The 144,179-nt window shown below is 37.8% G+C and overlaps 1 protein-coding gene across 3 annotated transcripts; it reads left to right on the top strand.

Annotated features, from left to right (window-relative positions):
- The first annotated feature begins 44,984 nt into the window (after positions 1–44,984).
- Positions 44,985–114,161, top strand: OPRK1 (opioid receptor kappa 1). 3 transcript variants are annotated; one of them, XM_053715036.1, is made up of 3 exons: positions 44,985–45,289; positions 47,276–47,628; positions 113,624–114,161. In XM_053715036.1, the coding sequence occupies exons 1-3, from the start codon at positions 44,985–44,987 to the stop codon at positions 114,139–114,141; spliced, it is 1,176 nt and encodes a 391-aa protein (XP_053571011.1). In that variant the 3' UTR covers positions 114,142–114,161. The 3 variants fall into 3 exon arrangements, with proteins under 3 accessions (XP_053571011.1, XP_053571013.1, XP_053571012.1); XM_053715038.1 differs by having other exon boundaries at positions 45,255–45,274; XM_053715037.1 differs by lacking the exon at positions 44,985–45,289 and adding an exon at positions 90,315–90,327 and having other exon boundaries at positions 47,286–47,628; positions 113,631–114,161.
- The last annotated feature ends 30,018 nt before the right edge of the window (positions 114,162–144,179 follow it).

Below are 144,179 nucleotides of genomic sequence, written 5' to 3'. Positions count from 1 at the left end.
AATCATTCCCTTCAGTGGCTATGTGCATGGAAGTGACGCAATCCCCTTTGCACGTTTTCACATGAGACCTCTACAGCTTTGTATGCTGAATCAATGGTGCAGGGATTATACTCGGATATCACAATTGATATACTTAAATCCCAACATTCAAATCTCTCTGACTTGGTGGTTTGACCTTCATCATTTAATTCAGGGGGCCTCTTTTGTTCATCCTACCTGGACTGTGATCACAACAGATGCAAGTATTTCAGGTTGGGGAGCTGTCTGGGGATCTCTGACAGCACAAGGGGTTTGGAAACCTCAAGAGGCGAGGTTACCAATCAATATTTTAGAACTCGTGCTATTTTCAGGGCTCTTCAGATTTGGCCTCTGTCAAAGAAAGAACCATTCATTTGTTTTCAGACCGACAATATCACAACTGTGGCATATGTCAATCATCAGGGTGGGACTCGCAGTCCACTAGCTATGAAAGAAGTATCTAGGATACTTTCTTGGGCAGACTCCAGCTCTTGCCTAATTTCTGTGGTGCATATCCCAGGTGTAAACAATTGGGAAGCGGATTATCTCAGCCGTCAGACCTTACATCCGGGGGAGTGGTCTCTCCATCCAGATGTATTTTGTTAGATTGTGCAGATGTGGGGCCTTCCAGAAATAGATCCGATGGCTTCTCATCTAAACAAGAAACTTCTCAGGTACCTGTCCAGGTCCAGGGATCCTCAGGCGGAGATGGTAGATGCTTTAGCAGTTCCTTGGTTTTACCAACCTGCCTATATCTTTCTGCCTCTAGTTCTTCTTCCAAAAGTGATCTCCAAGATCATTATGGAACAATCGTATGTGTTTCTAATAGCACCAGTGTGGTCTCACAGGTTTTGGTTTGCGGATCTTGTTCGGATGTCCAGCTGCGAGCCTTGGCCACTTCCTCTAAGACTAGACCTTCTGTCTCAAGGGCCGTTTTTCCATCAGGATCTCAAATCGTTAAAGTTGAAGGTATGGAAAGGAAACGCTTAGTGCTTAGTCATAGAGGTTTCTCTGACTCAGTGATTAATGCTATGCTACAGGCTCGTAAGTCTGTTTCAAGAAAGATTTATTATCGAGTTTTGAAAACCTATATTTCATGGTGTTCTTCTCATAAATTCTCCTGGCATTCTTTTAGAATTCCTAGAATTTTACAGTTTCTTCAAGATGGTTTGGATAAAGATTTGTCTGCAAGTACTTTGAAGAGACAAATCTCTGCTCTTTCTGTTTTATTTCATAGAAAGATTTCTAAGCTTCCTGATATTCATTGTTTTGTCCAGGCTTTGGTTCATATCAAGCCTGTTATTAAATCAATATCTTCTCCTTGGAGTCTTTATTTGGTTTTGAAGACTTTGCAGGCTCCTCCTTTTGAGTCTATGCATACTTTGGATATTAAACTACTTTCTTGGAAAGTGTTGTTTCTTTTGGCTATTTCTTCAGGTCAAAGAGTTTCCGAATTGTCTGGTCTCTCTTGTGAGTCTCCTTTTCTGATTTTCCATCAGGATAAGGCTGTTTTGCGGACTTCGTTTAAATTTCTTCCTAAGGTTGTGAATTCTAACAACATTAGTAGGGAAATTGTTGTTCCCTCCTTGTGTCCTAATCCCAAGAATGCTCTTGAAAAATCTTTGCATTCTTTGGATGTTGTAAGAGCTTTGAAATATTATGTTGAAGCTACTAAATATTTCAGGAAGACTTCTAGTCTATTTGTTGTCTTCTCTGGTTCTAGGAAAGGGCAGAAAGTTTATGCCATTTATTTGGCATCTTGGTTGAAGCTTTTGATTCATCAAGCTTATTTGGAGGCGGGACAGTCCCCAACTCAGAGGATAACAGCTCATTCTACTAGATCAGTCTCCACTTCTTCTGCTTTTAAGAATTAAGCTTCAGTTGATCAGATTTGCAAAGCAGCAAGTTGGTCTTCTTTGCATGCATTTACTATATTTTACCATTTTGATGTATGTGCTTCTTCTGAAGCAGTCTTTGGTAGAAAAGTTCTTCAGGCAGCTGTTTGTTTGATTCTTCTGCTAATGTTTTAAGATTTCTTCTTTCTATTTTTGAGAAAAACTTATTTTTTTGTTGATTTAATTTTTTTCATGGCTGTTTTTTTATTTATTCCCTCCCTTTCTAGTGACTCTTCTGTGGACTTCCACATCTTGGGTATTTCTACCCCATACGTCCCTAGCTCATGGAGTCTTGCCAATTACATGAAAGAAAACATAATTTATTAATTTCTTTCATATTGGCAAGAGTCCATGAGACCCACCCTGTTTCTGGTGGTTATGATTTTTTTGTATAAAAGCACAATTATATTTCCAGTTCCTCTTTTTTGTATGCTTTTTTACTCCTTATTTTATCACCCCACTACTTGGCTATTTGTTAAACTGAATTGTGGGTGTGGTGAGGGGTGTATTTATAGGCATTTTGAGTTTTGGGAAACTTTGCCTCTCCTGCTAGGATTTTATATCTCATACGTCACTAGCTCATGGACTCTAATATGAAAGAAATTAATTTATCAGGTAAGCTCTTAAATAATTTATTTATTTTTATTCTAGATAGAGCACGCCATTTTAAGCAACTTTCTATTTTACTCCTATTATCAATTTTTCTTCATTCTATTGGTATCTTTATTTGAAAAGCAGGAATGAAAGCTTAGAAGCCCATTTTTGGTTCTGCACCTGGGTTCCGCTAAATGTACTCACCAATCAGCAAATGATATCCAAAAATGGGACACGCTGCTAAGCTTATATTCTAAATCATGAAAGAAAAAATTGGGTTTAGTATCCCTTTAAGCAACTAAAAACAAAAATACAATTTGATAGGAAGATGAACAAAAATTACATTAAATGCTAAGAAGATGAGCTCGCGGTAGCAATTATCGCTTATAAAATTAACCAGAGATCAGATCCCTGGTTATTTTTATAAATGTGCCCCAAATGCCCCCAAAATACAGTGTCATATATTTTATTAAAACATAAAAATGCTACCATTTTTATTTTTTAATAAAATAACTGCACTAGGCATTGCAGTCTATGGGAACTGTGTGTTCCCTGTAAATATATATGTATATGCTTATAAATATAAACATATGTATTTGTATATACACATATTAACACATAAATATATATGTATATAAATATATATATATTTATATTTGCTGCCATCGCTGCGCTACTTACCCCCTTCAATGTGACGGTATCAGAACAAGGCTCCCATTGGAGCCTATGGAAGCATACTCTTGTGAGTACAATGTTTCCTAGCAATGTGTATGTGAGCTCATGTTCACATTGCACTTAATTTGGAATACCATTGCACATTAGCGTGCTCTGCTATTACTCAGTGGAGCGCTAATATCGCTGGCACTAGCGATATTTAGCGCTCCACTTGTAATCTATCCCTTAGTGTTAATGCAACCAGCAAAACCATTGAATGTATTAAACAGAGATTTTACAATTGTAATGTGGCAGTAAAAAAAATCTACATTGTTGCTAAAATGTGTGGACCACATATTGAAATGAGTTTAAACGAGTGAGAAGAGATCCTGAGGAACTTAATATCAAGTACGAATATCCAAGGAGGTATGGCTATGGAGGATGCAAGTATCATCAAAACATCTGGTAACTCAAAAAAAATAAAAAATAGTACAATTATTCACACGCCGTTTGACAAGTTTCTCAAAAGCTACACACATTAAAATGCTATTTGTAATAGTTACATTTTTCTTGTATGCATTCCAGCTAATGCACTGTATTTAATCCAAGCTACCTTTCAGAAAGAAGACCCAAAAGAATCCTGGTACCTCTTTACACTGTGTGCAGAATTATTAGGCAAATGAGTATTTTGACCACATCATCCTCTTTATGCATGTTGTCTTAGTCCAAGCTGTATAGGCTCGAAAGCCTGCTACCAATTAAGCATATTAGGTGATGTGCATCTCTGTAATGAGAAGGGTTGTGGTCTAATGACATCAACACCCTATATCAGGTGTGCATAATTATTAGGCAACTTCCTTTCCTTTGGCAAAATGGGTCAAAAGAAGGACTTGACAGGCTCAGAAAATTCAAAAATAGTGAGATATCTTGCAGAGGGATGCAGTGATCATCGAACAATCAATCGTTTCATTCAAAATAGTCAACAGGGGAAAAGTGAGGGAGAGAGTACTGTCTTCTATCTTTTGCTATTATTACCCACATTCATGCACCATGGCAAATCGTGATACTGTTCGTGAGAGTGCACTTGTCCTATTTACCTATATATATACAGGGAGTGCAGAATTATTAGGCAAATGAGTATTTTGACCACATCATCCTCTTTATGCATGTTGTCTTACTCCAAGCTGTATAGGCTCGAACGCCTACTACCAATTAAGCATATTAGGTGATGTGCATCTCTGTAATGAGAAGGGGTGTGGTCTAATGACATCAACACCCTATATCAGGTGTGCATAATTATTAGGCAACTTCCTTTCCTTTGGCAAAATGGGTCAAAAGAAGGACTTGACAGGCTCAGAAAAGTCAAAAATAGTGAGATATCTTGCAGAGGGATGCAGCACTCTTAAAATTGCAAAGCTTCTGAAGCGTGATCATTGAACAATCAAGCATTTCATTCAAAATAGTCAACAGGGTCGCAAGAAGCGTGTGGAAAAACCAAGGCGCAAAATAACTGCCCATGAACTGAGAAAAGTCAAGCGTGCAGCTGCCAAGATGCCACTTGCCACCAGTTTGGCCATATTTCAGAGCTGCAACATCACTGGAGTGCCCAGAAGCACAAGGTGTGCAATACTCAGAGACATGGCCAAGGTAAGAAAGGCTGAAAGACGACCACCACTGAACAAGACACACAAGCTGAAACCTCAAGACTGGGCCAAGAAATATCTCAAGACTGATTTTTCTAAGGTTTTATGGACTGATGAAATGAGAGTGAGTCTTGATGGGCCAGATGGATGGGCCCGTGGCTGGATTGGTAAAGGGCAGAGAGCTCCAGTCCGACTCAGACGCCAGCAAGGTGGAGGTGGAGTACTGGTTTGGGCTGGTATCATCAAAGATGAGCTTGTGGGTCCTTTTCGGGTTGAGGATGGAGTCAAGCTCAACTCCCAGTCCTACTGCCAGTTTCTGGAGACACCTTCTTCAAGCAGTGGTACAGGAAGAAGTCTACATCCTTCAAGAAAAACATGATTTTCATGCAGGACAATGCTCCATCACACGCGTCCAAGTACTCCACAGCGTGGCTGGCAAGAAAGGGTATAAAAGAAGAAAATCTAATGACATTGCCTCCTTGTTCACCTGATCTGAACCCCATTGAGAACCTGTGGTCCATCATCAAATGTGAGATTTACAAGGAGGGAAAACAGTACACCTCTCTGAACAGTGTCTGGGAGGCTGTGGTTGCTGCTGCACGCAATGTTGATGGTGAACAGATCAAAACACTGACAGAATCCATGGATGGCAGGCTTTTGAGTGTCCTTGCAAAGAAAGGTGGCTATATTGTGACTGATTTGTTTTTGTTTTGTTTTTGAACGTCAGAAATGTATATTTGTGGGGGAACTTCCGGGCAGCGGCCATGTTCAGTCGCATAGCTGTGTGCTGCTACAGCTTTTCTTTGATAATCTTCAAAACCTGCCTCTCTACAGAACAATCAATATAACTACTCTTAAGCAGTGTTTTCTACTTTAGAAGCTGCATCTTTTCATACTAATAACTATTGGAATAGCTGCTGGCATCAGCGCCTGGAGCCGTTATAAGACCTCGGCATTTTCACTATACCCCCTGGCGGGAAGCCTTTGGCCCTGTCGTTAGGATGCACTAAGTGTGCAATACTAAAAATATTCCATTTACTCTGCCTGCCTAAAGATTTGTGCAAAGGATCATGGAGTGCGCTACTGATTTCCTAAGAGAGCTACATCGTATTCTAACAAACCACCATACTGCTTTGGAGGACTTCTTATATGCAGCAATGAAGCCTACGGCTAATCAAGTGCCATGTGCAGTAACCCACAGTGAGCCCGTTTTACCGGAACACCGGACCGCTGGTATGCTAGGACCTCAGCCCTCTGCTTTCGCACAGAATAGTAACAAGAAGCCAACTGAACCCAGCATAATGTTACCCACATTGGCAGAGAGGAAAACAGCCGATGGGCACACTGGAGCCTGTGTGAGTTCTGTTGCGATGCCGCAGATTTGCTATGGGACTGTTGCGGTTAATCAAGCCCTTTCACTAAGCCGACCAGCTGAACTGTGTTCTACTAAAGGATCCCCGATTGCACACTATCCTCAGGAGCAAACTGAGACAGGGCTACGGAGGATCTCAACTTCAAGCTTGTCTCTCCCTAGAGAACTGTCGCGCTTTCAATGGCTGACAAGTATCGCATTGTCCGATCTGGGAGACTTTGTGAACTATGTGCCTGTGTGGGATCCTGGAGGTCCAACTCAGGTAATCCTGAGTCACTGTGACAAGATTCAATGGTGGACTGTCCTGTGATGTTGCTCAGGTTCTTACGGTCTCCTTCAGACAGTTAAGTTCAGTAATATACCAGGAAACCAGCATGTATTGCGTGTGTTAAACCCACTATCCACAATGTTATATATCTTTTACGTGTTTCCACTGTTGTAACCTCTTGGCATTATGTATTTTTATATTGTGCATATAACCGTTTACAAGCAATTTGACCTGGCAATATCTAGCAACATCCGCTCATTGCGCTGTCATATCTTGTTAGATTCTATTGTTTATGAGAGGCGCCAAATTTAGCAATAGAATGGGAACTTGTCATATAGGTATTAAACCCTATAAACACTATGCTCTGTACTGTCTGTCTGACACCGTTGCAGTTTTAAGTTGTCAATGTACATCTCTCTCATACCTGTCATAACTTAAGGTTCACTTGCTTAGAATTTATATATAAGTCCCCTGAACTGCTTATGAATTCATTAATGCTTATTAAAATATAATCTGGTCCCATATCTTACATGCTTTTCCAGTCACCAATTCTCTCTGCCCTTAGAAAGCATATCTGCTCACCTTGTCATTTATACCCTGACATACATTGCAGCCTTTAATCCCTACTCATACCTCTAATGGTTTGATGCATCATGTTGAGGGGGTATTTTGCTGCCAGCGGCCAGGGCGGCGAGATGTCTATTCCCTTACTACTTTAATTTTTTACTTTAATTTATACCTGTCTCTTATAGAGATAATGGCTAATAGTTGGTTGCAATGTAGGTATTCTGTTTTAACTAGGAGACTGAATACCTTCTTTATAATATGATTTAATGGGGCCTCCCTTCTTTATACTTATTTAAATCATATTTAATTTGGCCCTGGAGACGCATCCTTTGCGGCAGTTCTATCTGTTTTATTTGTTTTATCTATAATTTTCTACTAGCTCTCAACTTTTCCAATATATCTATATGGTTGTAATTTCCAAATCTCAGTGTGGTTCCATGTTCTATCTAACATATAACTGATGTACTCCGATCATCTATCAGGCAGAGTTCTACTTATGTTCTACCTATACCCTGTTAACATTATACTACCCTGTTATATTTGTATCTAGAAAATTTTTTTGTTATTGTTTCATAATACACTACCCAGTATTTCTACATAAGACTTTATTAGATATATACAAAAGAGGTTCTCATGTAGAGATCCAAAAGTGGTCTCTCTCCTGGATACAGCCCCCTATCTAGGGTTTTATGTCTATTGATGAGGTCCAAGAGTGGGCTCTTTTGTCACCTGGGAGGCAAGTGGTCAACTAAGGTATTACCTTGATATTATAAGTTTTTGCATTGTACTCTATGAAAAGTCTTGTGTTGTTGCGCAATATTGTTCTTCCATTTTCTGACACTGTATTTTGTTTTTCTGTTTATTTCATGTATGCCTTTTCCAGAACCTCAATAAAAATATTAAAAAAAAAAAAAAAAAAAGAAATGTATATTTGTGAATGTTGAGATGTTATATTGGTTTCACTGGTAAAAATAAATAATTGAAATGGGTATATATTTGTTTTTTGTTAAGTTGCCTAATAATTATGCACAGTAATAGTCACCTGCACACACAGATATCCCCCTAAAATAGCTATAACTAAAAACAAACTAAAAACTACTTCCAAAACTATTTAGCTTTGATATTAATGAGTTTTTTGGGTTCATTGAGAACATGGTTGTTGTTCAATAATAAAATTAATCCTCAAAAATAAAACTTGCCTAATAATTCTGCACTCCCTGTATATGGTACTGTAGGAAATAATGCACAATAATCATCTCTTTTTGTCAGCTAACCCCACTAATCTCGATTTCCTCCACTAGTCTCCTGGACGCTATTCAGCGTCAGATAGGAATTCCTCCAGAATAGGGAGTTAACAGATTATGGGACCGGAGTTAACAGATGAAAAAGGGAAGTACAGAACAGGCCAGGAGTCGAAAAACAATCGGGCAGTGAAGCACAAACTCAGAAGGCAAAAACTAGGGCAAAACATTTCCAGGAAGGGCAACACTCGGGTAAATACAGTACAAAAGGGTCAAGCAAAAAATAGGTCCAATAACAGGTAATCCAAAGTCTGCTTCCAGCAGAAAGAAAGAGAATTAGCACACCTAGCGTACAAGGCTTTATAATCGGGCAAAGGAAAGCTGGAAGTGCTGCCTTAAATAGTCTGCCTAGGATTGCTAAGTACTAGCAGCTTCAGACAGGTGGCGCTAGAGAAGCAAAAAAGAAAACAAAAACAAGACTAGTTATCACAAAATCCAGCCAAAAATCCAGGCATAATATAGAACAATGACAAGGCAACTGTATTTAAGAGTGTAACACTTTTATTTTAATGTTCTTATGTTGTGCTTGATGCAGCTTCCCCCCCCCTTACACTTTATGCTAGGTCTTCACTAGTGCTAACCCAACAAGCGCAAATTTTGTTTGTGCTCAAGCGCACCTGTTTACTTTCAACTTGTAATAAGCGTGAAGTTAGCATGGTTGCGATATTGCTTATCACGACCTGCTCTAACTTTAGCGCACGACTTGTAATCTAGCCCTGAATTAGGTAAGTCTGTACTGAAATCCATGGAAATGTTACCCCATGGCCGTTTGGGTGTAGGCAAAGAGGCCTACTTATCAAGCCATCAACTGTGCTGCATTCGACGGCACCAATACGCTCACCTGACATCGCCTAACATCGCGGCCACGAACCTGAATACGCTCTCCATATTTAACAAAAAAGCTGTCAAAAAGTCACGCACCAAGTACGGGGCGATGAGCAGCGGACTGTTGTTAACTAAAAGTCATCGATCTCGCTGCTATTCTGCTTTTTCCCAGCTTTTTTTCTATACTGTCACTAAACACCGCCACTATACTAAACTGTTAAACCAATATCCCGCCGCTTTCGGACCCTGCCGCAACTCTAATAAAGTTATTACCCCTATCCCTCCACTCCCAGAGCCCACAGCAACTCTAATAAACTTATTAACCCCTATCCCGCCACTCCCGGACACCGCCACAACTAAATAAAGTTATTAACCCTTATCCAGCCACTCCCGGACCCCGCTGCAACTCTAATAAACTTATTAACCTCTATCCCACCACTCTTGACCCCGCCGCCACCTACATTATGTTCTTAACCCCTAATCTGCTGCCACCTACATTATGTTCTTAACCCCCTAATCTGCCGCCCCCTATACTGCCGCCACCTAAATTATGTTATTAACCCCTATCCCGCCGCTCCCGGAGCCCACCGCAACTAAATAAAGTTATTAACCCCTAAACCGCCAGCCCCCCACATCGCCATAAACTAAATTAAACTATTAACCCCTAAACCTAACAGCCCGCCAACTTTATATTAAATATTAACTCATCCCTATCTTATAATAAATTTAAAGTTACATTTAAAATTAAATTAAACTATATTAAACTAATAATTAACCTACCCTAACTATTATACTAAAATTACATTAAACTACAAATTAAATTAACAATATTATATATTTAAACACCTAACCCTACTCAAATAATTTAAATCTACACTAAAAAATTACTAAGTTACAAAAAATAACAAACACTAAGTTACAAAAAAAAAATAAACACTAATTTACACAAAATAAAAATAAATTATCACAGCTTTAAAAAAGCCCCCCCCCCCCCAAAAAAAAACCTAGCTTACAATAAACTACAAATAGCCCTTAAAAGGGCCTTTTGCGGGGCATTGCCCCAAAGAAATCAACTCTTTTACCTGTAAATAAAAAATACAAATACCCCCCCAACAGTAAAACCCACCACCCACACAACCAACCCCCCCAAATAAAAACCTAACTAAAAAAACCTAAGCTCCCCATTGCTCTGAAAAGGGCATTTGGATGGGCATTGCCCTTAAATGGGCATTTAGCTCTATTGCAGCCCAAACCCCTAATCTAAAAATAAAACCCACCCAATAAACCCTTAAAAAAATCCTAATACTAACCCCTGAAGATCCACTTACAGTTTCGAAGATTCAACATCCATCCTCCAAGAAGCCGGCAGAAGTCTTCATCCAAGCGGCTGAAGTCTTCATCCAAGCCCGCAGATGTCTTCACCCAGACGGCATCTTCTATCTTCATCCATCCGGCACTGAGCGGCTCCATCTTCAAGACATCCGACGCGGAGCATCCTCTTTGTTCGACGTCTTCTTCCAGGATGAATGTTCTTTTAAATGACGTCATCCAAGATGGAGTCCCTTAGATTCTGATTGGCTGATAAAATTCTATCAGCCAATCGGAATTAAACCCTATTGGCTGTTGCAATTAGCCAATAGGATTGAGCTTTCATCCTATTGGCTGATCCAATCAGCCAATAGGATTGAGCTTGCATTCTATTGGCTGATTTGAATAGCCAATAGAATGCAAACTCAATCCTATTGGCTGATTGCAACAGCCAATAGGATTTTTTCAACCTTAATTCCGATTGGCTGATAGAATTCTATTAGCCAATCGGAATCTAAGGATGCCATCTTGGATGACATCATTTAAAGGAATATTCATTCGGGAAGAAGACGTTGAACAAAGAGGATGCTCCGCGTCGGATGTCTTGAAGATGGATGGGTGAAGACATCTGCGGGCTTGGATGAAGACTTCGGCCGCTTGGATGAAGACTTCTGCCGGCTTTTTGGAGGATGGATGTCGAATCTTCAAAACTGTAAGTGGATCTTCAGGGGTTAGTGTTAGGATTTTTTAAGGGTTTTTTGGGTTGGTTTTATTTTAGATTTTGGGCTGCAATAGAGCTAAATGCCCTTTTCAGGGCAATGGGGAGCTTAGGTATTTTTAGTTAGGGTTTTATTTGGGGGGTTGTTTGTGTGGTTGGTGGGTTTTACTGTTGGGGGGTATTTGTATTTTTATTTACAGTTAAAAGAGCTGATTTCTTTGGGGCAATGCCCTGCAAAAAGGCCCTTTTAAGGGCTATTTGTAGTTTATTGTACGCTGTTTTTTTTATTTTGTGGGGGCTTTTTTATTTTCATAGGGCTCTTAGATTAGGTGTAATTAGTTTAAATATTGATATATTTTTTTTTTTGTAACTTAGTGTTTATTTATTTTAGTGTTTGTTATTTTTTGTAACTTAGTTGTTAGTTTATTTTAACTTAGTAATTTTTTAGTGTAGATTTAAATTATTTGAGTAGGGTTAGGTGTTTAATACAGTATATAATATAGTTAATATAATTTGTAGTTTATTTTAATTTTAGTATAACAGTTAGGGTAGATTAATTATTAGTTTAATATAGTTTAATGTAATTTTAGTATAACAGTTAGGGTAGATTGATTAATTATTAGTTTAATATAGTTTAATGTAATTTTAGTATAACAGTTAGGGTAGATTAATTAATATTTTAATATAGTTTAATGTAATTTTAGTATAACAGTTAGGGTAGGTTAATTAATAGTTTAATATAGTTTAATGTAATTTTAGTATAACAGTTAGGGTAGGTTAATTAATAGTTTAATATAGTTTAATGTAATTTTAGTATAATAGTAAGGGTAGTTAATTAATAGTTTAATATAGTTTAATGTAATTTTAGTATAATAGTTAGGGTAGGTTAATTAATAGTTTAATATAGTTTAATTTAAATCTAAGGTAAGTTTAAATTGATTATACGATAGAGATGAGTTAATATTTATATAAAGTTAGCGGGTTGTTAGGTTTAGGGGTTAATAGGTTTAGTAAGTGCTAGTGATGTGGGAGGGCCAGGGGTTTAGGGGTTAATACATTTATTTAGTTGCGGTGGGCTCCAGGAGCGGCGGGTCAGGGTTTAATAACTTTATGTAGGTGGGCGGTGTGTCGGGGAGCAGCAGATTAGGGGTTAATAACTTTTATTTAGGGGGCAGCGGTGTTGGGACAGCAGAATAGGGGTTAATAAGTATAATGTAGGTGGTGGAGGTGTAGGGGCGGAAGACTAGGGGTTAATAAGTATAATGTAGATGGCAGTGATGTTGGGGGCAGCAGATTATTGGTGTTTGTAGACTCGGGGTACATTGTTAGGGTGTTAGGTATAAACATAAATTTTATTCTACCATAGAAATCAATGGGATATCGGGCAGCAGCGAACATAAGCTTTCACTGCTTTCAGACTCCCATTGATTCCTATGGCATCCGCCGCCGCCTCCGGATTGAAAACCAGATACGCTGGGCCGGAATAGTGACAAGCATACCTGTTAGAAATTTAATAACTAGCAAAAGTAGTCAGATAGTGTTGAATTTGCATTCGGAACATCTGCAATGACGTAGGCATCAATCTGTGTCAGATTGAGACCGGTGGATCGTCTTTTACATCACAAATTTCTACTTTTGTCGGTCTGTAGGCTTTGATAAATAAAGGGAATCAGGCCTCTCCACAATTACACTGTGGAATTCCAGCGATTTGCGGTTGACGGCTTGATAAATAGGCCTCAACGGCTGAAGTAACCCCACAGGCAGAGTGTTAGGGGTCTTAGTAGTAGTACAAATATTATGCAGCTACAAAGTCCCCAACATCCTGTCTCATAGTTGGCCATCAAACTTGAGGCTGTAATCTGAGGTAAGTCTTTTCAGTACCGGGATGGCCAGAAAGAATATAATCATGGGCCCAAAATAATATCTTTTCTCAGAGTGCAGGAGGCATAATGTCTGCAGGAATTTAAAGTTGAGCTGTCTGTAGATGGTTGGAAATGTAGATTGAAACAGAGGCACAGAATCTCTGAAGAAGCAAGATTGTGAAAAGCATATCAGGGGAATTTCAAAGAGCCGTGTCTCTCTTTTTTAATCAGCTTGCTCAAGCAGACTTTAATATGTTATTCATATGAAGTTCATTATAAGGAGGTTTATACATATTATGCCATTGTGTAGCTGAAACAAAATATTTGCATTGCGCTGTAATCTTGATAGATAAAAGTAATACAGCTCCCGCTATAGTAGGAGCTTAGTTTGTGCATATACTTATTGTCATATGTATAGTAAGGACAGATAAGGATAAATGAGCTTCTGCTATAGAAGGACTTTAGCCTACCAGGGTCCCAATTTTCCGCACATTGTGCAATACTAAAATTGACTAATTTTTTTTAACCCTCCTCTTACATACCCTATTGATTTTTTTAATAGTCTGGCTAGGCTTAAGTGTTTTTATTTGTATGAGCATATGACCGGATTCCTGGAATTTAATAAACAGAATGGATAGATAAATGGTAATGTCACTAAAAAAACGGGTTTGTACACTGATGAATATTTTAAATTTGGAATAAAGCATTCTTTTGTTGCAACTCACTTGTGAGAGTTAGTTTGTGCCTAATTTCCCACTATGAGTGCCAAATTAAATAAAAGGATAATATTCTTGGCACTCTTACGCCTAGATTTCGAGTTCTGCGTTAGCCGTCAAAACCAGCGTTAGGGGGTCCTAACGCTGGTTTTGGCCTACCGCTGGTATTTAGAGTCTTGTAGGTAAGGGTCTAACGCTCACTTTCCAGCCGCGACTTTTCCATACTGCAGATCCCCTTACGTCAATTGCGTATCCTATCTTTTCAATGGGATCTTTCTAACGCCGGTATTTAGAGTCTTGGCTGAAGTGAGCGTTAGAAATCTAACGACAAGACTTCAGCCGCAGAAAAAAAGCCAGGAGTTAAGAGCTTTCTGGGCTAACGCCGGTTCATAAAGCTCTTAACTACTGTGCTCAAAAGTACACTAACACCCATAAACTACCTATGTACCCCTAAACCGAGGCCCCCCCACATCGCCGCCACTCTATTAAATTTTTTTAACCCTTAATCTGCCGACCGCGCACCTCCGCAACCTACATTATCCCTATGTACCCCTAATCTGCTGCCCCTAACATCGCCGACCCCAACATAATATTTATTACCCCCTAATCTGCCCCCCCCGCCAACGTCGCCGCTACCTACAAATTATTAAACCCTAATATGCTGACTGGACCTCACCGCTACTATAATAAATGTATTAACCCCCTAATCAGCCTCACTCCCGCCTCAAAAACCCTATAATAAATAGTATTAACCCCTAATCTGCCGACCCCGGACCTCGCCGCTACTCTAATAAATGTATTGACCCCTAAAGCTAAGTCTAACCCTAACACTAACACCCCCCTAAGTTAATATAATTTAAATCTAACGAAATAAAATAAATCTTATTAAATAAATTATTCCTATTTAAAGCTAAATACTTACCTGTAAATAAACCCTAATATAGCTACAATATAAATAATAATTATATTGTAGCTATTTTAGTATTTTATATTTATTTACAGGCAACTTTGTATTTATTTTAACTAGGTACAATAGCTATTAAATAGTAAATAACTATTTAATAGTTACCTAGTTAAAATAATTACAAAATTACCTGTAAAATAAATCCTAACCTAAAGTACAATTAAACCTAACACTACACTATCAATAAATTAATTAAATAAACTATCTACAATTATCTACAATTAAATCAACTAAACTAAATACAAAAAAAAACAAACACTAAATTACAAAAAAACAAACACTAAATACAAAAAATAAAAAAAGATTACAAGAATTTTAAACTAATTACACCTACTCTAAGCCCCCTAAAAAAATAACAAAGCCCCCCAAAATATAAAAATGCCCTACCCTATTCTAAAATAAAATATTACAGCTCATTTACCTTACAGCCCTTAAAAAGGCCTTTTGCGGGGCATGCCCCAAAAGAATTCTGCTCTTTTGCCTGTAAAAAAACATACAATACCCTCCCCCCAAAATTACAACCCACCACCCACATACCCATAATCTAACCCAAACCCCCCTTAAAAAAACCTAACACTAAGCCCCTGAAGATCTTCCTACCTTATCTTCACCACACCGGGTTTTACCGATCCGTCCAGAAGAGGGTCCGAAGTCTTCATCCTATCCGGCAAGAAGAGGGCATCTGGACCAGTAGACATCTTCATCCAGGCGGCATCTTCTATCTTCTTCCATCCAGCGCAGAGCGGGACCATCTTGAAGCAGCCAACGCGGATCCATCCTCTTCTAACGACGTCCTAAATCCGAATGAAGGTTCCTTTAAATGACGTAATCCAAGATGGCGTCCCCTCGAATTCCGATTGGCTGATAGGATTCTATCAGCCAATCGGAATAAGGTAGGAAAAATCTGATTGGCTGATTGACTCAGCCAATCAGATTCAAGTTCAATCGGATTGGCTGATCCAATCAGCCATCAGATTGAGCTTGTATTCTATTGGCTTTTCCGATCAGCCAATAGAATGCGAGCTCAATCTGATTGGCTGATTGGATCAGCCAATCCGATTGAACTCGAATCTGATTGGCTGATTAAATCAGCCAATCAGATTTTTCCTTTCTTAATTCCGATTGGCTGATAGAATTCTATGGCTGATAGAATTAATGTGTGGGGGGGTATTGTATGTTTTTTTTTACAGGCAAAAGAGCAGAATTCTTTGGGGCCTTCCCCCGCAAAAGGCCCTTTATGGCTGGTATGGTAAAAGAGCTGTAAATTTTTTATTTTAGAATAGGGTAGGGCATTTTTTTATTTTGGTGGGCTTTTTTATTTTTTTTAGGGGGCTTAGAGTAGGTGTGATTAGTTTAAAATTCTTGTAATCTTTTTTTATTTTTTGTAATTTAGTGTTTTGTTTTTTTGTAATTTAGTGGGGTTTTTTTTGTAATTTAGTTCAGTTGATTTAATTGTAGATAATTGTAGATAGTTTATTTAATTAATTTATTGATAGTGTAGTGTTATTTTTAATTGTAACTTAGGTTAGAATTTATTTTACAGGTAATTTTGTAATTATTTTAACTAGGTAACTATTAAATAGTTATTAACTATTTAATAGCTATTGTACCTGGTTAAAATAAATACAAAGTTGCCTGTAAAATAAATATTAATCCTAAAATAGCTACAATATAAATATTATTTATATTGTAGCTATATTAGGGTTTATTTTACAGGTAAGTATTTAGCTTTAAATAGGATTAATTTATTTAATTAGAATTATTTTATTTAGTTAGAATAAAATTATATTTAACTTAAGGGGGTGTTAGTGTTAGGGTTAGACTTAGCTTTAGGGGTTAATACATTTATTAGAGTAGCGGTGAGGTCCGGGTCGTCAGATTAGGGGTTAATAATTGTAGGTAGGTGGCGGCGATATTGGGGGCGGCAGATTAGGGGTTAATAAATATAATATAGGGGTCGGCGGTGTTTGGGGCAGCAGATTAGGGGTACATAGGGATAACGTAGGTTGCGGCGGTGTACGGAGCGGCAGATTAGGGGTTAAAAATAATATGCAGGGGTCAGCGATAGCGGGGTCGGCAGATTAGGGGTTAATAAGTGTAAGGTTAGGGGTGTTTAGACTCGGGGTACATGTTAGGGTGTTAGGTGCAGACTTAGGAAGTGTTTCCCCATAGGAAACAATAGGGCTGCGTTAGGAGCTGAACGCTGCTTTTTTGCAGGTGTTTTTTTTCAGCTCAAACTGCCCCATTGTTTACTATGGGGGAATCGTGCACGAGCACAATTTTTAAGCTGGCCGCGTCCGTAAGCAACGCTGGTATTGAGAGTTGAAGTAGCGGCAAATATGCCTGTATGCTCCCTTTTTGGAGCCTAACGCAGCCCTTCTGAGAACTCTAAATACCAGTGTTGTTTAAAAGGTGCTGGGGAAAAAAAACATGCATAGCTAACGCACCCCTTCTAATGCAAAACTCTAAATCTAGGCATTAGTAATTAGAATTGGTGCAGTCCCTAATAATGTATTTTATATACAGGAGGCAATAATCTTCTCTGGAAGAATAATATGCTTGAAAGAATCAGTAGAAATTTGTTCTGGAGACTGTTGTCTGGATAGTTCATCTGATTAGACGATCTTCTCTCTAGGTACATAGTAGAGTAGATCATTGAAAGGGAAAAAAACAATGCCCATCTGGCTTGTCTAGCATTAAGTCTGCATGTGGATTTGATATATAGCAGATTCTTATGATCCATGAATATGATGAATGGATCCTTGGTACCCTCCAAAAGGTGCTTCCATTCTGTAAGTGCTAGATTTATGGCCAAGAGTTCTGTGTTGCTATTTGTTTAGGCCTTCTCAGGATCAGTATATTTGTGAGAATAATAGGCTATTGGATGAATCTCTGCAAAATGAGGGTCACGCTGTGACACCAAATTCAGAGGCATCATCCTCTACTGTATACTGTTTTCTAGATCAGGATGGTGCAACACAGGCTCAGAGCAAAACCATTATTTGAGAGTAGCACATGTTTGTTCAGCCACTAGAGGGCAATCCTTAATGCAAGCCCCCTTTTAACTAAGAGCAGTGAGAGCAGCTGTAACTGAAGAGTAGTCACATATAAATTTCCGATGATAATTAGAAAAGCCTAGAAAGCATTGGAGTTGTTTTAACAATTTGGAATTTACATTTTTCCAGTTTTGATTTTGATTTTTTCAAGCTCTTGAAAGTTTATACAGGGTTTGAGACCCCATCTTTCTTTTCAATAAAAAAGAAGCCATCTCTTGCAGGGTAAGAAGGTGGCTGTATAAAACCCCTGGCAAGATTGCCCTTGATATACTCTTCCAGAGCTTTAGCCTCTAGTTGTGGCAGATAATAAGCGTGTGCCTTAGTAACAGCAGCCCCAGTATGAAAAATTGATGGTTATTTGTACTCCTGTAGGGAGTAGAGTTACTGAATCTGCCTTGGAGAAAACATCACAGAAGTCTTCATACTGAGTGGGTAAGGAGGAAGACAGAGGGATAGAGGCAAGTGGACTGGACTTCTGGAACTGGAATGCAATGTCCCAGACACTGCTCTCCCCAAGCCTATGAACTCCCCTTGAGTCCAGCTAAAGGTGGAATTGTAAAGCCATGGCAATCCCAAAATAAGGGGAACGTTAAGGGTCATACACAGAGTAAGGAACAAAAGGGAACAAAATACAGGTATCCACTTGATATGTCTGGACTCACGCAAGGACAGAATAGACTGGGTGATGGTTATATAGTAAGCTGGCATTACATCATAACAGAGAGGCAGAAAGTTGCCAAAAGTTGCCAGTAGTTGCAGAGTGATGATGTTCACAATTTTGCCCATAAGACAGCCTGTGACAGGAACGTACAGTGTCAGAATCACTGCAAGAGAAATCAGAAACAGGTCTGCACTCCAAGAAACACAAGGAAGGGTAAGTAACCCTAACAATTTGTCGGGTAGTGCTGTAGGTGAAGTAATCAGCTCTTTTGGTGAACAAAAACCCTATGCTAAAACCATTTAGTGTATGTAAAAAAAATGTACACTAAAAATTGCCTTGAGAAGGACATTTTGCAGGGCATTGCCATAAAATTATAAAGCTTGTTTGCATGAAAAATCCCCATGCTTTAAAAAATAACCCTATCCTAAAAAAAAAAATAGAATTCCCTGAAAAGGGCATTTGGTTGGGCATTGCCCTTAGAAGGGAATTCGGTATGGTGGTTTAGGGGGTTAATAGTGTAGGGCAGGGGTGTCCAAACTTTGCTCTCCAGAGGTTTTGGAACTACATTTCGATGATGCTCAGCCAGCATTTTATCTAGCTGAGCATCATCGGAAATGTAGTTCCAAAACCTCTGGAGAGCAAAGTTTGGACACCCCTGTTGTAGGGAGTTAATTGCAGTGGGCTATGTGGTGGTTAGAGGCTTAATAGTGTAGTGGGGTAATTTGCAGTGGGGGTTGTGGTGGTTTAGGGATTATTAAAGTAAGGGACTAATTGTGATGTGGTTTAGTGCGTGGGTATGGGTGATTTGTGCTCACGCACAAACTATTTACTTTCAACTTGTAATACAAGCGCAACCCAATGTGTGCAAAAAGCCTCCATCTCGCAAAGTTATTGCGCAAGCGGGAGCGCAAAATAGTGCGCCACTCGTAATCTAGCCCTCAAAAGGCAAAAACTAGGTCAGGACAGTTCCAGGCAACACTCCGGCAAATCCAGTACAAAAATGTAAGGCAAAAGAGAGTTCCAATAACAGATAATCCAAAGTCAGTATCTATTAGAAAGCACACTTAGAGTACAATGTTCTAAAATCAGGCAAAGAGAAGCAGGAAATGCTACCTTATATAAGCTGGCTGGAATGGCAAATTACTGTCAGCTGCATACAGCTAGAGCTAGAGGAGCAACAAAAAAAAAACATACAAAAACACAACTAGTTATTACAAACCCCACCTAAAATCATAGGCATAATATAGCACAATGACAAGGCAACTGCCCAGCAGCCCCGGTTTGCCTCTGGGCATGACATGACGACAGAAAAGAAGCATGAAACTTTTGCAATGGAGCAGCCACTGTCCATAATGACAATATCTTACAAATGGCACAAACTATTTTGATTTAACATTTTATGTGAGCTACAACAAACAATGCAGACAAAATTAACTAGAATTAGTAAATTAAAAAAAAATCTACCAACATATAATTGACTTCAAGGTGATAATTATGCAATGCAATGGCTATATGATATAAATATTTTGAAATACAAGTTATATTCAGGATAAAAACAGATTGGGTGGACTGTGGGTTCAAGAATACAGAAAAAATCAGAGTTGTTGAACTAGGTAGGCCTCTGGTACACAAACCTTGAAAATACATTTACATAGGAGGAGGACAAACACAGGCCTAGAGTCCCTTGGACACAGCGATCAACAGCTCCCTAAGCATTGATGGATGATGACCAGCCACCACAGAGCTGGAAGGGCTAGAGTAGGAGAGGTCACAGCAGAAGACTTTCTGATTTAGGCAGGTCTTACATTACATACACAAACTGCAAAACTACACCACCAAAGGAGGAGGACAAACACATGCTTAGAGGCTCTTGGACACAGTGGCCAACAGTATGCTACAATTTTTTACTTTAACTGATGATGATTACCATGGGGCAGGAAGGGATGGAGTGGCAGCAGAATTACTGAACTATGTACATAAACCTCAAAAATACACCTCCAAGGGAGGAGGATGATAAACATGTGCCTAGAGCCCATTTGACACAGTGGCCATCAGTTCCCTGAGGATATGGCATTGATGGATGACACTACGGAGCCAGAAGGGAAGAAGCAGGTGGGAAATAAACAGCAGCAGGTAGCAAACTTACTAAAGTAGGTAGGCCTCACAGTACATAAACCTCCAAAGGAGGAGGACAAACAGATGCATAGAGTCACTTGGACACAGCGGCCAGCAGCTCCCTGAAGATTTGGCATTGACACAGAATGACCACAATGGATCAAGAAGGGCAGGAGCTGGAGCAGAAAACATTTTAAAATCGATCTTTTTCAAAGCTACAGGCAGGTTAAACTAGTTTTGAAATATTACATTTAAGAAATGCCATTTGCTCCATGAGCTGCAGTGACATTTGTGAGGTTTCAGTATATTGTCATTTAATGAAAACACTCATTCACTTTGGACACTGGTTGGTTGGACAAGAGAAGAGTTCCTAAGCTACTGTAGCCAGGGAAGGCTACACAATTCTCTTGTCATCCAAGTAGCTCAGAGGGTCTGCTGTAGGGGAAAAAGATTGTTTACAAAGATCAGCCTTTACCATGTCTGAGGCACTTGTACTCCCCTTTCTTGAGGGTGGTTCTATGGGTCCCATAAAACACACTACTGCCTTTAACCAAAACACAACTGCTCCGCTCAGCTGTGTTGTGTTGCTTCTGCAGCTACTGGTAGGAGATAAAATAAATTATATCTGCCTCCTGCTGCTGGACTTCTCTCTCACACTCATGTCCTCATTTTCTTGTGAGTTCTATGTGACATTTCTAAAAGTCTTTTTAAGACCACTAACTAACCAGTCATGGTCCCCTCATCTCTGCCTAATGGACTGTCAATGCAAATGTATTGATCGGAAGCCATAGCATGGATAGCCCTCTGCTGCTACAAGATACTTTCCAACATATATAAAGTTAGTAGTTATGTTGTGCGTATGATGGTGCTGGGAAAGTCCAACACTGTGGTTTAGTATTTCTGCAATGTTCAAGTAAAGTTGCTAATCTAGAGTTGCCTTCAGGGATAGCAGCCTTTACCATCATGTGAAGGATGTGAGCTAAACACTGCACACCAATAAAGTCACCCTCACAGAGAGCTTTTGCCATACTGGCTGCTTCATTGGTGATAATAAAACCCATTTCCACCTTGATGCCTGGCCACTTTCTTACCTAGTGCGCCACCTACCTCCTAAAAGTGTGTATATATTGTCAGTGGTTTGTTGCTCATCCAACACCTTGGCATGGAAGAGGAATCATTGGTAGCCCTGCTGATCTACCGACCCACTCCTGCCCTTACCGGAGCTACCTGCCGCTTTACCTCCACTAGCAGTAGAACTACCCCTATCCTCATCACACGCTCTAGGTTGCCATCAGTGTGCCATTAGGGGATCGAAGGCATGATGGCTGCTAGGAGCACACCATAAGTCAGTGGTAAAGTGCACCGACTGTCCAGCAGTATTCACCAACTTCTCCTTCAAAACTGCAATGCTATGCTCCTTGAGAAAGTTCTGCATGAAGGGAGGTTGTATTGGAGAGCAACTGCTTCCATCAACTGCTTGACAGACCCCTTTTCAAGCAAGGAAAAGAACACACAACCGACAGCTACCAGCTGACCTATCGAATAGTTTAATTTTCTCAACTGCAGCCTGGACATCCCCCTAGAGTGAAACCACCAAAATCCTCTAGGGTGGGATGAACAAGTTGTTGTAATGTTAAAGGGACAGTCAAGTCCAAAAAAATGTTCATGTTTCAAATAGGGCATGTAATTTTAAACAACTTTCCAATAAACTTTTATCAACAATTTTGCTTTGTTCTCTTGGTATTCATAGTTGAAAGTTAAAACTAGGAAGGCTCATATGATAATTTCTAAGCCCTTGAAGGCCACCTCTTATTACATGCTTTTTTATTTGCTTTTCACAACAGGGGAGAGCTAGTTCATGTAAGCTGTATAAGCTGTATAGATAGCAATGTGATCACGCCCGTGGCTTGTGGCAGACACTGCACTAATTTGCTAAAATGCAAGTCAATAGATAATAAATAAAATGTCATGTGATCAGGGGGCTGTCAGAAGATACTTAGATACAAGGTAATCACAATGGTAAAAAGTATATTAATATAACTGTGTTGGTTATGCAAAACTGGGGAATGTTTAATAAAGGGATTATCTATCTTTTTCAACAACAAAAATTCTGGTGTTGACTGTCCCTTTAAAGGTGGTACCTGACTCTGCTGACTGCTATCAACACTGTGTCCCTGTCCTGACTACTGCTAGTAGTGCTGTTCCTATTAAGTGGCTGTGAAAAGGAGATTGTTGCGCTGTTACTGCTGCTGCTGGCCTCACCTTCTTCTGAAAATAACACAGCCTGTGGGGATGTTGATTAATCCCAGAGCTGATGCAATGACCCATTACTCTCCCACGGCTAACTGCTTTGCCACACAATTTGCATTTAGCAAAGCAGCCATCTCCAGTGCTAACAAGGTGGTGCCACACCTATGAGCTACATGAAGCAGTTGCTGCCTCTGCCTGCCCTTCTACCGCTGTTGAGGTCTCTTTGCCGGTGGTTTGAGATGGGGCATTGCTAATTATCTCTGTCCTCCCTGGGACACTTGTTCCTTTTTACACTACTAATGGAACTGGCAACATGGGTAGTGGGTGAGGCTGTTGTATGAACTGGCTGTTCAAAACAGGGGATGATGTTGGCAATTGAGAGGGAGAGATACATGAGGAGAGTTCTAGCCTAAAAGCAGCAGTCGTGCTGCTGATCATAGTGCACTGGAAGTGGCAGTGATAGAGCTGATGGTGGCACCGGGGTGAACACTGGTGCAGGTTTTTTTTGGAGTGGATTGTCTAAAGAGCTGACTTGTACATGAAGGCCTCTTTGTAACCTCACCTACCAATTCTACTACTAGGCTTGGAGCCAAACAACGTCAATTCAGCACCTTCATCTTCAGTTACCCTCAGTTACCCTCACTATCCACTTTTGTTTTATGGCTAGACTTAGACAATCTTTACTGATGCTGCTACTAGTCATGGTAGCGGTGGGCCCTACATATCTTCGACACCTGATGGACATGGGATTGCATGCTACAGCTGATGCTGAAAATGATCCTGCTGCTGCTGCCTCTGCCGCTGCTCCTCTAGATGCCAGAGCCAGAAGAGCAGACAGATGGCCTTGAAAATGATATTTGGCTCAGAGGCAACAGTGCTTGTCCCACTTCAGTTTAATAGAAAGACTCTAATTTGAACAGTCAATAGGATTCCAGTAGCTCTCATCTGATTGGCTTTGGCTGTTTTGAACAGCCAATAGGATTTCAGAAGCTATCATCTTATTGGCTGATTTGAATTTGAAGAATCAAATCAGCCAATAGGAATGTAAGGTACGCCATTTTGAAACGACTACCTTGCATTCAACTTCAGTGTGCGGCGGTGACTGGATGAAGATGGATGTCCGGACTTCAGGAACTGTGAGTAGGGGTCAGTGTTAGGTTTTTTTTTTTTCCTTTTTTTTTTTTAGATTAGGGCTTTGGGCAATTGTAAAAGAGCTGAATGCCCTTTTAAGGACAGTGAAAAAGAGCTGAATGCTCTTTTAAGGGCAATGCCCATACAAATGCCCCTTTATGGGGTTTTTTATTTTGGGGGTTGGTTGGGTGGTGGGGGGACTTTGTATTTTTTTTACAGGTAAAAGAGCTGTTTAACTTAGGGTAATGCCCGACAAAAGGCTAGGGGGTGTTTTTTATTTGGGGGGTATTTTTATAGGGCTATTAGATTAGGTGTAATTGTTTTTATTTTTGATCATTTTGTTTATTATTTTTTGTATTAAATAAATAATTATTATTATTTTTTGTAATCTTAGTGTTTTTATTTTTCGTAATTTAGTGTTTATTATTTTTTGTAATTTTCGATTTTTTTATTTTTTTTCGTAGTGTTAGTTTTTTTTTAAATTTGTCATTTAGATTTTTTATAGTTTAAACTTAGGTTAATTTTTATTTCACAGGTAAGTTTTTATTTATTTAAATATAGTTATATTGTAAATTTAATTTAAAGTTAGGGGGGTGTTATGTTTAGGGGTTAATAGTTTAATTTAGTGTTTTGCGATGCGGGGGGGGCGGCGGTTGAGGGGTTAATAGGTTTGCTTAGTGGCGGGGATGTGGGAGGCTAGAGGTTCAGGGGTTAATATGTTTATTTAGTGGCTGCGATGTGAGGGGCCAGAGGTTTAGGGGTTCATATATTTAAATAGTGTTGGCGATGTGGGTGGGCGGCAGATTAGGGGTTAATAGGTTTATTGATTAGTCGCAATGTGGGTGGGCGGCAGATTAGGGGTTAATAGGTTTAATATAGTGTTTGCGATGCGGGAGGGTGGTGGTTTAAGGGTTAATAGGTAGTTTATGGGTGTTATTTACAGAAAAGCAGTACAAGACCGCAAAGGAATGTACAACTGGAAGCACTCTGATTCCCTCATAAATTATTAGACCTTATGAGCAAAAAGTGGCAGATATTCAATGGAAAAATATATTAAAATATAACTTTTATTAGGGCAAATTAAAATAATGGACAACAAAGTTAAAAACACAGGAATGTCTTCTAGACCTAAAATAGGTTAGAATGTGATGGCGTGGTTAAATGGGAGAATCAATGATTTGCTAATAACTAGGAGCTCTGGCTGCTGCAGTATATATAAAAGTATACCAGTGATTATAGTATAAATGACCTAGGATATCATTGTTAATCCGGAGTCTTTAATTGTAAAAATCACTTGATAGCCCTAATAATATCATATGTATGTTGGAGACCAGGGAGTGTTAGTTGCTCCTGTTTAGTATAAATTTATTATGAGTTGAAGTTAGTTGGTGGTTATTACACGTTATATTATTCTAAGTCTGTAAAGGATATATAGTATTATCCCTATTATAGGTAGAAATATTGGGCTAGAGTTAAACACTCCTGAATAGTATCATGAACATCTATATAGCATTAACTAATGTGTATCAATGTTTTTTTATTGAAAATACAAATTCTATGTAGTGGATTTGCCAAGTATCTAAGAGAGGTAATTATTACAGAGACACTGTCATTCCATGTATCAATAGTGTTTAATTGAGTATATTGTTGCTACAATAATTGTAACATTAGATTAACATATTAAATATATGTATATATTTTCTAGTTCACTGGGTTTCATTTGACAATAAGCCAGGCTTGTTATTACAATCCCATTAATATAGATCCCAATACATCATATTTCCCCTGATGCGTATATTTTGTATTAATATAACTCGATTAAAGAATATTTATTTTGTTTATGATAAATGGCGGTTTAAATAAACCTATTAGGAATTGGCTATATTATCTGCCTTCCTGGACTTACTCCTTGTCAGGATATTATATATATATTTTATCTTATAAGTATCATGTCCAGTAAATGTTGTACTGTTGATTATAGCAACATGCAAAGTGTATTTTATCTATATGACTATTGTGGTTTGTGTACACCCACTACACATCCGTTACGTTTTCTAAACTGCTGATATTAATCACAGTACTAAATACCATATTGTTCCGAGTATAGGCCGCACTTTTTTCCCCTAATGTAAGTATTTAAATCAGGGGTGCGGCCTATACTCTGGATGTTACATTGAATGGTCCGTGTCGTGGTCGGGGTTGGGCGGAAGCACTGTTCTCATTACAAGGAGGGGTTTGGTCACACACACTTGACTTCCTGGAGATTCTGACAACTGAAGCCTCCGCACACAACACTCCCAGAGAGGATGGGTACCAATGTGGATCCCCTTCTCAAAGGAGCAGGAAAAAGCAACCCTCCGCCTGACCCACCCGCGATGAGCACAATCCAGAGAGCACCACCAGAATATCCCAACATTGATCCACTGCACAGTGTCACAGAAGCAGATGTCTGACACGGTATATCCCCCAGCAACAACGTGGCCAACGTCGATGTGCTCAGGATGGGAGTGGGAGGAGCTGCTTTGAGTTACCGGTATCGGCTGTGACACAGGAGGTAGCGTGACAGGAGGGTGAGTCAGGATTAAGGTACACTATAGGTATCGGCTGTGACACAGGAGGCAGCGTGACAGGAGGGCGAGTCCGGATTAATTAAGATAAAATTGATCTTAATAAAGTCATCTAACTTCAGTACTGTACCTACTACTAGTAAGAGGATTAACTACAATAACCCCTTTGAAAATACCAAAAATCTATCTATAACTCTCTTTAACACCCAGGGTGGGAGCTGCCTTATGTGTGTGTGCTGAGGGTGAGTCTGGATTGGGTATGTATAATTGGTGAGGAGGGGGTTGTGTGAGGAAGAAGGGGGCTAAAAGGGTGAGGAGGGATGAGGGGAGGCTTGTATAAGGTAGATAGTTAATAGGGGGAGTAGTGGGCACTGTGTGAGGGAAGGAGGCTGAGTGGGTTAAGAGGAGGCAGCCTGTGAAGGTTATGATGTGTGTGTGAGGGGGGGAGGGTAAGGGGGAGGGTAAGAAAACTGATCTGTCAGGGAGGGAGGCTAAGAGATTAAGAGGGGTCTGTGTTTGGGGGAGATGAGGGGCTGAAAAATGTAGTTTCTTTAAAATGGCACCAAACTTTAAGGGTGCGGCTTATAATCAGGAGCGGCCAATACTCGGAACAATACGTATCGTTCTATAACCTATGAATATAGCTATTGTGCAAGCCGTATTGGATATAATTGAATAACCTGAAGAGTTATATAAAAATGTAATTAATACTATACAGACTTTGCTCCTAGATATCACTGCTCAATATCCCCTGGACTTGCTCCTTGTGTAGATTTTATATGTATTTTATCATATTGGTATCATGTCCTATAAACATTACACCCACTGATAAGTTAATTGTAGCAACATGCAAACTATATTTTATCTATAAGACTGTTCTGATTTGTATACACCCAATACAGTTATGTGGCGTTTTCTGCACTGCTGATATTCATCACAGTAATAGATACATCGTTCTATGACCTATAAATTTAGCTTTTGTGTAAAATGAATTTTATAGAATTAGATAACCTGAAGAGGTATAAACAAATAATGCTGTCCGGACTTTGCTCTTAGATACCACTGCTCAATATCTCCCTATATTCCAGTTCTGTGCATACGTAAATAAGGAGAGGTTTCAGGTGCCTTCCCACGTAACCACGTTATCTAAAAAGTGTATATTAAAGTAAAAGTAAAATGGTTTTGAAAATGGTTCTTCCGTTAACCCACAATTACCAACTTAGAAATAAATAAACCACCATTAATAAACGTTCCTGCTTAAATAATTAATGGCCTAAATGAGTGCCATTTAACTAGAATAAGCTGGTCATTTTAAATAAAGTTTTTAGGCTAGATTCCTGCTATATTTAAAATAGAGAGTGAGAGCCCATTAACTCCCCAACCTCCCCTGACTTTTTTTGCCAACAGACTCGGCTTTCTCAAAGGGTTGAACTGTAACTCAAAACTCGAAAAATCGTAATCTAGCCAAATGAAAATAAAAAATCTTATTATTACTTAAAAAACAAAACAACCTAAGATTAAATTAAAATAAATAAATCTAAAATTTAAAAAAATTAAAAAAATTAAACCTAATCTAATACCCCTATAGAAATAAAAAAGCCCCCAACATAAATACACCCCCTAATCTAACACTAAAATACCAATAGCCCTTAAAAGGGTATTTTGTAGGGCATTTCCCTAAGTTAAACAGCTCCTTTACCTCAAAATACAATTTAACCCCTAACAGTAAACCCCCCAACCCACCAACTCCCCAAAATAAAAAAACCTAACACTAAAAAAACCTAAGCTACCCATTGCCCCTAAATGGGCATTTGTATGGGCATTGCCCTTAAAAGGGCAATCGGCTCTTTTGCAGCCTATTAAAATAAAAAAATCCTTAATAAAAAAAAAAACACAATGGGTATCTTAGGTTTTTTTTATTGTTAGTTTTTGTATTTTAAAGGGTTTGGTGAGTTGGGGGGTTTACTGTTAGCTTGTGGGAGCAATAAATTGTAATGGCTGGTTATTTATCATGTGCCCACAAATGGGTGAATTTGCCCATTTGCGTGTGATAAATTAGCAATCTATTTGTAATCTGACCCTTAATTTGTTGTACATGTGTTTTGTAAAACTTTTATTTTAGCCCTTTGACTTCACTTCAGGTCTCAAGTTTCGTTAACTCTTCTAGCGCTATTTTTGCGTTCACTTGAGTTCAATATATAGCTTTCAACTTGAAAAATGAGCAATATTTAGTGTGTTTGTGATCTCCATTGAAAGTATTGGGCACACTAAATGGATGTTGGCCGTGTCTGGTAAAAGGCGAATTCATCAGGGTAAAACAGAATTGCTCCGTGGATAAAGTATATCAGTAAGAGAGTAAGGTACTGAATAATTGACTCCTAGAAAGGGGTTACCTATTAGCTATGATACAGAGGGCTTCTGAACAGGTATATAGGATAAAGCGACATGTTCAATTACAGGACCATGAATGTCACAAAAGAGCTCCCAAGACCAAATTAACCTTCAGTACACTTTTCAGTAAACAATTTGGTGAAATATTACAGATTGTTAAAATAAATGTGCCCATTTTTCTTGAGGACATTTGACATTGATTCCTGGATAGCATCCATCCCTTTAATTTACTCTGCTGCGGCTTCATACTTGGCCACTAGAGGGCTCTTCCTTTTTGTGATTACTGGTTGCTTGAACCTGTCTTGCTGCTCTCCTATAAAAGGGCTATCACTTCCCCCATTAAAGTACCTGAGTATCCTGTGGCATTGCTATCACAAGTACTGGAGTATCCTGTGGCATTACTATCTCAAGTACCGGAGTATCTTGTGGCATTGCTATCTCAAGTACCGGAGTATCCTGTGGCATTGCTATCTCAAGTACCGGAGTATCCTGTGGCATTGCTATCTCAAGTACCGGAATATCCTGTGGCATTGCTATCTCAAGTACCAGAGTATCCTGTGGCATTGCTATCTCAAGTACCGGAATATCCTGTGGCATTGCTATCTCAAGTACCGGAGTATCCTGTGGCATTGCTATCCCAAGTACTGGAGTATCCTGTGGCAATGCTATCCCAAGTACTGGAGTATCCTGTGGCATTGCTATCTCAAGTACCGGAGTATCCTGTGGCATTGCTATCTCAAGTACCGGAGTATCCTGTGGCATTGCTATCACAAGTACTGGAGTATCCTGTGGCATTGCTATCTCAAGAACCGGAGTATCCTGTGACATTGCTATCTCAAGTACCGGAGTATCCTGTGGCATTGCTATCACAAGTACTGGAGTATCCTGTGGCATTGCTATCCCAAGTACTGGAGTATCCTGTGGCATTGCTATCTCAAGTACCGGAGTATCCTGTGGCATTGCTATCTCAAGTACCGGAGTATCCTGTGGCATTGCTATCACAAGTACTGGAGTATCTTGTGGCATTGCTATCTCAAGTACCGGAGTATCCTGTGGCATTGCTATCTCAAGAACCGGAGTATCCTGTGGCATTGCTATCTCAAGTACCGGAGTATCCTGTGGCATTGCTATCTCAAGTACCGGAGTATCCTGTGGCATTGCTATCACAAGTACCGGAGTATCCTGTGGCATTGCTATCACAAGTACCGGAGTATCCTGTGGCATTGCTATCTCAAGTACCGGAGTATCCTGTGGCATTGCTATCTCAAGTACCGGAGTATCCTGTGGCATTGCTATCACAAGTACCGGAGTATCCTGTGGCATTGCTATCACAAGTACCGGAGTTTCCTGTGGCATTGCTATCACAAGTACTGGAGTATCCTGTGGCATTGCTATCACAAGTACCGGAGTATCCTGTGGCATTGCTATCTCAAGTACCGGAGTATCCTGTGGCATTGCTATCTCAAGTACTGGAGTATCCTGTGGCATTGCTATCCCAAGTACTGGAGTATCCTGTGGTATTGCTATCACAAGTACTGGAGTATCCTGTGGCATTGCTATCACAAGTCCCGGAGTATCCTGTGGCATTGCTATCACAAGTAACGGAGTATCCTGTGGCATTGCTATCTCAAGTACCGGAGTATCCTGTGGCATTGCTATCCCAGTACCGGAGTATCCTGTGGTATTGCTATCACAAGTACTGGAGTATCCTGTGGCATTGCTATCCCAAGTACCGGAGTATCCTGTGAACACACCTCAATCGTGACAGGACAATGATTTGAATTCTGTAGTTAGCTCCAACTGTTATTTTGTTTCAAGGAGGAATTGTTCCTTTTGGAATCTTTACTCACCGAGCCAAGTTAGTTCCAAAAAAAAAAAGAAGCAAACTGCTGGTTGCATTGCAAAGGACATTACAAGTGTAGTGCTTCCAACTGTAAAGCTTGTGGACATGCTCAGGTGGCTAGACAGTTCCAGTCCAAGATTACCAAAATAATATTTCATTTAAACAGCTGTATTAACCGCAGAACACATCATGTGATCTACTTGGTGACCTGTGTGGAGTGCAATCTGCAGTACATGAGAATGACGGTTAGGGAGGTCAGAGTATGTATTAAGGAGCACTTGAATGATATCTCTTCTGTTAACCCATGTTCAGCATTGGCAACTCATTTTATTGAAGAACATCATTGTTTAGTAGGGACATTTACATGGTTGGTAATTGAACCTGTGAGACCACCACCAAGAGTTGGCAAAGTGGATAGTATTCTCTTTAGAAGAGAGGCATATTGAAATCTCACATGAACATAGCTGCTGATATCTAAATATGATATCTATCTAATATTTGGCAAATATAATTTTATATATAATATATTTAATATTGAAAATATATATATATATATATATATATATATATATATATATATATATATATATATATAAATATATATATATATATATATATATATATATATATATACTGTATGTATGTATATATATATATATATATATATATATACTGTATGTATATATATATATATATATATATATATATATATATATATATATTTCTTCTGTTAAGTGTGATCAGTCCACGGGTCATCATTACTTCTGGGATATTACTCCTCCCCAACAGGAAGTGCAAGAGGATTCACCCAGCAGAGCTGCATATAGCTCCTCCCCTCTACGTCACTCCCAGTCATTCTCTTGCACCCAACGACTAGATAGGATGTGTGAGAGGACTATGGTGATTATACTTAGTTTTATATCTTCAATCAAAAGTTTGTTATTTTAAAATAGCACCGGAGTGTGTTATTACCTCTCTGGCAGAGTTTGAAGAAGAATCTACCAGAGTTTTGCTATGATTTTAGCCGGAGTAGTTAAGATCATATTGCTGTTCTCGGCCATCTGAGGAGTGAGGTAAACTTCAGATCAGGGGACAGCGGGCAGATGAATCTGCATAGAGGTATGTAGCAGTTTTTATTTTCTGACAATGGAATTGATGAGAAAATCCTGCCATACCGATATAATGTCATGTATGTATACTTTACACTTCAGTATTCTGGGGAATGGTACTTCACTAGAATTACACTGTAAGAAATACATAAAGCTGTTTAATAACTAGAGATTATGTTTAACGTTTTTGCTGGAATGTAAAATCGTTTTCATTTGCTGAGGTACTGTGTGAATAAATGTTTGGGCACTATTTTTCCACTTGGCAGTTGCTTAATCTGTTTTTCTGACAGTTTCTGTTCTCCCTCACTGCTGTGTGTGAGGGGGAGGGGCCGTTTTTTTGGCGCTTTTACTATGCATCAAATATTTCAGTCAGCAACTCATTGTATTCCCTGCATGATCCGGTTCATCTCTACAGAGCTCAGGGATCTTCAAAACTTATTTTGAGGGAGGTAATTTCTCTCAGCAGAGCTGTGAGAATTATAGTTTGACTGAGATAAAAAACGTTTATTCTGTAATTTGTTTCCTGCTTTCAGAATTTGTTATCTTTGCTAATGGGATTAAACCTTTGCTAAAGTTGTGTTGTTTACAAGGATTGAGGCTATAACTGTTTCAATTTATTAATTTTCAACTGTCATAGATCTTCTGTGCTTCTTAAAGGCACAGTACGTTTTAATATTATTCTAATTGAATTGTATTTCCAAGTTGCAAGTTTATTTGCTAGTGTGTTAAACATGTCTGATTCAGAGGATGATACCTGTGTCATTTGTTGCAATGCCAAAGTGGAGCCCAATAGAAATTTATGTACTAACTGTATTGATGCTACTTTAAATAAAAGTCAATCTGTACAAATTGAACAAATTTCACCAAACAACGAGGGGAGAGTTATGCCGACTAACTCGCCTCACGTGTCAGTACCTACATCTCCCGCTCAGAGGGAGGTGCGTGATATTGTAGCGCCCGAGTACATCTGGGCGGCCATTACAAATCACATTACAGGATATGGCTACTGTTATGACTGAGGTTTTGGCTAAATTACCAGAACTAAGAGGTAAGCGTGATCACTCTGGGGTGAGAACAGAGTGCGCTGATAATATTAGGGCCATGTCAGACACTGCGTCACAGGTGGCAGAACATGAGGACGGAGAACTTCATTCTGTGGGTGACGGTTCTGATCCAAACAGACTGGATTCAGATATTTCAAATTTTAAATTTAAACTGGAAAACCTCCGTGTATTACTAGGGGAGGTATTAGCGGCTCTGAATGATTGTAACACAGTTGCAATACCAGAGAAAATGTGTAGGTTGGATAAATATTTTGCGGGGTACCGACGAGTACTGAGGTTTTTCCTATACCTAAGAGACTTACTGAAATTGTTACTAAGGAGTGGGATAGACCCGGTGTGCCGTTCTCACCCCCTCCGATATTTAGAAAAATGTTTCCAATAGACGCCCACCACAAGGGACTTATGGCAAACGGTCCCCTAAGGTGGAGGGAGCAGTTTCTACCTTAGCTAAGCGTACCACTATCCCGGTGGAGGATAGCTGTGCTTTTTCAGATCCAATGGATAAAAAATTAGAGGGTTACCTTAAGAAAATGTTTGTTCAACAAGGTTTTATATTGCAACCCCTTGCATGCATTGCGCCGATCATGGCTGCAGCGGCATTCTGGATTGAGTCTCTGGAAGAGAACATTGTTTCAGCTACTCTGGACGACATTACGGACAGGCTTAGAGTCCTTAAACTAGCTAATTCATTCATTTCGGAGGCCGTAGTACATCTTACTAAACTTACGGCGAAGAATTCAGGATTCGCCATTCAGGCACGCAGGGCGCTGTGGCTAAAATCCTGGTCAGCTGATGTTACTTCTAAGTCTAAATTGCTTAATATACCTTTCAAAGGGCAGACCTTATTCGGGCCCGGGTTGAAAGAGATTATCGCTGACATTACAGGAGGTAAAGGCCATGCCCTGCCTCAGGACAAAGCCAAAGCCAAGACTAGACAGTCTAATTTCGTTCCTTTCGTAATTTCAAAGCAGGAGCAGCATCAACTTCCTCTGCACCAAAACAGGAAGGAGATGTTGCTCGCTACAGACAAGGCTGGAAACCTAACCAGTCCTGGAACAAGGGCAAGCAGACTAGGAAACCTGCTGCTGCCCCTAAAACAGCATGAATTGAGGGCCCCCGATCCGGGATCGGATCTAGTGGGGGGCAGACTTTCTCTCTTCGCCCAGGCTTGGGCAAGAGATGTTCAGGATCCCTGGGCGCTAGAGATAATATCTCAGGGATACCTTCTGGACTTCAAATACTCTCCTCCAAGAGAGAGATTTCATCTGTCAAGATTGTCAACAATCCAGACAAAGAAAGAGGCGTTTCTTACGCTGCGTACAAGAGCTCTTGTTAATGGGAGTAATCGATCCAGTTCCACGATCGGAACAGGGACAGGGGTTTTACTCAAATCTGTTTGTGGTTCCCAAAAAAGAGGGAACTTTCAGACCAATCCTGGACTTAAAGATCCTAAACAAATTCCTAAGAGTTCCATCGTTCAAGATGGAGGACTATTCGGACAATTTTACCTATGATCCAAGAGGGTCAGTACATGACCACTGTAGATTTAAAAGATGCTTACCTTCACATACCGATTCACAAAGATCATTATCGGTACCTAAGGTTTGCCTTCCTAGACAGGCATTACCAGTTTGTGGCTCTTCCATTCGGATTGGCTACAGCTCCAAGAATCTTCACAAAGGTTCTGGGTGCTCTTCTGGCGGTACTAAGACCGCGGGGAATCTCGGTAGCTCCATACCTAGACGACATTCTGATACAAGCTTCAAGCTTTCAAACTGCCAAGTCTCATACAGAGTTAGTGCTGGCATTTCTAAGGTCACATGGATGGAAGGTGAACGAAAAGAAAAGTTCACTCGTTCCACTCACAAGAGTTCCCCTTACTGGGGACTCTTATAGATTCTGTAGAAATGAAGATTTACCTGACAGAGGACAGGCTAACAAGACTTCAAAGTGCTTGCCGCACCCTTCATTCCATTCAACACCCGTCAGTGGCTCAATGCATGGAGGTAATCGGCTTAATGGTAGCGGCAATGGACATAGTAACCTTTGCACGCCTACACCTCAGACCACTGCAACTGTGCATGCTAAGTCAGTGGAATGGGGATTACTCAGACTTATCCCCTTCTCTGAATCTGGATCAAGAGACCAGAAATTCTCTTCTATGGTGGCTTTCTCGGCCACATCTGTCCAGGGGGATGCCATTCAGCAGACCAGACTGGACAATTGTAACAACAGACGCCAGCCTTCTAGGTTGTGGTGCCGTCTGGAATTCTCTGAAGGCTCAGGGACAATGGAGTCAGGAGGAGAGTCTCCTGCCAATAAACATTCTGGAATTGAGAGCAGTTTCTCAATGCCCTCCTGGCTTGGCCCCAGTTGACAACTCGGGGGTTCATCAGGTTTCAGTCGGACAACATCACGACTGTAGCTTACATCAACCATCAGGGAGGGACAAGAAGCTCCCTAGCTATGATGGAAGTATCAAAGATAATTCGCTGGGCAGAGTCTCACTCTTGCCATCTGTCAGCAATCCACATCCCGGGAGTGGAGAACTGGGAGGCGGATTTCTTAAGTCGTCAGACTTTTCATCCGGGGGAGTGGGAACTTCATCCGGAGGTCTTTGCCCAAATACTTCGACGTTGGGGCAAACCAGAGATAGATCTCATGGCGTCTCGACAGAACGCCAAGCTTCCTCGTTACGGGTCCCAGATCCAGGGATCCAGGAGCAGTCCTGATAGATGCTCTGACAGCACCTTGGGACTTCAGGATGGCTTACGTGTTTCCACCCTTCCCGTTGCTTCCTCGATTGATTGCCAGAATCAAACAAGAGAGAGCATCAGTGATTCTAATAGCACCTGCGTGGCCACGAAGGACTTGGTATGCAGACCTGGTGGACATGTCATCCTGTCCACCTTGGTCTCTACCTCTGAAACAGGACCTTCTGATACAGGGTCCCTTCAAACATCAAAATCTAACTTCTCTGAAGCTGACTGCTTGGAAATTGAACGCTTGATTTTATCAAGACGTGGGTTTTCTGAGTCAGTTATTGATACCCTAATACAGGCTAGGAAACCTGTTACCAGAAAGATTTACCATAAGATATGGCGTAAATACCTATATTGGTGTGAATCCAAAGGTTACTCTTGGAGTAAGGTTAGGATTCCTAGGATATTGTCTTTTCTACAAGAAGGTTTAGAAAAGGGTTTATCTGCTAGTTCATTAAAGGGACAGATCTCAGCTCTGTCCATTCTGTTACACAAACGTCTGTCAGAAGTTCCTGACGTCCAGGCTTTTTGTCAGACTTTGGCCAGGATTAAGCCTGTGTTTAAAACTGTTGCTCCACCATGGAGTTTAAACCTTGTTCTTAATGTTTTACAGGGCGTTCCGTTTGAACCCCTTCATTCCATTGATATAAAGTTGTTATCTTGGAAAGTTCTATTTTTAATGGCTATTTCCTCGGCTCGAAGAGTCTCTGAATTATCAGCCTTACATTGTGATTCTCCTTATTTGATTTTTCATTCGGATAAGGTAGTCCTGCGTACTAAACCTGGGTTCTTACCTAAGGTACTTACTAACAGGAATATCAATCAAGAGATTGTTGTTCCTTCTTTATGCCCAAATCCTTCTTCAAAGAAGGAACGTCTACTGCACAACCTGGATGTAGTCCGTGCTCTAAAATTTTACTTACAGGCAACTAAGGAATTTCGACAAACGTCTTCTCTGTTTGTCATTTACTCTGGGCAGAGGAGAGGTCAAAAAGCTTCCGCTACCTCTCTTTCTTTTTGGCTTCGTAGCATAATTCGTTTAGCTTATGAGACTGCTGGACAGCATCCTCCTGAAAGAATTACAGCTCATTCTACTAGAGCTGTGGCTTCCACTTGGGCCTTCAAGAATGAGGCCTCTGTTGAACAGATTTGCAAGGCTGCAACTTGGTCTTCGCTTCATACTTTTTCCAAATTTTACAAATTTGACACTTTTGCTTCATCGGAGGCTATTTTTGGGAGAAAGGTTCTTCAGGCAGTGGTTCCTTCTGTATAAAGAGCCTGCCTATCCCTCCCGTCATCCGTGTACTTTTGCTTTGGTATTGGTATCCCAGAAGTAATGATGACCCGTGGACTGATCACACTTAACAGAAGAAAACATAATTTATGCTTACCTGATAAATTCCTTTCTTCTGTAGTGTGATCAGTCCACGGCCCCGCCCTGTTTTTAAGGCAGGTAAATATTTTTTAATTTATACTCCAGTCACCACTTCACCCTTGGCTTTTCCTTTCTCGTTGGTCCTTGGTCGAATGACTGGGAGTGACGTAGAGGGGAGGAGCTATATGCAGCTCTGCTGGGTGAATCCTCTTGCACTTCCTGTTGGGGAGGAGTAATATCCCAGAAGTAATGATGACCCGTGGACTGATCACACTACAGAAGAAAGGAATTTATCAGGTAAGCATAAATTATGTTATATATATATATATATATATATATATATATATATATATATATATATATATATGCAGATTGTACTTAAAGGGACACTAAATCCAATTTTTTTCTTTCATGATTCAGATAGAGCATGTAATTTTAAGCAAATTTCTAATTTACTCCTATTATCAATTTTTCTTTGTTCTCTTGCTATCTTTATTAAAAAAGCAGAAATGTGATGCATAGGAGCCGTCCCATTTTTGGTTGAGAACCTTGGTTATGCTTGCTTATTGGTGAGTAAATGTAAGCCTTTAATAAGCAAGCACTATCCATGGTGCTGAACCTAAAATGGGCTGACTGCTAAGATTTACATTCCTGCTTTTAAATTAAAGATAGCAAGAGAACGAAGAAAAATTGATAATAGGATTACATTAGAATGTTTCTTAAAATAAATTAATAAAAAAAATTGGGTTCAATGTCCCTTTAATTCTACACAGGTCACATAGTAAGGTGTTACCTTAAAGGGACACTGAACCAAAACATTTTCATGATTCAGATAGAGCATGTGATTCTAAGCAACTTTCTAATTTATACCTATTATGAATTTTTCTTCATTCTCTTGCTATCTTTATTTGAAAAGCAAATATGTAAGTTTAGAAGCCGGCCCATTTTTGGTTCACAACCTGGGTTGTCCTTGCTGATTGAACAGCACCAATAAACAAGTGCTGTCCAGGGTGCTCAACCAGATGGCTCCTTAGCTTAGATGACTTCTTTTTCAAATAAAGATAGCAAGAGAACGAAGAAAAATTGATAATGGGAGTAAATTAGAAAGTTGCTTAAAATTGCATGATCTATCTGAATCATGAAAGAAAAAATTTGGATTTAGTGTGTCTTTAACCACTACCGGGACTTTCAGAGAAAAACTTTTCCAAAATACCAGAGACTTTTTAGCATTTTTTCTATCACTTAATTTAAACAGAAATAGATCATTTTTTTTTACTATTTACTATTCAAAACTATATATATATTTTAAGTAGGCAACCCAAGGTATTGATCTAAGTCCATTTTGGTATATTTCATGCCACCATTTCACCACCAAATGTAATCAAATAATTTTTTTTTTACTTTTTTCACAAACTTTGGGTTTCTCACAGAAATTATTTACATACTGCTTGTGCAATCATGGTACAAATGGTTGAAAAAGTTTCACTGGGATTCCCTTTGTTCAGAAATAGCAGACATATATGGCTTTGCCATTTCTTTTTGGTAATTAGAAGGCCGCTATTTGCAGCTGCATACCACACTTCTATTATTTCAGGCAGTGAAGGGGTAAATTAGGTAACTTGGAAGGTTAATTTTAGCTTTAGTGGAGAGATTACTCTCCCACTTGACTCTTCCCACCCCCTGATCCCTTCCAAACAGCTCTCTTCCCTCCCCCACCCCCACTGGTCACCCCAATCTTAGGTACTGGCAGCTCTCTAAACCTCCCCCCTCTAACTACTAGCCACCATCTTAGGTACTGGTAGCTGTCTGCCAGTACCTATAAACTGCTTTTTTTTAAATATATTTTTAAATTTCTTGTAACATAGTGCCCCCCCCACCCACGATCACACCCCCACATCGCTTTTTCTGTAGTGTAGCTACCAAATCCCTCCCTGTCCCTTTATTTTTTTTATGTAGCGCAGGGCCCTCCCACTACCTCCCCCTCCCTCCCCCCTCCGCTGCTGGGCCGCCCACCCACCACCCACCTCCAGACAACACCTTCCGCTGGCACCAGCAACGATCGTTAAAAACGGTGACACACCCAGTTTCATCATCTGTAACGATCAGACATTTGCCTTAATATGGAACTGGAGCACCAATCGCACTCCAGTTCCATATACGGCAGATGCCTTGAGCTTCAGGAACTCTAGCTCTCAGCTGTAATTTAAGAGCCGAGACTGCTGGATTTTCCTGAAACTAAGACGTATATATACGTTTGTCATTATGGTAGGCAAAGTGTTACAAGACTTATACGTCTTATTGGGTAAAGGGGTTAAGTCCCTGAGTACATATATGATAGGCAAAACATGTGTATAGATTTCTTATCCAATATATGCGAATTCAGGGAATTTTGATGTATACAGAGTTAACATTTTGTAATGATGGTAATGGGCTATTATCCAAACTATCAGAGAGTTGCTTTGTAAATAAAGGAACTGATGCAGAGAGCCAACGTAGGTCTCTGATGATGGCATAACGCCGAAACGCATCAGATCCATTCTGTCTACACTTGCAAGTCTGCTTTTATTTCTTTTGTTATCCATGTGTTAATAAACTTTTGCATATAAAATTGAAGACGTCCATTCTCCGCATTCCTAGTTGGTCCTCATACCATGTTGGCCGCATTAAACCTTCTCTGGTAAATGTTTTTTTGTACGATGGACTTGTAATATCAAATTGTGTTAGTATTAATATGGGAATTTCTTAAATAATGTTTCCTGAAGACTAATGGATACCCAATCTTCATAAATGCAATGATAGTTAGCCAGTTTAAAAGAATCAAATTTTTCTGATAATAAACAAAATAATTAATTATCTCATTAAAATCCATGGACATATTCACAACATATTCAAACATAATTTATATCAATTATACAATAAAATAATGGACATAATGGAACTTCAATGATGCAATATAGGAAACAGCTGCTACTAAATGCAGCCAGTAAGAGCTAATTGGGGCATCCCAAGGAAAATCAATATTAAAAATTAATATATTTTATGGGAGTTAATACAGGATGATTCACAGTATGGTTGTGAGAGATGTGCCTGCTGGGACCATGTGTCTTGTTCAATTTTATTGCAACTTTAAAGCAGCTTACTGTTCTGGCCATAAGAATAATTTCTCTATGTTCTTCTTTAGATAAATGCACTTTAGAACCCCCCCCCCTAAAAACAATTGTTATTCACTCTGTATGGTGACTTTTGACTTTTGTACAGAGCACCTTCCAGTGTCACTGTTAAAAAAAAATTGCAAACGTTCCCATGCTGTTATACACCGTACTCACAATGTAATGCATTGTGAGCAAGGTGTATTATATTGTTCCCACGATTTAACTATTTTGTGCCCAAGCAACAATCATTAAAGCATGCACACCAGATATTGGTCTCAAAGATGCAGTTACATTGTGCACTCAAAATAGTTAATTAATGTGCACAATGTAACTGTATAATCATGGCAGTTGTTTCCTCCTCTTTTCTTACATATGCGGGGCGTGTCCTCACAGATCCTGCATGGCATAATTGCTGATTGGCTATAATTGCCAGTGGAGGAGTTGCTAACTCAGACATACACCCAATGGAGGCGTTGTTAAATCACTACTTCTCCAATAGTAACTACTGACCTGAAATTCTATTGTCACAAAGTTCTGCATCATTGTAATAAAACCACCCAAATATCTTAAGCTTCTTTTGCGAAATGTGGTGTAGGAAATCTGGTGAACAAGTGAGAGGTAATATTAATATTTCCTCTGCAGGTCTACAGCAGTTTAGGCGTTAATGCAGAGGAAGTATTACTGTCGCTTGTCCATTTTTCATCAGATTTCCTAAGTCACATTTCAAAATACAGTAGATGTTTAAGATATTTGGGTGGTTTCATAACAGTGATGTAGATATTTGTGACAATAGTATTTCAGGACATCATTTACAATTGGAGAAGTAGTGATTTAACAAGTTCTCTACCTGGTGTGTGTCTGAGTTAGCAGCTCCTCGGCAGTTATAGCCAATTAGCATTTATAAGAAAAGAGGAGGAAACAGCGGCCATGATCATACAGTTACAGCATGCACACAAATTAAAGGGACACTGAACTCAATTTTTTTTTTTTTTTTTGTGATTGAGATAGAGCATACAATTTTAAGCAACTTTCTAATTTACTCCTATTGACAAATTTTCTTCATTCTCTTGGTATCTTTATTTGAAATGCAAGAATGTAAGTTTAGATGCCGTTAACAACAGAACCCTTAAAATGAGATTTCCTTATTTTTCATGAAGGGTCTTATACCCCTCAAATTATATCATAGGAAGCAATGAGGCTCTGTAGTAGCCCCCTCCCCTCACCACTAGATATTGCTTGGTTCCTAGTGGGTAGGGAATTATTGGTTTTAATGAAGATCAGCTTCTAGTGTCTCCCCTTTCAAATGAGTAGTCACTTGTCCCTTTAGCATTAATGGGAGGAAGATAGGGGCTCTATTAGAGCCCTTATTCTCCTCAGGGAAAACAACACTTAAAGAGACATAAACTTAAAATTTTCTTTCATGATTCAGATAGAAATTTTAAACAACTTTTCAATTTACTTCTATTATCACATTTGCTTTGTTCTTTTGGTATCTTTTGTTGAAGAAGCAACTGCACTACTGGGATCTAAGTGAACACATCAATTGAGCCAACAAGAAGAGACAAAATATGTGCAGCCCCCAATCAGCAACTAGCTCCCAGTAGTGCTTTGCTGCTCCTGAGCCTTTCTATGTATTATTTTCTATGTGCCTTGCAACATGTGTACACCTGTGTATATATATATATATATATATATATATATATGTACACATATAAACACATATATACATATACACTTCTGAGCCCTTGCCATTCCTACACCTTGACATATACCTTATCCATTTTAAACCCTTTTTATACATTTATTTCAATAATAAACTTATATTTTATATTTAATATGTTTATATATGAGGGGAATACTTTATTTTAATATGTTTTATATGTGCTTTTTTTAACGTTTATTGTAGACTTAAAACTATACTTCAGATGTCAAGTTGCGCTAACCTTTTAATCGCTATTATGTATTGCACTCAAGTGCAACACATAATTTTCAACTTGTAATATGAGCCATGTGGCAAATTTTAACAGCTTTTTTTGACACGTACAAATTTGTTGTATGTTTAGTAATGTTATATAATGTAAATTGTAAGTTAAGTAAATGAATATTGCTGCATGTGAGAAGTAATTATTTACAATTTTTTATAGTTCTGGTTTTATATCAGTTACCTGTGCTGTTAAAATAAAATCAGAGTAATTATAATATGAATTTAAGGTGTCTTTATGACTTAAGTAAAAAAAAAAAGTACGTTTTGATCCAATATGCATTTATTTTTGATAGCATTATGTTTCACAAATACAGTAAACAGATTTTCTGTATAATGTCATATCTCAATTAACAGGGAAATAGTTATTTTTACTTGTATGAAAATGAAAATAGAGTTATAGATAATCCAAATAAGACCACAAGGAAATTAAAATTTGATGTTGATGTCAGATCATGTAATATTAGATTTATCAAAGTATAATACATGACTGCCTACTGTAATATAACACTGAACCATAATGCCACTCAGAATGACATTGGCTTGCTAATTTCAAATTAAACCCTATTTGCAGTAATAAGAACACCAAATGCAAAACCCCAATTACTTGTTGGTTCGTTGAATAAATTGCACAGGATCCTGCAAATCCCAATCATCTAACAATTTGCTGGATGATCCCAAAATAGGACCAAATGATCCATATCTCCCTTTTTGTATATTTGTTATGGGTAAAGTCAGAAATCCGGGTAATCTTGGGAATACCTGGGTAAACCTAACATTACCCAAGCGGCTGTGGGTAAAGCCTGATGTAATTTAATTCCCCCATCTACAATATTTTTTTTTGGGCCTTCTTAGGGGGTTCAAGGAAGGCACACCGCTGATCCTCTGGCACCCACCCCAAATGAAACTTGGGGAATGTGGTTTACAATGGGGGCTTCACCCCCCAGACGGAGGCAAAAAAAATAGTAAAGATGTGTGAATTACAGTGCAGTCGTATATATGTTTGCTGCAGTGACTCGATGCACTCTGAGATTTATCATTTTATCATTTTGGCCATGTCTCTGAGTATTGCACACCTTGTGCTTTTGAGCACTCCAGTGATGTTGCAGCTCTGAAATATGGCCAAACTGGTGGCAAGTGGCATCTTGGCAGCTGCACGCTTGACTTTTCTCAGTTCATGGGCAGTTATTTTGCGCCTTGGTTTTTCCACATGCTTCTTGCAACCCTGTTGATTATTTTGAATGAAACGCTTGATTGTTCGATGATCACGCTTCAGAAGCTTTGCAATTTTAAGAGTGCTGCATCCCTCTGCAAGATATCTCACTATTTTTGACTTTTCTGAGCCTGTCAAGTCCTTCTTTTGACCCATTTTGCCAAAGGAAAGGAAGTTGCCTAATAATTATGCACACCTGATATAGGGTGTTGATGTCATTAGACCACACCCCTTCTCATTACAGAGATGCACATCACCTAATATGCTTAAATGGTAGTAGGCTTTCGAGCCTATACAGCTTGAAGTAAGACAACATGCATAAAGAGGATGATGTGGTCAAAATACTCATTTGCCTAATAATTCTGCACTCCCTGTATGATGCTGGAACTTTAGTGCTTCCCTATTATATGAAAAGAATATGTTTACCATAGTTTTTATTTTTACACTTTCTGAGGCACCAGATCCTACTGAGCATGTACAAGAGTTCACAGTATATATGTATACACATTTTAAGATTGGATTGGCTGATAGCTGTCACATGAAATGATGTAGGAAATATAAATAATATGTATTTGTTGATTAAGCAATTCCATTGTATTTAATAATCCTTTAAACACATGTTTTCAGCAAAAATTATTTCTCATATAAAATTATTTATTTTGAATATTGATGCAGAGTTATGGGCTTTATGGAGCATTCTTGTAACAGGATACATGTACAGGTCTACATACTCAATACAGTTATGGTATTTAATATTAATCTCCTCATCAGACACACTAATCCTTGAGGGTGGCAAGATACCCAAGGAAAAGTTATCTAAGGGTCTGAGTTGAATAATTTTTAATTATTCCTCAAGAAATAATTGTTTACTTAAGTTGTAAACCAGAGAGTTTAAATGACAGTTTGTCTAACATATATTTTAAAATTGAACTTCTATACATAATACTTTATTATTCTGATTATATATGAGTGACCTGATGTTCTTGTGTCTGGCAGCCTCTCAATATCTTTCCAGTTATTATATCTCCCAATTTTCAATAATTTGCTCACCCCTAATATACACCACACTTTAACAGTTTTCATTGGGGATAGTAGATATAGGAAAATATATATTTAACTAATTGTTATTGTTGCAAAGATATGTACAATAGGTAATATGAGTTTTGAAAAATGTGTTATTTGGATATATTTTAAGAGATGCTCTAATTTGTTAGAATATATCATTTTAAGACTATTAACCCTGCAGTGATTAAGTAGAAATACCACTCAACACTTGCAGAGTACTGCTGGTCCCAAGCAAAACCGCCACTGATCAAATTAGCAACGCTAGTTAAAGAATTGTCATGCGGTGGTTTCTGCTCTGAACCAGCATTGCTCTGCAAGTGTCAAGAGGTACCTCTACTGTGTGTTTTACCCCTTTAAAGGGTTAAACTCACAGTTGTGCAGGGTTGATAATCTTAAAATGACATGTCATTTTTCAACTGTTCTGGCACTTTAAAGACATTCTTTTAAATGTTAAATCAACTTTAATTCCCTTTTAAATTCCTTCTAATCAATGCTTCATTTATTTTGTATTTGTTTAGTGTTTTCTCATATTCTGTAGAACTTTATGGTGATGGAAACTCCAGTACAGATTTTTCGTGAGGAAGATATGGGTCCAAAACAAATTCCCCTTGGTACTACATGCTCTCCTACTTGTGTACCTGCATGCTCTTCTACCTGTTCTCCCAACTCCAGTTGGCCACCAGGCTGGGATGACTATGAAAATGGAAGTGTGTACTCTGATAACTCTGCACATGACAGCAACCACACCAACATTTCGCCAACAATTTCAGTAATAATTACTGCAGTCTATTCAATGGTTTTTGTGGTTGGCCTGGTGGGAAATGCTCTAGTGATGTTTGTGATAATAAGGTAAGTTATTACATTATTTAGGCATGGTATTATTATTATTATAATACTTTACTTATAAAGTGTTAATGTATTCTGCACTGATGTCCATGGGTTCAATTCATGTAAATAAAATACAAAACTTGACTAGATTAGATACAAGACAAGACTATTCCCGTGGGAACTTACAATCTAAAAAAATATTTATTTCTTTTGGTGTATAATTAAGACAATTATTTTCTTACTGGTTTATTTTCCTTTTTTCCTAGCTGATTAAACTATATCTGTAGATTTTGATCACCTCTGTGCTCCAATTTCCTGTGGTATCCATAAAAACATTCCAATGCAAATACAGCTTTCACCAAGTGGAGAATCTTATTCTAAAAGAATGTCTTCTGTAGCTTGAAGTAGTGTATTGGGTTCTCTAATGTCCTAGGCCCACCCCAATTCTGCCAACAATTTATGCTTCAGACTTTTTTTTGTCTCACTATGGTGCTAGGGCTTTGGACAGTTTAGAGCACACAATGATTCTCTACAAGTCATGGGCTCAGGTGAGATTGATCTTGTCAGATATAAGTTCACATTCAAAAGTGAAATACATAAAAAGTGAAATACATAAAAAGTGAAATATATAAAGATATTAATGCTGCAGGAGCTGCAAGCTCAAGTGAGCTTTGGTCTAGACATTGGCGAGTTTTCTGAAGGACCTTGGTGTAGATCATTCTTTTATTGAGCCTATTTTCATCTTTTCCAGTGCATCATTAATGGGCTTTATAGACATTATTATATAAAGTTGTGTTAAGTCCCCAATACATGAAAACTTACACACGAAACAGGAACTTATTTCTAAGCTTTTAAAACAATAGCCACTGCAGTAAACAGTGAATGTAAATGTGAAATATGTGTGATATGAAAAGTAGACTCACTGAATAGGAAAAAAAGTTGTTTGAGAAACCTTGCAGAGTGGACAGTATACTGACCATGGGTTAATTGTGGCAGTGATTAGGATTTTTGATACTTAAACCTGGGTCCAACATAGGGAAATTATAAAATGGAATTTTAATGAAATGGTAGCCACAAGCTGTGGCTATAAGTTAGGTTGGAACACTTACAGCCAAAAGGCTTGTCTAGTCAAGCCAGAGGTCCAAGGCAATGAGGTACAGGCAGAGGCTTTAAAGAAGTATACAGATGAAGACGATGATGACAGGGATAGCATAGGCAAATAGCACCAACTTGTCTTGTACAGACCGAGTGAATCCCTCTTTGATTACCTTGTATCTAAGCCTCTGCAGACAGCTCCTTATTGCAGTTCTTTTGACAGTCCTGCATTTTAGCCAATCGGTGCTGACTCATAAATAACTTCACCGAAGTGAGCACAATGTTATCTATATGGCACACATGAACTAGCGCTGTCTAGCTATGGAAAGCTGTCAAAATGATAAGAGGCAGCCTTCAAGGGCTTATAAATTAGCATATGATCCTATATAGGTTTAACTTTCAGCAAAGAATACCAAGAGAACAAAGCAAATGTGATGATAAAGTAAATTGTAAAGTTGATTAAAATTGCATGCCCTATCTGAATCCTAAAAGTTTAATTTTGACTTTACTGTCCCTTTAAGTATATTAATAATAAACTGCAAATATGTGTTTAGAATTGCAGGTAATAGCGTGACAACATAGTTTGCAAATATCTTTTATATCATACTATACATATTTCATATTTTTTTTCTAACAAAATAGCAATAGCTGTGATTCATTAATTGCTCGGAGGAAATAACCATCTGGGACTGTGCATTATATGTAAGATTCTCTGTTCTCTATAAAAAATATATTACAAGGAATGCAAAGAATGGAAGGCACAGAAAATAAAATAAAATATTTAGTAAGGAATCAAAAATGCATCATACTCATTGTTATTGAAGATGAAATCACATTGACTTTATTTGGGTAAAATTAGTGTAGGAGTAAATTAATTCCTTTATTTTTTTCTCTCATATTTTTTCCCACTAGGTATACAAAAATGAAGACTGCAACCAATATTTACATTTTTAACCTGGCACTGGCTGATGCATTAGTGACAACCACAATGCCTTTTCAAAGCACCGAATTCCTAATGAACTCCTGGCCATTTGGTGATGTGCTCTGTAAAATAGTTGTCTCCATTGACTATTACAATATGTTTACAAGCATATTTACATTAACTATGATGAGCGTTGATCGATATATTGCTGTTTGCCACCCTGTAAAGGCCTTGGATTTTCGCACACCTCAAAAAGCGAAAATAATAAATGTGTGTATATGGCTATTGTCATCTTCCGTTGGAATATCTGCCATTGTACTTGGAGGAACCAAAATTAGTGATGGTGAGTTTTAAAAAAAAAATGCCTTTTTAATAAATATTTAAGTTTTGAATTCATATTAACTACTGAAAAATATTTTAGATCTTAATTATTTGGATCATATTATTAATGTAAATATTTATGTCCACTGTGGTATGAAACATAAAAATAGTAACTTAAGAAAATATATTTATTTAAATTTGGGAATATTGCATATAATTAGAGCATTTGAAATTCTTTGGATCCCGTGCCAATGAAATAGAATTTCTATGCAAAACCATTATGTGCAAGCTTGAGTGATTTTTTTGGCTTTGTTTTCTAAGAAATTCCAATCTGTTAGGAGACTGACATTCAAACAGACATGTGTTTTTTTTTTAAATATAGGTAATCCATGTATTAACCATTCCCCAGTTTTGCATAAAAACACTGTTTTATTAATATACTTTTTACCTCTATGATTATTTGTAGCATAGCAGACTGCCCCTTATCTCAGTGCTTTTTACACCGAATAATGCAGCCAATGAATATTATGAAAACGAATTTCACTAAATATTTGTTTTAAAAGATTTGGATGAACTAACTTTTTCTGGGTTGCATAAGTATAATATATACATACACACAAACATATACAAATATACAGAATATACATCTTTGAGACCTTCACAGTCAATTACTTTGACATAGGGGGGTCTATTAATGAAGCAGCGGATGCTGCCTCCGACCCACTCCGCTCCGGCTGAAGCGGAAGTTAAGAAGCTGTGGTCCTAAGACCGCTGCTCCTTAACTCGTCCGCCACCTGTGAGGTGGCGGACAGCAATCCGCCCGATCGAATACGATCGGGCTGATTGACACACCCTGCTAGCGGCCGATCTGCAGGGGGTGGTATTCCATCAGCAGTTCACAAGAACTACTGGTGCAATGATAAATGCAGACAGCGTATGCTGTCAGCATTTATCGTTAGCGGCGGACATGATCCGCTATATCGGATCATGTCCGTCCGCACATTAATAAATGGACCCCGTAAAATATCCTTTTTAAACAAAGTAAATATTTTTTTTATTTAATAGAAAATATTCAAATACCTTTGTTTAAATATATAGTACTGTGCAATAGTTTTAGGCAGGTGTGAATATAAATATAATATATGCAGTATATATACATATATACATACATATAGATATATATTTAAATATATATTTATATAAATATACTGTATATAAATATATATATATATATCTATATACAGTATATAATATATATATATATATATATATATATATATATATAATAAAACATATTTTCTTTTAAGTGAACGACAAAGGTATTTTAAGCATTTTTTAAATGCTCCTTCGGTTTTATCTCAGTTGTCGTAGAGCACTTTTGGGTTAGCGCGCGTGTAAAAGCCAGAAGAGGCATTTGTAGTGCACCTCATAGAAGTCTATGGGGAAAGGGACTTATTGCCGTTATACTATGTGATTTCTGGATGTTAGCGCACTTGAATCTTTCGCTCATGTAGAAACGTTTTACTTTCAAAATTGTAATACGAGCACAAGTGTTATTGATTTAATTTAAACGCTGTTAGAGTTCAATAGCACAAATATTTTTTTGTGCTCCCCTAATATATGCCTAGAACTATGCAAATAGAGTTGGAATTTTGTGACACAGCAGGCTAAAATAAGCATTTTGTATTAGAAGACAGTTTAAAGTTGTCATAAATGAGTTTGCCAGCAACTTCTATCATCTTAGAACACAGTGTGTAGTTTTGCTAGATCTGATTTCAGAGAAACAACTTATGCAAAAATGAATCTCTGTGCAGATAGCAGAAATACAGTTTAGTTATGTTACGGTTGCAACCTTAAAAATCTCTAGCCTTATCAAGTTATGAATGATCCATGAATTGAAAAAAAAAAAATGTTCAATGACCATTCTGACTAGAAGATTTTGAACTTAGTAAATATAATTTAACCAAGTCGAGCATCCATGCCGGAAAATTCTATTTTATTTTATCACTGTAGATATGAGACACGCATGTATATTTGAAATGGGTAGTATCACAATATACTTTACAAATCTCCCTGATATTTTTAGCTTTTTCTTTTCTTTTCCTTTCTGAACAAAATAGTTTCTATAGATGGGACTTAGGCTTGATAAATCCATAACAAAAAATGTTGTTCAGTTTCCTTAGACCCCATCTCTTAGCCTGATAATAATCAATCATACTGTGTATGTTTCATTAAAGATACCTGACATGTTGTAAGTGTAGCATGTAATGAAAAACAGAATTTATACTTACCGATAAATGTACTTCCTTCGGGCTGATGAGAGTCTATGGCTTCATAAAATGCAGGATTTATTCCAGCCTATCAAGAGGAGGTCAAGAACACTCACAGAGCTTTAACCCTCTGCCTCCTACTCGCCCTCTCCAGTTACGTATAGCCAACCAGAGGAGAGAGACAGAGAAAAATGTAGGAAAGACAGAAAAGCAGTGTTGAGAGGTGCAAATGAGAACTGTTACCTATATACAAAAATAGGATGGGGGCTATGGACTCTCATCAGCCTGAAGGAAATAATTGTATTGCTAAGTATAAATTCTGTTTTCCTTCTTAGCTGATGAGAGATGATGGCTTCATAACATGTGGGATACAATACCCGAGCTGAGAGTCTATGTTAAGAACTCTAAGTTGCTGCCATCCTTTAAAGCCCAGGAAGTAGATGCTTGTCTTGTAGAGTGAGTAGTTACTCTCTTCGGTGGTAGATTTACCGCAAACCAAGTAAGCCTTATGAACAATCTGCATGAGCCAGGATGCCAGGGCCGCTGCCGTATCTTTCTGACCCTTTCTAGGACCAGAGTAGTGGACAAATAAACTGGAATTCTGTCTAAAGTATTTAGTAGCCTTAATATATAACTTAAAAGCTCTGACAACATCTAGGTTGTGGAGTAATCTTTCCTTTGGATAAGAAGGCTTTAGTCACAAAGAAGGGACAGCTATATCATGATTAATATTTATTTTCTGAGGGTTCCACCTACGGAAGAAAATCATATTTGGTCCACAGGAAGACCAGAACTTTCCAGGACAGCAGTTTAAAGTCTAAAATATTCATAGGTTCAAAAGGAGAACCTTGCAGAACAGAGAGAACAAAATTCAAGTTTGAAGGAGTAAAAATTGGTCTAACAACAGGAAAAATTCTCAAAAGGGCTGAACAAAAGTTTGAACATCTGGCAACTTAGCCAACTTTTTGGGAAACTAAACAGTTAATTCAATATCTGACCCTTTAGAGAACTAGCCTATAGGCCCTTATCTAGTCTATCCTGAAGGAACATAAATATTCTGTTAATTTTAAAGGATTTCAAATAAAAAAACTCAAGAAGAACACCAAAGAAATTAAGCTCTGCAGATGTTATGATATATTCTTTGCTTAACTGGCTTACTTGCATGAAGCTAAGCATAGATATCCAAGTAAGAGAAGCCACTGATCTTGAGTTCTAAGCATTTACCTTCACACCGTCAAATTCAGAAAACTGAGATCTGAGTGAAACAGAGGTGATTGAGACAGAAGATAATTCCTTAATGGTAAGCTATAGAATAGAAGACATCTGAATTAGGTTCGCTTACCAAGTTCTACAGGCCCATGCCAAAGCTATGAGAATTACTGAAGTTGAATCCTGTTTGATTCTTGCACTGACTCTTGAAAGAAGAACAAATTGGAAAAACAGGAACATTAGATGAAATATTCAGGGACAAACTAAGGCATCTATCATAGAGCTTTGGAGTCTCTATATCTGGCACAATATGCTTGAAGCTCTGATGCAGCTTATACACCATTAGATCTATACATGGTAGAACCCAATTTAGAATAAGCTGGCCGAATATGTCTTGATGAAGAACCCATTTCTTTCATGTAATTAGCAAGAGTCCATGAGCTAGTGACGTATGTGATATACATTCCTACCAGGAGGGGCAAAGTTTCCCAAACCTCAAAATGCCTATAAATACACCCCTCACCACACCCACAATTCAGTTTTACAAACTTTGCCTCCCATGGAGGTGGTGAAGTAAGTTTGTGCTAGATTCTACGTTGATATGCGCTTCTCAGCAGGCTGAAGCCCGGTTTTCCTCTCAGAGTGCATTGAATGTCAGAGGGATGTGAAGAGAGTATTGCCTATTTGAATACAATGGTCTTCCTCTAGGGGATCTATTTCATAGGTTCTCTGTTATCGGTCGTAGAGATTTCTTCTCCTACCTCCCTTTTCAGATCGACGATATACTTTTATATACCATTACCTCTACTGATTCTCGTTTCAGTACTGGTTTGGCTATCTACTATATGTAGATGAGTGTCTTAGGGTAAGTAAGTCTTATTTTATTTATGACACTCTAAGCTATGGTTGGGCACTTTATATGTAAAGTTCTAAATATATGTGTTTAAACTTATATTTGCCATGATTCAGGATAATCAGTATTCCTTCATTCAGACTGTCAGTTTCATTATTTGGGATAATGGATATGAATAAATAATTTTTTCCTCACCTTAAAAATTTTCAATTGACTTTTTTCCCTGCGGGCTGTTAGGTTCGCGGGGGCAGAAAATGCTTCAATTTATTGCGTCATTCTTGGCGCAAACTTTTTTGGCGCAAAATTCTGTCATTTCTGGCGCCATAGTTGACGCTGGAAGTTTGTTTGTGGTTGCGTCATTTTTTGACGTATGTGTGTTACAGACGTTTTTTTGCGCCAAAAAATGTGGGCGTCGTTTTTGACGTCAGAGGATGTGGCGTCATACTTGGCACCAAAAAATATGGGCGTTGTATTTGGCGCCAATAATGTGGGCATCATACTTGGCGCCAAAAAATGTGGGCGTCATTCTGGTCTCCACCTTTTTTTCACATTATTTAAGTCTCACTTTTTCATTGCTTCTGGTTGCTAGAGGCTTGTTTATTTTGCATCTTTTCCCATTCCTGAAACTGTCATTTAAGGAATTTGATAATTTTGCTTTATATGTTGTTTTTTCTATTACATATTGCAAGATGTCACAACCTGACCCTGGATCAGAATCTACTTCTGGAAAGACGCTGCCTGATGCTGGTTCTACCAAAGTTAAGTGCATTTGTTGTAAACTTTTGGTAACTGTTCCTCCGGCTGTAGTTTGTGTTAGTTGTCATGATAAACTTTCTAACGCAGATAGTGTCTCCATTAGTAATAATCCTTTACCTGTTGTTCTTCCTTCAACATCTAATGTTCAGGATGTCCCTGTTAATGTAAAATAATTTGTTTCTAATTCTATTAGGAAGGCTCTGTCTGTTATTCCTCCTTCCAGTAAACGTAAAAGGTCTTTTAAAACTTCTCATATTTCAGATGAATTTTTAAGTGACCGCCATCATTCTGACTTATATGTTTCTGATGAGGATCTATCTGGTTCAGAAGATTCTGCTTCAGATATTGACACTGATAAATCTTCATATTTATTTAAGATGGAGTTTATTCGTTCTTTACTTAAAGAAGTGTTGATTGCATTAGATATGGAGGAGTCTAGTCCTCTTGATACTAAATCTACTAAGCGTTTAAATTCAGTTTTTAAGCCTCATGTAGTTATTCCAGAAGTTTTTCCAGTTCCTGGTGCTATTTCAGAAGTAATTTTTAGGGAATGGAATAGTCTGGGTACTTCATTTACTCCTTCTCCAAGGTTTAAGAAATTGTACCCTGTGCCATCTGATAGATTAGAATTTTGGGACAAAATCTCTAAAGTTGATGGGGCTATCTCTACTCTTGCTAAACGTACTACTATTCCTACGGCGGATAGTACTTCCTTTAAGGATCCTTTAGATAGGAAGCTTGAATCCTTTCTAAGGAGAGCTTATTTATGTTCAGGTAATCTTCTTAGACCTGCTATTTCTTTGGCTGATGTTGCTGCAGCTTCCACTTTCTGGTTGGAGGCTTTAGCGCAACAAGTGTCAGACCATAATGCTTATAGCATTGTTAAACTTCTTCAACATGCTAATAACTTTATTTGTGATGCCATTTTTTATATCATTAGAATTGATGTCAGGTATATGTCTTTAGCTATTTTAGCTAGAAGAGCTTTATGGCTTAAATCTTGGAATGCAGATATGACTTCTAAGTCAACTTTGCTTTCTCTTTCTTTCCAAGGTAATACATTATTTGGTTCACAGTTGGATTCTATAATTTCAACTGTTACTGGGGGGAAAGGAACCTTTTTGCCTCAGGACAAAAAATCTAAAGGTAAATATAGGGCTGCTAATCGTTTTCGTTCCTTTTGTCAGAATAAGGAACAGAAGCCTGACGCTTCCCCTAAAGGAATGGTTTCCGTTTGGAAACCTTCTCCAGTCTGGAATTAATCCAAGCCTTTTAGAAAGTCAAAACCAGCTCCCAAATCCGCATGAAGGTGCGGCCCTCATTCCAGCACAGCTGATAGGGGGCAGGTTACGATTTTTCAAAGATATTTGGATCAATTCGATTCACAGTCTTTGGATTCAGAACATTGTTTCACAAGGGTACAGAATAGGTTTCAAGGTAAGGCCGCCTGTGAGAAGATTTTTTTCTCTCATGCATTCCAGTAAACCCAGTGAAGACTCAGGCATTTCTGAAATGTGTTTCAGACCTAGAGTTGGCTGGGGTAATTGTACCAGTTCCAGTTCTGGAATGGGGTCTGGGGTTTTACTCAAATCTATTCATTGTACCAAAGAAGAAGAATTCCTTCAGACCAGTTCTGGATCTAAAAATATTGAATCGTAAGGATACCAACACTCAAAATGGTGACTATAAGGACTATTCTGCCTTTTGTTCAGCAAGGGTATTATATGTCTACAATAGACTTACAGGATGCATATCTTCATATTCCAATTCATCCAGATCACTATCAGTTCCTGAGATTGTCTTTTCTTGACAAGCATTGCCAGTTTGTTGCCCTTCCGTTTGGCTTAGCAACAGCTCCAAGGATCTTTTCAAAGGTTTTCGGTGCCCTTCTCTCTGTAATCAGAGAACAGGGTATTGCGGTATTTCCTTATTTGGACGATATCTTGGTACTTGCTCAGTCTTTACATTCTGCAGAATCTCATACAAATCAACTTGTGTTGTTTCTTCAAAGACATGGTTGGAGGATCAATTTACCAAAGAATTTCTTGATTCCTCAGACAAAGGTAACCTTTTGGGTTTTAAAATAGATTCAGTGTCCATGACTTTCTCTCTAACAGAAAAGAGACGTCTGAAGTTGGTTTCAGCTTGTCGAAACCTTCAGTCTCAATCATTCCCTTCGGTAGCTTTGTGCATGGAAATTCTAGGTCTCATGACTGCTGAATCGGACGCGATCCCCTTTGCTCGCTTTCACATGAGACCTCTCCAGCTTTGTATGCTGAACCAGTGGTGCAGGGATTATACAAAGATATCACAATTAATATCCTTAAATCCCAATGTTCGATCTTCTGTGACTTGGTGGTTGAATCACCATCGTCTAATTCAAGGGGCCTCTTTTGTTCATCCAACCTGGACTGTGATCTCAACAGATGCGAGTCTTTCAGGTTGGGGAGCTGTATGGGGATCTCTGACAGCGCAGGGGGTGTGGGAATTTCAGGAGGTGAAATTACCAATCAACATTTTGGAACTCTGTGTGATTTTCAGAGCTCTTCAGTTCTGGCCTCTTCTGAAGAGAGAATCGTTTATTTGTTTTCAGACAGATAATGTCACAACTGTGGCGTATGTCAATCATCAAGGGGGGACTCACAGTCCTCTGGCTATGAAAGAAGTATCTCAGATACTTGTATGGGCGGAATCCAGCTCCTGTCTAATCTCTGCGGTTCACATCCCAGGGGTAGACAATTGGGAAGCGGATTATCTCAGTCGCCAGACATTACATCCGGGCGAATGGTCTCTTCACCCAGAGGTATTTCTTCAGATTGTTCAAATCTGGGGACTTCTAGAAATAGATCTGATGGCCTCTCATCTAAACAAGAAACTTCCCAAGTATCTGTCCAGATCCAGGGATCCTAAGGCAGAAGCAGTGGACGCGTTGTCGCTTCCTTGGAATTATTAACCTGCTTATATCTTTCCGCCTCTAGTTCTTCTTCCAGAAGTGATTTCCAAAATTCTAATGGAACATTCGTTTGTATTGCTGGTGGCTCCAGCATGGCCTCACAGGTTTTGGTATGCGGATCTCGTTCGAATGGCAAGTTGCCAACCTTGGACACTTCCGTTAAGGCCAGACCTTCTATCTCAAGGCCCATTTTTCCATCAGGATCTCAAATCATTATATTTGAAGATATGGAGATTGAACGCTTGATTCTTAGTCATAGAGGTTTCTCTGACTCAGTGATTAATACTATGATACAGACTCGTAAGTCTGTGTCTAGAAAGATCTATTACTGAGTCTGGAAGACTTACATTTCTTGGTGTTCTTCTCATAAATTTTCTTGGCATTCTTTTAGAATTCCTAGGATTTTACAGTTTCTTCAGGATGGTTTGGATAAGGGTTTGTCTGCAAGCTCTTTGAAAGGTCAAATCTCTGCTATTTCTGTTCTTTTTCATAGAAAGATTGCTAATCATCCTGATATTCATTGTTTTGTACAGGCTTTGGTTCGTATCAAGACTGTCATTCAGTCAATATCTCCTCCTTGGAGTCTTAATTTGGCTCTGAGGGCTTTACAGGCTCCTCCGTTTGAACCTATGCATTCTCTGGATATTAAATTACTTTCTTGGAAAGTGTTGTTCCTTTTGGCCATCTCTTCTGCTAGAAGAGTTTCTGAGTTATCTGCTCTTTCTTGTGAATCTCCTTTTCTGATTTTTCATCAGGATAAGGCAGTGTTGCGGACTTCATTTAAATTTTTACCTAAGGTTGTGAATTCTAACAACATTAGTAGAGAAATTGTTGTCCCTTCATTGTGTCCTAATCCTAAGAATTCTATGGAGAGATCTTTACATTCTTTGGATGTAGTAAGAGCTTTGAAATATTATGTTGAAGCTACTAAATGTTTTAGAAAGACTTCTAGTCTATTTGTTATCTTTTCTGGTTCCAGGAAAGGTCAGAAGGCTTCTGCCATTTCCTTGGCAACTTGGTTAAAGTCTTTGATTCATCATGCTTATGTAGAGTCGGGTAAGTCCCTGCCCCAAAGGATAACGGCTCATTCTACTAGGTCAGTTTCTACTTCCTGGGCTTTTAGGAATGAAGCTTCTGTTGATCAGATTTGCAAAGCAGCAACTTGGTCTTCTTTGCATACTTTTACTAAATTCTACCATTTTGATGTTTTTTCTTCTTCTGAAGCAGTTTTTGGTAGAAAAGTACTTCAGGCAGCTGTTTCAGTTTGATTCTTCTGTTTATAATTTCAGTTTTTTTCATTATAAGATTAAAACTTTTTGATTTGGGTTGTGGATTATTTTTTCAGCGGAATTGGCTGTCTTTATTTTATCCCTCCCTCTCTAGTGACTCTTGCGTGGAAGTTCCACATCTTGGGTATCTGCTATCCCATACGTCACTAGCTCATGGACTCTTGCTAATTACATGAAAGAAAACATAATTTATGTAAGAACTTACCTGATAAATTCATTTCTTTCATATTAGCAAGAGTCCATGAGGCCCACCCTTTTTTGTGGTGGTTATGATTTTTTTGTATAAAGCACAATTATTCCAATTCCTTATTTTTTATGCTTTTGCTCCTTTCTTATCACCCCACTTCTTGGCTATTCGTTAAACTGAATTGTGGGTATGGTGAGGGGTGTATTTATAGGCATTTTGAGGTTTGGGAAACTTTGCCCCTCCTGGTAGGAATGTATATCCCATACGTCACGCTAATATGAAAGAAATTAATTTATCAGGTAAGTTCTTACATAAATTATGTTTTTCCTGACTGAACAGATTATTAGTCTGCTTCTCTATTATTTACTCCTTGAATATGAAGTTTACAGAGAATAGCTTTCCTTCTCTATTCATAACAGAAATAGAGACATTACTTGCATGGTAAGGGAGATGCAAGTTCCTCTTTTTCAATGAAAATATGTCTTGATCAGAAATGGAGACGGGACTTGACTGAGACTGGATCATAGCCTGACGAGATCTAAGAAACACTAAGAGTTCTAGAATTTTGAGTGGTAACCTCCCCTCCAGAGGGAACCAAACTCCTTGCATCCCTCGAGACCTCTAGATAGTGCCTCAGCCCAGGTGAGTGCTGATGTGAGCACTGAAAACAAAGAAAGGAAAGCAAAAAATGATGAATAATTGCTATAGAGCAAGGAAACAAAGTATATTTGTGATAGCCATAAGGAAAATAGGAGCCTGGTAAGACACGGTAATATATCTGAATTTGAATATTGACTATGTTAAAGTATAATACCATTCAGGCACTAAAAATGTGTGTATATATATATATATATATATATAGGATTACATAACTATTATATGGATGAAACCCAGATATAGGGCTCCATGTACTAAGCCGTCAATTCATCCGTCATTGTAGACGCGGATAAACTCGCCGTTACTCGCCGCGGGCGAAATGGTGTCCGCTGTCGCTATGTACTAATATTCCCCCAATAAATAGACAAGTCTAGCCCGCCGCGAGCAGTTGCGGATTGTTGATAAATTTGACGCCTCGCTCGCCGCGACTAAGCTGATGGTACTTAACTTTCAGTTGAATTGTCTGGCCAATTATTAACACGTGACATGCAAGGTGTCATGAACATCATAGTAGTCGCGGGAATAGAATTTTGCTCCTATAAAAGTTCAACTTATCTAAACAACTTTATTATTGTTCAAAATTTTTTGAAGAGTGATAACAGAGCGTTATTTTTGTAATATTTATTTACAATTTGGATATGGCTTCATCTGGATCTGATAATATATAAATATTAATATAAAAATAATTATAAAGATTGACAACTAACAATACAAATTTAAATAGATTACTCTTTAATTACAGTCGACAAATTGGGCGCAATTTATGTACATGGAAATGAGAGACAAATTAGACGCCAGTTATGCTGTAAGTACAATGCTGATATTACTGCCTTTTATATATGTCTAGACTGGCGTCTAGATTGACTTTCCTATTGTTTTGTACCTTGCCCGCCACCTAAAAGGTGGCGAGGCAAAAATAGCGAGGTGGGAGCGGAAATTGTAGTGAGCGGACAAATAGATTTTTTAGTACATTCGTTTTTTGGCGAGTTGGTGGTCAAATGTGTCTAATTACAGTGAAAAATGGAGCGGTAGCGAGGTTTGGCGGATAAGTACGCTCGCAATTTTAAAGATGCGAGTTTTAACATAATTGACAGCTTTGTACATATCAGTTTGCGAGTTTTGACGCGAGATTTGTTGCGGGTAGCTCGCTGACTGCTTAGTACATGGAGCCCATAGTGCCCAAAGGAACGATTTGTGTATACAACCTATATTTTTTTTAATTAACTCTGATTGACTGAGGGGACTGCTATCAAAACCATTACTTTGAGTAATTTACTGTTTCTGAGAAATAAATTGATTGTGTAGTAATCAAAGGGTATCTATATGTCAATAAGAGTAAGTAGTGAGATCCCCAGATTTAAGTCTACTCTTTTTACTCAGCTGCAGCTTTATAACATTTGTGGATAATTACAGGGTAAACACTGGGTAAACTCTAACAACTAGGACTGAATGTAAAACAGCATCATCATTTGTACATAAGTTGGTTGTACAGAAGATATAAATGTATATACCTAGGCAAGTCACAAATTCAGTTGTATGTAGATATGTTTGACCATGCAGAGTTACTTCTGTATATATATTGCATTAAAATGCCAAGTACATTGTAGAATATATACTTGTGACTTTAATATATGTGAGTCTATATAGGATAGAGCATATAAAAAATATTGCTGACATAAACTAGTTATGCAACCAATTATAAATGCACTCTCTTATGGGCACATAAAGAACACCTGTCTGTGTATAAAAGTAAAATCATTGGATATGTATACCCAAGTTACTGACTCACTGCAGAATAATACTGTGCTGTTCTAGAGTATATATATTATATATATATATATATATATATATATAAATCATTTTATATAAATATATATATATATATATATATATATATATATATTAGAATTAGATATGCAGGAATTACAATATGGTATGAGCTTGACAAAAACCCTTGCCATATAGCATGTAACAGAGATTTGTACATCAACCTGTGAAAAGTGATGCAATCATAACATAGTAAATATTCATGCTTGAAGAAATGAATATTCAAAGTTGAGCCACTGCAGGGAGATCTTGTACATTCTGTATTAAAAACTCAGATTATAAAAACGTATGTTCTATACGAAGAGTACACCATTTTAAATCTGTATTCCATAGAACACTACAGAAACTCTCTGTCATAATTCATCATACACTTGCAGCAAGGACATACATGTAATATTATGGGCCAGATTGCAAGTGAAGTGCTAAATATTGCTTTCTTAAAAGCTATATCTGCGCTCGACTAACACCAGCGCATGCTAATTTGCGCTGTTTTTATAGGTTGACAGTAATTCAAATGCAAGTGGTTCCATAGGCTCCAATGGGAGCCTCGTACTGATGCCATCATACACGGCACAGAACCAAAGTGCAGCGAAGGGGGTAAGTCGCCCAGCGATGGCATAAAATTGTAAATATATATATTAGCACATATTAACACTTAAATATATATGTATATAAGCATATAGATATATAATTAGTGGGAGCACATTGTTCCCATAGACCGCAATGTAAATACACTTATGCCAACTTTAGCCCCCAAAAACTGCCTGTTGCAGTTATTTTATTAAAAAATGAATATGCTACAAATGTTATTGTTTAATAAAAAACACACCATTGCATTTTGGGGGCATTTGGGGCACATCTATAAAATTAACCAGGGATCTGATCGCTAATTGCTACTACAAACTTGCGGTATCAATAACCAGCCATTTGTAATGCCTGACTATTTATTGTGCAACCACAAACAGGCAAAGTTGCCTGTTTGCGGGTGCGCTAAATTTGCACTCCACTAGCCCTTTATGTATACATTTTGTATGCAAATGTAAGCATTTAAGATTTATAGAAAAAACTCCTATATGACTAATGAATATGCAGATTGTTAATTTACAGCAGATAAGCCTTTTAGAATACATAAAGTCATAGAAACCAAGGAAGTTTTATCAGCTTGCTGCATGAAAATAAACCAAGTTGTGGTAATACAGGATTGGTAGCCCTGCAAAAAATGGAGTCAAAGTGCCCCTTAGTGGGTTTAGGGGGGGATTTGCTGCTCAACAAACAAAACTGTGGACAGGTGTAGGGTTACACAATTAAAAAGCAAATTGTTGTACAAAAACTGGGATTAAAATTCCGATTATTCTAATATTTTGAAGGTATAATCTAGATTTTATTAAAGACACAGAGACGAGTATTTTTTGCATTCTCTTTCTTTACTACTCAATGCAGCTTTTAAAAGTAACAAAATGACATAACATAACATATTAAAACAGCATAGAAAACAGATAACCACAATAAGTAGCTAAAGAGAGAGCTAACTTATAACTCCAAGAAAAAAGTGACCAATCAGAGAAGGAATAGTGTCCATAAACTGTCCAATAAGCAGCCAATCCTCCTCTTTCTTTATTGATGCTCACAAAAGGAAAAAATTTTAGAACTAACAACAGTCCAAAAAGTCCCAAACAAAACCAAACAAATGTATAACTGTTGAAAATTTGATTGAAGAGAAACTTGGAAAATAAGAACTTGATTGCAGAAGATGACTTGGATCCAGGTGAACTTGTGAGATGAACATTCTCTTGAATAGAAGGTAAAAATCCCGACATCAGAAAGGGATTTCTCTCAGATGGAAACTGTCGAAAAACAAGAAAAACAAGTAATAATAATATAAAATTCTTAACGGGAGGGTATCATATATACTTGAGGTGGGAAAATACTCGTCTCTGTGTCTTTAATAAAATCTAGATTATACCTTCAAAATATTAGGATAATCGGAATTTTATTACAAGACCAGAGACTCCTATTTTTTTGCAAGTTTAAAGCATATTAAAATAAACTAAACTATTCAAGAAAATAAGTTAAGCGAGGCATGTTGAATGGGTCTGAAATAAAATTGCTTAAAAGTAGAGTCTGAAGACCAATCTGCCGCATCCAAAATCTGCTGAAGCGGGGCAGATTTCAAAAAGGCTTTGGAAGCAGCAGAACCTCTAACTGAATGAGCTGAGAAAGAAATATCAACCCCAGCTTCCTTCATAACCCATTTAACCCATCTCGCTATGGAAGTAGAGGATACAGCAGCATGAGGAGGAACGAAAGATATTAGAAGTTGACTGTTAGAAGGTTTCCTAAAAGGTAAAGTTTTGGATTCGTAAGATTTCAAACATTCCACCACACAGAGGGAAGGTTCAGAGGGAAGGTAAGGATAGAAGATAGATGTGGAAAGGGTTTTAGTTCTTCGAGAGATGAAGAAGGTAACACCCTCTGGAGAGAAACGTTTAGCATTCCAATCTGGGGCTTTAACATCAGAAACCCTTCTGAAAGAGATTAGACAAAGAAGAGTAGCGAGTTTAGCTGTGAGTTGTTTAAAAGATAATGAAGCATTATGTGGCCAAGATTTAAGCAGTGAAAAAATTAAATCCACATCCCAGAAAAATTCATGTTTAGGGACTGGAGGTCGTTTTAATCTCATTTCTTTGAGGATCCTACAAACTAAAAGATGTTTACCGACCGAAACATTATTAATCAAGTTATGCCTAGCAGAAATAGCAGAACGATGAACATTGATAGTTCTAAAAGCTAAACCTAGGTCAAAAGGGTGAGATAAATAATTAATAATGTCAGTTAAATCCAGATTCCTTTGCAAGCACCAGCTAGACCATTTAGACCAAGTGGCAAAGTAGCATCTACGAGTACCTGGGGCCCAAGATTCCTGAATGAGGGATCTTGCTCCAGCCGAAAGGCCTCGGAGAGCCCAGGGTCCCCTGATATCGTCCATGCTATTAGGAGAAGAGAACCTTGAAGGGCTAGATCGTGATAATTGCCTTCCGGATCCGTGAGAAGATGAGGAAGACAAGGCAGAAGAATCGGGAGATCGATGGACATCTCCAAAAGGGATGGATACCATGACTGTGTCGGCCAAAAGGGGGTCACAATCATTAGGCGAAGGAGATCCCTGCGGACAATTGAAATTGTCCTCGAAATCATCGAAAAGGGAGGGAGCGCGTAAACCCCCTGACGCGGCCATGAATGGAGAAAAGCATCTATGGCCGCTGCTTCTGGGTCCGGGCGTCAGCTGAAATAAGGAAGGATCTGAAAATTGGTCCTGGATGCAAAAAGATCCAAACAAAAGGGACCCCTGAGAGATTGGAGACAGAGATAAAGACTCCTGTCCAATTTCCAATCGCTGAAATCTGTCAAATGACGAGATCCCCAATCCGCGACCGAATTCGATTGTCCCGGAATATATTCTGCTCTGACTGAAATGTTCCTGTCCAAACAAAGATGAATAAAATCCTTGGTGATGTTGGACAGGTCCCTGGACTTAGTGCCTCCCAAACGATTGAGATACTACACTGCAGAAATATTGTCCATACGTAGCAGAATAGAGACTGGAGAAGAAGACTTTGCAAAACTCTTGACTGCAAACGAGCCAGCCAATAATTCTAATCAATTTATATGAAAACGTTTCTCCTCCAGAGTCCACTTGCCACCTGTGATGGAAGGACCACAGCGAGCTCCCCAGCCTAAAAGACTGGCATCTGATTCGATGATGAAATCTGGAGTTTTGCCAAAAATGGCTCTTCCATTCCAGGCATCTAAATGAGAAAGCCACCAGGAAAGTTCTTCTTTCGCTTCTGGAGAAATGGGAATCAAATGAGAATAGGAAAAACCTTTTCTTAAATGAAGAATCTTCAATCTTTGAAGTTCGCGATAATGGAGAGGTGCAGGAAATATAGTCTGAATAGAGGATGAAAGTAACCCTACTATCCTGGCTATAGTTCTGATGGGAACTGACTCTTTGGATAAGGTTTTGGAAATTTCTTTCTTTATATTCTTCACTTTGTCTAAAGGGAGACTCAAAGTGGAAAGGGTTGTATCTATTTTGAAACCTAGGAAAATTAAAGATTTGGTAGGAGCTAAAACTGATTTCTGTTTGTTTACTATGAAACCTAGAGATTCTAAAAGGGAGATTGTGGAAGAGAGATGTTTTTGGAGTGAGAGAAAATTCTGGTCCATAATGAGGATGTCGTCTAAATAAATGATAAGACGAACACCTCAAAGTCTTAACCGAGCTATCACAGGTTTGAGTAATTTTGTGAATATCCAAGGAGCCGAGGATAGGCCGAAGGGAAGACAAGTGAAATTCCAAAATTGATCTTCCCAGCGGAAAGTTAAAAATTTCCAGTGCTCCTGAGCGATTGGCACGGTCAAATAAGTGTCTGTGAGATCTAAACGGACTAGCCAATCGTTTTCTCTTAGGCATTCTCTTAATAAATGAATGCCCTCCATCTTGAAATGGTGGTAAACAACATATGCATTTAAGGATTTCAGATTTATGACCGGCCTGAATTGGTTGTTTTTCTTTTTGACAAGAAAAAGATTGCTTAAATAAAAATTTTGAGGATGAGGGACCGGAAGGATAGCTTTTTTGGAGAAAAGGGAGGAAATTTTGTTTTGAACCAGAATTTTGTCTTTTTGGGAAAAATGAATTGGTTGTGGAAATTTTATTTGAATAGGAAGGGAAATAAACTCTATGTAAATTCCTGACACCGCTTGAAGAACCCAAGGGTCGGAAGTGATTGATGTCCAATTTTGGGCAAACAAAGCAATTCTGCCACCAATTTTGTTTTAGGAAAAAAGGATTTGAGAAGGAACCAATAATCTTACCTGGAGCTTGTCTTGCTCTTGATCTACCCCTGAAGCCTCTTTGGTTCCAAGGGCGTCCCCTTGCTGGGAAGAAGGTTGCTGAGGTAGAAGGTTCTTGGAAACCTCTGTTGAATTGAGGCTGATATTAGGAAGGATAATAGGGTTGATGGGATTGGTTATAATGAGACCTGGATAGGAATGGTTGATGGCTGGCAAAGCGGCCTCTGCCTCTCCCGGCCCTGTCAGAGAAACCCTGATTTGGGTAGAAAATCTTTTTTACAGAAGATTTAACCTTGCTGAGGTTTGAAAAAGTATTCACATATTGATTAAGCTCTTTTAAATAGGAGTCACCAAATAACAACCCATTATCATCTGGGGGAATCTCATTGGAATTAAAATCTGATATTTTTGGATCAATCTTTCGTAATATATTACGACGTCTCTCTAACGTCATGGCAACATTTGTGTTACCTATAAAACATAAAAGCCTTTGGACTCACTCTCTGACAACATATGGGTCAAGGGGGGAGTCTTCTGCAACACCCTGTTCTGCTAATTCAAATAACTTGGTCAGAGGACCTGTGGAATCTAACAATTTGTCCTGACATATTTTCCAGGAACGGTCAATCCCTTTTTTAACTTTATAACCTGGGGCCCCAATAAACTTGAGGATTTTAGGATCCACCTCAGGGGTAATTGATGCATTTTTTGGGAGCAAGGGGCGAGGGCATTCCGCCCTCATTTTATTACGGGACTGCTTCTTTAAGGGTTTTCTTAATTGGAAATCAATAAATTTTGCTACCCCGATAGAGGGGCACCATTCCGCAGAGCGGGGATGGTGAAGCTCGTCAGGATTAAATCTTGGATTACCCAGACAATCCGTGAATTCAGACTCCTCCTCAATAAAATCTCTTAATTTCTTATGCATCTTTTTATGTTTTTTAGTAGCAGGGGCATAATCTAAGTTTTCTGAGTCTTCATAAATATAATCTGAGTTAATATCAGTATAACTACCATCCTCAGAATTATTATCATCAGAAGATGATTTTTCAACATATTGTATATTCTCTTTTAACTTTGGACTTACAGTATTATCTCCCATTTGGACACCCCTGGGATTTAGGGTTCTATAGGCAGCAGTTTTTGTTCCCTTGCTGCAAGGAATTGTGGTGTCAGATAAGCGCTGACGAGACTTTGCGACAAGTTTTTTACTTGTAATTACAGATAAATAGGGATTTTTTCTCTTTAAACACTTTTTTGATTCTTGAATGCCCATTAAAGAAGACATTTTATTAAAAAGATTTTTCATTGAGGAGTCAATCATTGTCTAAACAGTTTGTGCTGTTAAAGGAGGAGTACCCTCTGCATTTTCAGACATTTTCAAATATAAATTTTTTATAAATTATAAATACTAAAAGTTAACCAAGTTTTCTTTAAAACTTAACTATAAATAATTTCTTGCATAAGATATAATAATAATAAGTAACTTTGAATTAATCTAATAATGAAGTTTAACAGTTAAATATATATAAACAGTTCGTTTGTTAAAACTTATTTTAAAACTAAAGTTAACCAGAAGATGGCAACCTAACACAGTTAATTTATCTTCTAATATACAATTTGTATTGAGAAGCAATGGCAACAAATGTTACCGGTCTGAGGAGAAATTAGCTGAGACTGACAGGAAAAGTCACTTCAGCAATGAGAGGGCGGGAATAGGAAGTCCGGCCCACAAAATGGCGACCTGAGCACTCAGCAGAGGAAATGGAGAGGAGCTAAATACAATTGAATAAAAACGGATTAAAATGAGGTAATGAAACAAGGGGGGTGCAAATAAGGAAAACAGGATAGGAAAGAACCTGAAAGGTTATAAAATGATAGCAAATGCCCAAGGGAAAAAATTACCAAAAAAACGGAGACAAAAGGAAATTTAAATGGAGAAAGCTAAAAGCTGTATAAATAAAGCAGGATTAATAAACCAACAGTTCTTAATATATAAAGGAAAACATTATTAAACATAAAATAGCATACAGGATAAAAATTTTAATCTTTATTGGAGACAAAATTATTTGAATACTTATCTCTGGCTGAGCAGCAAAAAGAAAGAGGAGGATTGGCTGGACACTATTCCTTCTCTGATTGGTCACTTTTTTCTTGGAGTTATAAGTTAGCTCTCTCTTTAGCTACTTATTGTGGTTATCTGTTTTCTATGCTGTTTTAATATGTTATGTTATGTCATTCTGTTACTTTTAAAAGCTGCATTGAGTAGTAAAGAAAGAGAATGCAAAAAATAGGAGTCTCTGGTCTTGTAATAAAATTGTTCACACCAGTACTAGTCCACAGCACACCACAGAACATAAAAAGATCTAAGAGAATGAAAATTAAGTAGTACACAAAACCTTTAACCTTCTAAACACACAGTATCCATAGCAGCTCTTACCTCCAAGGCATAGAAGGGGTTAAACCTGCCAGAATAAAACACCAAAATGCCTTTGAATCCACCAAATCAAATTCACAGCACCTGAAGCAGAGAAGGGAAAAAGGTTTCCAAGGAGAGTGGGCGTAGCTTATCACCATAGCAATATGTGGGCCCATGACTTGTATAGGATTTTGAAATGAACTGTCAAAATTTAAAATTCTAAAAAAAACACCTCTCCTAAGGCCACCTGTGTCCCCCTGCCCAACTGCACTTTGAAAAATGTAACTGATTACTATATAAAGGCAGAAACTAGCTCTATTAAAGAAACAGTACCCATTTGTAGAAAAAAATTCAAAAATAAGTTATTAAGTAAATTATTAAGTAAATTAAGCTGCTAAGGAGTCCTAAGGATTCTAGATAGGAACTCTACTCTGCCTAATTCTCCCAAATTCCTAAGTTAAACACATAAGTAAAGCTCCTCAGGTGTAAGGCTGTGACCCCCAGCTATGTAGTACCTGTAAGGAGAGTACTATTGAATAACTCCTGGGCTCTGTAGTGCCTGAGTCACTTACCTGGAATGAAGCACTCCTCCACTGTTCCTTAATAGCATGCTGAGAACTTTCTTCATCACAGGTTGCTGATCAAGTTGCAAGTAACTATACTGCAGAGGATACTGCGGATATTACTGTAACCCCTCAGGAGGAGGCTAAGGACGGGTTCCTGCGATGCCTTTGGGCAGTTTTGGCTGTTATATTACCCACTAGGGTAATAGAAAGAACATAACACAGGTAATCCTCAACCCTGTTTCACTCAGAGTCTTATTAAATCTTTTTGGAGTGAAGTTGCCTATGGGTACTGGGTCCCAAGTCAGGTCTGAGCCCAAAAATAATAAGAAAAAAATAATAAAATCTTGATAGTAGCACCTCTGAAATTTTTAACCTCTCTCCACAGAGGCCAAGAACAAACTAGAGAGGGAGAGGAGGTGGGAATGGTTAAAGCTCTGTGGGGGTTCTTGACCAACTCTAGATAGGCTGGAATATATCCAACATGTTATGAAGCTATGGACTCTCGTCAGCTAAGAAGAAAATTGTGTATGGTATCTATTGATAATCTGCATACAGAAAGAGAAATGATCTTCCAGGAACAAACAACAGCTCAGTTACTGCCTTGCACTAGTGCAAGTTACCATCTGGGAACGGCCTCTTTTAGCCTAATTGTACTTTTCCCAGAGCAGAACTTTCCTGAAGTATATCAGTCTGATCCCTCCTAGCAAGGTCAGTCCAGACCCAAAATACCAGGCAGTCCTCCTCTGAATAAGGACCATAGTGAACCCAGACAATCATTTCAGCCTTCTGTGGGCCTCATCAGTGAGTGAACCCATATCCCTCTAAGTACATTGGGCAAGGAATCCACTTCTGATTTCACCTTTAAGGAGATTTTTCCAGAGTAATAGTACAAATGTTCTACCAGGTATGAAAAGCACAATTAGGCTAAAAAAGGCTGCTATATACAAGATAAGCAAACTGCTAACATACACTTTGTGTAAATAGGGTGAAAACGTCCCTATGTTTAATTGTTGTCAAGGCCATTGTTGAAAGCAGCTTTTTTAAAGGTCAACATAGAAAGCTGTGCAGGTATTCCTTGATGCTGTATTGTCCTCCAGAAGCACAGTTCCTACGGCTACCATTGATGTAGCTTGTCCAGGATCAGAGTATGGGGTCAGTAACTTGGTCAGGATATCGCTCCTCCTTTGTCGTCATGACATATGAGACAGGACTTAATTTCTCCGGTTTTGACTGTAAGTAGCTGTTGCTGTAAAGCAGATCTGGGCCCCTGATACAATAAATGAGAGAAAAAACAGCAATCGAGCTGGTGCAAAAGTCGTTGAAATGTATTCATATAATGGTGCACAGGACAAAAGTACTGTAAGACTGCTCCTAGGTGGTAACTCTGCTGTAGAACAAGCTACTGTGCTGCTGTTTGTACCTGGTAGAGTGCTTCTCTTTGTGCATGTATCTATTGATAGATAATCTGTCAGAAAAAGTTGTAAAGAGTATTAGGAAAAAATCTAACCTTTCATTTTAGGTACTTGCTGCTGCATTATCTTAGATTGTGTGACTCATTTAAGACATATTTTATATTAAAAAGAAAAATACGCTATTGAAAATATGTATTATTAAAAAAAAGCAACTGAAACTGGAAATAATATAGGTGTGGTTGCTTATACTAAGGCCACAGGTATAATTAGAAAAGATTAACAGTTAATGCATGTCATATAAGGGGAAAAATATTTGCAAGGTTAAAAAAATTATCTAAACAAATCATGCTAACTAGCAGTAATTTTAAGTGACATTACACTCAAAACTGTTGTATCATATATCTGAAAAATCAGACATTTCAAATGTTATTAATTTATATTTTACACCAAAAAACGAAGTAAAGCTGTTTAAATTGATTTTGACGCTAACAAGAAATTAGTTATTCACAAATTATCGGCTAGATTTAGAGTTTTGTCGGTAACGACAAGCGTAGCTAACGCTGGCTTTTTTTCCCCCGCACCTTTTAAATACCGCTGGTATTTAGAGTTCACAGAAGGGCTGTGTTAGGCTCCAAAAAGGGAGCGTATAGCATATTTACCGCCACTGCAACTCTCAATACCAGCGGTGCTTACGGACGTGGCCAGCTTCAAAAACGTGCTCGTGCACGATTCCCCCATAGGAAACAATGGGGCCGTTTGAGCTGAAAAAAAACCTAACACCTGCAAAAAAGCAGAGTTCAGCTCCTAACGCAGCCCCATTGTTTCCTAAGGGGAAACACTTCCTATGTCTGCACCTAACACCCTAACATGAACCCCGAGTCTAAACACCCCTAACCGAACACTTATTAACCCCCAATCTGCCGCCCCCGCTATCGCTGACCCCTGCATATTTTTTAAACCCCTAATCTGCCGCTCCGTACACCGCCGCCACCTACATAATACCTATGTATCCCTAATCTGCTGCCCCTAACACCGCCGACCCCTATATTATATTTATTAACCCCTAATCTTCCCCCCAATGTCGCCGCTACCTACCTACACTTATTAACCCCTAATCTGCCGACCGTACACCGCCGCCACCTACGTTATCCCTATGTACCCCTAATCTGCTGCCCCTAACACCGCCGACCCCTATATTATATTTATTAACCCCTAATCTGCCACCCCCAACGTCGTCGCTACCTACCTACACTTATTAACCCCTAATCTGCCGACCGGACCTCACCGCTACTATAATAAAGTTATTAACCCCTAAAGCTAAGTCTAACCCTAACCCTAACACCCCCCTAAGTTAAATATAAATTTTATCTAACAAAATAAATTATTTCTTATTAAATAAATTATTCCTATTTAAAGCTAAATACTTACCTGTAAAATAAACCCTAATATAGCTACAATATAAATTATAATTATATTGTAGCTATTTTAGGATTAATATTTATTTTACAGGCAACTTTGTATTTATTTTAACCAGGTACAATAGCTATTAAATAGTTAATAACTATTTAATAGCTACCTAGTTAAAATAATTACCAAATTACCTGTAAAATAAATCCTAACCTAAGTTACAATTAAACCTAACACTACAATATCAGTAAATGAATTACATAAAATACCTACAATTATCTACAATTAAACCTAACACTACACTATCAATAAATTAATTACATAAAATACCTACAAATAAATACAATTAAATAAACTAACTAAAGTACAAAAAATAAAAAAGAACTAAGTTACAAAAAAAATAATTTACAAACATTAGAAAAATATTACAACAATTTTAAGCTAATTACACCTACTCTAAGCCCCCTAATAAAATAACAAAGACCCCCAAAATAAAAAAAATTCCCTACCCTATTCTAAAATAAAAATAGAAAAGCTCTTTTACCTTACCAGCCCTTAAAAGGGCCTTTTGCGGGGCATGCCCCCAAAAATTCTGCTCTTTTGCCTGAAAAATAAATAACACCTAACACTAAGCCCCTGAAGATCTTCCTACCTTATCTTCACCACGCCGGGTATCACTGATCGGTCCAGCAGTGCCTCCGAAGTCTTCATCCAAGCCCAAGCGGGGGCTGAATAGATCCATCATCGGGCTGAAGAGGACCATCATCGGGCTGAAGTCTTCATCCTATCCGGGCAGAAGAGGACATCCGGACCTGTAGACATCTTCATCCAAGCCGCATCTTTTATCTTCATCCATCCAGAGCGGAGCGGAGCCATCTTCTTCCAGCTGACGTGGATACATCCTCTTCTACCGAAGCCTACTCGCCGAATGATGGTTCCTTTAAATGATGTCATCCAAGATGGCGTCCCTCGAATTCCGATTTGTTGATAGGATTCTATCAGCCAATCGGAATTAAGGTAGGAAAATTCTGATTGGCTGATTGGATCAGCCAATCGGATTGAACTTGGATCTGATTGGCTGATTCCATCAGCCAATCAGAATTTTCCTACCTTAATTCCGATTGACTGATAGAATCCTATCAGCCAATCGGAATTTGAGGGACGCCATCTTGGATGACGTCATTTAAAGGAACCGTCATTCAGCGAGTAGGCGTCGTTAGAAGAGGATGGATCCGCGTCAGCTGGAAGAAGATGGCTCCGCTACGCTCCGGATGGAAGATAGAAGATGCAGCTTGGATGAAGATGTCTACCGGTCCAGATCTACTCTTCTGCCCGGATAGGATGAAGACTTCTGCCGGTGATGGACCTCTTCAGCCCGATGATGGACCTCTTCAGCCCGATGATGGACTTCTTCAGCCCCCGCTTGGGCTTGGATGAAGACTTCGGAGGCTCTTCTGGACCGATCGGTGATACCCGGCGTGGTGAAGATAAGGTAGGAAGATCTTCAGGGGCTTAGTGTTAGGTTTATTTAGGGGGGGTTTGGGTTAGATTAGGGGTATGTGGGTTGTAATGTTGGGGGGGGGGTATTGTATGTTTTTTTTCAGGCAAAAGAGCAGAATTCTTTGGGGCATGCCCCGCAAAAGGCCCTTTTAAGGGCTGGTAAGGTAAAAGAGCTTTTCTATTTTTATTTTAGAATAGGGTAGGAATTTTTTTTATTTTGGGGGGCTTTGTTATTTTATTAGGGGGCTTAGAGTAGGTGTAATTAGCTTAAAATTGTTGTAATATTTTTCTAATGTTTGTAAATTATTTTTTTGTAACTTAGTTCTTTTTTATTTTTTGTACTTTAGTTAGTTCATTTAATTGTATTTATTTGTAGGTATTTTATGTAATTAATTTATTGATAGTGTAGAGTTAGGTTTAATTGTAGATAATTTTAGGTATTTTATTTAATTAATTTATTGATAGTGTAGTGTTAGGTTTAATTGTAACTTAGGTTAGGATTTATTTTACAGGTAATTTTGTAATTATTTTAACTAGGTAGCTATTAAATAGTTATTAACTATTTAATAGCTATTGTACCTGGTTAAAATAAATCCAAACTTACCTGTAAAATAAATATTGATCTTAAAATAGCTACAATATAATTATAATTTATATTTTAGCTATATTAGGGTTTATTTTACAGGTGAGTATTTAGCTTTAAATAGGATTAATTTATTTAATAAGATTTATTTTATTTTGTTATATTTAAATTATATTTAACTTAGGGGGGTGTTAGGGTTAGGGTTAGACTTAGCTTTAGGGGTTAATAAATTTATTAGAGTAGCGGTGAGGTCCGGTCAGCAGATTATGGGTTAATACTTGAAGTTAGGTGTTGTGATGTTAGGGAGGGCAGATTAGGGGTTAATACTATTTATTATAGGGTTATTGAGGCGGGAAGGAGGCGAATTAGGGGTTAATAACTTTATTAGCGTAGCGGCGAGGTCCGGTCGGCAGATTAGGGGTTAATAAGTGTAGGTAGGTAGTGGCGACATTGGGGGGGCAGATTAGGGGTTAATAAATATAATATAGGGGTCGGCGATGTTAGGGGCAGCAGATTAGGGGTACATAGGGATAATGTAGGTTGCGGCGGTGTGCAGTCGGCAGGTTAGGGGTTAAAAATATTTATTAGAGTGGCGGCGATGTGGGGGGACCTCGGTTTAGGGGTACATAGGTAGTTTATGGGTTTTAGTGTACTTTAGAGCACAGTAGTTAAGAGCTTTATGAACCGGCGTTAGCCCAGAAAGCTCTTAACTCCTGGCTTTTCTCTGCGGCTGGAGTCTTGTCGTTAGATTTCTAACGCTCACTTCAGCCAAGACCCTAAATACCGGTGTTAGAAAGATCCCATTGAAAAGATAGGATACGCAATTAGCGTAGGGGGATCTGCGGTATGGAAAAGTCGCGGCTGCAAAGTGAGCGTTAGACCCTTTCCTGACTGACTCTAAATACCAGCTGTAGCCCAAAACCAGCGTTAGGAGCCCTAACGCTGATTTTGATGGCTAATGCCAAACTCTAAATCTAGCCGTATGATTGTCAAATGTGTACTGTATTATAAAGACAATTCCAAAAGTTATACTAGGTGAAAATTACACACTTCCACAGTTAAATAAACAAAAAGCTGGTCTGGGTAACAGATCATCATTTTGTTTAAATGTAATGGAGTAGATTAACGATGTGCAATTGTTACCATGAGAAGTGCAAACATAATTGCGAGGTTCTGATATTGCAGTATATTGCTAAGGAGCATATACTGCATTTTCATAAGGGAAGGAGATGCATAAATTACAAAAGTACACAATAAAAATTATCATAATTTTAAAAATCATACAAAAAGAATAATTGAACCATTCACACAAAAATACACAGAAAAAAATGTATTGTTGAGGTGCATCAAAAATCATACCAATAGAGTTAACCAAAAATTGTATTTTATCAAAAACATATAATTTGTAAATTAATTAGAAATAAATCATATTAAACCTATACAGCATAAATGGTAATTTAAGTACACAGGATGTGCAAAATTCACATAGAAATTTGTACTTAAAATACAAAATACAAAGCGTAATTGTTGTTTTTTGTAAAACGACTGAGCATGGGCATTCCATGGCCATATATGAAAGGTCATGGAAGAAGGTGAAAGCCGAAACACGTCTGGACAGTACCTCTTCTGCATGTAGAAATTATTTTACTTTTTGTTTTTGTTTCCTTGTTTGAATAAATGAAAGACATTATTTTCACCTGTGCTCCGCTCCCTATTCTTGTTTGCTCAATATATGAAATTGTCTCTCAAATCCCAGTATAATTCTGTTATACCCAAAACACTAATTACTCTGAAAGGAAAACGTATGCATATGAACATATCAGTGACCTTAAGGTACAGTGCACTGAAAACAGTGTAATTTGTATTAGGTGCAATATTCATGTTTAAACAAAAATGCAGTGTAGGGCTTAGTATAAGCCTGGAGCAGTCTAAGGGTTAAGGCTGTAGGAGAGTGGGTTAGAAGAGAGAGGGAAGGTGCTGGGTGCAACATTGTTGCAATTTAGGGTAGGCCCCTCCTTACCAGTAGATAAGCCAAGTTCTCCCTTGCAACTTCCTCTTCTTCTCCGGATCCTGGCTGAAGCAGTTTTTTCTTAGCAGTTCTGTCATCACCAGTGCAGCTATGCATCGTTCCAGGCGTTCTACTCTGCCTCCCAGACGTTACCAGTCGGAACAGGAACCTCCTGCACCTGCAAAAGAAAAAATAAAGATAAGTTTTCAATCTATTTCTGAGGATGATTTAGATATCATTCCCCCAACTCAATATACTACTGTTGTGTCAGCCCAGGTTCATAATGTGGAAGAGCAGGGACCTATTGATATTGAGTTTGCTCAGGAATCCCCCAGACCTCAAGCATTGCAGACCCAGCAGGCTAATTTACCCCTTGATAGTGTACAGGCCTCATTTTTAAGTGCTGTACCCCCTGCTGCTATGTCAGCAGTTTCTGACCTATTGAAAAACATAATATCCGCTATGGCTGCAGCCTCCCCAGGGCCCAGTGTGACACCAGCTGTTTTCCCTCCTGATCCTTCTAGTCAGGATCCGGATCCTGCTTTAACTACCCCCAGCAGGCATCGCCCTTTCACACCTCTCATTGAGGCACCACACGTGGCAACACGCGGTCCCCAGCCCGGCCGGAACATGGCCCCTCAGCCCTCAACACCCGGACTCGCCCCTGGTCGCACCATACCCGAGGCCCATGCCATCTCAGGGCCTATGCTGCTCCCCCCGGGGCCTAGCGATCTCCTTCGCCAGCCGCGTGGTCCGGGTCCGACTTCCGGTGTCTACGCCATGTTAGTGACGTCACCGGAAGCGGACATCGGCACTTCCGGCTTGGCAGATTCCCGCGCGGTCACAGGGACATCGGCTCCCGGGGCAACGCCACTTGCAGGTGAGCACCGAGAGCCGTCCTTGGCCGTTGGCGGGTTATCAGTGGGGGGTCGGAGGGGCATTAGCAGCGCAAGCAAACTGCGCAAGCGAACGGCACATTTGAATGTTAATCCTCAGGGGCATCAAAGGGGTCGCTCCATCATAAGAGGTAGTACCAGGCAGATAGCCAGTGATAGGGGTAGGGGGACACGCAGAGTTAACCCTTCCAGGGCAATGAGGCCATTACAGTTTATACAAATGGGAGATAACGCAAATGCCGTTCAGCAGGCCGCTCCCGATATTATTAACCCACACAGGGCTGATAGTGGTTTACTGCAAGCGGCCGCTCAGCCGCATGATATTGTGTCTAATAATAGCCTGCATGTGAATCAAGGCAATGTTCAAAGTATGCATGTTAATCAAAACATTCAGCATCATTTACCATCTCATCATTTACCATCCCCCATTGGTGTGAATGCGGCTTTGAATGGTGTGAACGTACAAGCAGCTCCTCAGGGATATAATACACCCCTGGTTGGCATACATAATGCGAATGTGCAATCTTTAAGCCAGCTACAACATCCCATTACTTTAGGCATACAAGGAGTACAACCCCTTGATCAGGGTATCCACTCCCCCATTGCAGCCACGCAGGGCGCTCATGCACACTCATTAAACCATGCACAATCAATAAGCCAGGCATGCCATAACCCTATTGTAGACCAGCAGGGTGTGAATGCTCAGACATCTGCGAATGGACAGTCAGTGAGTCAGGGATTTCATACACCACTTCATATAGCTCATCCACCCCTTGCTACTGATAATCCAGACACATCCATTGGGCAAAGTGCTCGCCAAATTCTTTCTCTTTTGCAGGGGGCAATTGGATCACAAAGTGCAGCAAAAACTCGGACCAACACTGCCACAGTCATGAGTGGGGCGGATGCAGGAGTACCAGGCAGCATTACAGCAGGAGCAGCAGCCACCACTTCCACTGCACAGCAAGGGTCTTCAGGACTCGCCCTCCAAAACCAGCCAGCAGGCCAGCCCGTTTCCAGCATGGGTCAGGGACCTCCTGCCATTAGTCACGGTGAGAATGCTTTATTTACACACAATGACCTTTCTTCCTCTGACTCATCCTCTTCTGACTCAGGGTCTGAGACTGACTCTTCCTTGGGTTTACAAGGGGCAGGTCAGAAGAAAATGTTTAGAATGATTAAGAAAATTTTAAAGAGGGGGGTCAAGCCAGATACTAAGCAGGATAGCGCCAGTAACCCCGCCCCGCAAAACCCATCTACAGAGGTGCCAGCTGAACCTCTCCCTACCAGGGCCATCTCCGAAAGGCGAGCAGCCCTTTACGGGGACGCAAGCCCAGGAAAAATATACTCATTGCATAGACACCTGCGCAAAAAGGTGGTCAGTAGAATCCACCGTGGAAAATATGTTAATATATTTGACCTTTCGGTGGAGGCGTATAGGCAGAGAGAGAAGAGCGCTGAGGGAACAGGGCCTAAAAAATTTAAACACCCAGACACTTTTGATGAGTGGCTCCAGTGCTTCAGGGTTTTTTCCTCCTGTTATATCGAAAAGTACCCCTCCCAGAGTTTGCCTATCCTAAAATACACGGACACTATTCACTGGATTCAGCGTAATCACAGTGAAGGTGTGTGGAGGGAATATGATGCTGAGTTCAGGAGGAAAATGGCAGGAAATCCTTCCCTGACATTTGACTCTACTGATAACCAGTTGTGGCAGCGAATGGACCCAAAAGGGGGTGCACCCGCTGCTGCAACTTCAACTCAGCAATCAGCGCAGCAGTCCTTTCGCAATACCAGAAGCAGGAAACGGGGGGGAACCTGCTGGCCCTTCCAGGACAAAAAATGCGACAAGGGTAGCGCATGCACCTTCAGACATGTCTGCAGGTACTGCTCTGGTCCACACCCTGGCAGTGACTGCATCAAGCGAAGGGACCAGACCAATAAGCCCCCTTCAGCAAACTTGGGCCAGAAAGGCGGAAACGCCAATTAATGTACATGCCATGGCACCATGGTTGTGGGCTTACCCAGACCAGGCGGCGGCACGTATGTTATGGGAGGGTTTTTCATTTGGTTTTCATATCCCCACATTTAGGCAAATCAAGGGTAAGAGATTTAATAGGAACCTTATTTCAGCATACCAACACCCCCAAGTAGTGAGGGATAAAATTAATAAAGAAGTGACTTTAGGGCGAATGGCGGGCCCCTTTGCTGCCCCACCTTTACCTGATTTGGTCATTTCCCCGTTGGGGGTGGTTCCCAAGAAAGAGCCAGGGAAGTTTCGCCTCATTCAGCACCTGTCGTACCCAAAAGGTAGCTCAGTCAATGATGCCATTGACCCCCAACTCAGCTCGGTGCGCTATCAATCCTTTGATAGCGCACTAGACCTGGTCAGGAGGGCGGGTCATGGTGCTCTATTGGCGAAACTAGACATTGAGTCGGCATTTAGGCTTCTTCCACTCCACCCCTCAGTTTTCCATCTAATGGGTTGTAAGTTTGCAGGTGTGTACTACGTGGATCGCTGCCTGCCCATGGGCTGCTCTTTGTCATGCGCCTTGTTTGAAGCGTTCAGTAGTTTCCTTCATTGGGTCGTAGCTTCAGAAGTGGGCAGCGATCCCATAGCACACTACCTGGACGATTTTCTCATTGTAGGGAGGGCAGGCTCCGATGATTGTTTATCCACAATGAACATCATGCGCAGCGTCATGAGACATTTCGGGGTGCCCCTAGCAGAGGACAAAACGCAAGGCCCCGCGTCCTGTTTAGTCTTCCTGGGAATCGAAATCGACACCCAGGCTCGGCTCTGTAGGTTGCCACCTGATAAAGTTCAGGGCATGCTTGAGGCGGTCAGAGCGGCAGTCTCTAATGCGGTTATTTCCCTGAAACAGTTACAATCCCTGTTAGGTTTGCTTAATTTCGCTTGCAGAGTTATCCCCATGGGTCGGGTTTTTAACCGTAGACTGGAAAGACAGCTTAGTGGTAGGTCAAACCCGAAATCAAAGATAACCCTAGGGAGTGAATTGCTGGCTGACCTGGTAGTCTGGGAACAGTTTCTCACGCGATTTAACGGGATTCGGGTCTGGCGTACCCCTCCCATGTCTAGCCAGTTACTGCACCTTTTCACTGACGCAGCTGGATCGCACGGTTACGGGGCCTATTTCCAGGGAGAGTGGAGCGCGGAGCCCTGGCCGGAGTCCTGGGCCCCGGCGGGCCTTACTCGTAACCTGACTCTCCTGGAGCTATTCCCCGTGGTCTTGGCGGTCGAGCTGTGGGGTGGGAAGTTGTCGAACGGGACTGTTGTGTTCTGGACAGACAACATCAGTGTGGTCTTTGCGATCAATAACTTGTCAGCCACCTCAGCAAAGGTCATTACCTTGCTGCGCCACCTGGTGTTGCGCTGTCTGGACCTTAACATCCAGTTCCAGGCCCGTCATGTCCCGGGCGTCAACAATGTTGTAGCTGACGCCCTGTCACGATTCGAATGGGCGACATTTCGCAAGTTAGCCCCCACAGCTGCAGCCGTGGGCTTACGCTGTCCTGATTTCCTTTGGCAGCTCGTCCTTCCTGGATAGCCTTACTGCCGTTGGTCCGCTCCTCCTTAGCACCATCCACTTGGCACGCCTATGCCCGCATGTGGTCTGAATGGGACAATTTCTGTGCGTCCAGGGGAGCCGACGCTGCTCAGGGGTCTAGGGACAACTTACATGATTGGCTGGTGAGTTTGCATGCCTCTGGGGCCCGTCAGGGGGCAATACAATCCAAATTGGCCGCCCTCTCATTTTTCTATAGGGCATTAGCCATTCCTGACCCAACCAATTCCTTTTTTATTAGGCAGGTGATCAAGGGTTGGGGCAGATCGCAGCAGCGGAAAATAGACACGCGCGAACCCATCACCCGCGACCGCCTGGAGCGTTTGCTCTTGGCGCTCGACGTGGTCTGTAGATCAGATTTTGAAGCCCTACTTTTCAAAACTGCGTTTAATCTGGCCTTTGCCGCCGCTCTTAGAGTTAGTGAGGTAGTAGCACCCTCCAAGCAGGCGTCTGGGGCAGGTATACAATTGCAACATGTTAGAGCTGCCCCTGATTCCTTACTTCTTTTTCTGCCGCGATCAAAGACAGATCAGGAAGGTAAGGGAACCTGGATCCCCGTTCACCCTCAGGTGAACAGCGCATGCTGCCCGGTTAACTGCGTTAATCTTTACCTGGCTCAAAGGCCGCCTGGCCCGGGGCAATTCCTGGTCCATGCGGACGGCAGATCCCTTTCCAAATTTCAGTTCGGTAGGGTCCTAAAATTGGCGGCAGTCCAGGCGGGGCTGGACGCTAGCAGACTGGCCCCGCACTCTTTTCGCATAGGGGCCGCGACTAACGCTGCGCAAGCGGGCTCCTCGTGCGAGGACATAAAACGTATTGGGCGTTGGCGGTCCAATTGTTTCAGAACCTATGTCCGTCCAATTGTTTAATGTTTAGATGTTAATTCAGGATACTAAAATGTTTGTCTCCACAGGCACTACCCCCGGGGTGAAGCGAATCTGGATTGTGGGCCACTCCTTTGTCCACTGGGCCTCCCTACGCTGTGCGTCCCTCCCATTTGGCCAATCCCTAGGTCTCCCTTCCAACAAGGCATCCGTTAGGTGGTTGGGTGCTAGGGGGATGTGCTGGCCCCAATTAGCAGGAACCATATCTGAGGCCCTGGTACGCTGGGGGAAGCCTCACATTATTATTCTTCACCTAGGGGGTAACGATGTGGGGGCCATACCAGTTTTACAGTTGATTAAGGTTATGCAGGCAGACATTGGGTGGCTAAGAGTACGCATCCCGGGGGTCATGATAGGGTGGTCCCATATAATACCCCGTCTCCACTGGAGGCATATGTCGGCCCATACGGCGGCATACCGGGTTAGGAAGAAGATCAATGCGTCTGTAGCGAAAACCGTCACTGGGTCAGGTGGCTTCGTGGTACGGCACGAAGCCATTTCGGCTGATAGAACCGAGCTATATAGAAGGGATAAAGTTCACCTTTCTGATGTGGGGCTGGATTTATTCATAGGGGACATTCAGAGAGCTCTGTTACCCCTCCTGTAAATCGGGTTGTGGGTTGGCGGCAAGGGTACCATTAGAATGCTTCCTTGTGGCGGGAGATCCTCGGTCCGGTTGCGCAGGAGAAGGTCGCTAGGGGTGAGTGATGGCCAGACTTCCGGGGAGGAGGGTAGGCCCTCACGTGCACGTGACGGTAACCCTCCTTCCTCCCTTTTGAGGGATGGTCACATGATCTCTGCAACCCCTCAGCGTCATCTCCTTAGGGCAGAGACCCCTCTGCTGCTGTTCTCGTTGGGCCGGTGATCTCCTACTGTTCTGGGTAGCTGATCTCTATGCCGCCATATATATTTTCAGTTCTATCAGTTCTATCTAGTTTGTTAGGTTAATAAAATTTTATGGCCTGTGACGGTCACAAAATTTTTCCCATAAAAAGTTTGTCTGTGGTTATTTCGCACTACATTCTCATGTACATAGTTATTTAATTAAGTTATGTTAAATCCTCTCCTCTGTGAAGAAGGATCCGGTAAGCATTTAATCCCTTAATGCAGTGTAGGGCTTAGTATAAGCCTGGAGCAGTCTAAGGGTTAAGGCTGTAGGAGAGTGGGTTAGAAGAGAGAGGGAAGGTGCTGGGTGCAACATTGTTGCAATTTAGGGTAGGCCCCTCCTTACCAGTAGATAAGCCAAGTTCTCCCTTGCAACTTCCTCTTCTTCTCCGGATCCTGGCTGAAGCAGTTTTTTCCCTCCCTCCCTTCCCCTTTTGTAATGTTTTAATGATGTTGTATTTTCGACGGCACCTTAATGGCAGGGCTATGGCTACTCACCCTAGGCCCAATAAGCCATTACTGTAGGATATGGATCTCCTCTCCCTGTTATGCGGTTTACACGGCTTGGTAACAGGGAATCCTTATCTAGGTGGAAGATCTTCTTTCACCCTGGCGGCGGGAGATCCTCGGTCCGGTTGCGCAGGAGAAGGTCGCTAGGGGTGAGTGATGGCCAGACTTCCGGGGAGGAGGGTAGGCCCTCACGTGCACGTGACGGTAACCCTCCTTCCTCCCTTTTGAGGGATGGTCACGTGATCTCTGCAACCCCTCAGCGTCATCTCCTTAGGGCAGAGACCCCTCTGCTGCTGTTCTCGTTGGGCCGGTGATCTCCTACTGTTCTGGGTAGCTGATCTCTATGCCGCCATATATATTTTCAGTTCTATCAGTTCTATCTAGTTTGTTAGGTTAATAAAATTTTATGGCCTGTGACGGTCACAAAATTTTTCCCATAAAAAGTTTGTCTGTGGTTATTTCGCACTACATTCTCATGTACATAGTTATTTAATTAAGTTATGTTAAATCCTCTCCTCTGTGAAGAAGGATCCGGTAAGCATTTAATCCCTTACAGGGACAGCCTCTTTTTATAGAATTTCATGAGTGCTGCCCCAGCCACTCATGAAAAGCACTTGCAGACTGGCATTTTTTTTGGAATCGGCCCCTAAGTCCTTAAGGAAATATCTTGTGTCAGCACTGAGGATTTACAAATAAAATATTATCATGATAATACTACTACTACTAATAATAATAATACCAGCAATAAAGGGTTCATTTTGATTCTACAACAATTGAAATGTAAGATGAAAGCACTGCACAAAAAAGTAATGCTTTTGGATGCAAACAGAACTGTATCAATTTGGTTTAAATATAAATCAACCTGAGAAACATTGAAATGTGTATTTCTGTGCAAGAACATTAGAAAAAGTAGGAGACTTTTATTTTATATGCAGGGTTTTTTTAGGGCATTCATTTAATTAACCTCAGTTCATGCTGAATACATCATATAAGGGCTGGCAAAGTAATATTTCTTAAAAGCTTTTATACCAGGAGGTTAAGTAACCGTTGCCATGGCAGTTTTCATATTGTTCACTAGTGCAATTTCTTAGCATTTAAAGAGTTATACTGTACATCATCTTGGTCATGATTTGCAGTTATCTTAGCATTTTTTTTTATAGATAAGCAGATTACAGTCGGAATTATATTGAGACCTTATTTAAAAAGATATGTTTAAGTGGCTTCTCCATTGTGTCACTGAGGGGTTTGTCACCTCAAATGCCTCTCATGATCAAAATGTCCCTTACAATTTACAAGTTTGTGTGTTTTCATTATCTAACATTCAAGTCTTTTAATTATGAAGTCAACATTTCCTGGCCAGCTCTTTCTAACTAATCAGAGTAGATGTCAGCAATAAAGAATTTACATGCCCTTCAGATCTGTACACAAAGAATGCAACCAGCTCCAAGCCTTAGCAAAAGTAAATAAATAAAAAGTATTACTTAAGATTATCTTTGAAGGCTCAATTCATTAGAATTTTTTTCTAAATATGTAGCAAGTAGGAAAGCTGGCTACACATATTTTGTACCATCATTTCGGAATGTGCCGTATTTCATCCTTTTTATCATCCATTTTACAGCTGAACCCTTACGTCTGCTGCAATATTTAATACACACATTTTTGCACAACTTAATCATTTTGTCTGCATTAAAATAGTAAAGTTTCTGGAAACTCTAATGAAGGAAAAATAAATCCTGTTTAAGGTTATACTTGATGATACAGTATATACCACATGTATAGGTAGATTTCTGACATGTAAGACTGTTATCTTAAATACAGAAAATTTTATTTAACTTAAAAACAAAATTAGGATTTTAAAGTAACTTGGGGCCTTTTGAAATTTATTATACGATCCATTACAATATATTAGAAATATATTAGAAAATTATTTGTAGTATTGCGACCCACCCCATATAAAATAAAAAAAATCCATAAGAATACAAATTAGAAAGTTTCCCATTTCTTCTTATCAAATTGCTTAGTTTCCATGGTGTTCTTTGTTGAAAAGATACCTAGGTAGGTATGGGGGGTATACATAGCAGGAACTAGTGCTGCCATCTAGTGCTCTTGCAATTGAAAAACATTCTTACAAAACTGCTGCCATATAGTGCTCCACTGCATGCTCCTAATCTTACGTCCCTGATTTTCAAGAAAAGATACCAAGAAAACAAAGAAAAAAATCATAAAAGAAGCAAAATAGAAAGTTTTTTAAAATTGCATGTTCTATCTAAATTATGGAAGAAAATGGTTGTTTTAGCAAGGTTTAATGACCATCCATATTTATTTTTCGGTCTCTTTATTAAGATACAAACAGAAAATACAGGGAATATGTACACAAAATAATAAAAAAACACAATTTTCAGAACAAAATGGCTTCTTCAGGCAAAAGTCAGTATTTAGTGTGACCTCCCTAGGCACTAAGCACATCTTGAACTCTTTTATGGAGACTGTCCTGACGTTTTCTGAAGTAATCTTCTGGTATATTATACCAGGCTTCTTTTCAGTTCTTCTTTAGATTTATGTTGTCTTTTATTTATTTCTCTGTCCAGATGATCCCATACTGCCGCTATAATATTCAGGTCTGGACTCTGTGGGGACCAGTCCATGACTGTCAGTATCTTATCAGCTGTTTTTCTCACCAAATATGATTTCACTGCAGTGTGCATGGGATAGTTATCATGCTGAAAAATAAAACCATTCCCAATCCGGCGCTTTCCAGAAGGAATGACATAGGACAAGATTACAAGTCACGCAGCAAATGTTTTTCGCAATTGCGAAAACACTATGTACAGTAAGGTTTTTTCGTATTTGGGGTTGTGCAGTTATTACAAGTTGCAAAATAACGTATTTTGCACGCACGTTAACCCGCGTAATCCAAAATCCAGATCGCATGCGTATTAACGTATTCCCCCAAAGATGTCAATGGAGAAGACAAATAAAAAAATAAAACCCTAATCTTTTTGTGCAAAGCCCATGACGTATTCTCCTCGAAAAGTGTTTATGAAAATGAGAATATTTCATATTGCAAGAATGTTTTGTTAACAGAATATGTTCTATTTATTGCTAAATAAATATTTCTATATATATGTGATGATTTTGGACTGAAATATCTATTTATAGTGAGATATGTGTATGACTATATATATGTCTAGATATCTCTAGATCTATATGTGAATATTTCTTTGAAAATCCATCTGAGATATTGTTTAATGTGCATAAGATTGTAATGTGAAATTTTTTCATTATCTCCATAGTTAAACATATCTGTATACATATAAATCCATGTTTCGCTATGTATGTGTATGTGTATGTGTATGTCAATTTAAAATCCCTTTATCAGCTTTTTGTTTCTAACACCCGAGATCTCCTATCTTTTAGCCCTCATAACTTTTGTGTGCAATATATTTTTAAAATAATTTTTAATAGACAGTGTTAATATGAGTGTAACCGTACTTTGTAATGCATTTTTGAAGTGTTTCTTGAAGCTTTTTTGTTGCAGAAAACTGTTAACTACAGCTCTTTGAGCGCAGAAAGGATTGTGTAAAAGGCAACTGCACGTGAGCAATCGACTTGTAATATCAGGGCAATGAAAATTGCTTGCAAAAAGACCACATCGTGTGTGGAAAGTACTAACCCCAAATTAATTAAAACCTGTCTGTACTTTTCAGCATTCATGATCCAATCAAAAAAAAACCTGTCTGTACTTTTCAGCATTCATGATCCCATTAATTTGGACAATAACGGCAACACCACTGGCAAAAATGCAGTCCCAAATCAGGACAGACCCTCCACCATGTTTTACTGAAGGCCCCAAGCATTCATTCTTCCATCTCTCTCCAACTCTTCTTCTCACATATTGTTGAAGATTGGACCCAAAAATTTAAAACTTGGATTTGTCACTGCATAACTGTCAGGTTAGGAAATGTCCAGAAGAAGACCCAAATGCTAGGGCGAACTTAAACAACACCCTTGCACTCTGAGTTTAATCCAGGACATGACCCCACGACAACCTCTAAAAAACAATGTACTCGCGATATGGAGCAGGATTAGCCTGAGTCCAAAGTAATTCAAGATATCAGCCAAAAAGACTTCTGAGTAAGGAACTGGTTTCAGGAAAAGTCTTCCACAGAATCAGGAGAGCAGGGATGGTCACTTATACTCAGACAGAGGAAGGGTAAACAAGAAACAGTTAACAATGCAGGAGTAGGTAACTTGTTATCAGGCAGTTTGAGGGTTAATACTGTGTAGTCAGTCCTTGAAGAGTTTGGCAACAGGTTATCAAGCAGTTTGTAGGTTTATACTGAATAGTCAGTACATGCACAGTTAGATAACAGGATAACAGGTAGTTAGAGGGTTAATACAGATTAATCAGTACTTGCAGGGATTGGCAACAGGTTGTCATGCAGTTTGAGAGTTTCACAGAATAGACAGTCTTTGCAATGTTTGGCAACAGGATATCAAGCAGTTTGAAGGTTTACACTGAATTAACAGTATTTGCAGAGTTTTGGCAACAGGTAAACATGCAGTTTGAGAGTTTCACAGAATAAACAGTCTTTGCAATGTTTGGAAACAGGATATCAAGCAGTTTGAAGGTTTACACTGAATTAACAGTATTTGCAGAGTTTTGGCAACAGGTAAACATGCAGATTGAGAGATTCCCAGAATAAATAGTACTTGCAATGTTCGGCAACAGGTTATCAGGAAGTTAGAGGATTAACCAGGATAGTCAGTCTTTGCAGAGTTTGACAGTTAGAGAGATTCCACAGCGAAGTCCTCACAGGAGCCACAAAGAGTAACAAACAAACGGGCACTGAAGAAACAGGAAGCCCGGAATAAAAATCCAGGTCGTGACATCATCAGGAAGGGGCGGCTCAGTCTACCTGTCAATCAAGCATACAGAGAAGACTGCCAGAGCTTCCCAGGGGTTGAGCGTGACAATAACACTCTTTTCAACTGATTTTTATTCCAACTTTGTGAGCTTTAGCATAGCTTATCCTTTTCACCGTGTCCCCCTTCTGAAAAAGTGGTTTATTGGCTGCTACCCTTCCACAAAGGCCATTCCTGATCAAGCATCTTCGGACTGTAGAAGGGTCAACTTGGCATCCTGATAAAGCTGCCAGATGCTGAGTAGGGATGGGCGAATGTTTCTAAAAATTTGAATTTTGATACATTTGTTCATTCGAATCGAAAATATTTGTTCGAATAATAGAATGTTTAGCTATGTATCCATTCAATTTCAAAATGTAATATTCCAATTCCAATGTGACATTCAAATTTGAATGTAAAATTCAAATTCAAAATAATATTTCTAGTTTACAACTGTGTTTACTAAATGTAATATTCAAATTTGAATGTAGCATTCAAATTTGAATATTACATTTAGTAAACACAGTTGTAAACTAGAAATATTATTTTGAATTTGAATTTCTAGTCTAATACTGTGTTTTTTAAATGTAATATTCAAATTCAAATATGACATTTGAATTTGAATGTAACATTCAAATTCAAAATAGTATTTCTAGTCTACCGTGTATAATAAATATAATATTTGAATTTGAATGCAAAATTCGAATTCAAATGTCACATTCAAATTCAAAATAGCATTTCTAGTCTAATACTGTGTTTTATAAATGTAATATTTGAATTAAAATAGTATTTCTAGTCTAATACTGTTTTATAAATGTAATATTCGAATTCGAATGTCACATTCAAATTCAAATGTCACATTCAAATTCGACTGTAGAAGGGTCAACTTGGCATCCCGATGAAGCTGCCAAATGCTGAGTAGGGATGGGTGAATGTTTCTAAAAATTCGAAATTTAAAACGAATTTTGATACATTTGTTCGTTCGAATCAAAAATATTTATTCGAATAATAGAATATTTAGCTATATATTCATTCAATTTCGAAATGTAATATTTGAATTCAAATGTGACATTCAAATTTGAATGTAAAATTCAAATTTGAAATAATATTTCTAGTCTACAACTGTGTTTAGTAAATGTAATATTCAAATTTGAATGCTACATTCAAATTTGAATGTCCCATTCACATTTGAAATACAGGGAGTGCAGAATTATTAGGCAAATGAGTATTTTGACCACATCATCCTCTTTATGCATGTTGTCTTACTCCAAGCTGTATAGGCTCGAAAGCCTACTACCAATTAAGCATAATAGGTGATGTGCATCTCTGTAATGAGAAGGGGTGTGGTCTAATGACATCAACACCCTATATCAGGTGTGCATAATTATTAGGCAACTTCCTTTCCTTTGGCAAAATGGGTCAAAGAAGGACTTGACAGGCTCAGAAAAGTCAAAAATAGTGAGATATCTTGCAGAGGGATGCAGCACTCTTAAAATTGCAAAGCTTCTGAAGTGTGATCATCGAACAATCAAGCGTTTCATTCAAAATAGTCAACAGGGTCGCAAGAAGCGTGTGGAAAAACCAAGGCGCAAAATAACTGCCCATGAACTGAGAAAAGTCAAGCGTGCAGCTGCCAAGATGCCCCTTGCCACCAGTTTGGCCATATTTCAGAGCTGCAACATCACTGGAGTGCCCAAAAGCACAAGGTGTGCAATACTCAGAGACATGGCCAAGGTAAGAAAGGCTGAAAAACGACCACCACTGAATAAGACACACAAGCTGAAACATCAAGACTGGGCCAAGAAATATCTCAAGACTGATTTTTCTAAGGTTTTATGGACTGATGAAATGAGAGTGAGTCTTGATGGGCCAGATGGATGGGCCTGTGGCTTGATTGGTAAAGGGCAGAGAGCTCCAGTCCGACTCAGACGCCAGCAAGGTGGAGGTGGAGTACTGGTTTGGGCTGGTATCATCAAAGATGAGCTTGTGGGGCCTTTTCGGGTTGAGGATGGAGTCAAGCTCAACTCCCAGTCCTACTGCCAGTTTCTGGAAGACACCTTCTTCAAACAGTGGTACAGGAAGAAGTCTGCATCTTCAAGAAAAACATGATTTTCATGCAGGACAATGCTCCATCACACGCGTCCAAGTACTCCACAGCGTGGCTGGCAAGAAAGGGTATAAAAGAAGAAAATCTAATGACATGGCCTCCTTGTTCACCTGATCTGAACCCCATTGAGAACCTGTGGTCCATCATCAAATGTGAGATTTACAAGGAGGGAAAACAGTACACCTCTCTGAACAGTGTCTGGGAGGCTGTGGTTACTGCTGCACGCAATGTTGATGGTGAACAGATCAAAACACTGACAGAATCCATGGATGGCAGGCTTTTGAGTGTCCTTGCAAAGAAAGGTGGCTGTATTGGTCACTGATTTGTTTTTGTTTTGTTTTTGAATGTCAGAAATGTATATTTGTGAATGTTGAAATATTATATTGGTTTCACTGGTAAAAATAAATAATTGAAATGGGTATATATTTGTTTTTTGTTAAGTTGCCTAATAATTATGCACAGTAATAGTCATCTGCACACACAGATATCCCCCTAAAATAGCTATAACTAAAAACAAACTAAAAACTACTTCCAAAACTATTCAGCTTTGATATTAATGAGTTTTTTGGGTTCATTGAGAACATGGTTGTTGTTCAATAATAAAATTAATCCTCAAAAATACAACTTGCCTAATAATTCTGCACTCCCTGTAGTATTTCTAGTCTAATACTGTGTTTTTTAAATGTAATATTTGAATATGAATGCAAAATTCAAATTCAAATGTCACATTCAAATTCAAAATAGTATTTCTAGTCTAATACTGTGTTTTATAAATGTAATATTTGAAATGGAATGTGACATTTGAATTCGAATTTTGCATTCAAATTCAAATATTATATTTATTGTAACAAAAACATAATTTATGTAAGAACTTACCTGATAAATTAATTTCTTTCATATTGGCAAGAGTCCATGAGCTAGTGACGTATGGGATGTACAATCCTACCAGGAGGGGCAAAGTTTCCCAAACCTCAAAATGCCTATAAATACACCCCTCACCACACCCACAATTCAGTTTAACGAATAGCCAAGCAGTGGGTGATAAAGAAAGGAGTAGAAAGCATCAACAAAAGAAATTTGGAAATAATTGTGCTTTATACAAAAAATTATAACCACCGTAAAAAAGGGTGGGCTTCATGGACTTCATGAGGAATGAAGAAACTTTTTGGTAAATTGATCCTCCAACCATGTTTCCAAAGAAACAACACTAGTTGATTCGTGAGAGATTCTGCAGAATGTAAAGACTGAGCTAGTACCAAGATATCATCCAAATAAGGAAATACCCTGTTCTCTGATTACAGAGAGTAGGGCACCTAGAACCTTTGAAAAGATTCTTGGAGCTGTTGCTAGGCCAAATGGAAGAGCAAAAAATTGGTAATTCTTGTCTAGAAAAGAGAATCTCAGGAACTGATAATGTTCTGGATGAATCGGAATATGAAGGTATGCATCCTGCAAGTCTATTGTGGACATATAATGTCCTCACTGAACAAAAGGCAGAATAGTCCTTATAGTCACCATCTTGAAAGTTGGTACTCTTACATAACGATTCAAAATTTTCAGATCCAGAACTGGTCTGAATAAATTTTCCTTCTTTGGGACAATGAATAGATTTGAATAAAAGCCCAAACCTTGTTCCTGAAAAGGAACTGGCATGATTACCCCTGAAGACTCCAGGTCTGAAACACACTTCAGGAAAGCCTGAGCTTTTACTGGATTTGCTGGGATATGTGAAAGAAAAAATCTTCTCACAGGAGGTCTTACTCTGAATCCTATTCGATACCCTTGAGAGACAATGCTCTGAATCCATTGATTTTGGACATAATTTATCCAAATATCCTTGAAAAACCTTAATCTGCCCCCTACCAGCTGAGCTGGAATGAGGGCCGCACCTTCATGTGGACCTAGGGGCTGACTTTGGTTTCTTAAATGGCTTGGATTTATTCCAATTTGAGGAAGGCTTCCAATTGGAAACAGATTCCTTGGGGGAAGGATTGAGTTTTTGTTCCTTATTTTGACAAAAGGAATGAAAACGGTTAGAAGCCTTAGAAGCCTTAGATTTACCCTTAGGTTTTTTATCCTGAGGCAGAAAAACTCCCTTTCCCCCAGTAACAGTCGAAATAATAGAATCCAACTGAGAACCAAATAAATTATTACCTTGGAAAGAAAGAGATAGTAATCTAGATTTAGATGTCATATCAGCATTCCAAGATTTAAGCCACAAAGCTCTTCTAGCTAATATAGCTAAAGACATGGATCTAAAATCAATTTTGATAATATCGAAAATGGCATCACAAATAAAATGATTAGCATATTGCAGTAAGCAAATAATGCTACACATGTCAGAATCCAATTCTTGTTGCGCTATATTCTCCAACCAGAAAGTTGATGCAGCCACAACATCAGCCAAAGAAATTGCAGGTCTGAGAAGATGACCTGAATATAAATAGGCTTTCCTTAGATAATATTCAAGCTTCCTATCTAAAGGATCCTTAAAGAAGTACTATCTTCCATAGGAATAGTGGTACGTTTAGCAAGAGTAGAAATAGCCTCATCAACTTTGGGGATTTTTTCCCAAAACTCTATAGAATTTGCTGGTAAAGGATACAATTTTTTAAACCTTGAAGAAGGAATAAAAGAAGTACCTGGCTTATTCAATTCCTTAGAAATCATATCAGAAATAGCCTCAGGAATAGGAAAAACCCCTGGAGAAACCACAGGTTTAAAAACAGCATTTAAATGTTTATTAGACTTAACGTCAGGAGGACTGGTTACCTCAATATCCAAAGTAATTAACACTTCTTTCAATAAAGAACGCATATACTCTATTTTAAATAAATAAGTAGATTTGTCAGTGTCAATGTCTGAGGAAGGATCTTCTGTATCAGATAGATCCTCATCAGAGGAGGATAAATTATTATGTTGTTGGTCATTTAAAATTTCATCAACTGAATTAGAAGTTTTAAAAGACCTTTTACGTTTATTAGAAGGTGGAAATGCAGACAAAGCCTTCTGGATAGAATCAGAAACAAATTCTTTAAAATTCATAGGTATATCATGTACATTAGAAGTTGAAGGAACTGCAACTGGCAATGTACTATTACTGATGGACACACTATCTGCATGTAAAAGTTTATCATGACAACTATTACAAATGACATTCGGTGAAATAAATTCCACACTCTTACAACAAATGCACTTAGCTTTGGTAGAACCGATGTCAGGCAGCAATGCTCCAGCAGAAACTTCTGAGGCAGGATCAGATTGAGACATCTTGCAAAATGTAAAAGAAAAAACAACCTATAAAGCAAAATTATCAATTTCCTTATATGACAGTTTCAGGAATGGGAAAAAATGCAAATAGCATAGCCCTCTGATAGAGAAATAGGCAAGAGGCAAACATCAATGGGGTATTAAAATAATGAAAAAGTTTGGCGCCAAGTATGACGCACAACGTAACTGAAAACTTTTTTTGCGCCAATAATAACCGGAAATGACACTGAAATGATGAAGTTGCGTCATAGACATATTTTTCGCACCAAAAGAATTCTCGCGCCAAGAATGATGCAATAAAGTCTAGCATTTGGCGCACAAGTGGGCCTAATACCACCCGCAATTTGCAAGAAGTAGTCAATTGAAAAAAGACTAAACCCCAGGTAAGAAAAAAATTCTAAAAAAAAAAGTTTATTTTCCCCAAATATGAAACTGACAGTCTGCAGAAGGAAATACATGAACCTGACTCATGGCAAATATAACTACAATACATATATTTAGAACATTATATAAATGCATAAAGTGCCAAACCATAGCTGATGTGTCTTAAGTAATAAAAAACATACTTACCGAAAGACACCCATCCACATATAGCAGATAGCCAAACCAGTACTGAAACGGTTATCAGTAGAGGTAATGGTAAATTGAGAGTATATCGTTGATCTGAAAAGGGAGGTAGGAGATGAATCTCTACGACCGATAACAGAGAACCCATGAAATAGACCCCCGTTAGGGAAATCATCGTATTCAATAGGTGATACTCCCTTCACGTCCCTCTGACATTCACTGTACTCTGAGAGGAATTGGGCTTCAACAATGCTGAGAAGCGCATATCAACGTAGCACAAACTTACTTCACCACCTCCATAGGAGGCAAAGTTTGTAAAACTGAATTGTGGGTGTGGTGAGGGGTGTATTTATAGGCATTTTGAGGTTTGGGAAACTTTGCCCCTCCTGGTAGGATTGTATATCCCATACGTCACTAGCTCATGGACTCTTGCCAATTACATGAAAGAAAGGTTTTGCTTTTGTTTCCCACATCTAAATTGTATTGCCATTCACTACAGTTTTAAGGGATCTTTTTAATTACACCTTTTCTGTAGGTGGCAATATTTCTGCCTTCATCCCTTTAGAACATTTCAGCTGCAATCTTGACTGCAATGCAGACATTTTTATATTGTGAAGATGGTTACACAACAGTTGGCCCTTAGTGAAATACATAGCTCTAAATGTAAAAAGTACCATTAGAGAATCCCTTACAGGCCTTGCAGCACTGATAAAGCTTTAGATTTTTGTCTGACCCAAGAGCTTTGGAGAAGGGACATGAAACACCACTTTTTTATTTCATTATTCAGATACCATTTTTTTTTAAAGTTTACAATTTACTTCAATGATCAAGTTTACTTTGCCCTCATGGTGTTCATTGCTAAAGAGCATATTTATGCAGTGTGTATCTGTCTGGAGCACTATATGGGCTCCATTTACCAAGCTGCTATAGCAGTTTTGGAGCCCCAGCGTTTCAGGCTCGCTAAAGACTGCTGCTGCTTAACCTGTACACAACACTTTAGGTGGCAGATTGAAACCATCCCATTCGGATCAGATCATGATGATTAACAGCCCCTCTTGCACGCCATTGGCCGAGCACAAGCAGGGGGCAGTATTACACAATCAGTGGTCGAGGATTGAATGGTCGAGGTTCATAACAGCTAACCTTGTCCGTCCGCCTAATGTTAAATCGAGCCCTATGGCTTTTAATAATATTATACACTTTTGAGTCCTAAGTGTTAGCTGTGATTGCACAATGTATAACATTGTTAAAATCATTATTGGAAAACTGCTGCCATATAGGGCTCCAGAAATGTGCAAGTGAATGTGATAATAGAAGCAAATTGTAAAATCTTTTAACATTTTACACACTTTATGAACCATTAACCCCTTAACAGAAAGAAAGTTCTTGTCATTTAGCCCTTAAAGGGACACTGAACCCAATTTTTTTCTTTTGTGATTCAGATAGAGCATAAAATTTTAAGCAACTTTGTAATTTACTCCTATTATCAAATGTTCCTTATTCTCTTGGTATCTTTATTTGAAATGCAAGAATGTAAGTTTAGATGCCGGCCCATTTTTGGTGAACAACCTAGGTTGTCCTTGCTGATTGGTGGATAAATTCATCCACCAGTCAAAAACTGCTGTCCAGAGTGCTGAATCAAGAAAAAAGCTTAGATGCCTTCTTTTTTATATAAAGATAGCAAGAGAACGAAGAAACATTGATAATAGGAGTAAATTAGGCAGTTGCTTAAAATTGCATGCTCCATCTGAATCACGAAAGAAACATTTGGGTTCAGTGTCCCTTTAAGGACCATGCCTTGTGTTCTGGAGTGTTAGGGCACCTGTTTTGCCTCTTTCGGTATAACATGCTATTTTTGCATTCCTCAGGAGTGAGGCAGTGCAGAAATAGTGTAATGGAGGACACCCCAGGCTAGCGATATCAGGGACAAGGTTTCCTGTGATCTCATGCCTGTCAGTGTTGTGCCGCCATTCATGAGATACACTCTACGATTTCCGTGTATCTCATGCTGCCGATAGGAGCCTGAATGTGAGGCTAGCCAGCAACAGTACAGTAACTGTAAAAAATTAGTTATTGTGCATACAATCACTATGACAGCTAGTGACAGTGATTATATACTTAAAATGGAACTGAGATACTAGCATGCTGTAATGCATGCTGGTATCAGGATCAGTGGCCAATCATTGGATGCCTCAGGTATGAGGCAGTCCGGTCATACACAAAAAATTGGCTCATGGTCATGTGATTACTGTGACAACCAGTCACAGTGATCACGTCAAAAATGACAAGGCATTGTTTGTTATCAATGTCTTGAATTGGCCCCTCCCTGTATCTATCAGTAAGTACATACACTAAAAAAAGTGTATTTTAATAAAGTGTTGTATATATTTTTAAAATAAGATTTATTTTAATAAAGTTTTTTTATATAATTTTATTTTAACTGTTTTAGTGTGTGTGTTTTTACCCTTAAATTTTATTATTCTGCCCTTGGTAATTAAAGGGTTAAACCCGTGTCAAAATACCTCTAGATAAATACTCTGGGGTGTCTAAATTATACAGATATATACTTTTGTTTATCCATTTGAATTAGGTGACCACTATTTACAATCCAAGCATAGCAAATTTTAGCATTAAACCAACAATTACATCTTTGTAGTATTTGACTTATGTTTGCTATAAATTACTTGAAAACATAGATATGGGATATTCCTAAAATCAGGACAACATTATAAATCTATTTGGTTTTATTTTTTCTTAGCTACACTAGTTTTATAGAAATTGTTATGAAGAAAACTGCAAAAAAACCCTTTTTTTCAATTTTTTTCCTCACAGTTTCAGTATTAAATTCATATTTATTATTATTGTATATACCCATATAGGGTATCACTAGAAAGGCCTGTTTGTCTTTTAAGAAAATGGTGTACAATATGTATGGGTTCACTTAACAAGATAGACGATAGACGATAATTAAGGTGAAACCAATAGTGAGCAAAAATGAAAAATTGCTTGGGTCATTTAAGCACAGAAACTAAGAAAAATTATGTGCTTAAAGGGTTAAAGAAAAGATTTGTTTTTAATGTCCCTTTAATGTTTGCCATGTACTCTATAGAAATGATAGAAAAATGCCCATTGTTTTGCATTCCATACAGCAGCATTGTATTTTTCATTTGTGGTAGTATATATACTATATATATATATATATATATATATATATATATATATATATATATATATATATATACAAAAAATGGTGATAGGTCAGCACCAATCTGTAAGTAAACAGTCAGTTTTGTCAAGTAGAAGTGCACGCATGCCAGAGGGTCCTGCAGTTTCTCTCAAATATAATCTAAAAGTGAATTGGCGTCAGCACTATTTCTTTATATAAAGTTAAAAACAGCAGCGTTTTGGGTCCACCTGACCCTTAGTCATAACTAAGGGTCAGGTGGACCCAAAACATTGCTGTTTTTACCTTTATGTCACCTACAGTATATATATATATATATATATATATATATATATATATATATATACATCATTTGTGTGGGTAACTAGAGAAGAATATTGTTACGAGCGGAAAAGAGTAAAAATAGCTTCAGCAAAGAGATGACAAATGTCTCCGAAGTGTAAGGTTTATGAGGATAATAACTTAAAACAAAGGGATAACAACTAACAGACTCTATGGCAAATAAAGTAGTTAATAATATTTTAATGACAACCCACAGTAAATAAACAATAGTAAAGCAATAAAATTTAAACTGTAATGGTATACACTGTTTGCTCGCTTGACATGTATTTATATTTCAGCATTTCTGTTTAACAATTTAAAAATATCTTGCTGGATAATATATCCTAATGCGAGATAAAATAATTTATGTTCTGGAATAAAAACATGTTTTCAACAAAGATTATAAACAACCTAATGGGTTATCAGAAATCCTACAGGTAATTGCTATTATTTCCAATTACTTGCAAACTGCATTGAAATCTCTGATAGAGTGTTTTTCAAAGTGATGGATTTTTATAAATGCCATCATTACTCAAAAACCTAAAAATTGCATAGTAAATTATGCAATTTCAAGCATGTTTAAATTGCCTGAAAATGATGCTTAAAATGTAGTATGTTTCTGAAAGAACTTTGTCTAATTTTATTTCCTAAAGTTAATTTTACTATTAGACTTTTTCCATTTATATTTATAATTGTGACTATAACATATATATATATCATGCAAATACCTTGTTTACCACCATTGCTAGTCACACAAAAAGTTTGTGCAGTAGTCCTTACACAATGTTATGTAAACATGGTACAATTTGTGTTGAGCAACACAAAATCAACTTGAAACAATTAAGAAAACAGACACCAAGTCATAGAGTTCATAGAGTTTTATAAAAAAAAAAATATATATTTTTTATAGGAACCCCTATCACTCCTTCTATAATACACATAGGTCATTAGTAGGTGGCTACAATAAAAAATGGCAGTCACCTCTATAATCTATTTACTGTACATTGATAGAGTTACTCCAAAGCACACGCACATGCAACACACGCTTTCATCTGAAAGGAGCGTTGATGAAAATGTATTTAAAAAAAAAAAATCATAACAACTTATTTTAAAAAAAATAATCATAGCAACTTATTAACATATAAATATATTTAAACCAAAGAAGGTTATAGTTATCCTATATTATAAAAGGCCAAGTGTGTCTGAAGCCGTCATGCGCAGTAGAGACTGTGCGCGGACAAACACACCTGGCCTTAGATTAACCTCCTCGCACGCGGACCTCCGTGCAGCAGCGCACCCACACACTTGGCCTCGCACGCGCACCCAACCTCAAACGCGCACCTCCGCAATTGAAACAGCAGCGTGAGGATCAGTTACAAGCACAGCGCACAGCTGAGACACCTCGCACGTGCACCTCTGGCCTCGCATCTGAAAGGAGCGTTGATGAAAATGTATTTTAAAAAATAAATCATAACAACTTATTTAAAAAAAAATAATCATAGCAACTTATTAACATATAAATATATTTAAACCAAAGAAGGTTATAGTTATCCTATATTATAAAAGGCCAAGTGTGTCTGAAGCCGTCATGCGCAGTAGAGACTGCGCGCGGACAAACACACCTGGCCTTAGATTAACCTCCTCGCACGCGGACCTCCGTGCAGCAGCGCACCCACACACCTGGCCTCGCACGCGCACCCGACCTCAAACGCGCACCTCCGCAATTGAAACAGCAGCGTGAGGATCAGTTACAAGCGCAGCGCACAGCTGAGACACCTCGCACGCGCACCTCCACAATTGAAACAGCAGCGACACCTGACTCCAGACCCTGCGTGAGGATCAGTTACAAGAGGGGAGAAAGAGAGAGAGAGGGGAGAGAGAGGGGGAGAGAGAGAGAGGGGTGAGAGAAAGAGAGGGGGGGGAGAGAGAGGGGAGATGGAGAGGGAGAGAGAAAGAGAGAGGGGAGATAGAGAGAGAGCGCAAAAGAGAGGGGGGAAAGAGAGAGCGCAAAAGATAGAGAGAGGGGAGAGAGAGAGGGGGAGAAAGAGAGGGAGAGAGAGAGAGAGGGGGAGAGAGAGAGAGAGAGAGAGAGAGAGGGGAGAGAGACAGAGGGGGGAGATAGAGAAAGGCGAGAGAGAGAGAGAGAGAGAGAGAGAGAGGGGGGGAGAGAGAGAGGAGAGAGAGAGAGAGAGAGGGGGGGAGAGAGAGAGGGGAGAGAGAGGAGGGAGAGAGAGGAGGGAGAGAGGAGAGAGAGAGGGGAGAGGGAGGGGAGAGAGAGGAGGGAGAGAGAGAGAGAGGAGTGAGAGAGAAGAGAGAGAGGAGAGAGAGAGAGAGAAAGAGAGAGAGGAGATAGAGAGAGAGAGGGGAGAGAGAGAGACAGAAGGGGAGAGAGAGAGAGGGGAGAGAGAGAGACAGAGGGGGGAGATAGAGAGAGAGGAGAGAGAGAGGGGGGAGAGAGAGAGAGGGGGGGGAGAGAAAGGAGAGAGAGGGGGGAGAGAGAGGAAGGAGAGAGAGGGGGAGCGAGAGAGAGAGAGAGAGAGAGAGAGAGAGAGAGAGAGAGAGAGAGAGAGAGAGAGAGAGAGAGAGAGAGAGAGAGAGAAAGAGAGAGGGGAGAGAGAAAGAGAGAGGGGAGAGAGAGAGGGGGCGAGAAAGAGGGGAGCAAGAGAGAGGGGAGAGAGAGAGAAGGGAGAGAGAGAAGGGAGAGAGAGAAGGGAGAGAGAGAGGGGAGAGAGAGAGGGGAGAGAGAGAGGTGAGAGAGAGAGAGGGAAGAGAGAGAGAGAGAGAGAGAGAGGGGAGTGAGAGAGAGAGGGGAGAGAGAGAGAGGGGAGATGGAGAGAGAGAGGGGAGATGGAGAGAGAGAGAGAAAGAGAGAGGGGAGATACAGAGAGAGAGCGCAAAAGAGAGGGGGGGGGAGAGAGAGCGCAAAAGAAAGGGGGAGAGAGAGAGCTCAAAAGAGAGGGGGAGAGAGAGCCCAAAAGAGAGGGGGGAGAGAGAGAAAGCAAAAGAGAGTGGGAGGGAGAGAACGCAAGGGGTGGGTCCACTGTACTGCAAAAAATGGCCCGTGTAAACAGGCTTTAGGACTAGTATTTAATAAAATATCAAAATCTTTCGTCCCTAACATCGCTGCCACCTACCTACACTTATTAACCCCTAATCTGCCACCCACAACGTCGCCGCCACTATATTAAATTTATTAACCCCTAAATCTAAGTCTAACCCTAACACCCCCTAACTTAAATATAATTAAAATAAATCTAAGTAAAATTCCTATCATTACCTAAATAATTCCTATTTCAAACTAAATACCTGTAAAATAAACCCTAAGATAGCTACAATAAAACTAATAGTTACATTGTATCTAGCTTAGGGTTCATTTTTATTTTACAGGCAAGTTTGTATTTATTTTAACTAGGTAGAATAGTTATTAAATAGTTATTAACTATTTAATAACTACCTAGCTAAAATAAATACAAATTTACCTGTAAAATAAAACCTAACCTAAGTTACAATTACACCTAACACTACACTACAGTTAAATTAATTCCCTAAATTAAATACAATTAAATACAATTAAATAAAATGATCTAAAGTACAAAAAAAACCACACTAATTTACAGAAAATAATAAACAAATTACAAGAATTTTAAGATAATTACACCTAATCTAATCCCATTAACAAAATAAAAAAGCCCCCCCAAAATAAAAAAGTCCTACCCTACACTAAATTACAAATAGCCCTTAAAAGGGCCTTTTGTGGGGCATTGCCCCAAAGTAATCAGCTCTTTTACCTGTCAAAAAATTATAAATCCCCCCCAAGATTAAAACCCACCACCCACACAACCAACCCTACTCTAAAACCCACCCAATACTCCCTTAAAAAACCTAACCTTAACCCCTTGAAGATCACCATACCGGGAGAAGTCTTCACCCAACCGGGCCAAAGTCCTCAACGGTGGCAGATTAGGGGTTAATAAGTGTAGGTAGGTGGCAGCAACATTGGGGTGGCAGATTAGAGGTTAATAAATATAATGTAGGTGTCGGCGATGTTGGGGGCAGCAGATTAGGGGTTAATAAGTATAATGTAGGTGGCGACGGTGTCCGGAGCGGCAGATTAGGGGTTAATCAATATAATGTAGGTGTCAGCGATGTCGGGGGTGGCAGATTAGGGGTTAATAAGTGTAAGATTAGGGGTTCATGTTAGGGTGTTAGGTGTAGACATACATTTTATTTCCCCATAGTAATCAATGGGGCTGCGTTAGGAGATAAACGCTGCTTTTTTGCAGGTGTTAGGTTTTTTTCCAGCCGTCTCTCCCCCATTGATTCCTATGGGGAAATTGTGCATGAGCACGTTACACCAGCTCACCGCTGACTTAAGCAGCACTGGTATTGAGGTGAGATGTGGAAAAAAAGTTTGCTCTACGATCACTTTTTTTGCAGTTAACGCTGGGTTTGTAAAAACCCGTAATACCAGCGCTGTCTGTAAGTGAGCGGTGAGCATAAACTGCTCGTTAGCACCGCACCCCTGTTGACGCAAAACTCGGAATCTAGCCGAATGTTAGTACATTTTATTACAGAGCTCCCTCTATGTGCATAAAGCATAGAACCAGTAATCATCATAATTTAAATTCATCTAAATAAATACTTGTAACTAGCTCAGAGTCATTTTAAGGATATAATGCATCTAATGTGATTTTTACTGTGATTTTTACTCATAAATTGACAAATAAGTATATACATTTGTAGATATATTAGTGACAGATTTTCCTATTCACCTGTTATCATGAACTTATAATCATTTTATCCTATTAAGAAAATCAGCAATAAACTATCTCAGCATTTGAATAGAGCTACTAATCTAAGATTAAATCCTGTTAGTACCTAGTTAATATAATTTCTAAAATATTATAACATCTGAATTCGGTATTTCCAGTGCATATAAAGGGTGTTCATTGATTTAGATATGTATTTTCAAGCTCTTTTCTGGGATTAGAGTTCTGAAGAAAAAAAATGATACACCAACAAATAGGTGACACATCCCCACAGCAAAGTATATATAAAACGATGAGTCAACCCTTATTTTTTAGCTATTATAGTAGAGTTAGTAAGTATTCAAGAGTTCAGTAGAAGATGGAGATTATTGTGATTAACCAAAGTGTTATTGAGATAATAAAAATGTGTAGACATCGTTAAACACCCTAGAAAACAGCTTGATCTTGATTTCACAGAGACACGCACATACAAACATGCGTATACATAGTGAAACAGGATAATAGTTAAGAGGTGTAAGAAGTGGTATGATGAAGACTCTGTCAGACCCATTAAGGAAAAGAAAACATAAAGGAATGTAAAGCACAAAGACAATAAATGACACATAGATTAAAGAGGAACAATCGGTCCAATTCAAATGGACCAGAAAAGGCATCTGAATAGCTAGACCAGTTATGGTTCCATAACTTCTCTAGCCATACAGAGCCTGTTTCTGGTCCTGTTGACCTAAACCAATTGTTCCTCTTTATTCTATTTGCCATTCGTTGCCTCTAGCTAATTCTCCTGGAAGAACCTACAAGGTTTATATTCAGGCATGTTGACAGCAAGGTACTCAAGCAGTGCATAACTTTAAAAAAAATCTGTGTTTCTGCTAATGAGCAGTATGCAAGTGGTATTTATAAACAATTTTTTTTTTATTGCAATTATGTGGGCACAAAAAAAGGGTCAATCAATTAAAAGCAATACAGTATTAAAGCAGTAGTCTGGTACCAAGGGTAAAGGAAAATCTATAATATAATGTGCCCATTATTTATTTTAATCATATTTTTAAACTATTACTCCTTGTCTGAGTTACATTCAAAATGGGTTAATGTTTTACATAGGCATGTGCAAATATCCATTTAATAAAAATTGTCTAAACTTTATTGTACAACTCTGTTTGGCAAGTCAACTGGTTACCTAGATTTGCATAATTAAAGGGAAAGAACAGTCAAAAATGAAATGTGCATGAATGCATTTCAATTTGAAATATAAGCATTTTTGTAATATACTTCCATTAGCAAAAACTGCTTCATACGCACATAACCTTTGAAGGCTCATGCACCACACTTTCTCAGAGAGTCAGCAGTGGCTTGTTGGACACAAAGTACGTCTTCAGAAGCAATACTCACCACTGCCAGCACTCTAAGAAGGTGTGGTGTTTGAATACTAGTGCACAGCCTTTGCAGAATATGTGCATATGCTGAAGAAAAACAGTAATAACTTTTTCTAGAAGTGTTTTTTGCTAAAGGAAGTATATTGAACAAATGCTGATATTGTAAATTGAAATAAACCCATGCACATATAAATGTTGACCTTTCTACCCCTTTAAGTAAATAAAGTGCTCACAGAAGTAATGTTTAATTTTACTATTATTTGTACTGCCACTGACAAGTAAGGAGGGATTTGAAGGTTTGCATGCATAGACTTCCACACACACACACACACACACATACATACACACACGCATACACACACACACACACACACACACACATACACACACACACACACATACACGCATATACACACACACACACACACATACACGCATACACACACACACACATACACGCATACACATACACGCATACACACACACACACATACACGCATACACACACACACACACACACATACATACACACATACATACACACACACACATACACACACACACACACACACACACACACACACACATACACACACATACATCTTTTTAACATTATGTCACTTAAATTAGTTAAAAAACGAATGAGTGAAGTAATATTAATTTTATTATATTTTTGTATCTAATGTCACATTGCCTGTATCACATACACAGCTTATCAGGCAAATCCTATTGTGGCATACTTGGGTATAGAACACTTTCCCTGGCACATATCATCATGGCATATACACTTTACTTTACACTTTCCTTTTGACACACGTAATATCAATATTTCTCTACACTGGCCTTCAAATGTCATTAACTGAACAGATACCAAGGATTTCCCTACTGTATTACAGGTAGGTCAGTCACGGTGAGTGGGCAGCTGACCACACATGGCAGGTAATTAAATTCTGACCTGTTAGAAGTAATTGAGGGTAAAATTGAGGAACACTGATATCTGTAACACATTCATTCTTTACCTTAGCTGCATCAGGGAAAAAAACTATTTAAAAAAGTCACTGAGTTTTTTTATATGTTTTTAATATAAATATTCTAGACATAAGATCGTTTCTATTTTTTATTTTAATGGTTGTTTTGTTTCTTTATAAAATATGTTTATTGGTTTGTTGTGTGGATTATCATTGCAGAAATCATGGTTGAGATTAAAGGGACAGTCTAGTGAAAATTAAACTTTCATGATTCAGCTAGGGCATGCAATTTTAATAAACTTTCCAATTTACTTTTAGCATCACATTTGCTTTGTTCTCTTGGTATTCTTTTTTAAAAACTAACTACATATGCTAATTTCGAAGCCCTTGAATGCCGCCTTTTATCTCAGTGTATTTTGACAGTTTCACAGCCAGACAGAGCTAGTTCATGTGTGCCATATAGATAACATTGTGCTTACTCCAGTGGAGTTACTTATGAGTCAGGACTGATTGGCTAAAATGCAAGTCTGTCGAAATAACTGAGATAAGGGGCAGTCTGCAGAGGCTTAGATACACGGTAATCACAGAGATAAAAAGTGTATTAATATAACAGTGTTAGTTATGCAAAATTGGGGAATGGGTAATAAAGGGATTACCATTTTTTTATACAAACATTTTCAAGTAGACTGTCCCTTTAACTGTCACTAAGCTATCATCTGATGTTCGATACTGTTCCTCTGCCTCCTCTCCTTTTTTCTTCCAAAAGGTAGAATCATGTTCTTTAAAGGTGCACTAAATGATGGCACCTGTCTTCTTAGGTGCCAGGTTGTGGTTATGTTTACCTTTCACTGGGTTGCGGATAATCATAGTTAATAACCAAGTTTTACATCCATACTCAGCATTACCTGTAAAAACCTGGGAATTATTTTTCAATTAATAAATAATAATTTGTTAATATTTTTTTACTTCCATTTGTGAAACCTCATGTTATTAATGAATTAAATAAAGTAGAATGTTCATAACTCCATAAATCTTTAATTATATCACTATATTTTCCTTTAAGGCAGATGCTTACATCTTTTAATACAGTAAGTGCTCACCAAGTCCAGCAAATATGCATACACTGAATGTGCAAGCTATAGGAGTTATTGTGCAGGCTCCTAAACATAGCTAAGTGCAAATGACAGCAGTGCCATCCAAGAAAAATCCATTAATTTTTATTCATGTGGGTTAACACCAAACAAACATTTCAGGCTTAATCCCTCTTCATGGTCTTAGCCAGGAATAATTGTGTGAGCCTGAAATATAGTCGCTGTTTTTGACATGAGAAGAAACATTGATTTGTTGGACAATATCATTTGACAGATGTTCCTAAGCTTCTACTGCACCTGTGGGAGTTATTGGTAGATTTATTACTAACCATTTCTTGGGTAAAATGCCCCACTAAAAATGGGTCAGTTAAGTAGGTTTTCCCATAAAAACAAAAACACACACAGACATACCTGTGTAGACATAAAACATGCTCTAAAGAAATCCCACAAATTCCAATGCCTAATTTAGGAATTCTAAGCAATATATCTCTCTGGGTATTCTTATTCTAGGAAATCTTTGCAAATTTAATTTTGTTAATAAAAAATCATTATTCGTTATATTATACAAAATATTTGATAAACAGAAATGAAATGAAACATGATATTAGATACACAAAAAATAGACTACTCATAAAGAAAATAGTAACTAAAATAATTCTTTGCATGACATTTTATATAATACATTTTATGTGGTCATAGGAAGGTATGTGAAAAAAAAAAGGAGTAAGAATCCCTTCTAAATATATGTTCTACTTATATTTCAAAGTCCACTATTACTGCTAGAATTTCATTGTAAAATAAATTCCCCTGGATTTATATTTGACAATCTTTTAACTGCCTAATTAACTTTGTGTAAGAGACTGCAAAGGTAGATACATTTTGTATATTTACTGTGTTACTTGTGAAATAGCGGAACGTGTATATTTACTGGAGTGTATAAAAGGGTAGAGTGGTAACATTGTAAAAACACATATATTGGATTTGGTCTTATTTCTGTGGTTCAAGACATAGAAAGGTTTTCTAAATGCTGATTTAGTTACTAAGCAACCCATACGCTGCTCTGTGAATCATTGCTTAAGGTAATGAGTGTTTAAGTAGACCAGGTTAACTTATAAATAAACCAATAAAGAGAATAAGTTTTCAAAAAGATTCAGCTTTCAATTAAAATGAGAAGTGAAAAAAAGCCCATATTTCTCTCTTTCATAAAGTACAATTTCCCTTAACAGCAGACAGATAGCTTAAAATATCATTACAGTGATATTTTAAAATGACTGCAGCATTGTGGACTTTTTAAACATTGCACACTCACAAAAATGGAAACATTTTTTTTTAAACATTATAATATTTAAAATGAACCGACCATTTGCATCTCAGTGCAATGTATTGATTTTGAGCTCTGCTTTACATTATGCTATTATGTTTATGACATTGATTGATGTTTATTAAAGGAATAGTCTAGTCAAAATGAAACTTTCATGATTCAGATAGAGCAGGCAATTTTAAGCAACTTTCAACTTGAACTTGAAAAAGCAAGAATGTAATCATTTGAGCCTGACAATTTTTGGTTCAGCACCTAGATAAAACTTGCTGATTGGGGACTACATTTAGACTACATTCAGCAAGCGCTACCCAGGTTCTGAACCAAAAATGGCCTGGCTCCTTAGCTTACATTCAAATAAAGATACCAAGAGAACTAAGACAAATTGATAATAGAAGTAAATTAGAAGGTTGATTAAAATTGCATGTTTTTTCTGGATAATGGAAGTTTAATTTTGACTATACTATCCCTTTAACACAGACCAGGATTACAATCAGTCCAAATAGCCTTCCAATACCAGTTGAATGGATTACTGTGAGGCTTCCAATGTCAAACCCATTTCAATCTATTTGTCGTCTTTAGGATAACCTGTTTTAATGCACCAAACAAATAAGGTCTGTACCTTACATGGAACCAATTTAACCCCTTAAGGACCAGCGACGTACCCTGTATGTCGCTGGCCTTTTTTGGGGACTTGATTGTTTTATAATGTGGTCTTGCCACCAGCGTTGAGACTGCTCTATTCCACAAAGCCTGCTGGAGGGAGGGCATTAATAGCGTGTTCTTGCTAGACTTGTGCTATTATGGCCTGAAAAAACCCTTAACGACCAGTGACATACAGGGTACATTGTGGTCATTAAGGGGTTAACAAAGCTATTCCATTCAGTCAGAAAATTAAGTTTTTGTCTGTTACTCAAAGGATGAACTTTTGAAATTCTGCACTTTTGACTTGTGTGTTTTGGATGACAATTTTTGGTTGTTTGTTTGCTTATTTATTTATTTATTTTTTGCACATTCAAACATGTTCAATATGAACCATTTCTTAAAGGGCAGTGGTGTATTTAGGTTTTGTGCTGCTCTAGGCACTCAAAATTCTGCTGCCCCCTAAACCCCCTCAAGGGTTTAGGCCTATTTTAGCCATAATATTTTTTTGCTCAGGGAAAAATTTGATATTTTTTTTTAAGTAAATATCCAACAGGGCACACATACACACACACACATAAACAAACAAACACACACACACATACATAGACACAGACACATGCACACAAAGAGTTATACACATGCACAAGGTCACACACACACACACATAAACAAACACACACACACATACATAGACACATACACATGCACACAAAGAGTTATACACATGAACAAGGTCACACACACACATACACACACACACACACATATATATATATATATATATATATATATATATATATATATATATATATATATATATATATATATATACATACACTCACCGGCCACTTTATTAGGTACACCTGTTCAATTGCTTGGTATCACAAATTGCTAATCAGCCAATCTCATGGCAGCAACTCAATGCATTTAGGCATCTAGACATGGTGTAGACGACTTTCTGACGTTCAAACTGAGCATCAGAATGGGGAAGAAAGGGGATTTAAGTGACTTTGAACGTGTCATGGTTGTTGGTGCCAGACGGGCTGGTCTGAGTATTTAAAAAACTGGTGATCTACTGCGATTTTCACACACAACCATCTCTAGGGTTTACAGAGAATGGTCCGAAAAAGAGAAAATATCCAGTGAGTGGCAGTTGTGTGGACAACAATGCTTTGTTGATGTCAGAGGTCAGAGGAGAATGGGCAGACTGGTTTGAGATGATAGAAAGGCAACAGTAACTCAAATAACCCCTTGTTACAACCAAGGTATGCAGAATACCATCTCTGAATGCACAACACATCGAACCTTTGAAGCAGATGGGCTACAGCAGCAGAAGACCACACTAGGTGCCACTCCTGTCAGCTAAGAACAGGAAACTGAGGCTACAATTTGCACAGGCTCAACAAAATTGCGCTATAGAAGATTGGAAAAATGTTGCCTGGTCTGATGAGTCTCGATTTCAGCTGCGACATTCCGATGGCAGGGTCAGAATTAGGTATAAACAACATGAAAGCATGGATCCATCCTTTCTTGTATCAATGGTTCAGGCTGGTGGATGTGTTATGCTGTGGGAGATATTTTCTTCCCACAATTTGGGCCCCTTAGTACCAATTAAGCATTGTATAAACCCCACCTCTACCTGAGTATTGTTGCTGACCATGTCTATCCCTTTGTGACTACAGTGTAGTCATAAAGTAGAGTTAGTGTAAAAAAATCTTTTTTTAGACTTAAAGGAAAAGTACACATCATAAATAATGAAATTTATTACATTGAATTCATCCATATATGTTACTATAACAAAGTCTTCATAATATGATATTTGAATTAAACACAATATTCATATAACATTTATATAGTGTACTGTACATTTACATATTTCTATTTTCTATATAAAAAGAATGAACGCTAAATGGCAAAAATGAATGAAATCATTATTTCTACTAATATACACCTGTGAACAATATGATAGTTGTGTTACACTCAGTCTGTCTGTCCTGTATGCCTGCCTCTCGCACATAAAAAGCTATTTTGAAGTGGGGGTGGTGTGCTGGTAAAAATCTCTACTAAGCACATGGCATTTGGCTCTTTAACTTGTTTTTCTTCCTTAAGTCTGCTGCCGATTGTACAAAATGCTCCAAGTAACAATTGTAATTGATAAACTAGAATACTTACAATCAGTACCTGTGTTAAATTATAGTGTGCTTACAAGCCCATTGATATATTTTATATGTCTTAAAAGGTTTCAAGTTACACTGTCATATAGCGTGACTCAATAGCTGAGGTCTCTTCTACAGATCATGTATGAAATGAAAATAAAAAAAATCATATTGTTCTTGCTGTGTGTTCCCTGTGGCTCACAAAACACATTTGTCATGTCTAACACTTTATATGGTTCTGTCTATGTAAAAACCAAAATGGCAAATAAGTAGCTAATTAGTCTATAAACCTACATACCGAGCAACTGTGTAATCTAAAATCAGATACATTAAAAATGCAAATTTTAGTTTTTGTCAGCAGTACAATAAATAAATAAAATCATGTTGTTATCTAATGAGCCTTCTATATATATTTTCCTTCTGAAACTTTTTATGAAATTTTAAAGTATTAAGTGCTAGATTACGAACGGAGCACAAATTTTTCTGCACAAGCGATAAGGGGTTTATTGCGGGTGTTTGCACTCATCAGGTTTACTTCTGGTATTACGAGTTGAAAGTAAACAAGATCGCAAATTAAGCTAGAATGATGACTACGTCATCATTCGCTCTGGTTAACTCTTTTGCGAAACAAAATAAGTGTCAGAAAACACATAAAAAATATATTACACAGTACATTTACACTCATAATAACACTATCAATACAAATTATTGGAAAAAAATATTGCACAGAAAAGTTAAAAGGGCTCAAAGATATCAGGACTCAGGTGTTAGAAAAAAAGGCAGACAAAGGGCTTTAACATAGAGATACATACGTATACATGTCTAAAGATGTGCGTATATATATATATATATATATATATATATATACATATACATATACGGTATATATATATATATATATATATATAAATATATATATATATATACTGTGGCCTCGATCCGATATGCAGCGTCGCCCGCAGAAGCCGGCGATGCCAAAATTTGCGTGGGTTTGGTATCCTATATACGGCATAACCTAGAAGTTACGCTGGTATATTTCTGCCTTCGCCCATAGTTTTTTGGGCCATAGACAGGTATACCAAACCCGCGCAATTTGGTATCCAATATACAGCGTAAGGACTTACGTGGCAAAAATGGAGAAATCTTACTCCATTTTCACCTCACCACAAAATGCAGCCATAGTAAGCCTTACGCTGTCTATTGGAGCCCCGTAACTCCCTAAAATAGCTGCAAAATAAAACCTAACACCGAACGCATGCGCAATGTCTATCTACCTGTCAACCGCAAACTGCTAAATAAAACCTAACACCTAACGCATGCGCAATGTCTATCTACCTGTCAACCGCAATCCCCCACCGCAATCCCTAATAAAGTGTTTAACCCCTAAACCGCCACTCCCTGACCCCGCCGTAACCTACATTAAAAGTATAACCTCCTAATGTGATCCCCCTACACCGTCGCCAGCTACATTACATACCCCCTAATGTGAGCTCCTACCCCGCCGCCAGCTATATTAAACTACCCCCTAATGTGAGCCCCTTACACCGCCGCCAGCTATATTAAATGTATTAACCTCTAATTTAATCCCCCTACACCGCCGCCAGCTATATTAAATGTATTAACCCCTAATCTAATCCCCCTACACCGCCACCAGCTATATTAAATGTATTAACTACTAATTTAATCCCCCTATACTGCCGCCACCAATATTAACTAAATTAACCCTAATTATATTAGAGTTAATGTAGTCAATATAGTTATTATATTATATATATTAACTATATTAACCCTAATTATATTAGGGTTAATATAGTTAATATCGTTATTATATTATATATATATTAAGTTTAATAACCCTATCTAATTCTAACATCCCTAACTAAATTCTTATTAAATTAAATCTAATTAATATTAATATTATTAATAAAATATTCCTATTTAAATATAAATACTTACCTATAAAATAAACCCCAAGATAGCTACAATGTAATTAATAATTAAATTGTAGCTATTTTAGGGTTTATATTTATTTTACAGGTAACTTGGTATTTATTTTAACTAGGTACAATAGCTATTAAATAGTTAATAACTATTTAATAGCTACCTAGTTAAAATAATTACCAATTTACATGTAAAATAAATCCTAACCTAAGTTACAAATACACCTACACTATCAATAAATTAAATAAACTACAAATATCTAAACTAAAATACAATTAAATAAACTAAACTAAATTACAAAAAAAGCAAACACTAAATTACAAAAAATAAAAAAAGATTACAAGATTTCTAAGCTAATTACACCTATTCTAAGCCCCCTAATAAAATAATAAAGCCCCCCAAAATAAAAAAAAAAATCCCTACCCTATTCTAAATTTAAAAAGTTAACAGCTCTATTACCTTACCAGCCCTTAAAAGGGCATTTTGCGGGGCATGCCCCAAAGAAATCAGCTCTTTTGCCTGTAAAAAAAACCCCACAATACCACCCCCCAACATTACAACCCACCACCCACATACCCCTACTCTAACCCAAACCCCCCTTAAAAAAACCTAACACTAAGCCCCAAAAGATCTCCCTACCTTGCCTTCACCCAGCCGGGCAGAACTCTTCATCCAATCCGGGCGATGTCTTCAATCAAGCGGCAGAGAAGTCTTCCATCTGGCGATGTCTTCATCCAAGCGGCAAAGAAGAATTCTTCCATCCGGCGATGTCTTCAATCAAGCGGCAGAGAAGAAGTCTTCCATCCGGGCGATGTCTTCAATCAAGCGGCAAAGAAGAGGTCCTCCATCGGGGCAAAGTTTTCTTCTAAGCGGCATCTTCAATCTTCTTTCTTCGCTCCTCTGAAGCGGAACATCCATCCGGCACGATGACTTCCCGATGAATGAGGTTCCTTTAAATGACGTCATCCAAGATGGCGTCCATCGAATTCCGATTGGCTGATAGGATTCTATTAGCCAATCAGAATTAAGGTAGAAAAATCTGATTGGCTGATTGAATCAGCCAATCAGATTCAAGTTTAATCCGATTGGCATGCCCCGCAAAAGGCACTTTTAAGGGCTGGTAAGGTAATAGAGCTGTTAACATTTTAAATTTAGAATAGGGTAGGGAATTTTTTTTATTTTGGGGGGCTTTATTATTTTATTAGGGGGCTTGGAATAGGTGTGATTAGCTTAAAAATCTTGTAATCTTTTTTTATTTTTTTGTAATTTAGTGTTTGCTTTTTTTTGTAATTTAGTTTCGTTTATTTAATTGTATTTTAGTTTAGATATTTGTAGTTTATTTAATTTATTGATAGTGTAGGTGTATTTGTAACTTAGGTTAGGATTTATTTTACAGGTAAATTGGTAATTATTTTAACTAGGTAGCTATTAAATAGTTATTAACTATTTAATAGCTATTGTACCTAGTTAAAATAAATACCAAGTTACCTGTAAAATAAATATAAACCCTAAAATAGCTACAATGTAATTATTAATTACATTGTAGCTATCTTAGGGTTTATTTTATAGGTAAGTATTTAGATTTAAATAGGAATATTTTAATTTAAAATGTTAATATTAATTAGATTTATTTTAATAAGAATTTAGTTATGGATGTTAGAGTTAGATAAGGTTATTATACTTAATATATATATATATATAATAACGATATTAACTATATTAACACTAATATAATTAGCGTTAATATAGTTAATATATATAATATAATAACTATATTAACTATATTAACCCTAATATAATTAGGGTTAATATAGTTAATATAGCTGGCGGCGGTGTAGGGGGATTAGATTAGGGGTTAATCTATTTAATATAGGTGGCAGCGGTGTAGGGGGATTAGATTAGGGGTTAATACATTTATTATAGGTGGCGGCGGTGTAGGGGGATTTAGATTAGTTGCAAAAGAGCTGATTTCTTTGTGACAATGCCCCGCAAAAAGCCCTTTTAAGGGCTGTTAAAAGAGCTGATTTCTTTGGGGAAATGCCCCGCAAAAAGCCCTTTTAAGGGCTTGCAATAGACCTGTTACTTTGGGGCAATGTCACGCAATAGGCTCTTTTAAGGGCTCGTAATAGCGGTAATTACTTTAGTGGGATTAGATTAGGGGTTAATGTATTTAATATAGCTGGCGGCGGTATAGGGGGATTAGATTAGGGGTTAATTAATTTAATATAACTGGCGGCGGTATAGGGGATTAAATTAGGGGTTAATGTAATTAATATAGCTGGCGGCGGGGTAGGGGGATTAAATTAGGGGTTAATAATTTTAATATAGCTGGCGGCGGGGTAGGGGGCTCACATTAGGGGGTAGTTAATGTAGGTGGCGGTGGGGTCCGGGAGCGGCAGTTTAGGGGTTAATAACTTTATTAGGTGGTGGTGGCATCCGGGAGCGGCGGTTTAGGGGTTAATAACTTTATTACGTGGCGGCGGGGTCCGGGAGCGGCGGTTAGTGGTTAATACATTTTTTATTGTTAGGATAGTGAGAGGGGATAGCGGATAGAGGGTTAGACGTGTCGGCTATGTTTGGGAGGCGTGTTAGACAGTACGGGTGATTTTATAACTTAGTCAGGTTTTGTAGGCGCCGGCAGTTTCTAAAGTGCCGTAAGTCACTGGCGACTCCAGAAATTTGTACTTACGCAGATTTCTGGAAATCGCTGGTTTATCCGACTTACGGCACTTAAGCATCTGACGTCGCCGTATATAGGATAGCTCGAGTTGCGAGCTGAAACTACGGGCGGTGGGGGTTCCCTCGCTTGCGCCGCAAACTGCGATCTTTATCGGATCGAGCCCTGTTTATATATGTATGTATGAATCTTTGAGCCCTTATAACTTTTCTGTAAAATATTTTATTTTAATATTTTTTTTTATTCAGATAGAGCATGCAATTTTAAACAACTTTCTAACTTCTATTACAATTTTTTTTTTTGTTCTTTTGGTAGCTTTTATTGAAAAGTATTGATATGAACGGAACTTAGAATCCGGTTCATTCCTAGAGCACTATATGGCAGCAGTTTTGCATGAATGTTATACATTTGCAAGAGGTATCATGTTAACACAGAATATCATGGGAACACAAAAGAAAATGTTTAGGTTTCATATCCCTTTAAGATATATTTTTATTTAAAATATTGCGTAAAACATGTTTCTGTATGTTTGAAAATGAGAAGAATTTTATAGTTAGATTTTATTATTAAATAAACTTTGGTGTTGGCAATATATAATTGGAAACAATTTGTTAAAATTAATGGATTGATTTCCGACCCTGTATTCCTCAATACAGGTGTCCCACAGGATTGTGTTCTTTCTCCCTTGCTCTATTCCTTATTTACCAATGATTGTACTTCTGCAAATGAATATGTGAGGTTATTCAAATTTGCAGACAACTACTCTTATCTCAGATGAAGATGAACTGAGCTATCATGATATAATTAACTATTGTTTTGTACACATTTGTATACATCTGGGGTATGACAGATATACCACTAAGGTGTGATTGGTTAACACATATTCACTGTGGGAGGGATTTTGGATACATATGCACTGAGTCACATTGTAAGTGGTCTGAGGAAGGGGAAGGTTTATAAATATATATATATATATATATATATATATATGTCTATATATATTTTTTTGCCTTCATAACTCTTTAAATGGGACAACTAATTTGTATATTGTAGTAGATTTTTTTCTGTGACTGTACTTTCTGTAATATCACCAAACTATACATTATTTTTCAAAAGATAGCAAACCTGTACATGAAATTTCTATCCTTGTTTTTATTGTAAAAGTCTGATTCTACATAATGAAACTAATAATTGAATTATCTATTTCCAGGTGCCACAGAATGTGCTCTTCAGTTCTCATCTCATTATTGGTACTGGGATACTGTGATGAAAATCTGTGTGTTCATCTTCGCTTTCATCATTCCTGTATTTATTATAACTATCTGTTACACTTTGATGATCTTACGTTTAAAAAGCGTCCGTCTGCTTTCAGGATCTCGTGAAAAAGACAGAAATCTCCGTCGAATAACTCGACTGGTACTTGTGGTGGTAGCTGTATTTATAGTGTGCTGGACTCCCATTCATATTTTTGTTCTAGTGGAAGCCCTTGTAAATGTGCCCCAAAATATTGCTGTAGTTTCCATTTATTATTTTTGCATTGCTTTGGGGTACACTAATAGCAGCCTAAATCCAATCCTATATGCTTTCTTGGATGAAAATTTTAAAAGATGTTTTAAGGATTTTTGCTTTCCGTCAAAGATTAGAATGGATCGCCAAGCAAACAGTAGAGTTGGCAATATTGTGCAAGACCCTGCATACACAAGGAAAACTAGTACTAAGCCGGTATGACTAGCAGTAGAAATGACCTCCTTTACAGCCCCAGGGAGAGGAAAAACAAATGAACTGGGATTAACACAAATAACTTCTGCAGTATAAGCATTAATGCACTGCAGGTTTGTTTGACCACAATGCTTTGACATTTTACAGACACTTTATAGCCTTCTAAAGTTCAGATGCTAGTAAGAATTAGTAATCAATACTTCCAGTGTCCTGAGAATATGTGTTTAATATATTTGCAGAATAATGGCATATCGTCAACTAGTTTTCAAATATTTGCAATGTGTTTATAAATAGCAGCATTGTGTTTGTTCAGAACTAACATATTTTTTTAAATGTCTAAGAGGAAATAAGCATAAACAGTTGTGTATATATTGTAATTAATGTAATATTTGGCAGTTTAGTGGTTTAAAATATTTTACAACTATTTGAATTATTTTTGTATTATTACATTTCCTATAAATGAGTACACTGTGTAGTGCACCATGTTATTGTTGATGGTTTTGGTTTGCTTATACTAAACGGAGTATGACTATGTAAATTGTCGAATATGAAAATGTAAATTATTTAGCATTTTGGTGAAAAACATGTTTAATGCAGTTACTGTCCTAGTGCAATATAAATATTTTTCATAAACATTTCCATCTTCTGCTGTTATTATTTACTGAATATACAACATTATTATTTACTTACTCTATAACACAAATCGTTTTTAAGGGAAAGAACACTTTTAATTCTGTGTTAATTTTCAAGTCTGATTACTCAAGTTAAAGGGAAATAAAACCCAAAATATTTATTTCATGATTCAGAAAGAATATACAGTTTTAAATAACATTCCAATTTACTTTTATTATCTAATTTTCTTCATTCTTTAGATATTCTTTGTTGAAGAAATAGCAATGCACATGGGTGAGCCAATCACTCGAATCATCTATTTGCAGCCACCAATCGCAGCTACTGAGCCTATATATTTATGCCTTTCAACAAAATATATCAAGAGAATGAAGCAAATTAGATCATAGAAGTGCATTGAAAAGTTGTTCAAACTTACAGGCTGTTTGTAAACCATGAAAGATAAAAATTGGGTTTTATGTCCCTTCAAGCAACATAAGTGGTATTTTCTTGAAAGCATAAATTTAAACACATACTGTATATAACTATAAATAAACTTACAAATGAAATGGAAAATATAAATGCCATAGATTCATGTAAGAAAGAAGAACCACACATTATAGCAATAAATTTTATTTCTTAATACAACCAGCTGGCTTTAAAAATGTTCGTGCTTTAGAAATGGCTGATAGTCAGCAGCTGATCTGCAAATGACGGACCTTTGCGATATTTAAAATCAAAAACTCTCCTGACATTAAACAATTAGCATAACACAAAATACATGCTTTTTTTAACATTCTTTTTCATAGCTCTTGGCCATTTATGCCATTTATTGGTATTTCTGCAAACAAAAATGTATTTTTTAGAGTGTACTGTCTCTTGAAAAAAAACTATATAATTTCTATGTGTAATACACTGGAAATTATGGTCAAATGCAATGAGTACTAAAGGCTAAAAGCTTTTTCATAACAGGGTTGTGAATGATATAGCTCAACAGTTTAAAAGCTACAAAATAAACTAAATACTTTGGGCTAGATTATGAGTGGAGCGCAAAATTTCGATTTTGCAAGGGCGATATTTGTGCTCCACTCAGCAATACCAGCGCACACACAAATATGCAATGCGAACGGGACTTTGCATTTACATTGCCTGGAAGCTTTGTAGTCACAAGAGTGTGCTTCCATAGGCTCCAATGGGAGCCTCATTCTAATGCTGTGAGACACGGTAAAGTGCCTAGCGCAGACCACAGGGTAATTCGTGCAGAGTTGGGCAGCAAAATAAAAATACATACTAATATATATATATATTTATGTGTTTATATGTGAATAAAAACAATACATAAATATATACATATATGTATATAAGCATATACATGTATATTTACAGTTAAATCAGAGTCACCCATAGAGCAAGCATATACATGTATATTTACAGTTAAATCAGAGTCACCCATAGAGCAAGCTTATACATGTATATTTACAGTTAAATCAGAGTCACCCATAGAGCAAGCATATACATGCATATTTACAGTTAAATCAGAGTCACCCATAGAGCAAGCATATACATGTATATTTACAGTTAAATCAGAGTCACCCATAGAGCAAGCATATACATGCATATTTACAGTTAAATCAGAGTCACCCATAGAGCAAGCATATACATGTATATTTACAGTTAAATCAGAGTCACCCATAGAGCAAGCATATACATGTATATTTACAGTTAAATCAGAGTCACCCATAGAGCAAGCATATACATGTATATTTACAGTTAAATCAGAGTCACCCATAGAGCAAGCATATACATGTATATTTACAGTTAAATCAGAGTCACCCATAGAGCAAGCATATACATGCATATTTACAGTTAAATCAGAGTCACCCATAGAGCAAGCATATACATGTCTATTTACAGTTAAATCAGAGTCACCCATAGAGCAAGCATATACATGTCTATTTACAGTTAAATTAGAGTCACCCATAGAGCAAGCATATAGATGTATATTTACAATTAAATCAGAATCACCCATAGACCAAGCATATACATGTATATTTACAGTTAAATCAGAGTCACCCACATAGCAAGCATATACATGTATATTTACAGTTAAATCAGTCACCCATAGAGCAAGCATATACATGTATATTTATAGTTAAATCAGAGTCACCCATAGAGCAAGCATATAGATGTATATTTACAGTTAAATCAGAGTCACCCATAGAGCAAGCATATACATGTATATTTACAGTTAAATCAGAGTCACCCATAGAGCAAGCATATACATGTATATTTACAGTTAAATTAGAGTCACCCATAGAGCAAGCATATACATGTATATTTACAGTGAAATCAGAGTCACCCATAGAGCAAGCATATACATGTATATTTACAGTGAAATCAGAGTCACCCATAGAGCAAGCATATACATGTATATTTACAGTTAAATCAGAGTCACCCATAGAGCAAGCGTATACATGTATATTTACAGTTAAATCAGAGTCACCCATAGAGCAAGCATATACATGTATATTTACAGTTAAATCAGAGTCACCCATAGAGCAAGCATATACATGCATATTTACAGTTAAATCAGAGTCACCCATAGAGCAAGCATATACATGCATATTTACAGTCAAATCAGAGTCACCCATAGAGCAAGCATATACATGTCTATTTTCTGAGATATTACCAGTGCCGTGTGTTAACTCAGTAAGGCAGAAGGAGCTAAGGTCTGTTAATTCATGGCTAAAAACATGGTGTAAAAATGAGGGGTTTGACTTTTTAGAACACTGGGCTGATTTTTCACTAGGGTACAAATTGTACAGTAAGGATGGATTGCACCTGAATGACATGGGTGCAGGTGTGTTGGGGGAAAGGATGGTAGCACGTTTAGAGAACCTTTTAAACTAGGCAAAGGGGGGGAGGGTCAATTTGAACAAAATAGAACAGAGAGATCAGTGTCTGAATATGTCACTCCATTAATATCTCAAGGAAGGGATGACTTAAGAAATGTCACATTAGAAAGTATAGAGGAAAGTACACCAAGTAGCAGCAGAAAGCACATGAAAATTAAATGTATGACAACAAATGCAAGAAGCATGACAGGTAAAATGGGGGAGCTGACGCTCTTAGTTGCAGAAGAGGACTATGATGTTATCAGTATAACTGAAACTTGGTGGGATGATTCACATGACTGGGCAGTTAACTTAGAGGGGTATACATTATTTAGGAGGGACAGGAATAATAAAAGGGGTGGAGGAATCTGCATGTATATTAAACCTGACCTTAAACCTACAATAAGGGAAGATATTTATGATACAAGTGACAATGTAGAGACCCTGTGGGTTGAAATAAAGAGTGGGGGGAAAAATCCTAAAAAAATATTACTAGGAACATGCTACAAGCCTCCCAACATTAGTGACCCGGAGGAAACTCAACTACTTATCCAAATAGGTAAGGCTGCTAATAACAGTGCTGTAATTATGGGAGATTTTAACTACCCTGATATAAACTGGGCCAATGAAACTAGTAATTCAGCTAAGGGGGATAGATTTTTAAATGTTCTCAGGGATAACTTCTTGTCACAATTAATAGAGGAGCCAACTAGGAGTAAAGCTATATTGGATTTAGTGCTATCAAACAATACAGATATAATATCAAACATAGAAGTTAAAGAACATTTGGGTAACAGTGATCATAACATGGTCACATTTGAAATCTCTTTTCATATGCAGTGTTTTAAAGGCTTAACTAAGACTTTTAATTTCAAAAAAGCAAAATTCAACGATTTAAGGAAATCATTAAATAATATAAATTGGGACAATGTATTTTCTAATAAAAATACAGAGGATAAATGGATAATATTTAAAAATTTGTTAAATAAATATACATATCAATACATACCATATGGTTATAAAAATAAAAATAAAAAATATAAGCCGTTATGGCTAAATAAAAATGTGTTAAAAGAAATTAGGAAAAAACGTAGGGCATTTAAATTATTAAAAGAAAATAGTACAGACTCAGCATACAATATTTATAAGGAATGTAACAAAGCATGCAAAAAAGCAATCAAATTAGCCAAAATTGAAAATGAAAAATTAATTGCCAAGGATTCTAAGTCTAACCCTAAAAGGTTCTTTAAGTACATAAATAGCAAAAAATCTAAGAAGGATAATATAGGTACATTAAAATGTGTGGAGGGTAGCATGATAAATAATGACAGGGAAAAGGCTGAGGTACTAAACCATTTTTTTTCTTCAGTATACACAAGAGAGGAACCATTGAATGATACTTTGGAACAGAATAGAACATGCCAGTCCATACCACTAACTGGGTTTTGTTTAGAGGATATCAGGAAAAAACTAAAAAATATTAAGGTAAATAAAACTCCAGGCCCAGATGGAATACACCCAAGGGTGTTAAGTGAACTTAGCACTGTTATAGACAAACCTTTACTCTTAATTTTTCAAGACTCATTATCCTCAGGCATGGTACCCCAGGATTGGCGTAAAGCTGATGTGGTGCCACTCTTCAAAAAGGGAAGCAGGGATGATCCAGGAAGCTATAGACCAGTTAGTCTGACATCAATAGTGGGGAAGATATTTGAAGGGATTATAAGGGATTATATTGATGAGCATATTCGTGTAAACAAGATTATGAGTTCTAATCAGCATGGCTTTAGGAGAAATAGATCATGTCAAACTAATCTAATTAGATTCTACGAGGAAGTAAGTAAAAATATAGATAAAGGGGAATCAGTTGATGTGATATACTTAGATTTTGCAAAGGCATTTGATACAGTGCCTCATGAGAGATTAATGCACAAAATTAAGGGACTGGGAATAGCTGAAAATGTTAGCTCATGGATAAATAACTGCATAAAAGATAGGGAGCAACGAGTAGCAGTAAATGGATCATACTCAGATTGGACAAAGGTAATCAGTGGCGTCCCCCAGGGATCAGTACTGGGCCCTGTTCTTTTTAATATTTTTATAAATGACTTGGAGCAAGGATTAAATAGCGACATCTCTATTTTTGCAGATGATACTAAGTTAAGTAAGGTCATTAGGTCAGAGCAGGATGAACTCTCTTTGCAAAGGGATTTGCTAAAATTAGAACTATGGGCAAGTGAATGGAAAATGAGATTTAATACGGAAAAATGTAAGGTTCTACATTTTGGAAGTAAAAATAAGCAGGATATGTATTTTTTAAATGGGACAAGACTTAGCCAAACACAGGAGGAAAGGGATTTGGGAGTAGTAATAGATAACAAGCTAAAGATGAGTGCACAATGCAGAGCAGCGGCTTCAAAGGCTAATAAGATACTAGCATGTATTAAAAGAGGCATTGATTCAAGGGAGGAAAGCATAATTCTGTCATTATATAAAGCCCTGGTAAGACCTCACCTTGAGTTTGGAGTGCAGTTCTGGGGACCGATTGCTAAAAAAGATATTGCAGAACTAGAAAAAGTTCAGAGAAGGGCCACAAAGCTAATAAGGGGATTGGAGAAATTAACCTATGAGGAGAGGCTAGCCAAACTGGGTCTGTTCTCTTTAGAAAAAAGGCGCTTGAGAGGTGACATGATTACTTTATATAAATATATTCAAGGCCCATATACAGAGATGGCAGAAGCTCTTTTTATTCCAAGAAAATTGGTTCTGACAAGAGGTCATAATTTAAGGTTGGAGGAAAGGAGATTTAATCTCCAGCAACGGAAACGTTTTTTCACTGTAAGAGCAATAAAATTGTGGAACTCATTAGCAAAGGAGGTAGTGAATGCCAATACCATAGATACATTTAAAAATAGTCTGGATAATTTTCTGTATATAAACAAAATTCATGGATATGATTGCTAGTATTAAATGGGTCACATTTTAATGGGGTTATTTAAGCTTAACTGGAGCTTTTTGTAAGTATTTTAGATTTGTATAGGTTGAACTCGATGGACTTCAGTCTTTTTTCAACCTTATCTACTATGTTACTATGTTACTATGTATTTACAGTCAAATCAGAGTCACCCATAGAGCAAGCATATACATGTATATTTACAGTTAAATCAGAGTCACCCATAGAGCAAGCATATACATGTATATTTACAGTTAAATCAGAGTCACCCATAGAGCAAGCATATACATGTATATTTACAGTTAAATCAGTCACCCATAGAGCAAGCATATACATGTATATTTACAGTTAAATCAGAGTCACCCATAGAGCAAGCATATACATGTATATTTACAGTTAAATCAGAGTCACCCATAGAGCAAGGATATACATGTATATTTACAGTTAAATCAGAGTCACCCATAGAGCAAGCATATACATGTATATTTACAGTTAAATCAGAGTCACCCATAGAGCAAGGATATACATGTATATTTACAGTTAAATCAGAGTCACCCATAGAGCAAGCATATACATGCATATTTACAGTTAAATCAGAGTCACCCATAGAGCAAGCATATACATGCATATTTACAGTTAAATCAGAGTCACCCATAGAGCAAGCATATACATGCATATTTACAGTTAAATCAGAGTCACCCATAGAGCAAGCATATACATGCATATTTACAGTCAAATCAGAGTCACCCATAGAGCAAGCATATACATGCATATTTACAGTCAAATCAGAGTCACCCATAGAGCAAGCATATACATGCATATTTACAGTTAAATCAGAGTCACCCATAGAGCAAGCATATACATGCATATTTACAGTTAAATCAGTCACCCATAGAGCAAGCATATACATGCATATTTACAGTTAAATCAGAGTCACCCATAGAGCAAGCATATACATGCATATTTACAGTTAAATCAGAGTCACCCATAGAGCAAGCATATACATGCATATTTACAGTTAAATCAGAGTCACCCATAGAGCAAGCATATACATGCATATTTACAGTTAAATCAGAGTCACCCATAGAGCAAGCATATACATGCATATTTACAGTTAAATCAGAGTCACCCATAGAGCAAGCATATACATGCATATTTACAGTTAAATCAGAGTCACCCATAGAGCAAGCATATACATGCATATTTACAGTTAAATCAGAGTCACCCATAGAGCAAGCATATACATGCATATTTACAGTTAAATCAGAGTCACCCATAGAGCAAGCATATACATGCATATTTACAGTTAAATCAGAGTCACCCATAGAGCAAGCATATACATGCATATTTACAGTTAAATCAGAGTCACCCATAGAGCAAGCATATACATGCATATTTACAGTTAAATCAGAGTCACCCATAGAGCAAGCATATACATGCATATTTACAGTTAAATCAGAGTCACCCATAGAGCAAGCATATACATGTATATTTACAGTTAAATCAGAGTCACCCATAGAGCAAGCATATACATGCATATTTACAGTTAAATCAGAGTCACCCATAGAGCAAGCATATACATGCATATTTACAGTTAAATCAGAGTCACCCATAGAGCAAGCATATACATGCATATTTACAGTTAAATCAGAGTCACCCATAGAGCAAGCATATACATGCATATTTACAGTTAAATCAGAGTCACCCATAGAGCAAGCATATACATGCATATTTACAGTTAAATCAGAGTCACCCATAGAGCAAGCATATACATGCATATTTACAGTTAAATCAGAGTCACCCATAGAGCAAGCATCTACATGCATATTTACAGTTAAATCAGAGTCACCCATAGAGCAAGCATTTACATGCATATTTACAGTTAAATCAGAGTCACCCATAGAGCAAGCATATACATGCATATTTACAGTTAAATCAGAGTCACCCATAGAGCAAGCATATACACGCATATTTACAGTTAAATCAGAGTCACCCATAGAGCAAGCATATACACGCATATTTACAGTTAAATCAGAGTCACCCATAGAGCAAGCATATACATGTATATTTACAGTTAAATCATAGTCACCCATAGAGCAAGCATATACATGTATATTTACAGTTAAATCAGTCACCCATAGAGCAAGCATATACATGTATATTTACAGTTAAATCAGAGTCACCCATAGAGCAAGCATATACATGTATATTTACAGTTAAATCAGAGTCACCCATAGAGCAAGCATATACATGTATATTTACAGTGAAATCAGAGTCACCCATAGAGCAAGCATATACATGTATATTTACAGTTAAATCAGTCACCCATAGAGCAAGCATATACATGTATATTTATAGTTAAATCAGAGTCACCCATAGAGCAAGCATATACATGTATATTTACAGTTAAATCAGAGTCACCCATAGAGCAAGCATATACATGTATATTTACAGTTAAATCAGAGTCACCCATAGAGCAAGCATATACATGTATATTTACAGTTAAATCAGAGTCACCCATAGAGCAAGCATATACATGTATATTTACAGTTAAATTAGAGTCACCCATAGAGCAAGCATATACATGTATATTTACAGTTAAATCAGAGTCACCCATAGAGCAAGCATATACATGTATATTTACAGTGAAATCAGAGTCACCCATAGAGCAAGCGTATACATGTATATTTATAGTTAAATCAGAGTCACCCATAGAGCAAGCGTATACATGTATATTTATAGTTAAATCAGAGTCACCCATAGAGCAAGCGTATACATGCATATTTACAGTTAAATCAGAGTCACCCATAGAGCAAGCATATACATGCATATTTACAGTCAAATCAGAGTCACCCATAGAGCAAGCATATACATGTATATTTACAGTTAAATCAGAGTCACCCATAGAGCAAGCATATACATGTATATTTACAGTTAAATCAGAGTCACCCATAGAGCAAGCATATACATGTATATTTACAGTTAAATCAGAGTCACCCATAGAGCAAGCATATACATGTATATTTACAGTTAAATCAGTCACCCATAGAGCAAGCATATACATGTATATTTACAGTTAAATCAGAGTCACCCATAGAGCAAGCATATACATGTATATTTACAGTTAAATCAGAGTCACCCATAGAGCAAGGATATACATGTATATTTACAGTTAAATCAGAGTCACCCATAGAGCAAGCATATACATGTATATTTACAGTTAAATCAGAGTCACCCATAGAGCAAGGATATACATGTATATTTACAGTTAAATCAGAGTCACCCATAGAGCAAGCATATACATGTATATTTACAGTTAAATCAGAGTCGCCCATAGAGCAAGCATATACATGCATATTTACAGTTAAATCAGAGTCGCCCATAGAGCAAGCATATACATGCATATTTACAGTTAAATCAGAGTCACCCATAGAGCAAGCATATACATGCATATTTACAGTTAAATCAGAGTCACCCATAGAGCAAGCATATACATGCATATTTACAGTTAAATCAGAGTCACCCATAGAGCAAGCATATACATGCATATTTACAGTTAAATCAGAGTCACCCATAGAGCAAGCATATACATGTATATTTACAGTTAAATCAGAGTCACCCATAGAGCAAGCATATACATGCATATTTACAGTTAAATCAGAGTCACCCATAGAGCAAGCATATACATGCATATTTACAGTTAAATCAGAGTCACCCATAGAGCAAGCATATACATGCATATTTACAGTTAAATCAGAGTCACCCATAGAGCAAGCATATACATGCATATTTACAGTTAAATCAGAGTCACCCATAGAGCAAGCATATACATGCATATTTACAGTTAAATCAGAGTCACCCATAGAGCAAGCATATACATGCATATTTACAGTTAAATCAGAGTCACCCATAGAGCAAGCATATACATGCATATTTACAGTTAAATCAGAGTCACCCATAGAGCAAGCATATACATGCATATTTACAGTTAAATCAGAGTCACCCATAGAGCAAGCATATACATGCATATTTACAGTTAAATCAGAGTCACCCATAGAGCAAGCATATACATGCATATTTACAGTTAAATCAGAGTCACCCATAGAGCAAGCAAATACATGCATATTTACAGTTAAATCAGAGTCACCCATAGAGCAAGCATATACATGCATATTTACAGTTAAATCAGAGTCACCCATAGAGCAAGCATATACATGCATATTTACAGTTAAATCAGAGTCACCCATAGAGCAAGCATATACATGCATATTTACAGTTAAATCAGAGTCACCCATAGAGCAAGCATATACATGCATATTTACAGTTAAATCAGAGTCACCCATAGAGCAAGCATATACATGCATATTTACAGTTAAATCAGAGTCACCCATAGAGCAAGCATATACATGCATATTTACAGTTAAATCAGAGTCACCCATAGAGCAAGCATATACATGCATATTTACAGTTAAATCAGAGTCACCCATAGAGCAAGCATATACATGCATATTTACAGTTAAATCAGAGTCACCCATAGAGCAAGCATATACATGCATATTTACAGTTAAATCAGAGTCACCCATAGAGCAAGCATATACATGCATATTTACAGTTAAATCAGAGTCACCCATAGAGCAAGCATATACATGCATATTTACAGTTAAATCAGAGTCACCCATAGAGCAAGCATATACAAGCATATTTACAGTTAAATCAGAGTCACCCATAGAGCAAGCATATACATGCATATTTACAGTTAAATCAGAGTCACCCATAGAGCAAGCATATACATGCATATTTACAGTTAAATCAGAGTCACCCATAGAGCAAGCATATACATGCATATTTACAGTTAAATCAGAGTCACCCATAGAGCAAGCATATACATGCATATTTACAGTTAAATCAGAGTCACCCATAGAGCAAGCATATACATGCATATTTACAGTTAAATCAGAGTCACCCATAGAGCAAGCATATACATGCATATTTACAGTTAAATCAGAGTCACCCATAGAGCAAGCATATACATGCATATTTACAGTTAAATCAGAGTCACCCATAGAGCAAGCATATACATGCATATTTACAGTTAAATCAGAGTCACCCATAGAGCAAGCATATACATGCATATTTACAGTTAAATCAGAGTCACCCATAGAGCAAGCATATACATGTATATTTACAGTTAAATCAGAGTCACCCATAGAGCAAGCATATACATGCATATTTACAGTTAAATCAGAGTCACCCATAGAGCAAGCATATACATGCATATTTACAGTTAAATCAGAGTCACCCATAGAGCAAGCATATACATGCATATTTACAGTTAAATCAGAGTCACCCATAGAGCAAGCATATACATGCATATTTACAGTTAAATCAGAGTCACCCATAGAGCAAGCATATACATGCATATTTACAGTTAAATCAGAGTCACCCATAGAGCAAGCATATACAAGCATATTTACAGTTAAATCAGAGTCACCCATAGAGCAAGCATATACATGCATATTTACAGTTAAATCAGAGTCACCCATAGAGCAAGCATATACATGCATATTTACAGTTAAATCAGAGTCACCCATAGAGCAAGCATTTACATGCTTTTTTTCAGTTAAATCAGAGTCACCCATAGAGCAAGCATATACATGCATATTTACAGTTAAATCAGAGTCACCCATAGAGCAAGCATATACAAGCATATTTACAGTTAAATCAGAGTCACCCATAGAGCAAGCATATACATGCATATTTACAGTTAAATCAGAGTCACCCATAGAGCAAGCATATACATGCATATTTACAGTTAAATCAGAGTCACCCATAGAGCAAGCATATACATGCATATTTACAGTTAAATCAGAGTCACCCATAGAGCAAGCATCTACATGCATATTTACAGTTAAATCAGAGTCACCCATAGAGCAAGCATATACATGCATATTTACAGTTAAATCAGAGTCACCCATAGAGCAAGCATATACATGCATATTTACAGTTAAATCAGAGTCACCCATAGAGCAAGCATATACACGCATATTTACAGTTAAATCAGAGTCACCCATAGAGCAAGCATATACACGCATATTTACAGTTAAATCAGAGTCACCCATAGAGCAAGCATATACATGTATATTTACAGTTAAATCAGAGTCACCCATAGAGCAAGCATATACACGTATATTTACAGTTAAATCAGAGTCACCCATAGAGCAAGCATATACATGCATATTTACAGTTAAATCAGAGTCACCCATAGAGCAAGCATATACATGTATATTTACAGTTAAATCAGAGTCACCCATAGAGCAAGCATATACATGTATATTTACAGTTAAATCAGAGTCACCCATAGAGCAAGCATATACATGTATATTTACAGTTAAATCAGAGTCACCCATAGAGCAAGCATATACATGTATATTTACAGTTAAATCAGAGTCACCCATAGAGCAAGCATATACATGTATATTTACAGTTAAATCAGAGTCACCCATAGAGCAAGCATATACATGCATATTTACAGTTAAATCAGAGTCACCCATAGAGCAAGCATATACATGTATATTTACAGTTAAATCAGAGTCACCCATAGAGCAAGCATATACATGTATATTTACAGTTAAATCAGAGTCACCCATAGAGCAAGCATATACATGCATATTTACAGTTAAATCAGAGTCACCCATAGAGCAAGCATATACATGCTATATTTACAGTTAAATCAGAGTCACCCATAGAGCAAAGCATATACATGTATATTTACAGTTAAATCAGAGTCACCCATAGAGCAAGCATATACACGTATATTTACAGTTAAAGTCAGAGTCACCCATAGAGCAAGCATATACATGTCATATTTACAGTTAAATCAGAGTCACCCATAGAGCAAGCATATACATGCATATTTACAGTCAAATCAGAGTCACCCATAGAGCAAGCATATACATGCATATTTACAGGTTAAATCAGAGTCACCCATAGAGCAAGCATATACATGCATATTTACAGTTAAATCAGAGTCACCCATAGAGCAAGCATATACATGCATATTTACAGTTAAATCAGAGTCACCCATAGAGCAAGCATATACATGCATATTTACAGTTAAATCAGAGTCACCCATAGAGCAAGCATATACATGCATATTTACAGTTAAATCAGAGTCACCCATAGAGCAAGCATATACATGCATATTTACAGTTAAATCAGAGTCACCCATAGAGCAAGCATATACATGCATATTTACAGTTAAATCAGAGTCACCCATAGAGCAAGCATATACATGCATATTTACAGTTAAATCAGAGTCACCCATAGAGCAAGCATATACATGCATATTTACAGTTAAATCAGAGTCACCCATAGAGCAAGCATATACATGCATATTTACAATTAAATCAGAGTCACCCATAGAGCAAGCATATACACGCATATTTACAGTTAAATCAGAGTCACCCATAGAGCACGCATATACACTCATATTTACAGTTAAATCAGAGTCACCCATAGAGCAAGCATATACACGCATATTTACAGTTAAATCAGAGTCACCCATAGAGCAAGCATATACATGCATATTTACAGTTAAATCAGAGTCACCCATAGAGCAAGCATATACATGCATATTTACAGTTAAATCAGAGTCACCCATAGAGCAAGCATATACATGCATATTTACAGTTAAATCAGAGTCACCCATAGAGCAAGCATATACATGCATATTTACAGTTAAATCAGAGTCACCCATAAAGCAAGCATATACATGCATATTTACAGTTAAATCAGAGTCACCCATAGAGCAAGCATATACATGTATATTTACAGTTAAATCAGAGACACCCATAGAGCAAGCATATACATGCATATTTACAGTTAAATCAGAGTCACCCATAGAGCAAGCATATACATGCATATTTACAGTTAAATCAGAGTCACCCATAGAGCAAGCATATACATGCATATTTACAGTTAAATCAGAGTCACCCATAGAGCAAGCATATACATGCATATTTACAGTTAAATCAGAGTCACCCATAGAGCAAGCATATACATGCATATTTACAATTAAATCAGAGTCACCCATAGAGCAAGCATATACACGCATATTTACAGTTAAATCAGAGTCACCCATAGAGCACGCATATACACGCATATTTACAGTTAAATCAGAGTCACCCATAGAGCAAGCATATACACGCATATTTACAGTTAAATCAGAGTCACCCATAGAGCACGCATATACACGCATATTTACAGTTAAATCAGAGTCACCCATAGAGCAAGCATATACACGCATATTTACAGTTAAATCAGAGTCACCCATAGAGCAAGCATATACATGCATATTTACAGTTAAATCAGAGTCACCCATAGAGCAAGCATATACATGCATATTTACAGTTAAATCAGAGTCACCCATAGAGCAAGCATATACATGCATATTTACAGTTAAATCAGAGTCACCCATAAAGCAAGCATATACATGCATATTTACAGTTAAATCAGAGTCACCCATAGAGCAAGCATATACATGTATATTTACAGTTAAATCAGAGACACCCATAGAGCAAGCATATACATGTATATTTACAGTTAAATCAGTCACCCATAGAGCAAGCATATACATGTATATTTACAGTTAAATCAGAGTCACCCATAGAGCAAACATATACATGCATATTTACAGTTAAATCAGGGTCACCCATAGAGCAAGCATACATGGAGTGCAGAATTATTAGGCAAATGAGTATTTTGACCACATCATCCTCTTTATGCATGTTGTCTTACTCCAAGCTGTATAGGCTCGAAAGCCTTCTACCAATTAAGCATATTAGGTTATGTGCATCTCTGTAATGCTGTAATGAGAAGGGGTGTGGTCTAATGACATCAACACCCTAGATCAGGTGTGCATAATTATTAGGCAACTTCCTTTCCTTTGGCAAAATGGGTCAAAAGAAGGACTTGACAGGCTCAGAAAAGTCAAAAATAGTGAGATATCTTGCAGAGAGATGCAGCACTCTTAAAATTGCAAAGCTTCTGAAGCGTGATCATCGAACAATCAAGCGTTTCATTCAAAATAGTCAACTGGGTCGCAAGAAGCGTGTGGAAAAACCAAGGCGCAAAATAACTGCCCATGAACTGAGAAAAGTCAAGCGTGCAGCTGCCAAGATGCCACTTGCCACCAGTTTGGCCATATTTCAGAGCTGCAACATCACTGGAGTGCCCAAAAGCACAAGGTGTGCAATACTCAGAGACATGGCCAAGGTAAGAAAGGCTGAAAGACGACCACCACTGAACAAGACACACAAGCTGAAACGTCAAGACTGGGCCAAGAAATATCTCAAGACTGATTTTTCTAAGGTTTTATGGACTGATGAAATGAGAGTGAGTCTTGATGGGCCAGATGGATGGGCCCGTGGCTGGATTGGTAAAAGGCAGAGAGCTCCAGTCCGACTCAGACGCCAGCAAGGTGGAGGTGGAGTACTGGTTTGGGCTGGTATCATCAAAGATGAGCTTGTGGGGCCTTTTCGGGTTGAGGGTGGAGTCAAGCTCAACTCCCAGTCCTACTGCCAGTTTCTGGAAGACACCTTCTTCAAGCAGTGGTACAGGAAGAAGTCTGCATCCTTCAAGAAAAACATGATTTTCATGCAGGACAATGCTCCATCACACGCGTCCAAGTACTCCACAGCGTGGCTGGCAAGAAAGGGTAGAAAAGAAGAAAATCTAATGACATGGCCTCCTTGTTCACCTGATCTGAACCCCATTGAGAACCTGTGTTCCATCATCAAATGTGAGATTTACAAGGAGGGAAAACAGTACACCTCTCTGAACAGTGTCTGGGAGGCTGTGGTTGCTGCTGCACGCAATGTTGATGGTGAACAGATCAAAACACTGACAGAATCCATGGAGGCAGGCTTTTGAGTGTCCTTGCAAAGAAAGGTGGCTATATTGGTCACTGATTTGTTTTTGTTTTGTTTTTGAATGTCAGAAATGTATATTTGTGAATGTTGAGATGTTATATTGGTTTCACTGGTAAAAATAAATAATTGAAATGGGTATATATTTGTTTTTTTGTTAAGTTGCCTAATAATTATGCACAGTAATAGTCACCTGCACACACAGATATCCCCCTAAAATAGCTATAACTAAAAACAAACTAAAAACTACTTCCAAAACTAATCAGCTTTGATATTAATGAGTTTTTTGGGTTCATTGAGAACATGGTTGTTGTTCAATAATAAAATGAATCCTCAAAAATACAACTTGCCTAATAATTCTGCACTCCCTGTATACATGTATATTTACAGTTAAATCAGAGTCACCCATAGAGCAAGCATATACATGTATATTTATAGTTAAATCAGTCACCCATAGAGCAAGCATATACATGTATATTTACAGTTAAATCAGTCACCCATAGAGCAAGCATATACATGTATATTTACAGTTAAATCAGAGTCACCCATAGAGCAAGCATATACATGTATATTTACAGTTAAATCAGTCACCCATAGAGCAAACATATACATGTATATTTACAGTTAAATCAGAGTCACCCATAGAGCAAGCATATACATGTATATTTACAGTTAAATCAGAGTCACCCATAGAGCAAGGATATACATGTATATTTACAGTTAAATCAGAGTCACCCATAGAGCAAGCATATACATGCATATTTACAGTTAAATCAGAGTCACCCATAGAGCAAGCATATACATGCATATTTACAGTCAAATCAGAGTCACCCATAGAGCAAGCATATACATGCATATTTACAGTTAAATCAGAGTCACCCATAGAGCAAGCATATACATGCATATTTACAGTTAAATCAGAGTCACCCATAGAGCAAGCATATACATGCATATTTACAGTTAAATCAGAGTCACCCATAGAGCAAGCATATACATGCATATTTACAGTTAAATCAGAGTCACCCATAGAGCAAGCATATACATGCATATTTACAGTTAAATCAGAGTCACCCATAGAGCAAGCATATACATGCATATTTACAGTTAAATCAGAGTCACCCATAGAGCAAGCATATACATGCATATTTACAGTTAAATCAGAGTCACCCATAGAGCAAGCATATACATGCATATTTACAGTTAAATCAGAGTCACCCATAGAGCAAGCATATACATGCATATTTACAGTTAAATCAGAGTCACCCATAGAGCAAGCATATACATGCATATTTACAATTAAATCAGAGTCACCCATAGAGCAAGCATATACACGCATATTTACAGTTAAATCAGAGTCACCCATAGAGCACGCATATACACGCATATTTACAGTTAAATCAGAGTCACCCATAGAGCAAGCATATACACGCATATTTACAGTTAAATCAGAGTCACCCATAGAGCAAGCATATACATGCATATTTACAGTTAAATCAGAGTCACCCATAGAGCAAGCATATACATGCATATTTACAGTTAAATCAGAGTCACCCATAAAGCAAGCATATACATGCATATTTACAGTTAAATCAGAGTCACCCATAGAGCAAGCATATACATGCATATTTACAGTTAAATCAGAGTCACCCATAAAGCAAGCATATACATGCATATTTACAGTTAAATCAGAGTCACCGATAGAGCAAGCATATACATGTATATTTACAGTTAAATCAGAGACACCCATAGAGCAAGCATATACATGTATATTTACAGTTAAATCAGTCACCCATAGAGCAAGCATATACATGTATATTTACAGTTAAATCAGAGTCACCCATAGAGCAAACATATACATGCATATTTACAGTTAAATCAGGGTCACCCATAGAGCAAGCATACATGGAGTGCAGAATTATTAGGCAAATGAGTATTTTGACCACATCATCCTCTTTATGCATGTTGTCTTACTCCAAGCTGTATAGGCTCGAAAGCCTTCTACCAATTAAGCATATTAGGTTATGTGCATCTCTGTAATGCTGTAATGAGAAGGGGTGTGGTCTAATGACATCAACACCCTAGATCAGGTGTGCATAATTATTAGGCAACTTCCTTTCCTTTGGCAAAATGGGTCAAAAGAAGGACTTGACAGGCTCAGAAAAGTCAAAAATAGTGAGATATCTTGCAGAGAGATGCAGCACTCTTAAAATTGCAAAGCTTCTGAAACGTGATCATCGAACAATCAAGCGTTTCATTCAAAATAGTCAACTGGGTCGCAAGAAGCGTGTGGAAAAACCAAGGCGCAAAATAACTGCCCATGAACTGAGAAAAGTCAAGCGTGCAGCTGCCAAGATGCCACTTGCCACCAGTTTGGCCATATTTCAGAGCTGCAACATCACTGGAGTGCCCAAAAGCACAAGGTGTGCAATACTCAGAGACATGGCCAAGGTAAGAAAGGCTGAAAGACGACCACCACTGAACAAGACACACAAGCTGAAACGTCAAGACTGGGCCAAGAAATATCTCAAGACTGATTTTTCTAAGGTTTTATGGACTGATGAAATGAGAGTGAGTCTTGATGGGCCAGATGGATGGGCCCGTGGCTGGATTGGTAAAAGGCAGAGAGCTCCAGTCCGACTCAGACGCCAGCAAGGTGGAGGTGGAGTACTGGTTTGGGCTGGTATCATCAAAGATGAGCTTGTGGGGCCTTTTCGGGTTGAGGGTGGAGTCAAGCTCAACTCCCAGTCCTACTGCCAGTTTCTGGAAGACACCTTCTTCAAGCAGTGGTACAGGAAGAAGTCTGCATCCTTCAAGAAAAACATGATTTTCATGCAGGACAATGCTCCATCACACGCGTCCAAGTACTCCACAGCGTGGCTGGCAAGAAAGGGTATAAAAGAAGAAAATCTAATGACATGGCCTCCTTGTTCACCTGATCTGAACCCCATTGAGAACCTGTGGTCCATCATCAAATGTGAGATTTACAAGGAGGGAAAACAGTACACCTCTCTGAACAGTGTCTGGGAGGCTGTGGTTGCTGCTGCACGCAATGTTGATGGTGAACAGATCAAAACACTGACAGAATCCATGGAGGCAGGCTTTTGAGTGTCCTTGCAAAGAAAGGTGGCTATATTGGTCACTGATTTGTTTTTGTTTTGTTTTTGAATGTCAGAAATGTATATTTGTGAATGTTGAGATGTTATATTGGTTTCACTGGTAAAAATAAATAATTGAAATGGGTATATATTTGTTTTTTTGTTAAGTTGCCTAATAATTATGCACAGTAATAGTCACCTGCACACACAGATATCCCCCTAAAATAGCTATAACTAAAAACAAACTAAAAACTACTTCCAAAACTAATCAGCTTTGATATTAATGAGTTTTTTGGGTTCATTGAGAACATGGTTGTTGTTCAATAATAAAATGAATCCTCAAAAATACAACTTGCCTAATAATTCTGCACTCCCTGTATACATGTATATTTACAGTTAAATCAGAGTCACCCATAGAGCAAGCATATACATGTATATTTACAGTTAAATCAGAGTCACCCATAGAGCAAGCATATATATGCATATTTACAGTTAAATCAGAGTCACCAATAGAGCAAGCATATACATGTATATTTACAGTTAAATCAGAGTCACCCATAGAGCAAGCATATACATGTATATTTACAGTTAAATCAGAGTCACCCATAGAGCAAGCATATACATGCATATTTACAGTTAAATCAGAGTCACCCATAGAGCAAGCATATACATGCATATTTACAGTTAAATCAGAGTCACCCATAGAGCAAGCATATACATGTCTATTTACAGTTAAATCAGAGTCACCCATAGAGCAAGCATATACATGTCTATTTACAGTTAAATCAGTCACCCATAGAGCAAGCATATACATGCATATTTACAGTTAAATCAGAGTCACCCATAGAGCAAGCATATACATGCATATTTACAGTTAAATCAGAGTCACCCATAGAGCAAGCATATACATGCATATTTACAGTTAAATCAGAGTCACCCATAGAGCAAGCATATACATGCATATTTACAGTTAAATCAGTCACCCATAGAGCAAGCATATACATGTATATTTACAGTTAAATCAGTCACCCATAGAGCAAGCATATACATGCATATTTACAGTTAAATCAGAGTCACCCATAGAGCCAGCATATACATGTCTATTTACAGTTAAATCAGAGTCACCCATAGAGCAAGCATATACATGTCTATTTACAGTTAAATCAGAGTCACCCATAGAGCAAGCATATACATGCATATTTACAGTTAAATCAGAGTCACCCATAGAGCAAGCATATACATGTATATTTACAGTTAAATCAGAGTCACCCATAGAGCAAGCATATACATGTATATTTACAGTTAAATCAGAGTCACCCATAGAGCAAGCATATACATGTATATTTATAGTTAAATCAGTCACCCATAGAGCAAGCATATACATGTATATTTACAGTTAAATCAGTCACCCATAGAGCAAGCATATACATGTATATTTACAGTTAAATCAGAGTCATCCATAGAGCAAGCATATACATGTATATTTACAGTTAAATCAGAGTCACCCATAGAGCAAGCATATACATGTATATTTATAGTTAAATCAGTCACCCATAGAGCAAGCATATACATGTATATTTACAGTTAAATCAGAGTCACCCATAGAGCAAGCATATACATGCATATTTACAGTTAAATCAGAGTCACCCATAGAGCAAGCATATACATGTATATTTACAGTTAAATCAGAGTCACCCATAGAGCAAGCATATACATGTATATTTACAGTTAAATCAGAGTTACCCATAGAGCAAGCATATACATGTATATTTACAGTTAAATCAGAGTTACCAATAGAGCAAGCATATACATGCATATTTACAGTTACATCAGAGTCACCCATAGAGCAAGCATATACATGTATATTTACAGTTAAATGGGAGTCACCCATAGAGCAAGCATATACATGTATATTTACAGTTAAATCAGAGTCACCCATAGAGCAAGCATATACGTGCATATTTACGGTTAAATCAGAGTCACCCATAGAGCAAGCATATACATGTCTATTTACAGTTAAATCAGAGTCACCCATAGAGCAAGCATATACATGTCTATTTACAGTTAAATCAGTCACCCATAGAGCAAGCATATACATGTCTATTTACAGTTAAATCAGAGTCACCCATAGAGCAAGCATATACATGTATATTTACAGTTAAATCAGAGTCACCCATAGAGCAAGCATATACATGCATATTTACAGTTAAATCAGAGTCACCCATAGAGCAAGCATATACATGTATATTTACAGTTAAATCAGAGTCACCCATAGAGCAAGCATATACATGTATATTTACAGTTAAATCAGAGTCACCCATAGAGCAAGCATATACATGTATATTTATAGTTAAATCAGTCACCCATAGAGCAAGCATATACATGTATATTTACAGTTAAATCAGTCACCCATAGAGCAAGCATATACATGTATATTTACAGTTAAATCAGAGTCATCCATAGAGCAAGCATATACATGTATATTTACAGTTAAATCAGAGTCACCCATAGAGCAAGCATATACATGTATATTTATAGTTAAATCAGTCACCCATAGAGCAAGCATATACATGTATATTTACAGTTAAATCAGAGTCACCCATAGAGCAAGCATATACATGCATATTTACAGTTAAATCAGAGTCACCCATAGAGCAAGCATATACATGTATATTTACAGTTAAATCAGAGTCACCCATAGAGCAAGCATATACATGTATATTTACAGTTAAATCAGAGTTACCCATAGAGCAAGCATATACATGTATATTTACAGTTATATCAGAGTTACCAATAGAGCAAGCATATACATGCATATTTACAGTTACATCAGAGTCACCCATAGAGCAAGCATATACATGTATATTTACAGTTAAATCAGAGTCACCCATAGAGCAAGCATATACATGTATATTTACAGTTAAATCAGAGTCACCCATAGAGCAAGCATATACGTGCATATTTACGGTTAAATCAGAGTCACCCATAGAGCAAGCATATACATGTCTATTTACAGTTAAATCAGAGTCACCCATAGAGCAAGCATATACATGTCTATTTACAGTTAAATCAGTCACCCATAGAGCAAGCATATACATGTCTATTTACAGTTAAATCAGAGTCACCCATAGAGCAAGCATATACATGTATATTTACAGTTAAATCAGTCACCCATAGAGCAAGCATATACATGCATATTTACAGTTAAATCAGAGTCACCCATAGAGCAAGCATATACATGCATATTTACAGTTAAATCAGAGTCACCCATAGAGCAAGCATATACATGCATATTTACAGTTAAATCAGAGTCACCCATAGAGCAAGCATATACATGCATATTTACAGTTAAATCAGAGTCACCCATAGAGCAAGCATATACATGCATATTTACAGTTAAATCAGAGTCACCCATAGAGCAAGCATATACATGCATATTTACAGTTAAATCAGAGTCACCCATAGAGCAAGCATATACATGCATATTTACAGTTAAATCAGAGTCACCCATAGAGCAAGCATATACATGCATATTTACAGTTAAATCAGAGTCACCCATAGAGCAAGCATATACATGCATATTTACAGTTAAATCAGAGTCACCCATAGAGCAAGCATATACATGCATATTTACAGTTAAATCAGTCACCCATAGAGCAAGCATATACATGTATATTTACAGTTAAATCAGTCACCCATAGAGCAAGCATATACATGCATATTTACAGTTAAATCAGAGTCACCCATAGAGCTCCATGTAAAGGGATTTTTAGTGTCATTTTCTTCTAACATTTCCTCACTTTAACCCCTTATAACTGCTTTGTGAAGTTTTTTTTAAATAAAAATTAAATAAAATTAATAGCATCTTAATTTTAACTAGTACTGTACAGTAGCATTTTTCAGCCACTTGTAATGGCTGGTTATTTACTGTGCGCCCATAAACAGGCAAATTTGCCCCTTTACGGGCTCAGGTTAAAATAGCGCTCCACTTGGAATGTAGCCCTTTAGGTTTTAAATTGATGGATGTGCACTAAATGTCCAGTTGTATGTAGGTCAGTGGGTAACATCTGCTGCTTTACCCCACCACTGCAGAAATATGCCAGCTAGTATGTAACCCCTGATATCGGCAACCATAAAACACCTATTATTTAATTGAACAATTAAAGGGACATAAAATGTATATGTGTATATCCACCGATCACCACCTGTAGTGCCTTCCTGATTCATAACTAGGTATGCCTTTCAACAAACAATATCAAAAGAACAAAGTAATTTTGCAAATGCAAATAAATTGAAAAATCTCTTAAAACTGCACATTCTATCTCAATCATGAAAGTTACATTTTTACTTTAATGTGCCTTTAGCTGCCAATAACCCGTAGCAGTTCCCCTCTTAATTAATTATTCCATTAAAGACCTTTGTCCTGCAATTATGTCTCCAATATCATCTAACAATAACCCCATATTTACATTAATACCTTACATCTTAAAACCCACACAGAAAATGACTTGCTTCTCCCATGTCTGCAACAATCTATCACTCAGTTTGTGGCTCTGTTGGTTTCCTCTATAGACTGCCAAGAAAGATCACTCTACCAATTGAGAGTCTTCATCCAAGGGACTTCCCACAATCTAAATGCAGCCAAATCTATTATTAAAAGGAACATTACCCTAAATACAACTCACTCAAGGCAACACTGCTATTGCCATGTTCGCTTGTTATAGGAATTATGTTTCCCTCTTAAGCAGTATTACCTGCTTAAAAAGATGTTCCTCTCCTATCTGAATACAGACACCTCAGATCCTCACCCCCAAGATTTCAGAGTCCCTTTCACAAAGAAAAAAAACATATGATGATGCATTGGGTGTGTCCAATTTTCATAGTTTACAAGTTAAGTTTAGCCGAAATTTTGAAAGAACGTTTGAAACTGAAGAAGACCAAAATAATTTAAAGGGACAGTCTACACCAGGATTTTTATTGTTTTAAAAGACAGATAATCCCTTTATTACCAATTCCCCAGTTTTGCATAACCAACACAGTTATAATAATATAATTTTAACCTCTGTGATTATCTTGTATCTAAGCCTGCCCCTTATTTCAGTTCTTTTGACAGACTTACAGTCTAGCCAATCAGTGCCTGCTCCCAGATAACTTCACATGCACAAGCACAGTGTTATCTATATGAAATATGTGAACTAACACCCTCTAGTGTTGAAAAACTGTTAAAATGCAATCTGAAAAGAGGTGGGCTTCAAGGTCTAAGAAATTAGCATATGAACCTCCTAGGTTAAGCTTTCAACTAAGAATACCAACAGAACAAAGCAAAATTGGTGATAAAAGTAAATTGGAAAATTGTTTAAAATTGCATGCTCTATCTGAATCATGAAAGTTTATTTTGGCCTAGACTGTCCCTTTAAAGTGGTTAATGCCGCTGAATTTGATTAATCCAAAAACCATGTGAAAACCACTATGAAAAATGTTTTCTAATAAATTTAAAAACTGAGTTTTTTAGTGCATTGGAATGGCATTGAATCTGAAAAGCCATACAAGTCCCTTCACACAGATCTTTCAGTGGATAGGAATATACATCCCCTAGATTCCTGAGACTACAGTTATGATGCTGATTGTGACAATGCTGATAATTATTAATACTGTTATTAAATATCATTATTGTAATTTATTTTAAAATGCTACAAAATTCCATAGCTCTGATATAATTATTTTTGTTATAAACAATAATTCAGATGTTATGTTAAATGTTTACAGTTATTGTATTGATAGCCACCAATCAGCAAGCGCTATCCAGGGTTCTAAAAAAAAAAAACTGGGCCGGCTCCTAAGCTTTCATTCCTGCTTTTCAAATAAAGATACCAAGAGGACAAATAAAAATTGATAATAGGAGTAAATTAGAAAGTTGCTTAACATTGCATACATTATCTGAATCTTTAAAGAAAAAAAATTGGGTTTACTATTCCTTTAAGATTTTTAATAAAAATGAGTTAGTAGAATGATCTTTTCTTTTGCAAGACTGAATGTTCATCATGGTTACATTTTTTTTTAATTATTTGATGTTGAAAAAAATGAAAAATGTGCATTTTATTTAAATTCTTTTTATAGTGCATTGCATTACATTTTAAAAAATACCTGAGAAACGCAATATGCCAATCAGGAAATATCCAGATTCATCATATGTATTTGCAAATTATAATTAACAAACAATTTAACCTTCCACTTTCTATTTACAAGGAATAACCATTTCAAAATAAATCTGTTATGCACCAGAGCTCCTATTTTGAGACATATTATACTTTTTAGAGCCTTATAAATAACTAAATCTTTTTGAAATGTCACTGCTCTGATTTAACATATTTTGATAATTGATTATTATGCCTCATGAAGTCTAAATAGCCTTTTATGTCAAGTTAATAAGCATAATCATTCTCTTTAATTTCAGAAAACCTAAACATATAATTAGTACTAACGGGCAACCAATAATAATAATTATTATTTTACAATTATTTAGTAAGTTTCGGGTTGGGGCGGGGGAGTAAACATTGTATTTTTTACACTTAGCATCATGCAGCAGTTACAACTGTAAAAACTCATCATGCATATGTATGTCACAACACTAAAATTGTCTCTTTATTGTAAATATAGTACTGTGAATTACTTAAGAAACATTTATCATATTGTTTTTAATATTGTTTTCCTGGTATTAAAATTGTACAAATTATAATTAATTATGATTATGAAAATGAAATGACCATTTCTCCTTGTAATTTTGTCATTAAACATTGTTGTTCTGATTGTTGTAATTGTCTGATAATGTCTAGGGAACATATGCCTTGTTTTGTTTTGTTTAAATCATTTATGAAGGATAATACAGGAACTGGCTAGAGTGTCAAAATCAGGAATTAATCCAAATAAGTCTCTCAGGGGTTCTAGCTTTAAGGAAATCCAGTAGCAGGCCTAGGTCATATACCATAAAGACAGTCCATTAGCAAAGTACAAATAGGGTTAAAGCAATACCAGACACCAGTGAACTTGCCAGGGTCAAACACAGCGATCAGTCCTTAATCCAAACATCACAACAAATGGGATGAGGCCAAGGAAGAACCCAGGAAGGTTAATAAGGTTTAGGAATCCAAATTCAAAAAGGTAATTAGGATACAAATGCTAAGAAACAGGTATTAAATACACAAATGTCTGAGCAAAAAAACATGCAAGATTTAAAGAGTCAGGTTTCTGCATCAGAGAAAAGTCAGCAGGTAAAAGACATAGCCCCCCTCTAAGACGTATTATCTAAGTGTGTACAGGAGCTGGATGATCAAAATCTTAATTTTGGAATCTTTGTACTAAAATAGGGGCATGTACTGTACATGGATAGCAGGCTCCTAAGTGCTTTCCTCTGGTCCAAATACTTTCCATGAAACTAAATACTCCCATCTTCCCATCTTCTAAGAGAATCTAAAATGGAGTCCTCCTCATATTCCTCTGAACTATTCACCAAAATGGGAGGAGGTGGAGTGTCAGTTGACTAAGATGTATTCCAGGGTTTAGGTAAAGACAGATGAAATACAGGATGTAATCTATAAGAAGCTGGTAAAGCAAGTTGTACTGTGACTGGATTATTGATTTATGAGATTTGGACTGGACCTTTATATCTGGATCTCATTTTTTTTGATGGGCAGGATAACTTAAAGGGACTGTCTACTCTCATTTTTATTGTTTAAAAAGATAAATAATGCCTTTATTACCCATTTCCCAGTTTTTCATATCAAACATAGTTATATTAATACACTTTTCACCTTTGTGATTACCTTGTATCTAAGCCTTTTCTGTCAGCCTCCTGATCACATGACTTTTTATTTATTATCTATTGACTTACATTTTATCCAATTAGTGCAGTGTCTGCCACAAACCTCAGGCGTTAGCACAATGTTATCTATATGGCTCACATGAACTAGCCCTCCCCATGTTGTGAAAAGCAAATAAAAAAGCATGTAATAGAGGCTGTCTTTACTGGCTTAGAAACAGGCAGAATTTTAGAGGTTTAAAGGTTATAAAGTATATTAATATAAAACTGTTGCTTGTGCAAAGCTGAGGAATGGGTAGTAAAGGAGTTACCTATCTTTTTAAACAATAACAATTCTGGTGTATGTTGGTACAGGTATTCTCTTCCTGTCATCTTGTTGTTTATACCTCTCCTGAGAAGTAAGTAATGTCCATCCAAGAAGTTGAAAATTATTTTGTTGTTGATAAATATTGAGTTCAGGAACAGGTGATTTTCTTTGTAGACCAGGTAATCGTGAAGGATGGAATCAAGAAGAAGCAAAAATTGTGTCATTTTACTGGATTGATTAATCTAGTTATTATAGGCAAAATCTGCCATTGGTAGAAATGAAAACCAATAATCCTGAAGGTAGGATGTGTAACATTCTGTTTGCCCATTAATTTGTGAATGGTAGGCAGATGAAAACAGGATTTGTTTTACAGGATTCCCCAAAGTGTGAGGTACTAGTGTTCCCCTATCATAAACAATGGTCTCAGGTAATCCATGAATTGGAAATACTTGTTTTAGGAATATGGTGGCAGTGGTGCTCGCATTGGGTAGACCGACAGTTGGAATAAAATGTGCCATCCTAGAGAAATGGTCTACTATAACTAAAATGGTGTTGTGCCTTTCAGAAGCTGGTAAATTCACAATCAAGTCCATTGCCACATCCAACCAAGATCTAGTAGGGATGGAAGAGGAAGCAAAAGATCTGCAAGGGGTCTATTGGAATGTTTGTATCTGGCTCAGGTATCACATGGCTTTACATATGCCTCTATGTCCTGGGGAATATGGGGCCACAAAAATGTTTTTTAACTGTATCCTGAGTCTTGGAAATTCCCCATGTACTGACATGGGATTATCATGACAGTCTTGCAACACCTTTAGACACATGGCTAATGGTACAGAAATGTTGCCATTTTAAAAGTAAAGGTCATTGGTTTGAGTAAGTTGTTGAGGTAATGCACACTTTTTACTATGAATCTTGATCTCTTCAATGCGGGGTTGACTGGTAGCAAAAAAATATTTAACTGGTAGGACAGTATCTGACTCTTTGTTTTTCACAGTTTGAGTCAAACATGCAGGATAACCCATCTTCTTTTGAGTTCTTTGATCTGGGACAATATGTTTTTGGAGTGGAAACCTTGTGAAGAAAAGAGTCCACCCTGGATTAATGTGGGCACAAAAAAAGGCAATTAAGTTTTTATAAATATTATTGTTCTTGAGAGAGATCAATTAATTAATACAAAAATAAACAATTTCCATTTTTCTAAGAGCTTGCTTAGGTGTAATATATTAGCAGTGTTCATTTGATTTCAGAGGTAAAATTATTATTGGGTAGACAAAAAGTATAAAGAACAGAACATGGAGAATATGTGAGTTGCTTGTTTTATAGTTTACATGCAGTTGACCAGCAGTGTATATATTATTTATGCTGACCAAGGATCTTGGAAATCTTTCCCTAAACCAACCACCACCAACAATTGAATCCAATTTGCCACACTCACTCATACACATACAATCACGCACACATTTCACAACAAGATACATGGATTGGTTGGGCCCGATGATCAAAGGATTCTCCATCGTGGAGAGAAATTGTAGTGCAGACTTCATAGGGGCTGAACTCACTAAATGTTCAAGAGAAAAAGGGTGGAACTCTCCAGCACTGTGAGATCGCTCTAATTTCTGTATATGAAGGAGAGACAAGCTCAGTACAATATAGCACTGCATGACATGAGAGTTTTGTTACACCTACACTTTGTGTTTTGTATTTTATACTACTTTATACTTCAGATTTGGTTCTTCCAGTATTATTGTATTTAAGCTTTGCACTTTCTCTTTTATATTTTAATACATTTAGATTTAGATCCAGCATTTAGATCTGATCATGTTATAAATGTTTCTGTGTTACTTTAAAAAAAATAACAAATTTTGATTATACTTTGTATGTTTCTGTGTTTCTTTTACAAATTAAATTGCAATTTCTCCATTGTAAACTAAAACTGACAGTTTCAGAAAGTTGTAGGGTCAAGGTAGTTCCCTGGGATGAACAGGGGAGTTCCCAGGGTATGTCTGAAGCTTTCTCACAATTCTTGTGAAATGATGTAAGCATTTTAAACAAGCTGCTCTCACTAATTTAGCTGTATGCAGGTAAAGTTTGCTCAAAATTCACAATATTCACTTATTTTAACAGAAAAGTAATTTATACTAAAATATAGACATAAGCATGTTAAATTGCAGTAAAAACATTTCAGTTACATTTGTAAATTAATGCAAACTGAGCCTTTATTTCAGCCCCAGGTATTCTCCAGTTACCTTCACTCTTCTGATTAAAATTTTGTATCGCAGAGAGTTTCATTACTTTCTAAGGAATGCATCTCTCATCTCCCTGGGACTTCCAGGTTTTCTTAGTAAATTCAGTAAGTTCAGCCCTGTGAAGTCTGCACTATAATTTATCTCCAAACTAGAACATTTTTATCTGGCCTCTAGAGAGTAATGAAGCTCTCTGGAAAA

The sequence above is a fragment of the Bombina bombina genome, chromosome 5, assembly GCF_027579735.1.
Source record: "Bombina bombina isolate aBomBom1 chromosome 5, aBomBom1.pri, whole genome shotgun sequence".
NCBI lineage: Eukaryota > Metazoa > Chordata > Amphibia > Anura > Bombinatoridae > Bombina > Bombina bombina.
The sequence above is the reverse complement of the archived record's forward strand: the minus strand, read 5'-3'. Positions and strand labels throughout refer to the sequence as shown.

Bases quoted from the DNA above. Each gene is read 5' to 3' on its own strand.
- OPRK1 (XM_053715036.1), top strand. From the start codon at position 44,985: ATGGTGATGGAAACTCCAGTACAGATTTTTCGTGAGGAAGATATGGGT. The intron at 45,290-47,275 runs GTAAGTTATTAC...TTTTCCCACTAG, and splicing joins GTGATGTTTGTGATAATAAG to GTATACAAAAATGAAGACTG. The intron at 47,629-113,623 runs GTGAGTTTTAAA...ATCTATTTCCAG, and splicing joins AGGAACCAAAATTAGTGATG to GTGCCACAGAATGTGCTCTT.